This window comes from Dermacentor albipictus, chromosome 2, assembly GCF_038994185.2.
Source record: "Dermacentor albipictus isolate Rhodes 1998 colony chromosome 2, USDA_Dalb.pri_finalv2, whole genome shotgun sequence".
In the NCBI taxonomy this organism is placed as follows: Eukaryota; Metazoa; Arthropoda; class Arachnida; order Ixodida; family Ixodidae; genus Dermacentor; species Dermacentor albipictus.
The window spans coordinates 88275119-88416971 of NC_091822.1; the positions used below are offsets into that span (position 1 = coordinate 88275119).

General features: G+C 47.5%; 2 protein-coding genes, 1 long non-coding RNA gene and 1 pseudogene across 4 annotated transcripts; 3 read left to right on the forward strand and 1 right to left on the reverse strand.

Annotated features, from left to right (window-relative positions):
• The first annotated feature begins 1418 nt into the window (after positions 1-1418).
• LOC135900947 (nucleolar and coiled-body phosphoprotein 1-like) lies at positions 1419-75574 on the forward strand. Its single transcript, XM_065430574.2, has 17 exons — positions 1419-1608; positions 3649-3661; positions 4718-4854; positions 13560-13685; positions 16996-17109; positions 20732-20824; positions 25162-25260; positions 30524-30556; positions 41778-41879; positions 42760-42858; positions 46151-46201; positions 49432-49494; positions 52985-53017; positions 60162-60188; positions 62375-62425; positions 69288-70274; positions 75404-75574. Exons 1-17 carry the CDS (start codon positions 1572-1574, stop codon positions 75547-75549), a joined length of 2211 nt encoding a protein of 736 aa, XP_065286646.1. The 5' UTR covers positions 1419-1571; the 3' UTR covers positions 75550-75574.
• LOC135901026 (U2 spliceosomal RNA) lies at positions 62945-63126 on the forward strand (annotated as a pseudogene).
• Positions 75575-80366: 4792 nt separating the features above from the next.
• LOC139055739 (uncharacterized) lies at positions 80367-81416 on the reverse strand. The gene has a single exon (XM_070533271.1). It carries the CDS (start codon positions 81414-81416, stop codon positions 80367-80369), a length of 1050 nt encoding a protein of 349 aa, XP_070389372.1.
• A 2548-nt stretch (positions 81417-83964) lies between these two features.
• LOC135901008 (uncharacterized) lies at positions 83965-91164 on the forward strand. Of its 2 annotated transcripts, none has more exons than XR_010563999.1 (5): positions 83965-84194; positions 86589-86750; positions 87282-87411; positions 88219-88362; positions 90796-91164. It is a non-coding gene; the product is annotated as an uncharacterized lncRNA (long non-coding RNA). The 2 variants fall into 2 exon arrangements; XR_010563998.1 differs by lacking the exon at positions 90796-91164 and adding an exon at positions 89607-89765.
• Positions 91165-141853: the final 50689 nt, after the last annotated feature.

Sequence of the window (141853 nt, forward strand, 5' to 3'; positions counted from 1 at the left end):
AGCTCCCAAGGCTTTCTTTACTTCTTCCGGCCTTACTTGTGGGACTTCTAATTACTCTAGGTTATTCTTTCTTGCATCATTGTCGTGGGTGCCACTGGTACTGTATAAATCTCGATAGAAGTCCTCAGCCACCTAAACTATCTCATCCATATTAGTAATGATATTGCCGGCTTTGTGTCTTAACGCATACATCTGATTCTTGCTTATTCCTAGTTTCTTCTTCACTGTTTTTTGGCTTCCTCCGTTCGTGAGAGAATGTTGAATTCTCAGGAACGGAGGAAGCCTGGACACATAAAGGGCAGCAGGGATTGTAGCACTGTGCTGCCTACCGGCTATTTGGCACAACATCAACAGCAGCATCCACCTAGCCAGGAGCGAGGGCTCGCAAAGAACGCGTCGCTTTGAAATAAATTAGATGGTGCGCGCTTTTCTTCAAGCTCTGGTCGCGTATGGCATTCATAGCAATCGCAGGAACGCGGCGAGCCAGTGGGTCATGACGCAACTGCCTTCTGGGTTGGGAAACCGAAACTAGTTTGCAGATAAATAGGTTATCGCAATATTTATATGGCGCGATAGCGTGTGAATTTGCTAAAATATTTTTTCTGTCATATATATATGCTTTGTGATTTCATTTCCTGCCCGGAAAATATTTCATTTCATTTCCGCTAGGAAAATATTGTGACAGTTGTCCCCTAAAAGTATCGGAGCTTCTTTGTAGTGGCACTAAAGATTTTGTCGAAAAGCTGCTGTTTCTCTTTGACCCATGTCTGCGCTTTCTAACAAACTATTGCGAAGGCTCAACCTACGCAATGTACGAGATAATTTCTGGTCTAACAATGTTGCCTGACATTTAAAGGTGCATTGCTGCTTGTGGGGTACGCGCTGTGTGCCTTTTAAGTCCAACCTACATGCGTAAACTCGAAATATTTTAGAATGCCTAATTTAACGTCCCCTATTTTCAGAGTGAGTTATGAGTCATGTCGTAGTACCACGCGGCAGCTTTTTCTTGACAATGTAGATTTCTTTAGCTTCCACCTACAGCCAAAGTGCCCTGGCGTTTTTTTGCTTTCCGCCACCATCAAAACACTGCCGTAAATCAAACCCACGACCTCGTCTTCCAATATTTCTGCTCTTCCTATTTTCTGAGAAGGTTCTTGGGCATTTTTCGTCCACTTTTTCCATATTTTTAGAAATTCTGAAAACTTTACTTTTCTTTAGGCCACGAAATGCGGATGCAACGCCATAGCCATCTAAAGCAGCTGTCTCCGAGACGTCAAAAAAACACGCGTTCGATAAAATTAATAATCGAGGCTCCAGAGAAGTCCGAGTATTACCGCGGCACCAGACGGCACGGCAATCTGCTCTCGGCAAACGCGGCTGCCACAGCACTCTCTTCCGCCGCGGGACCGAATGAGCGGGGACGGCAAAGAAGAGGCCGAAGAAGCCGGGCCCCGCTCGTCGCCTCGCCTCACCGGGGCCGCGAAACGCAGGGGCGCCCGGCGTCGGGCCCCGCGCTGCCCAAGTTCCACCTGAGGAAGAGGAGGACGAAGCTCCGCTAGTCGACGACCACGATGTCTTCCTCCGAAGGCGGCGGCGGCGGCAGCAGCGGTGAGTCCGCGGCGCGCTCGGTGCTCTCGCCTGGCGTACGAAGGGTCTAGCTGTTGTCGCGCTGAGCGCAACTGCGCACGTCGGGAAGCCCGACCTGGCATGCGGCTACACTGCAGGGCCTTCGGGGGGACTCTGAAGAGAAAAAAAAAACATAAGCTTAAGGTGTATTTAGTAAATTACGCTTCTACAATACTGAGAGAACCATTCGTTCCGGGAATGGCTCCATTCTTCGCGGGGAGGCCTGCGAAATCAGGAATGCTGCAAATAACGGAGACGAGTGGCGACAGCCGCCTCGACGTTTTGGCAGTAGCTCGTCGGCAACGTACAAATTTTGTCGGCTTATCTTCGGCCTCTACTGGCCATATTGCGTCATAAGGAAGCCAAAGAGTAAACTTAGCACATTTTGATTACATTTAGTGCTGTACAACGGCTGAAATACGGGAAACTAGTTGGCATTCGTGACGTCAGACTGACGTACTGGGATTCGACAACTTGGCGCGAAAATAAAAAAGAACAACAACATAAACCTTGCGTGAAGTTTTGCGTTGAGGTCTTCGTCCAATAAACAACCTTGAAACTCTATATTCAAAGCTAAGGCAGAATATGAAAGAATAATTTATGGCTATAAATTGAGAGTTCCTCTTTATTGTCCCTTTAAGGAGCCGTATGCAAATTAGCAGCGGATGAAGGAGTGTTCAGATTTTTTTTTATTCGGGGGGGGGGGGGGGCGGGGGAGGTTACGTTACGGCGACGGTTCGCACCAATGTTGTAGTTCTTGTTTGGTGCACTTACCGCTGGTGTTATTTTGTTTTGTTTCTTTTTTTCCAAGAGAACGCCCATGAGGCGCCATCTGAACTCAATTCATGTTTTTGCTACTTTTCTACGCCTGCCATCTGGAAATTATGTCTACACTCTAAAAATGTTTACACCCTTTGGGGTGTGTAGCAACCACGCAAGAATAATCGTCATCTGCTTGGCTGGCGTTTCCTTTCTTGAAAACGCCGCGCCCGCTACTTTCCTGTCGGCAATGCTATGTCATGCTGATAACAAGCATGCCGTTCGTTACTGGGAAGTGCCAGGCTCGCAGCGTTAATGATAGGAAACGTGGACAAGACAGATGGCATTTATTGTTGTGTGGCAAGATACGAATCAAAGGGTGTAAACTTTTCTGAGAGTGTAACTGTAGAGGGGAAAATTTTAGCCGGAGAAGTGCAGTCATGATTTCAGCCAAAATCACAAGGCGTAAGCCGAGATGCCTCATCTGTGCCATGCGAGACAGCATAAATCCCGAACAAAAAAAAAAACCGGGAAAACTTGAAAAACTATAATCTTGCTTATAGCAGTACAAGGAACACCGAAGAAGCGTTCCCATTAAAGGCTGAAACGGTGCTGTGTCACCTGTTTCAAGAGCGTTGGGCCTTGAACGCCGTGCAATGTTCTATTTTCTGTTACGTGAAAGCAGGCCAAGTGCCTCGCAGATGTGAAAGGGAAAGTGAGGGGAAGCAGGACGCGAATGACGCGGTGGTTGGGCGCTTTTCTTCAGTGAGTGAGAGGCCGAAGGTCGTCACAGAGACCCGAGGGCTGTCAATTATCATGCGTGGGCGAAGCTGTCTTAGTGCACGTGTATGGCCTCGACAAAGCCAAAATGGCAACACGACACGTACGAGAAATATACGTTGGAGAACTCACAAACTAAACGTCCAAGAGGTATTTTTCTCGCGCAGTGAATTTTCGGTAGAATTATAGAAATCACTATGCATTTTGTAATGAAGCAGGAGCGATCCCCTAGCTGTGTTTTGCCTGGCACGTTGAGAAAGAAGAAGACCCGCGCCGTGAATTGCTCGTTACACTACAGTGCCTGTAATAAACCCCGTTATATTTGTAACAAACGTCAAGCGTATTTTTAAACCAAAAAGTGCAGCTTGTTACGCCTATACCCTCAAGATAAAGCAGCTCCTGTTTAAAGGTTATGAACAAGTCACGTATTGTTTCATTGTCGACTCATTATCTGATTTACGCGTGTCTTTTTCTCTTCCACAGATGAACACCCAGAGTAAGAAAGCCTTTTATTTCGCAATTTTTTTTCTAATCCAATGAACTAACACTAAACAGCAACTGTATTGGTTAAAATTTGTATATTATTGCTTCTTAACTCAAGTTAACTGATTCGACATAATACACCACGGAATATGAAGGCCAGATTCTGCTTAATAGCTTAATGTTCACGCCGGAACCTGAGCGCTTGTACATCAGTGTGGCGCCATGAATAGCGATGCACTGGCTTGTATTTTGATCCTTACGTTACGCAAAACGTACGTGAAGCTTGATCGGTTGCGTCTTTTCATTCGCTGAAATGCAGTTTATTGCTTTTTTGCTGGTAAGCAATAAACTACACGTAGCTGTGACTTTACGCAGTAAAAGTCCGCGACATGCATAATGGAAAGCTCATCAAGCAACTACAGAACTTCACCGCTGTTATATAGTTATTGGTCTGTGCACCCTTTACGACTTCACTACCACTAATTGCGCACCATACAAAACGACCACATTGACGGTAACGTTGTCCATTTCCTGCATTTTCAACGTAATAATTTTTATTAATGCTGAACTGCATAATATTTCTGTTTACATTTATTTCTTCAAGGACAAGCTCCTTATTTAACTGCTACACATCTTACCATTACAAGGGTCTTTTAATATCTTCTGTTACTATTCGTCGTAAAACACACACGCAAAGAAAAGTTCACTTCAAACGTAGTAATCATATTTACATTGTTCGAAGATCTTTGCGTAGAAGGCATCGTTCATGAGAAATCCGTCGCTGATGTAACCAATTAATGGAATATTCATAACGTAGAAGTTACGGACAGTCGGAAAATGCATGTTGTATATGCAGCTAAAGAATCATTCTAGAATGTTCGCATGAAAACACCCGCACGCACACGCAGTACAAGCGCACAGACAAGAACGCATTCACAATTTAGTACGCTGCTCTAGAACAAAACGAGTGTTCTACCATCCGCCGAAGTTGTATAATTTCATTGTATGGTAACGCTGTAGGCGTTATACGCGTAATTTATGTGTACCATGTGATTGCTTGCGTGTCCAGCGAGAGCGTGGAGTACAGCGGAGCGAAGGCAGATGGCGTCATGTACCTCGTCTTTGGCATCATCTCCATCGTGGTTATCGTGGTAGTTGTCCTTCTGGTCGTGTTCCTCATGAACAGAAGCCCGGCAAATACCGCTGGTAAGCAGATGCGTACCTTCCGTATGCTTCCGTGAAAAGTGCACTGAAATTGCGCCTGTCGGCTTACACCAATCAGTAGAGGATTATTATTGACTGTTAATAAATACGTGATATTACAGGATTTCATGCCGAAGTGCTTGAGCGGAAGCGCAAGGCGGATGCACTTGGAACGAATTCTCAAGCCTACACCAGTTTCGATATATAAATTTCTGAACTACGCGGAGATATGCATGGGTGTTCCAGTTAATTTGTTAAAGAAACGTCGTTTCATGCACTGAAGCACACTACTAACTGGAACGCCAATGCATTTCTCCGCAAATTTCGGGAATTTATATATCGAAACTGGTGTCGCCCTGAGCATTCGTTCCAAGTGGGTCCGCCGCGCAAAGTCCACTGCTAGAATTTGTAAATTGCAATATGAGTCATACGATAATTAGCTTAAAAGCTCATTAATGAATTCTTGTTAATTGGTCGATTTTGCATTTCAACTTTTTGTGCAAGTAGTATCCCCCGCTTCGACTAGACCGGCTTATGAACTAGAATTGAGCTATCTGCCATGGGCAGCGGTTCAAAAATTTTGAAACTGTTCGCTGAAACATCCTATGTATGTATGTATGTATGTATGTATGTATGTATGTATGTATGTATGTATGTATGTATATATATATATATATATATATATATATATATATATATATATATATACACACTAGGCCCGCCATCGTTGTATGTATGTATGTGTGTATGTCTGTGTATATACAGTGAAAGCTCGTTAATTCGAACTTCAATAGTTCGAATTTATGGATAATTCGAACTGTACGATTTGGTCCGGCCAAGCTCCACAGAAGTCTATGTATAAAAAAGTCCGTTAATTCGAACGCGAGAAGGTTCCCTCACGGATAATTCGAACTACGCTCGCCTAGCACACGGCCAGAGAAACACGCCTACTGCCTGCAAACAAGGCTGTATTGGCTCCGAAACGGAGAGAACGGCGAGAGAAGGCAAAATCGGAAAAAAAATCTAACCTGCGCGCAGTCAGCCAGAAGGCAGCGGCGGCTGCCGCCTCTCCGTTCTACGTAACCTCCGAGACTTCTTGCCCATTGCGAATCTCGGAGGCTTTACAAATCTTGTACAGCTACTAATGTCGCGCGGAGATGGCACGGCAAGCGCCAAAACACAGCGAATCAAGTACGTCGCAGCTGTGCTTACAATCAAGAACCAACAAATCAGGGCCTTCGCCACCTTCACATGTTCAGCGTCTTTGTCTCGGCAGTCTTCATCGTTTGTGCACCTCTGTTTTCAGATTAGGAGGTATCGGCCGTCGCGATTCATTGTGATGGTGTTAAGCCTCGGCTAACGTTCGTTTCGGTGGACATCGGTGGTGTGGCACAGTCGGACCCAGAGCTTCGACTTGAAGATGGCGTGTGCCCGCGGCAAACGCCATCAATTTCTGACATGCCCTACTGCTTCCAAATCGCAGTGTACTGTTGCTCTCCTTCACATTCGTTAGTTCGAACTTTCGTTAACTCGAACTGAAGCGGCTTCCCCTTGCGGTTCGAATTAACGAGCTTTTACTGTACATACATACATACATACATACATACATACATACATACATACATACATACATACATACATACATACATACATACATACATACATACATACATACATACATACATACATACATACATACATACATACGATGGCGGGCCGGGGCATGACTCGTCCCCTTTCTCAACCGCTATACAGCCTCTTCCTCTGTGTGCTCAGGATAGGTGGCTCATTACCCTGCGGCGCTGAAATTCCTGACTCTGTGCAGTCGAAAAATGACGGCACAGTAATGTTTCACTGCACACAGAGTTAATCAATCGCTGGGACATGATAGTGCTTCAGCGGACGGCGTGTACTATATCGGTGGGGAGTTTTGGGCTGATGGGGACGAAGTCAATGCAGCGATTTCGTATGTTACGTCGGTCGCTTGCCGGAACACTGAGTATTGCCTGGTGTCCGGGAACAGCTTTACGGAAAGTACGACATGGCGCGCTGGACGCCAGGGGGGTACAAGCAACCTAGGGGCAAAGTGGGTAGTTCTGTGATGACTATTGTACGTAGATTGCTGGTGGATCTGCGGCTGGAAAAATTGAGCACGGGCAACACGATGTGCATAGTCCGCGCAGGCAATAGCCGCTCGAGCATATTCGGTAACCGGGCTCGTGGAAGAAGCCACATGCGTGTCAATTGGTAACGTAGGATTTCGACCCAATAAGAAAAGGAAAGGCGAATAACCACTGGTCCCATGTCTTGACGTGTTATACACGAATGTCACAAAGGGCAATGCAATGTTCCAATCCTGGTGGTTTGCGGATGCATACATTGCCAGCATATCCGCTGTCGTTCGATTCAGACGCTACGTCGAGCCATTTGTTTGTGGATGGCAGGCCGTGGTCGGTTCGTGTTGCGTCGAACAAGTCCATAGAATGTCACCGATCATATTCGAAAGAAACTGTCTGCCCCAGTCGTTCTAGAGTTGCCGAGGTGCCCTGTGCTGGAGAATGAAATTACAGAGTAAGAAGTACGCAATGTCAGTCGCGCAGCTGGTGGGAAGTGCACAGGTTATTACAAATCGTGTCGCATGTTATGGAGCAACGGTGATCCATCGATTTCCTCAGGCAGACAGAGGAAATTGGCCATATGAAGCTCGTATGGAACGTCGAGAGGCTGAAGATGGCCACCATGCGGGAGTGGCAGCTTTTGCAAGCTCTGAAAAAGCTAATAAGAGGCCACGTAACGACGCACCGAGTGGGACATACCTGGAGAGAAGAACCAACGTCGTGCGCGATCATATCTGTGTGAAGAACCGAGGTAACGTGCCTCTCGCTTCAGGAAGCTGAGCCAGAATAGTCGAGCCGAGGTTTGCCCGAATCACAAGTAATTGGTCAGGACTCTCAGGAAGGAAACTGCGATGATATAAATTGTCTTCGTGCAGCACAAAGAGGCAGAGGGAGGCATCAGGTGCCTTGGAATCAATATGGTCGTAAATCTTGAGTAGGGACGGGTCACAGCGTTGTTCATCAGCAATGTTGACGGGTTCAGACATGGCAAGCGCACAAGAACTGGAGCTGCTGGATGCAGGTTCCGGTTGGTCGACAAGGTACCGGGAAAGGCAGTCGGCATCCCCATGCAAACGGCCACACTTGTAGACGATTGTGTATGTGTATTCTAGAAGCCATAATGCTCATCGTCCAAGGTGACCCATGGGGTCTTTGAGGGAAGCTAGACAGCAGAGAGCGTGGCGGTCAGTAACGACGGTAAAACGCCTGCCATACAGATAAGGGCGCAACTTTGCGACCGCCCAAACAAGAGCGATGCACTCTCTCTCAGTAATGGAATAATTCCGCTCAGTGCCATATAGGAGTTGGCGGGCGTACGCAATAACACGATCCGGACCACATTGACATTGGGACAGAACAGCGCTGATGCCATGACCACTGGCGACTCTGCGGACTTTCGTGGGAGCAGAATCGTCAAAGGAAGCCAACACAGGTGGCGTAATGCGTAGTGCGATGAGCTGGGAAATGCAGACGCTTGAGGAAGACCACAGGTAAACGAATGTTTTCCTTGAGCCAGCATTTGAGAGGCCGTGCTAGCTCTGCAAAGTTTTTCACAAACCGTCGGAAGTAACAGCAGAGGTAAAAAAAATGAGTGGACGTCTTCAGAAGAATGGGGAGCTCGAATGTTGGCAGCAGCGCGTACTTTGGCTGAGTAAGGAGGGATACCAGCAGCATCAACAAGACGGCCAAGTACGGTGATCTGTCGGCGACCGAAACGGCATTTGGAGGAGTATAGTTAAAGCCGGGCGTTGAGAAGTAGTTGCAAAACAGCCCATAGCCGTCGCAGATGACTGGAAATTGTAGGCGAAAAAACGAAGACGTCGTAAAAGTAGCATAGGCAAGTAAACGCCTTGAAACTACGAAGGAGGGAATCCGTCCTTCTTTAAAATGTTGCTGGGGTGTAATAAAACCCAAAGGCCAAAACTTTAAACTGTTAGATCACATCGGATGTGATCAAGCTGGTCCTCCTGCCATTCTGCTTGTCAACGGCAATGAGGCAATAGCGGGGCCGAAGATCTATGGAAGAAAAGTACTTGGCGCCATGAAAGGAGTCGCATGCTTCGTCTATTCGCAAAAAATGGTAGACGGCTTTTTTTTTTTGTAACCGTGTTAATGTGCCGATAGCCGATGCAGAACCGCCAGGTGTTGTCTGCTTTTTCTGACAAGCACCACAGGGGATTTCCAACGGCTCGCAGATGGTTGAATCATGCATTTAGTGAGACTTTTCTCAACTTCTGTTTGTATGACACGGTGTTCGGTCGCAGACACTCCGCAAAGGCGCCTATGGATGGGTCTAGCAACTTCAGTATTCATGTTATGGGTTACAAGTGATGTCTGGCCAAGATGGGACGAAGCAAAACCGAAAAAAATCTCGGTAAGATGCTAATAAGAGGTGAAGTCTTCAGACTCGGAAGGGGTGAGGTTAGGTGCGATCATACCGTCAAAAGTGTCGTCAAGCGAGTACTTCTGTCCGGGGTGCATGTGACGACTGTGGAGCATCGATAGTCAGGGCCAGAGGGTCGTGTGCGTCTAAAGGTTATATACTGCCCATCGTGATGCTTTCTCGAAGCCACTATGGGGTGCGTCGGAAGTCGAGAATAGCTATACATGCCCGGTTCAATACAATGGTCACAGCTGAGTGAAGGAGAGCAACACACCACGTCAAATAAACGTCTAGGGAACGGGAGATCACGGAGTCACCGTCACAAACCGCTGGCTCTGGGGTCAATGTGACCTAAGTTGGTGTAGCTGGTCACAGGCGAAGAAACTCGACGGCGTGCACACGTGGTGGTGACTTGGTGCTGAGGTTGGGCACAGACGGGATTTTCAACTTTAGAAGGCCACATGAGCAATCAAGGAGCGCGGAATGGATGCTGAGGAAGTCATGGCTGAGGGTGACGTCACAGGGACATTGCTGCAGAACGACGAATAAGTTGAGGTCTGGTGGCCAGCGAAGCTGACCCACGCAGTACACATGCGAACGACGCAAGATGCACTGCCGTCGGCAGTGCGAACGACATGTGACATAATGGACGTGATAGGCTTGCGGAGACGACGAGCAAGACGAGCACTCATGACACCTAGCCGCGCGCCAGTGTCTATGAGTGCCGAAACAGGTACTCAGTTTACTTTTACGTCCAAATGGTTTTCTTGGGTAGCCAGGGTCACGAAAGCATTTTCAGGTCGATTGGTCAATGCAGCGTCACCTCTGGGAGCTGCACTGGTCAGTTTCTCGAAGATGGACGACGAGGGTGTGGCGACGGCGAGCGACGGGGCAGCGGAGTGCGAGAACGCCGGTTCAGCGGAGAGTGCGATGGGCTGTAGTGTGCAGTCAGGGAAAGAACGTCAGGGGGCGGTGGATCACTGCCAGCATGAAATGAGAATGACCAACTGCGTTCTGGGCGCTATGTGAGCGCACGACGGCGAGACGAAGACCGGCGATAACGACAATGGCGGGAAATAAGACCCGTACCATTGCAGTCGAAACATAATTGGCCTGCTGTCTCCCGTCCGCCCCTGATTTGGATTGCGGTATCCGGGATAGGTCGATTGTGGGCGGGGAGATCGAAAGAAATTAGTGATCGCAGGGTGAATTACGGCACGGATTACGGCACGTTCGCCAACTCTTCGAGTACGACGGCTTGGATGAACGATACTGCCAAGCGAGACTCTTCGTAAGAACGGACCTGAGGAATAGACGGAGACGCGGCCTGGATCTCACGCCGCACAAGACGCGGCAAGTTTTCAGCACCAGGCGGCTGGACGTCCTCACGCGCTGAGGCAGCGGCAGTGTTAGGGAGCCACAGGAATTGTTGTGTGACCCGACAGCTCTTCGCTCCTTGAAAGCATCGGCAGTCTTATGCTGTATTCAATGGTCCAGAAGTCCTGTATAGGTAGACTGAACACGTCTCGGGGATGCCCTTCAGAATGTTCTTGTCTTTGTAAGCTACAGGCATATTGAAGTCAGCAGACCAACACAGAGCTAACACATCCTGATTATACATGACGAACGGTTCGCATGATGTTTGAGGTCGGCACGCACGCTCCTTTTTGGCGGCTCGCTAGCGCCCGACTAGCTTCCCGAAGAGATACTGTAGTTTTCGCTTGCAGGTGTCGCAATTGGTCAGTTACTCCTCGTATGTTTGGAAACACCGACCGTTCCCTTGAGGTAGTAGGTGAGGTTGGCCAGCTTGATGGCTGGGTCCCACCAGCCATTTTTGCTGGCTCTCCGGTGTTCGGTTAAACAGTCCTCGACATCCATGGCGTCAGTACCGCAGAATGTAGCAAGGTGTTGGAGTTGGGTCAGGACAACAGATGTTGCGGTAGCCGAGATTGAGCCAGCGGGCCTACAGTCAATATGGTTGTAGGACCCACAAGATGTCGGCTGCAAAGTTACCTGTTGTCTGTCCTTCGTATATACCCCACGCCTCTACCAAAGATGTTACGGGGACATGCTGAAGCGCATTACGAAGCACACACCTACAGTCACAAGAAAATTCCCATATTTACTGCCAATACTTATACACGTAGCAGACACACTTGATGCTGCCTGTACTTTCTGTCTGTACCTCACCTTAACAATTTGGAGTAAAAAACTAGTTGATTTAACGAAAACACTGCACGCAATTCAAAAAAAAAGGCGTACCTTTACATCTTTATATGCAACCGCATATCCAAGGCAAGGGGCGCCCAGCTTTTCATGCACGGTAGTTTCTCAAGAAGCGCAGTGAAGACTAAGTTAATTGTGCATTTCTAGGCAATTCTTTCCGAGGCACAAAGCTTTTAATTGAATTTCGACGGAAGTCATGTACGATGAGTATTCGAACGGCAGTTTCTTTACTTTTATTAGACTGCACTTTCTTGGGGAGCGGTCCACGCACACTGCCAGAAACACGCGAAAAAATTGGCTGTGGTTTAGCTCTGGTTAAACCTGGTTGAATTGCGAAAGCAGGTTCTTCAGTAGAAACACACACGTTTTTCCTCCTCCGCTTTTCAAGACCTTCGACCAGTTGTTCTTCTGTTTCCTGGGCACGTCATCGTCTCATAGTTTCATTCCGTCTAGCACGACTACACTCACCTTCTAAAGCGGCCCGCTTAGCCGCTTCGGCTTCTAGTCGTTTTTGCAATCGTTCCTCTCGTTGTTCCTCTGTTTCCTGGGCACGTTGCAACCTCTTACTCTCATTCTTCCCAGCTTGCTAAGCTTTCGCCTTAGAATTTAACTGTTCCGAAGCAGTAGAGCAACTAGATTCATGTATAGACTCTTCGGCGGTAACTTCTATGGCGAGACTGATCAATCAACGCGTAGCGCACCGCTATATATCCCAGTGAAGCCGCCCCAGAGCAAGCGCAAGGTGAGGAGGTCGTCATATCAACGGAGAGATCACGGGGCCACGGCACACGCGACGAGCGGCTCCCTTCTAGCTGCGGCGGGGAGCACGCCGACGTCACACGTCGTCATAGCAACGAAGAGAGCTGACGTCACACCACCTGCTAAACGCAGCGCCGGCTCCGGGGGGGGGAGGGGGGGGAGGTCACGGCATACGCGACGAGCAGTTAGACCTGGCGTAGTATTGCTTTCGCAATAAAACTGACAGGAATGCTTTGCAACAAGAGGTTGTGGGAATAGCTCCGAAAGTAATCACGTATTTCTGCGACGGTTAGTTGAGAACTCAGGGATAGCTGGCAAGAGTAAACGTAAAACCATACTTATGTTATTCCATATGTTGAAGAAAATAGAATTCACAGTCCAACTTTCAAAATGATATCTTTGAACTGGAAGGCGCCGCTTTAAATGCATGGAGGGAATGTTTTTGGAGTGCTCCAGTTGGACCAGCGGAAACCAGAGCGATGCGTGAGAGCGCGAAAGCCAGCAGTCAAATGTACTGTCAACAATTGTCATTAAAAACTTCTGTCAACGAGGGTAACAGTGCAATGGAAGAACTACAATGTCTTCGAAAAATTCAATTTTATGGTCATGCTACGCTGTAACTCGCCATCCGCTGCCATCTATGGCATTATAGCAGCCCTCGGCAGAGCAGGTGTCAGTTTGAATTTCGCACTAGCATTATGAGGCAGGTAAGGTCGTTGCATACAATTGTGGAAGCTGTAAGAACCAAGTGTTGCTTCCATAACCTATACTATAGAATGACATAAGAGTGTGCACACTGAATTCAACTGGCTAGATAGTGTATAAATTTACCAGTCGTGGTGAAGCCTGTTTTTCGGAAGCATTCTCTCCGAATAATTCCAGCGACGCAGAAATTCACGCAAGAATGTCAGATAACAGCGAACTATTCATGCACCTGTCATAAATGTTAGATAACCATCAATGTCATGGTAAAACTTTTTTTGTGGCATGCGTCGCTATGAACTATCGCCTGGTGTCCACATGTAATTGGCGCCATTATACTCACATCTACGGAGTAGCGCATAGAAAAAGTAGTAACTACGAGTGCAATGTCAATACAGATTTGGGTATCACAGTAAGTTTTATAGCTAGCATCAGTTAAGGCACATCTTTCGCTTCGTTAACGCGAGGCAATTTATCGCAAGAATCTAGAAAGTGTATCTCGTGGTCCCCTCTGTTGTCAGAGCCAGCGATGGTGAGCACGACCGCATGGAGCAAGTGCACCAACCCGTGCATGGGGGCCGGCAAGGTGTGCCATCCAGACTCCAAGAAGGACGCCGATGGGTGCTTCGTGCAGGACTGTCATTGCTGTACGTATGCTGCTCTGCCAGCGGGCTCTCGCACTGAGGTAGCCATATGCACTTTGCTATGTTTGCCGTTCACGTCTATATCTGTCACGCCCCTTTTTGTAGAGAAAGAGCAGCGGCAATTTCAGCGTCAAATAATCGTGCATTTTGAGTAAATGCAAGCACAGCCGTCATAACAGCTTTCAATAGCGTGGGAGTGGTGTGTTGCGGCGTGGCCTGCTGGCGCAAGCCAGCTTAACACCTTAGAATATGCTGCCTGAGGGAACCGGCCGCCAATGATGTGCAAACGATGCTGCTGCAGAGATGTAAGCAAGGCCACGGGATAAACTACCGCCTTCGTCTGACTGCCCGGCGATTACTGAAGGCTGACGTCACGTTATGAGGGGACACTCATCAACTCAGCCTGATAGAAGAAACAGAGCAAGATTCGCGTGGGTGTGCCTGTTTCGGAGGCTTCATTCAAACGCAAGAGAAGCGTTCTGTCGCGAAGGACTGGCGTCTCTGACGAGAAGTGCTGCTGTTTACAGGGGCACGTGCACAATGGCGTGTTTTAAAGCGGCCATTGAGGCTGCGTAAGTTTGTGCGCGCCGTACTTTGGAATGTGATCAAAAATGACAGGCCATGAACATGACTGTTAAGTACCATGAGCTACCGCTTTGGGAAAAACGGACAGGTTCGTTCAATGCATTAATAGCACTACTGCATGTATGGCGCAGTAGGGAATGCCGTCGCAAACCGAATGACAGGCATCAAGTAGCTGCAGGATACATGAACTTTCTCGATGCGTCAATTATGCAAGGACTATGCTAAGCGGCGGCGCTCTCTTTAAAGCGAAACTTTATATGGCTAGGCGAAACAAAAATATGTGTGTCCGCGCCTGTGTAGAGAAAACTATCATTTTCAAGAATGGTTCGAGCATCGGCGTCTTCTTCCACAGCTGTTCGTTGGCGCCCATCGGCGCTACCGCGTGAACGCGCTCGTGCCACAGCTTCCGCGTTCGTCATAGTCTTCTTCCCCAGCTGCAGCTCCATTGCCGCTCATCATTCCAGCGTAGAATTTAACTTCTTTTCTGCCCTCGAGATGGGGAGGCCGGGTTTACGGGTGTGAGCCATTGCTTAAGAGGATATGAGCCATTCCTTGCCTTACGTTAGGGAGGTTTAATTGTGACGCAATTTAATTTTGAGGAACTGCAAGCAACAATGGCGGGTGGATGCTGCTAAGCAAGGCGCCGAGTAAACTCGAGACATCGCACGCAAGCGATGACGACATACTACGGGCATACCATCACAGACTTCGTTTTCTCCGTTGCAGCCGAACGTGTGTATAAGCTCATCAAGAAACACAAAGAAATCAGCCATAATTGAGAAATACTTTAATGAACCACCGGGATTAACCCAGTGATATACACCGGGGACGCACGTTTCAGCTTCGCTGGTTAACCATCTGTGCGGGGCGCTTGGGCGGTAGCTTTTTGGCATACACATAATGACGAAGTTTCATTCTATGATTACCTTAGGGAACCTGGTACGGCAGCAGTTCGCCAGCGTAAAGGTAGTACTTGATTTCATGGTGCACTTGTTCCTTTGCTTTCATTTCTATTATCCTAAATATTGGTAAGCTCAAGTATCTTTTAAAATAATTTCGTTAAGATTCACTGAGAAAGTACTTGCAGGTTTTCCTACTGTCCGTCTAGGCTCAAACGTTATGTGTGCCGGTTTCAGAGCGTTACCGTTGCCGTAATGACGATGGTTTGATGAAAGTGCACTATATTGTTTGTGCCTGGCGGTGAGAGTAAAAACTCTGGGATTACAAAGATATTTGCGTCTGCCTAACATAGCCATGGCGATGTGTCAATTAAGGTAATCCTTAGTGCTCTTTTTCATGGCGAGACATTTGTTTAATTTATTACTAGAATTTCAACTCTTATGGTACCGGAATCAGCGTTTGGTCGTCAGAAATTATGAGAGTGCTGTCACAACATATACAAAAGTATTAATAGTACGACGTTGATTTTATTTTCCCCTTTTCGTGCTTAGTAGTTAAGCTTAGTCCTTATGTGTTAAAATAGTACATCTACATGATTAGTGCGCGGTCGACACCAAATAGGAAAAGGGAAAAAGAATTGAAGCTTTTTGTCATTTATTATTGTCATACATGCAGTTCTTATCTTCAATGAAGGCACCTACGCTTGCGAATGAATATTCTAATTCCAAACGCTTTGGATACTCATACATACCCCATAGTGTTTGAAGCGTGCATCATAGGCAGCACAAAGTTTATCTTAATTTACTCTTAAAGGGCTCTTACGTATTCTGTGTAGTGCGTGTAGCTTAGAAGATCTCCTTCGATTTGTCATGCTCAACACTTTGATTATTATAGCTCAGGGCTAGCGAACGGCTGTAAGCGCGCACATTACAGTAATTACCGTATTAGTTCCGCGAAGTCTAGCAACAAGCCAACCGCCAAACGGAGGAGCCGCCATCTGCTTGGACAGAACGGAGATAAAAATGCGGAAGCTGGTGACCCCGTTAGTTGTACCGTTCGTCATCGGCAGATGGCGACGCCGTTCCATTTCGGAACGTTTGGTAGCCAGGCCACAAGCGTGGTTTGCGCGCAGCCTTGCGTTTCTTTATTTGTACCTTGCTAGCGGCGTTAACAAGGAGGGTACATTCTTACACCAATATAGCTGCCAACTCACGCCGTATGAGACTTCCGCACATTGTACGCCAGATACGTCGCAGCGTACAGCGCACCGTATATTGTCGTGCGCCGTTTATTTTCGTATGAAGCTAGTTGAAAGCTTTTCGGCACACAGCAGTTCAGCTTCCCTTCCTAGGAATCGGTTAACTCACCTCCCGCATAATGGCCCTCCCGAAAATCGAGCGATTTCGCGTGTTTCACGCCTGGCTGTATCTAGTTACGAAAGATGGGGAACTTCAGAAACAATAATGTTATTTCGCAAGACAAAATTCGCAACAAAGGCGGTAAAAAGAAAGCTAACTGTGGGAATGAGCATCGGAAGTCAATAAAATGAGCTAATTAACCTTTAATTATCAACTTAATGCCACCAATGCCAAAATTAGCTAATCGCCAGTTCATAAGAAACCGGCTCATAAAACCAATGAAAAGCCACGCGGTCGATCGACGGGTTTCGAGCGAGAAACATAACTAAGGGCAGGTCAGGAACACACCTGGTCATGAACACACCCAGGTTGAAAGATTTTCGTGTAAGGAGTGTAAAGGCCACGCGGCACTTTCCCCAATTAAATTGCGACACCTTTTCACTTCGCTGCTTCTTTTGTTGTCCTCACAGACTCGCCGGAGGCCGCGCATACGTGCAACAACCCGTGCAACGCCACTGGCCAGGTGTGCCACTTCGGCTCGCCTTTGGACGAGCACGGATGCTACATGCCATCTTGTCGATGCGGTCAGTACACGCGGCTGCAGTTGATGATAAATTACGAACGTTGGGGCAATGGGACGCAATCCCGGCTTCTGCAAGAATAGCCCCGTGGTAACGCGGGTGCTGGTGCCCTGTGAGCGAGAGAAAGAAAGAGCTCGTCATGTGCAGTTGTTCATCAACGACATTTACTCGCACTCTTTGTCTCAAACGCAGTCCAAGCCCTGAGTGCTAGTGTCGATGTGGGTGACTGCAAGCCGGCAGGAGCATGAGTTTCATTAGCCGATGCTGCAGCCGTGCATAAAATAGTGGGGTGGAAGGTAAATGTACCACATGCCGTTATGTATATATATATATATATATATATATATATATATATATATATATATATATATATATATATATATATATTTCAGTGAGATGTGAACAATATTGTTTGTAGCAAGCCAGCGTGATTCCAGCGATTCAGGGGCTTACTTAAAGATACAAACTTACTTGCGCTACTGTCGAAAAGTATAATAATTTAATTATGAATCATAAGCTAATGAACTCGACATTATATAACAACATTATTAGGACTTGTGTTACAATTTATGGAATCCAAGCTAGGAGGAGGCTGCTGTAATGACTACCTGGCAGAAGTCCTGGGACGGGCTCAAATGTCCAGATAACGGTGGTCTAAGTGTGCTAGAAAATGTATTGACGTTTTACTTGCATTTTATAACGGCATGGTCGTGCACAACGGGAGAATGTGGAGTGATACCACCATCCTCTGCGCCAAAAGTACTCGTATGGCTTTTCTGTACGTGCCATCAGAAACACAACTGTTACAGCGAAGATGTTAAGAACTAGTTCCCCCAGGATCGTGTACGTGTGTTAATCCAACACTATCATCATCAGGATTGGCTCCAGCGTCTTCGTCTTCTTCCACAGCTGGCTCGCTGGCGCCCTTGGCGCTAACCCGCGAACGCGCTCGTGCCACTGATCCCGCGTTCGTTGTCGTCATTAACTAATTAATTAAGGAACACGAAGGCGTAACCAATTTTACAGCGAATTACAGCGAAGCTGTGAAGGGTCAATTCCCCCAGGATCGTTTCCGTGTGTAGACACAAAGCTCCCCATACCGATCCCGAAGATAGTGCAATGCTGGGCCGACCCGCGGCGGTGGTGCAGTGCGCCATTTAGGGGCCCACGTTCACATCTTCGCTGGTCATCCTCCTTCACGGAGTGGAATGGCATTCAGATGTCTAGAAAAAAAAAATATCTTATGGTTGTTAGCTCTACATATAGAATTAAAATAAATCTATCTTACTTCAAAAAAAATTCTGTTTACGACGAACGGAAGCCTTTACACCCTCGGTGAAAGAATCCACTGGATCACGCAAGTAGTCGTCTGAAATTTTGGACCATTCAATCACGAGTGAAGTCTGAGGGACAGATCTGCTGAAGGGTGTGCACGCCTTGCTCTCCAAGTACCTCTAGAGAGAGTAGTCCATTGGATTGAGGTCAGGTGAGTTTGACGGCATATCCTGGGCAGCGATTAAGTCAGGAAACGTGCTTCTGCACAACTCCGGCAAGGTCCTAGCATTGTGGGAGGGCACAGAGCCTTGTTGAATAACAAATGTTTGTTTCCAAAGTGCTTGTTGGCCCAAAGGTGAAGCGTTGTTTTTAGGATGCCCTCCAGGTAAATTTCCTGGTTCAGTTTCACCCCTTCTGGAATGTAAACAAGTGCGGATTTTCCATCAAGCATCATGGTGGCGGATACCATCCCTTGCTTTGGATTGACCGGGCCTCTGCACAATTCTTCCCCACTGGTTCGCCTCCTGTCCACTTCGAGTCACTGTTCGGTCAATTTGTCTGTTCGCACTTCTCGTTATTGTGGACATTTTCTCGTCGGAGTACACAATGCGGCGATGGCGGACCGTTGCAGAGCGCCACGTGACCTTTCGGCATCTTTCTGCAGTGATATTTCTTGTATATTCTCTATCACGTCATCACACTTTGGCACTTAGTAGCTCTTTATGCCCAAGACATCGTGACACAATCGGATGGATCACCGATTTTCAGGTTTTTGCCAATTTCGTTCATGCTTCGCTGGGCTTTGTGTCAGATGCGTTCTCGAACCAATTTCGCTTTTTCGTAATTGACGGCATAACCCGGCCAGCCACTTCTTTTTCTGTCTCTCATTGTCCCAAGTTCAAGAAAGCCATTTATCATAAATTGCATGGTAGGCCTCGGCACACGAAGCCTTTTGTAGATCAACAAAGCCACGATGCCACTCCTGGCAATATCGAGAATTGCTACGCGATACAGTGTCACCTTTTCTTTTTTCTGAAAAAATAACTTCCTTAAGACTCATTAAGTGGGAAAAAAGGAGCACATAATAAAGAAAAGAGGCGGGAGAACTTATGTATACAAGAGAGATAGTTTTTAAACATGGGTCAGAAACTAGCACTCTCAAAAAACTTCGGATGCACCCAATATTGCGACATATTTTAGGTGCCTTGCATATCAAAACTGCTGCTGCCGTCTGCTGGTGGACATATGGTGTATAAAATAGCACAAGCTTTTCAGTGAAGGTAATGAAACAGTAGAGGACGCTGACTCGAACAGATATGGGACTTTCGCATGTGCTCTGTTTGCTGAGCCATGCTGGCAGGAAATGTTTCCGGCAAACAAACAAGGAAAAACGTTAAATCCAACATGATAGATCAGTTAGTAAAAAAAGGTATTTAGGACAGGTCAGATCTGTCGTGTTTACTTTAGAAACACGCCCTAGGTTGAAGGCACTATAATTGGGGGATGGGGGAGGAGTACTTAGATTTTGTTGAATATGATTTTCTTAGTATACAAAGTTGGGTAAAATGCGACGAAAATACTGTTGGTTGGTGATGGTAACTCTGGAGCAGGGCAGAGGTTTCTATTTAAGCAGCGGCGTGTAAAGCAAGTATTCATGGCAAGATTTGTAAGAAGTACGGACGCTGTCCTGGCTCTTGAACATTAATCTCTTGTGGACTAAAAAATTCTACTTTTCAAGCAATTTGTACGTACACGGGGTGTGGTAAAGTCCTTTAAAGATTACAAGCGCAGACAAAATTAAAATTGCACAAAAGCGCCATAGTTTGATATTGCCAGGGGATAACTTGCCTCTTACCAATTTTGTGAAACGCATTTGCAGAGTACAATGTCACTACGGAAATCGATAGGGGGGATAAGATCAATGTGCCACAAAAAACGCCTTTGAATTATCCTATGTCTGCGGTGAAAGCAGTGGAATGGGGAAAGCGATTCCATTTCATGGAATCAGCGGACATGAAGGAATTGTTACACAAACTGGGACAACATTAATAGCGCATCTTATTTATAACGATAACCAATTAATGTTGATGTGCAGCAAGGTGGTGAAGACTTGCATTTTAAAACAGCGTTGGTGTGTTAAACTTCAGGAAGGCCTATAGAGATGAAATATGTTTTCACGCAATGAAAGTTTTCTAGGATTTAATGTTTGCTTCATAGCTGTGGCACTAGTACGAGTCATGCGATTTGACCAGGTGAAATGGGCGACGCCGTTTGGGAGAGATTGATTGGCTTTGCATCTCGTTTTTCTCTCTCTTCGCACGAATGACCTTTCTTTCAACCGCGCGCGCAGTGACATGTAAGCACGAGTGCCCGATGGACAAGAAGTGTGACCCCAACACGCCGGCGGGACCGGATGGCTGCCCGATGGCCGGCTGCACCTGCGGTACGTTGCAATGCGCCCAGCTATAACATCGTCGGTGGACATCGACAACTCAGCAGCTTCGCGGCAGGAAGTTAGGGCTGGATAGATTGCGCCTGCATTACGACAGAATACTCAGAAACGACGCGTATTGACTGAGTTTGACTAAAAGTTATTCACTTAAGCTATTATTGTTGTATATATTAGAAACTAGTGTGAAGCTTAGCTACCTAACAATAATCTGGACTAACGGTAAGCACGAATACAAGAAGAATTGCTTGAGCTGACAACGAAGGACTTTTTGACCGTAAGCGTTTCCAGACACGATGTACGGCTAATGCGTATTTTAGTCCTCGAGAGATCGCTCAAGTGTGGGCAGAAGTTTGCGTTAAGCTAGACAGAACTTCTTGCTGGGCTCTCTATCGGTGGCCACAGTGCCCGTCTACTAGACCAAAGCTTGTACAAACTTTGGTAATCAAGTACTATGCAAAGCTTCTGCCTTGATGCATGAATACATTGTCCGTCAAGATCTGTAGCAATGCGGAAAGGAGGGCGCGCGCCCGTTCACAGTTTTGGTGTTCCTTGTAACGTTTTATTTTCGATTATAAGCTTGAAGAATTTAACAGATATACTGCTATTAAGGGACTCACCTATATTTACACCAGATCTGAGTGCCTTCAATGTTGCAATCTGGAAACATGAAAGGCGTGAAGACTGCAGGAAATAACGAGTGATGCTGCCAAGCCCGTGGATAAGATTCTAAACGGGGCCCTTGTAGGAAAAAAAAAACAGAAAGAAAGAAGCATTCGGAAAAAAGACAGACCACATCGTTCGCTGTAAATTGCTTGTACCACAAGCAATTAGAGAGTAATGAATAACTACCTTTCTCCAGGTACAAAAGCTGTCTCAAAATTTAATCCTATCGCGGGTTCAACGTCCTGAAATGGCAGATGAGCCACGTTGATGACGATGATGACGATAGCATTTGATTTGCCGATATAGTTGCGTCATAGCCTTGTCTCCGTTCAGTTGTGATGATGATGATGATTGACGCCATTGTGGGGTGTGCGCATGAAGTTCGAGCATTTTGGGTTGTTTAACCCCCTTCGCTTCGATCCGTTCTGCGCTCCACAGCACCGCGTGTTCGGGAGCACATTTTCCTGCTTCCGTTGGCGGGTTCCGCATTGTGGTAATATGGTTTCTGAAATATGCAACTGAAATTGCGTTTACTAAGTGTATGTTTTATTTCGTTCACAAAATGTTTCCGTGTCATATGCAGTAAGAAAATTAGAAAGTGATTATAAAAAGAAGTTGAAGACGTGCAGGAACGCGGAGTGCACTTTTGAAACTTATTGTGCGCAAACAAACAGGGATGAAGAATAGAAGAAACACAAGGACGAGCGCTTTCCTTGTGTTTGTATTGTAAAGCGCTCGACCGTGTGTTTCTTCTATTGTTCGTCCCTGTTTGTTTGCGAACAATAAGTTTTAAGATGAATTTGTTCCAACTAGGCCGACTCGCAGTCTTGCACTTTTGATTTTCCTTTTCTTTTTTGCACTCAGAACGCCACTTCGAGTTTCTTGAAAACTAAACACCCTAGAGTGGTTCTGCTACACAACTTTCACTGGCATCTGAAAAAAAAAAATGAAACCACTCAGAATCTTGTACGCTTGATTCTTTCGAGCCTGGTACCCTGGCCGCAATTGCTACAACAGAGTGGAGTAAGGCGAGCGGGAAGTTTTCCATTGTTTTACTAACAATTCCAGCTCAATGTATAGACAGAGATGTCACTGTAATGTGCGAAACCCCAAACAACTGTAAGATAGCTTTCAATGTGCAACCATCAATGAGAAGCTTGTCAAAACATGCTGTTTAAAGGCAGCCGGCGCACCGCCGGCCACGTGTACTTTGTTGTTTTCTTGCGTATCCGGCTCAGCACCGGCCGGTGAAGTGAATGGCTCAATGTGCACATTAATCTAAGTGCACAATCGCATCTTCGTTACGCCTCAATCAGAACGCGGCCGAAATTTGAACCCGCGGCCCCACGCCGAGCAGCAGAACGTCATAGCGACCGAGCAACCAGGAAGCGTTTCGGCGTATGTGAACGTGCAATAATTAGAAACACGTGATGGTTATATACGCTTATTTCCAACTAATGTAGGGCAATACAAGATCCCCTGATTGTTCTTGTTGAAACCGCCAGGCGTGGTTCTCGTATTTTTAAGCATTCAGTAGAATCTTGTTTTACAGCGCAGCTCTTAGGCGCCTGTTCCCGTGGCGAGCGTCGGCGTAACCGAGCGAACTAGCGCAGCGTAGCGTGAAAGAGCGAATGCGGAGCGCAGCAGGGGATTAAAGACGCGAGGATGCAAGCGGAGGAAGAAGGTACGGGGAAAGCGCAATAAGAAAGCGTAGTGCTGCGACGCTTGCTACAAGATGGCGCCAGAATAGAAAGTTTTAGTGTAGCGTAAAGCAGTAAAAGCAAAGAGTTGGCGTTAGCGTTGCGCGCATCACACTGCGCATGCGCTGTACGTAAACGGTGCTGGAGCTCTTACGTACGTACGCTATTTTCGAGATTTAGCGGTGAACGCTAACGCACGTAAGGGGAGCCTTACGTACGGCAACATGGCGGCGCCAGTCGAAGTGAGAGCTGCCCGCTTCGGATCTATCGCGTCGTCGGCCTGCACTGTTCCGCTCATTCGTTCCCCACTAATGCTCGCGTTTGCTTTAGATTTGTGTGGTGACGCTGCGACAGCGGCGCATTGGTTACAAATGTGCGTTTTTTACGATATGCGTTCTCGATTAGCGGCGCATGTAGGCTTAACGAGAAGGCTTGCTTATATTTGCTCATGTTTGCTGTATCCGCTTCGAAATGGCGCCCAAGTGTATTTCGCTCATTCGCTTGGTGTAAAGCCGCATGTCGTTTTCCGCGGCAAAACAAAGTGGTGTGGTCGTTGCTGTGGTCATAATGCGTGTGCGCTTTACTAACGACAACGTCATGAACCTCCTGAAGAGGTTTCCGCCTTGAACCCATGCGGACAGACGCCAACATGGGCGTCCTTTGCAAAAAAAAGTGGAAAGAAGTGGGAAATACGCTTTTTGGAACTGAAATTGCCGGCGAAACGTCCCCTCCGGAATAGCCTCGATGTTGAGCAGGCCGCTTCCTGAGGACACGTACAGCCTACGCGGTCGCTCTCGTTCCCAAAGCATGGAGGCGTCTATGTCATCCCAACTTAAAAAGGACAGGTAAAATGGGTCCCACAGAACACTCGATCGTGGCATGCTAAGAATAATCGGTGTGTTTCGCGCCTCTCGACAAAACAACACTGAAAGCAAACACCTACGTGCGTAATTAATGCAGTGACTGTGGCTTTAGATAAGCTTGATTTAGCGACACACTCGCGGATTCGGCATTGGATCTGCTCGACATTTCGTGTGGGTTTGGCTTTCCAGTACTTCGTGTTTTTATATCTAGATGGCGCCGTATATGCTTGCGTTGACGTTAGCGCTTTTTCTCCGTTCCGCTATCCTAAAACACTACCTTGTGCCGCGCAGTGCATCCTTTCCTTGCGTTAGCGTTGCGTCGCACGCTAACGCTAACGCAAGCGTTTTACGCTATACTAAAGCTGTCTAATATCGCGCGTTGTAAAGCCCCTTAAACTTGTAGCGGCACGCTTTGAAGAATGCTGCCCCCTCCTCACGCGCGCTGGCAGAGGCCGGCGCCGCGTCGCTATCGGCCTAATAACATCACGCGGGCCCTCGTGCTGTGCATCAGCGCCACTTTTGCTCGAGAAGCGTCTACGGAGTGGCGAGTAGCGCATGTTGGCGCCGTTGCTACGCTCGAGCACTGTAGGCGGCGCCACGGTCGAAGAGGGAGCGTGAAAGAGAGGAGAAACGAGGAAGAGTGAAGGCGGAGGAGGAGAGTATCGCTGCTTCACGAAGTTTAAGGGGTTTTAGCGCGTTGTCTGGGAGGTCTGTATGCGGCGGCTGCTGTGAGCCGCTCCTACGCGTCACCCAAGCACTACCTTTCGTGATCTCCAGATTAGCGAGGCATTCGCGCCACACTTCGCTCGTTTACAACGCACCGCACGAGACAGATTGTCCGTGCGAGCCAATATATCGCGAAATGAAAACACGCATACAGCTGCGCTCAAATTTCGCCTTAGTTAGTGTTGTAATTGTCGCTCGATTTTTCCACGAGCGGCTTTGCCTTTGACTTTTATTTGCCTTTGCAGTAAATTTTTCTCATTCCACTGCCACAATAACCAGTTCGTAGTTTTGGCATGTAAGGCCTCAAAAATTCATTGAGTAGGAAATACGCCGTGGCCTCGACGTTTTCAACATAACCTATTTTTTCGCTGCGCAGTGCCGATGATGTGCCCAGCCCGGTGCCCGCCGGGCAAGCAGTGCGCGCCGGACGCTCCGACGGATATGCATGGTTGCTTCGAAGTAGACTGTCAGTGCGGTGAGTCGTCGACTGATGTGCCTCGCTGTCAAAATGGCGAAGACGAATGTCGTCTCGGGTTTTTACCGACGTTGGTCATGCTCTCGTTCCGGTGTTCCGCAGACATTCCATGAAGTATGCGTGCATTGTTCAGTTGTTTCAAACAAGTGTAGTTTTCTAATTGCTCACACGGTGGCATTATTCGCAAGGCCTCGCTATCTTCTGGCGCTGTCCAAGACCGGTCGGTGCCTTAACAAAACCTTCACGAGCACGACTTGCGCAGCTGCGCTGCAGATGGAAGTAAAGTCGACGTTTATTTTATATATATATATTTTTAGGAAGGAAAATGTGCCTCCACACTTCAATATTACTAGAGGTAGACTTGAGGTACAGCGATGACACTTTGAGTAAAACCACTCTTGCAACGTGTATTACAACATCAGGAAAAGAAAATTGTTCAGAAACCATGGACGATGCTTATCAATACAGCGCACAGCCAAACGCCTCTAGGAAGCTAATCCCATTTTCAATAATCATGCTCTTTAAGACAAACGTTCACTGTGGTGTGGATATGAGGTTGCGTGCGTTGCTTCCTTGCATAATTCTGTAAAATTGGAGGCGTTAACCAGTACATCTTTAGCGGTAGTGTAGATGGCCAGATGATGTGTGTCAAAGAGCTGTTGGCGTTCAGTGACGAACATGGCCAGCAACTCGGCTACGCGAGAGCACGCACCTTTTCCGGAAGCGTCTTGCTGGCGTCGGTGACAGACCGACTGTCAACCTCATCGAAAACGGGGGATGGAGTCAAAGAAAGACTGCGGTCTGCCTGTATTTTCTCCATTAACAGCTGTTAAGCCAAGGAGCAAAGCCTTGTTGTGAGCGGTTGCAGAATGTATATCTGCGCCTTCTTTCAGCCAGTTCATTCACACTGGGGCACTCAGCGTCTAAAGCAACACGGAATCGCCTGCCCGTGAAATGCCTGCGTCGTCCACATTACACGCTCATAGCACGATTGCTGCTGCCAGCTCACGAAATACCGCGAGAACAAGAAAAGCGAACAATATTTCACTACTAGAGTGGTCTGCTGAGTGGCGCGCAGTTTTCCCTCCTGCCCACATTTTAGCACATTCGACGCGTTATTGTTTTAGCGCTGCAAGAAAGCGTTCCAGAGGTCACGATTGTCGAGCTCCTAGCCATTTCAAAAATTTGCCGGCTAGCTAGCACCCATGACAGCCACCATCTCGCTTCTCCATTGGATAGGCTCACCGACTGCAAGCAGGTAGTCCGCCCACTAGAACAAACCAATCACCGTGAACAAGCGCCCATCGTCAAGAGAATCCCAACCGATTTCATCACCTCGCTAACCCGATCACGCAATTCTAACCACAACGAAGTGGATTGCCGGGTGGCATAAGATACATTGTCTTCCACCTGCAGCCTAGTTACGTCTGCAATGCCTCTCTCTCTCTACCACCAGAGACGCAATAAACTTCCATCCTCCACAGCATGCGGCATGGGCCGCGCAGGCACGTGAAGGACAACATTCCCAGTAACGCCCGCCCTTTGCCTCCAAGCTTGCCGAGGGGTTCGCAAAGCCCGCGTCGGTTTCGGCTTTACGCCATACGGTATTGCACGTTGGGAGCCGCACAAATGAAAGAAGAGGAACGGAGAAGGTGACTATGGCAGTCCGATATCCGAATTTGTACTTGGCTGCCCCTCGTGCAACCGGGCAACAGCGAGGCCACAGATACGCCATTTACTATGGAATGCGCTGCATTTTATAGTCGCAACTGAAAGTGCACACGCAGAATGCCGACACTAGACGAATGTATACTGGGTCTACCCGCAAATAGATACACAGTAACATATCCTAGCCCTCTAGGAGTTCAGAAATGATACCGGAATAACACCTACGAATTGACACCGCATGGCCGATTTCCCTTCACCCTCCTTGCGATCTTTTTTAGCTTTTTGTAACCGCTACTCCTTATTCATTATTTTTAGTATATTTTGGAGTTGTAATATTTAATTATTTATTTATTTTCTTTATATTCGTGCGGCCCACTTTCGCACTCACGCTAATGAGTCATCCTGACAAAAAATGATCATTCATTCATTCATTCATTCATTCTGTTATTCGTTTTAGCATCAGTTCGTCCTTCAGGACACGTGCTTAGCGTGTCGCTCCTACAGGACTCCGTAATCTCTGACTGTCCATATCGACATTACCGTTGTCAAGGGAGACGAACCAGCCTTGTGATACGACGGCAAGACGCCGAACTAGAACGCCGTGCGAAGTTCCGCGAAGGACGACTCACTCTGGGGCTCGCGTTCCCATAGCTCCGCGGCGAAGGATTCCGGTGACAGTGTTGGCTGAAATCGGTATGAAACCGATCGGCGTGGAGAGAGCCTTTCCGACGGAATTCGTTTCCGCCGAATCGTATCCCGAGCCACTCTAGAAGCCGGATGTCTCAGCTTCAACGAGCATTCAGCGAAAAGCTATGGCGGTTACGATATCAGATGCGGCACGACATATGCTGCAGTCTCCAGCTTTACCTAGTTGTCATGACCCGCGTATATACGATAGCCTACATGGGAACGTTCAGTATGTGAAAATTAGGTGCTTCAAAAATTGCCCTAGTTAAGACACGGCCCTCACTTGCGTAGCACGTTCGTTTGGTCTCTCGTCCCACTGCGCAAAACCTGTGCAGCGCCGCAACCCGTAGATCCAATTCCACGTAGCCCGAAAGCCGTGTAGCTCTAAAGGCACTGTCACATAGGTGTAGGAAAACAGGACTAGCCATCCATAAGAAAAGTTTACAAAACATACGCCACTGAATATGGATGAGATGAAGGCTGTACAAAAAATATGTTGTTATGATGACGCGAAGAAGAGAACGACGACGGTCCTGAAGACGACGGTAGGTTGACACAGCCTGGCTGGGCTTTCTTCCGTCTTCGCCAACGTTCGCTTTTTGTAAATAAATTGTAAATAGTTTTATATGCGTAACATGTTGTGGAAGTGCGGCGTACCCGTCTTTGCAATGGCGCTCCGCAGCCGACGTCACATCCAGCTTGTGACACGGAGTCGACGTGTCGTCCTCCTGAGGACGACACGTCGTCTACGCCTGCACCGGCACTGTCGGCTAACCACACCAAGTGCGCTGCCCTTCCAAATCCGCATGACCCCGGCACATTCTCTGGTCTCGATGGTATGGACGTAGAAGAATAGCTCAGCATGTACGAACGTGTAAGCAAGGGGAACAGGTGGGACGTGACCTTAATGCTAGCCAATGTCGTTTTCTATCTGGATGGAACTCCGCGCGTTTGTTTTCAAACACAAAGCAGAAGCTGTCAAACGTCTTTGCCGATCCCTCTGGTCAACAGCTCGCCATCAAAAGCAGCTCGCTACCCGCGCCCAAAGTGTTACACAGTCATACGTCTCCTATATTCAAGGCATCCTGGCCCTTTGTCAATAAATCGACATGTCCATGGCAGAGTCAGGAAAAGTAGGACATATATGCTCAACGACATTGCGGATGACGCATTCAATCTCTTAGTTTTCAACAACGTTTATACTGTCGACGTCATCATAAAGGAATGCCGGTGCTTCAAGCTAGCAAAGGCCATTTTGGGCTAAAAGCTACATACGGAGCTTGACGTGACCCAAAAGACCAGACAAGGCAGCAGTGCAGAAACAGTGCGTGTACATTTACAAGAATTCACATATAATTCCAGCTAGAGCTGGAATTCTTCATGAACGGAAATACTGGAACATACTTTACATCATGGCGAGTTACCCGCATTCGAAATAGGTTTAGTACGATGAATTTCGCACCACACTACCATAGCAATACTAGATATTATCTAACACCAACGAGACAAGGCAGCCTAAGAATGATTTTTGAAGATTAAAATTTGCTCAGAAAACTAAACACGTTGTACAGTATACACTGGTAAAGATACACCGAGGCACAATAATAATCACATCGGATATGTTACATGCGAACAAAGTATGAGCGGAGTTCTTTCCTACTGAAACTCTCAGTATGCTTCTATTTGTTCAAAGTGAACGGTAGGTTATATATTAACGACTGATGTTTGTACAGTGTTCGGAAGTATGGAATTGACCATTTCTCAGGATTTCTCCTGTTCGCATTTGTGCGACGGTGCTCTAAGGAGGCTAACTGTGTCATATAGCTCCTAGCAAATTCTGCAAAATATCGTGCAGTATGTAATAAACGGAAGTGTATTGGTTATCAATTCCAATAATGTTATAAATAGGGAACTCCTCTATGGCGCTTCAATAGTAACCTATATTTCCAACATATCGAGTTATCTTCTTCTGTAACATAAGAACCCCATATGTAGTTTTGGTGGTTGTACACCACACTAAAGCGCAATAATGTAAGTGTGCATTAAATAATGTAATATAGATCTGCACTTTCACGGAAGAAAGCTTTTTACAGAGATAATTTACCTGCATGTCCCAACATAGGTGCGCAGAGAAATAAACTCCAAGAATTTTATGACTGCCAGCTATTTCTGTTTTTTGACCTTCAAATGTGACGGTATTCTTCAACTGGAGCAGCTTATTCTAACTTCTTCGCTCTACTTCGCCGCCGTACTCGAAACCCACCGTGCCGATAAACTAGACGATGCGGCACCTAGGGGTGGTGCTGCACTTTCGTATTTACCCTAAAATCCTCCACTAACGCTATTAAGAACGCACAACCTCCCAAATGTTCAGGTAGATGGCACACCTGTCACAGCACTCATCGATACCGGCGCATACATCTTCATTATGAGCGCCCACTTTCGCCGTAAACTAAAGAAAGCTCTCACACCTGCCATAAGTCGGGGTCGTACGCATCGCCCACGGCAGAATGGTTGGCGCAGTGCGAATGTGCACTGCCCGCGTAAGCATTGCTGGTTGCCAGAATGTCGTCCTTTTCACCGGGCTTGCCCACTGCCCCTAGGACCTGATACTCGGCCTATAGACTTTCTCACTGATCACTCTGCCCTCGTCGACTACTCCGCAAGTACTGGGCGTCGAAAGTAATTTGATTTATTTTTTGAACATGTATGTCTTCAAATACCCGTACAATTGCCAGGAACCATATATATATATATATATATATATATATATATATATATATATATATATATATATATATATATATATATATATATATATATATATATATATATATATATATATATATATACAGTGAAACTTCATGATAATTTGTCGTGGTGTTTCTGTTTTTTCTTATTGCCGCAGTGGCCGTGTCGCTGGGTCCAACGCATCCTGACGGTAAGTGGCGGCGTAAGGCCAATTCCTTTCCAGTTACGTTGATACACTAAATATTTCAATCAACACAGGGAACTCAAATTATGTTCCAGTATAGTATCAGTCCATATAGAACACATTGCTGTAAAAAGACGCAGTTTCTACCGAAAGGCGAACCATCGATTGCGATAGCAAATGCCTAGTCAGCTATGCGAAGTTAGTATAGTGGCTTTATCGGCCATATGAACTTGCAAACATTCATTTACTATCTAGATCAACAAGCATGATGTCAGCGCGCACAGGCAAACATGAACTTATCACGCTTCATGACCGCGGACACTCGCTGTCCAAACGATGACGTCAGGAAGCGCGGCAACAGCAGCAAGCGAAGTGACCGTCGTGCTGTGTATCGCTTCAATGCAAAATTAGCTGCGAGAACGCTGCACGAACAAAGTTATCAGCCGCCGTGGCAGATCGCATCCAAGACAAGTCGTGCGCGGCCGGGGAAAGGGCAGTTGCTGCCATAGTTAGCCATAGTACAACGCCGCCCCCCTTCCCTCCCCCCCGGCGCCATGCACGCCGCGGAAGACGGCGCGTTGCCTCCCTGATTTCCTCCACTGCGCGCGCGAGATGGAGCCAAAATCGTCGGCTGCCCTCGCGCGCTTTCGCTCGCCCCTACAGCATGCGGCGCGCGGCGACGGTGTTATCGCCCTTGGAGTTTTAAGTATAAACCCCATGGAAGCGATCTCGTGCGCGACAGTGACAAGCGATGCCATGGAAATGACGGTCGCGTTCGCTCGTCGCCTACAAGTTGTACCCCATGCGAGTGACGACTTCGAGTGACGGCGACGTCTCCTCCGTGTTGCCGGTGTGAGGGGCAGCGAAGTAGTTCCGTAACTAATGTGACACGTGCTTTATTAATTTAAGTTTTGATGTGTTTTACTGTACAAAGCAGGGTAATGTATTTCTGAAGGTCTTGCAGTAAGTTCTTATTCTTGCACGTAGAAGAATTCAATCGTTTGCTCGTTCCGTGCGACAATCGGTAGTAACTGAGTGATGTACATCCAGTTCCGGCTTCGCGCTATTGGCTAGTCGCTCATAGCACTTCCGGGCGACGAGCGACGAATTCTAGATTTGCAAAACCGAGCGATCGCGCGACAAGACCGAGCGATCTCTTCAAGCGACGGCCCGATCCGTCGCTCGAAGCTGTCGCTCGAGGCTGTCGCGCACAAAATCGCTCTCGTGGGGTTTAAGCTAGACCCCATTAGCGCGATTTTGTGCGCGAAAGCGACGAGCGACGGGTTCGCGCGACGGATCGGGCCGTCGCTTGAAGAGATCGCTCGGTCTTGTCGCGCGATCGCTCGGTTTTGCAAATCTAGAATTCGTCGCTCGTCGCCCGGAAGTGCTATGAGCGACTAGCCAATAGCGCGAAGCCGGAACTGGATGTACGTAACTCCAGTACTTCCGATTGTCGCACGGAACGAGCAAACGATTGAATTTTGATACGTGCAAGGATAAGAACCTACTGCAAGACTTTCAGAAATATTTTATGCTGCTTATTTACAGTAAAATACATCAACTTAAGTTAATAAAGCACGCGCCACGCTAGCTTCGGCGCCTATATTGCTGCCCTCATACCGGCAACAATGGGGAGACGTCGCTCGAAGTCATCGCTCGCATGGGGTGCCACTTGTAGGCGACGAGCGAACGCGACAGCCATCTCCATCGCGTCGCTTGTCGCTGTCACGTGCAAGATCGCTTGCATAGGGTTTATACTTTAGCCTTTATACGGAACATCGCGCAGACGGCAACGGTTCAAAGCGCGCTTGTCTTCGTCGTTCTTTCTATCCCCTTGTCTTTGTATGCCCAGTAAATGACATTTGTAATGGAACACCAACTACACACTTAAGCAAATGTACGCCCTTTGGGGTGTATATTTGCCACACAACAATAAACGTCATCAGTCTTCCTTGCGTTTCCTTCCTTGAAAACGCTGCGCTCACTGCTTTCCTGTCGAGAATGCTCTGTCATGCCCATTATCAACATGATGTTGATAATGGGCATGCCATTCGTTTCTTGGAATTACTGGGCTCGCCGCGCTAAAAAAAGGAAATGCGGACAAGACAGATGGCGATTACTGTTGTGTGGCAAAAGGGTATAATTTTGCTTAAGAGTCCAGCCCGTGCTCAATACCCTTCTTGAGTGAAGACGTGCCTGGAGAGTCTATATAATTGCTGTCGCACTAAAATAAAGTCTGAGGACACCTAACCACTCTTTATGAGTTCTAAATGCGAAAGCATTCATGTCCGATTGAATGCCCAATTGAATGCTTCAAGCTATGGAATTCTCGTGGGCAAGCAAGTGCGTTGACACGCTTTTCCAACGCTTACTGCCACCAACGTTTTTCCTTTCGAATTTGTTCTGTATTTTTATACAGCAATTTATTGACAGTGATTACCGAGGTGTGGTTAGAACGCAAGCGAGAGCTTGCACCGTCATGGGACGCGCAGAGAACACACAGGCTTCCGAAATCCAGGGAGACGTGCGTCGCGGCGATCGCCCCTCCCCTCACGCAACACCTCGCGAGCTATCACGGCAGCAGGTGTTCGCTTTCGCCCGCTCTGCTCCGTCGAGGCGCCTCATGATCTGGCGTCACAGCCAATGGGAATTTAGAGGCCGTTTTTCGCTCGCCCGACGAGAGACGCCGCCTTTGTCGCTCAGTGGCTGAGTTGATGCTTTCGCATCAATAAGTATTCACCAGAGTTGACCTGCCAGTTTTTTTTCTTCTTGTGATTTGGGTTTCCTTGCTCGCCTCATTTTCTTTTAAAAGTATGCTGTGAGTGTCGCTGATGACGTCGGATAAGAGCCACAAATGCGGAGTAGACGGTCTTTTCTGATGCAAAAGTCGCAATATTACCATAACCAAATCTCTCGTTATTTGATTATTAGTCGCTCACAAATTTTGCTTTCCTTAAGCACGAGCATGAACGGGTTTAAAATGAGGCCCACAGCACGTTGCAAGCAAAGGTCTCATGAAATAACACTCACGTCTCGGCACGATTAAGAATGGTCAAACCTGTTTTCTTTTCCAGGTGCGCTTTCGTTGTCAAAGACCGATTGTGTTTGCGCAAAAGTACAGCAGAAGCATCCTAAAGGGCAATAGTGCGCATCCCGGTTAAAAATAGCAGATGCTTCTCGAAAATTATCTATTTGCTGAGATTTGTAGGTGCTGGGGGGGGGGGGGGGGGGGCTCAATGAGAAATGTGCCAAGTTTTATAATTGCACACTCCCTTTCACTGCGTATACGCCACATTTACCTACATTTGTTCCTCTCTATGATAATTTTCATTTTCTTGGCTTTCATCCATGTTTCCTTGGAATGCAAAGTTGATCTATTACGATATAGATATCGCTAAGACAGATTATAGAAAAGGCATCAGCATTACTCAGTGCATCTTTAAGATAACTCAGCTAACAGGCTCGTTATTGATTATACTTATTGATTATACTTATTGATTGCCAACGTAATTATGGGGTTTTCGGTGTGAAAATCTGATATGAGGCACACCGTTGTGGTCCGTTGCGGAATAACTTTCATCACCTGGAGCTCTATAATGGGCACCTAACTCTTGGCTGCCCCACCTTGTAACATAATCACTCAGTTCTACATTAGACTTGCGTTAAAGAGAACGTTGCCTGAAGTTTTATAAGAATTTACAGCTCGTGCGCGTGGGCGCAGTCTCAAGTTTTTTTTTTTTGTATGCACTAGCTATTCATGAGATGTTAGATCATGAAATTTACGCATAATGTACACGGGACTAAACAAGCGCGAACGACTGAGCGTGCAATATGAGTACATTGGCCTGCAGTAATAAAAAGTTGCGTGCAGCGGCTTACCAATCAATAAGTCTTAGCCACACTAGGGCATGCAGAGAACGCGACAGTGCTCTCGGGCTTCACGCTTAGGTGTTCACGTGCGTTTTTAGTTCCACGGTACGTTTGTTTTGTTGCGAAAAATTGCGGTGTTTCAATCAGTTGCTTTTTTGAAATTTTGGTTGCTGAAGTTTGTACAGCAGAGAAGTCATTGTCGATAAATGAATATTACAAGGTGATGGCAGCACTTATCCATTTTGAGAGGGGGGGGGGGGGGTACTAAATTTTGTCTAGCTCTCCGCTGATTCGGCCTGAAACGCAACTTCTAAAACAATATTCTTCGGCCACGGTTCGCATGACGGACTTTCAGACCATAATGAAGCACAAACTGAAAGATATATCCCAGCACAAGGACTTCTGATTCAGTTTAAGTCAATGTATGCACTGCGGTATGCTCACTCAGAAGTGGCAAATTTCGGTTTGAGAGCATGTTTTGCCGGATATGACGTCGTAACTGGAACTCGTTTACGGCATTTTCGCCCAAGAAGCGCACTACTGATCTTCAGTCAGCCTTTTATTCCATCGTGCCCGTGCGCAGAAATCGCACCTTATAAATGCGCTCTAAAACGTCTCACCCACTAAATATATAAGCTATCGCTCTAAAGTGGAAAGGCTAAACTGTAGTAAAAAGTTTGCGTTGCCCTTAACTTTTGTATTCATCAGCCCGCGATCTTTGTTCCTTAATCATTGATTCACCACAATAAACACACATTAGTGATTGTTTCCAACAGTCAATACAATTTAAACTAGGTAAACTACATGATACGGAAGCATCATGTAATGGCGCCGACGACAATCTGAATCTGAATTTAATTGCATTTCCTTTCTTTTGAAAGAAAGTAACGAAAATAAATATTTCTGGGCGAAGCTAGAGTATTATACATAATACCAAAAGAAAGGCAAAAACAGCTAGCGCGCTTCACCTTCGTATGGTAAAGTGGTAGTCCAAGTGTGGCAAAGTTCGGAATCACCGCAAGTTCTGGCAAGGCCCTGAGATGAATGAGCTAAATGTATCTAGACATAAAGATCCCTCCTCGGTACGCCTCCGGTTCTCGAATCTAGTTCCAGTACCAAGCCTCTGTGTTACCTCCCGAGCGGCCGAAAAAGGAGCCACATGGCCAGACCATCGGTGCCATCTCTATTTGTTTATCGCCCCACTGAGTGCATTACCAGTGCAAGTTATAGAAAACTATGTTATGCTTTAGCGTATTCGAAAGAAAGGAACGGGTTGCCGCGAGAATGCGCCACGCCTGCACTGTTCGCATTCGGCGGTGGATGTAGAGATAATGTCCGAAACAGGAGACATGCCCTTGACGCGCCCCAGAAAGGTGTGGCAGGCGCCTTGCGCGGAGTGTGCAGACAGCGCAGTCACTGTATGGCAATATTCGGTTAATAACTATAAGCGGCGCTGGCGTGTAATTTTGCCGAGTCAACTGTGTTTGAAACGAAGAAGCGGCGTGCGCAGGGTGCGCTCCTGTTGACATGAGTGTCTGGCTTTACCTCGACATTTTTAGAGCGAGAGCTCTTCTCGCGGTACAACTCCCAAGGTTAATCTCGTCGCGCGTTTGACCTTCAGCCGCTGGCGTGCAAGCGTGAAGGTGTGACGTCACGTCATGTGATCCACTGCGGAGAGGCATCGCAGCTGCGCACGCTCGAGCCTCGCCTTGTGCACCACGTGACTATAGGCGAGGCTTTAAGCAGCCGCTTCGGCGGCGCTTGGCCGCTCAGTCTCGCCATGGATTAAGCACGCGCCGGTGCGAGCGCGTCAACTCTTCGCCGCAGGCACAGGCTGGGTCTCGGCACCCTGCCCATAGAGATCGCGGTGAAGAAGAACCGAAGAACCTTGTCTAACCATGCTTAACAGAGCTTTTTTGTTAGCTTAACTAGCTAACAGGACACGTTGAACCATAGCCAATTTTTTTGTCCGCTGCTTTCGCGTGTCACGCCGTATCTTTCTTCACTGATTGCCGTCGAGCAAACATAGGCGAGCGGGGAGCTCGGGGCACCCGGCATAGCACAGAGTTTTATACAGCAATTACTAGAGGCAACTCTGGCGCTAGCGTCTGCCGGAGCTGCAATGTGGGCGGTTCAGCCAGCATGGGAATTATGGGAAGTGCATGGATTTGTCTGAACTTCGTCCTTCTGGCTGGAAGAAGCTTCGTGACATTAAACTTGTCATTTATACGTAAGTACTGCGTCGTAAATAACTTAAAAAGCATTATTAAAATTGGTAGAAAGCCGGATTCGAACGCAGGAACACTCAGCACAGAACCTCGATAAGGAAACCATTACGCCATGGACGCATGCATTGACAAGCGACATAAAACTCCCTTATGAGTTCATCACGGGCAAGCCAGTGCCTCGAGACTCTTGGCGCTTTTCTATTTTGCCATCTCGACAAGCTGAATCGTTGCAATTGGTAGCAATTGTGCGTGTTTGCAGCGTCATCGGCACTTCGAAAAGTATAGATTGCTCTGAAATTTACGACAATGAAGGCATAAAAAGCGCTATAAACAAAGCCACAAGCACGAAGATTAGACAAATTCATGTGCTTCCCATCATTCCCGCGGTGGCTGAACCATTGCAACGCCGGAGTTCTCTCTGGTAATTATTCCAGAAACATCTATGCTGCGTAGCACCCCAGGAGGGTTCTCTTGAGACGATGATTGCGTATAGACACATTAGACAGTTTTAGCAGAGCGTTTCTTTCGCCCTGCTCCGATCATCCACGCGCATGCGCCGAACGCTTAGCCGCCAGGGTTTGAGCGGCCGGGCGCCTCCGTCCCGCTACAATGCTCGCCGAGTGGAAGTGGTCACGGCAGATGAGCGGCCAGGTAAACGTGCTATGGCAGAGCTGTGACTTATGCGATAGGAAGTTCGCAATGGTGGTTTAAGAAGGTGGTGCCTTGAGCGTGGATTGTAAAAAAAAAAAAAGAGTGCAGCAAACAAAGACGTGATATGATGCGGCGTGACTTCCGTGTTGGCAGACCTATTTGGTTCAAAGAAGTCACACTAGTGTACCGTGAATTATGGGAAGGGACGAAGCAGGTGGCTCCGTTTTGAACGGATTCGAATGATACGTTTAGGTATTCTGGAGATGGATGCCAGACAGCGGAAGCCAATTCAAGTTGCGCAGGGACAAATGTCACGTACGCCAACTTCTTTACTTCTGAGGATGCCTTCTTTAAATTTCTTCTAGACACCCGAGTGAGCGCGCAGCCTGCGACGTATTGTTTCGATATGTGTTACCGTAATCAATTTTCTACGAAGTGTTTATTTTGTGCTTCTGGACGCAGTTATGGTTGTTTTGGCCGCTAAGTAAGATTGAGCACGTACGTTTTATATTAGTACGAAACACCACGACGGAAAATTTAAAAAAGCGACCGTCGCCTAGCTTTTGGAGGACTGGGCTGCTGTGCTCGACGGCAGAGGTTCAATTACGCCATCGGTCACGCATTTATTCTTTTTATGAAAGCTAGGTTAGATAAAAATCTACCTGTGTACCTACCTACCTACCTACCTACCTACCTACCTACCTACCTACCTACCTACCTACCTACCTACCTACCTACCTACCTACCTACCTACCTACCTACCTACCTACCTACCTACCTACCTACCTACCTACCTACCTACCCACCTACCTACCTACCTACCTACATACCTACCTACCTACCTACGTACGTACGTACCTTACTACCTACCTACCTCTACCTACCCACTCACCTACCTGCCTAACCTAACCTAACCTACCTACCTACCTACCTAACCCAACTTACCTACCTACCTACCAACCTACCGACCTACCCACCCATCCACCCACCCACCTACCTACCTACCTACCTACCTACCTACCTACCTAACTACCTACCTACCTACCTACCTACCTACCTACCTACCTACCTACCTACCTACCTACCTACCTACCTACCTACCTACCTACCTACCTACCTACCTACCTACCTACCTACCTACCTACCTACCTACCTACCTACCTACCTACCTACCTACCTACCTTAAAAAGGTCACAACGAGGCAAACAATGCCTCATATTAAAAAAAAAAGTCGCCAGAAGAGATGTTGGGCACGGTTAGATAGCATACATGGTCTCCAGTTCTCCCCACAAAGATCCGAAAGGGTCACTGTCCAATTTAGGTCAAACCATCGTGTCTCGCTCGCTGGCCAGTCACTCTGTCAGGGGCTTCACCAAGGCCATGCAATTTGTTATGTACTGAAGATGGTATAGAGGAGCTGTATACGCATCTGCAGCACAATAGCTAGACGTGAAAATATAATGTGATCATGAGTGAGGAAAAAAACAAAAGCCACTCTTGCACTGAGTGCCTTGCAGCTCTGTGGAGGCACGAAGTGGTTAAGAACTCTGGGGTCACAATGCAGTACGCCTACTTGTTAAGGGTAAAAAAAATAACAGTAAGTAATACAGGTGGTAGAACATTGTTCCTAAGAAGCGCTCACGCTTACGCTATCACGCGAATTCAACTGACAATATCTAAACCGATAGTGAGGCCTCGAATTACTCTAATAAGGTGCGCTGAAAAGGCTGGGCGTCCTCACGTGAACGCAAGTTTGATGGATCAATAGACTTGATGTGTTTGTGAGAATCATCTTCACTATACAAGTAGGCTCTACGGGAATCTGGGGGCATGTTCCCACACGGTTTATCTGCGTGTTTTGAACACGAGACAACTTGGTCATAAATCCCTGTGTAAGGGTATAAAAAGACTGGGTGGGCAAACTATCGACGTCTGAGAGTCGATATAACTGCTGCATGGTTGCCAAATACTGCTGTTTTTTCTCTGGTGGTGGAAGAAAATTACACGAATGATCGCTAGATGTTCACAAGAGAGCTAACAGCACAAGATAGAAGAGGACCAGTGATAATAACATGATACGTGGTTGCCGGTTTCATTGTCGACTCATCAATCAGACACACGGATCTATGCAGAAGCCCTGGTAACCCATGACTGAAATGAAGTAGAGCATGCCGATGGTGTAGTCACAGCGGCGGATGCGACGTCGATGGAGATATTGTAAGAGGAGGAAACATTTACAATGAGAATAACTTCCTTTTTCTGTGGCGACTATGAAAAGTCACCTTAGGGTTTTACACACTGCAATACTTGGAGTCATGTGGCAACGGGAGTAATCTTCTGGACGGGCGACTTGATAACCTGGAGTGGAGGTGTTATGACTATGCATTAGGGATGTCGTGCACTGTAGCCTTCCTGGTATCATTTCCGTGCTATATTTCCGTACTTTTGTGCTACCATAGCTCCCTGATACCACTTCGGGGCTACAAGAAATCTATGTCTAGCTATCTAGTCGATTCAGAAAAGGCTGTTGTCCTGGACCACTGCCGTTCCTCGCACCTGTTCAACAGTTTGGTCAAGTGAAAAATGTGTTCATCTTTGGATGGTGCCGAAGATACAATGATACTTGTAGACGTCGGTTACAGAAGCAGCAAACATGTGCCGTTGGCTGTTGTCAGATAAACTGTGGTGGACATAGAAATAATGCGATGATAGGTTTAACAAGGCGCGCGGACAAAGTGACCACAAAGCATGGACCAATTTAGCACGTTAATTGCTCAGCACTTCTGCATAATTCTCAGCGCGAATCGAGTTGTAGATTCGCTGCTGCCTACAGCGGTGGAAAGGGTCTGCGTCTCGGAATGGGTCCGATTCGATGCACCTATTATATAAGATATTCGCATTCGACTTTGTAACACAATCGATCCGGTAACACATCGGCAGCAACAGTATGGCTTGTGAACGCTAGCAGTTTGTTTATTCTGCATATACCACACGCCTCTCATCCGGTAGTACGAAACAATAAAGAAACAAATAAAAAATCAATCCATTAGTCCATATATCAATGAAATAACAGACAGACAGACAGACAGACAGACAGACAGACAGACAGACAGACAGACAGACAGACAGACAGACAGACAGACAGACAGACAGACAGACAGACAGACAGACAGACAGACAGACAGACAGACAGACAGACAGACAGACAGAGACTGTCAACAAATACCTGGCAAGTTATTTTGACGTTCAAGGTAAACTTAACGTGCATGCAAATTTCCAGGGTTGTGGAGGTGACATTGGTGTGGTGAGTTACCTTGCGGTACAAAAGACCCTTCATCATCATCATCATCATCATCATCATCATCATCATCATCATCAGCCTGATTACGCCCACTGCAGGGCAAAGGCCTCTCCCATACTTCTCCAACTACCCCGGTAATGTACTAATTGTGGCCATGTTGTCCCTGCAAACTTCTTAATCTCATCCGCCCACCTAACTTTCTGCCGCCCTCTGCTACGCTTCCCTTCCCTTGGAATCCAGTCCGTAAGCCTTAATGACCATCGGTTATCTTCCCTCCTGATTACGTGTCCAGCCCATGCCCCATTTTTTTTTTCTTGATTTCAACTAAGATATCAGAAACTCGCGTTTGTTCCCTCAGCCAATCTGCTCTTTTCTTATCCCTTAACGTTACACCTACCATTCTTCTTTCCATAGCTCGTTGCGTCGTCCTCAATTTAAGTAGAACCCTTTTCGTAAGCCTCCAGGTTTCTGTTTCTTACTTGAGTACTGGTAAGACACAGCTGTTACATACTTTTCTTTTGAGGGATAATGGCAACCTGCTGTTCATGATCTGAGAATGCCTTCCAAACGCACCCCTGCCCATTCTTATTCTTCTTATTATTTCAGTCTCATGATCAGGATCCGCAGTCACTACCTGTACTAAGTAGATGTATTCCCTACCACTTCCAGTGCCTCACTACCTATCGTAAACTGCTGTTCTCTTCCGAGACTGTTAAACATTACTTTAGTTTTCTGCAAATTAATTTTTAGACCCACCCTTCGGCTTTGCCTCTCCAGGTCAGTAAGCATGCATTGCAGTTGGTCCCCTGAGTTACTAAGCAATGCAAAATCATCAGCGAATCGCAAGTTACTAAGATAATTCTTCCCGATCCAGGTCTCTGAATACCTCCTGTATCTGAAATCTGAAATTAAACCGTGGTATAGTCTGCAGTAGAGGTCGAAATATTTCCGAAAAAGAGCATAAATGGACAACCTCGTCAGAAAAAAAAGCTCACCCTGTTTTTCATGTAGTTGTCTTACTGAACATTTTATTTAAACTTGGTAGCAATTGTTTCGTATTTTTAACTTACCAAGTGCAAGTCGCAATATGTTTTCATGTTCATAAGTCTTCGTACTGTGATGCGACCAATACTTGCTCATGTGTTTAGCACGTGCTTCTTCTTTCTGACTACTGCAGGAATTCCCACGTCATGCCCAGTGCTCTGTCCTGCAAACTTCTCGTGCCACAAAATGCAACCACTCGACGCATCGCGGTGCTACGTGGCTCCTTGCCCCTGCGGTGAGTACAGCTATTTAACATTCCGAGTTGCTCAGCGCTCACGAAGGAAGCATTACCACTATTTTATGACGTATGGCACCTAAGCTTATTTATTTTCTTAATGTCTCGAAAAGCTCTGGAAATTTTCCCCATTTTGTGTGATTGGCATGGCGCGGCAAACAAACTTTGCGATAGCGTAGCTTAGGAAGACGTTGTATGGTAAATGTCTATGCTGATTGCCTAGAAGGACATTGCAGTGAAGGGAAGCAACACTTTAGTGTAGAAAAGAGGCACCAAATTGGGGAGTTGGCCCATGTTCACAGGATTTGGTACATCGCAGGCCACAAGCGCCAGAGTAAGAGAGCAGATGAGCAAGCGCTGACGCGCAAATATAAATTATTTGGGGAGAACAGTGCCTATAATACTTTGCAAATGAGGTGAGTGTTGTGAGCCAAATGCAAACAAATAATTGAGAAAGAATGTTCAACTATTTTAACATTGAAATAGATGTTTTCGGCAAAATACTTCGAAATGAATGGATATCTTCGAGATAAAAGGATCTTTTGCAAGTGCTTCTGCCACGTGCGAAGTAATGGGTAGTTTCGTGGTTCAGTTTGGTGAGGCCAGTCAGCGAAGCGATCTTAACGAAGGAAACGCCTCATTGCATGCTAGTAGCGGAAGCCGGACCATGCACTACTTCAGCGACGTTCCCGTGGGGCCTTTGTGTATGAGTTTATTTCTCAGATCGTCAATGAAGGCCACGGTGTTGTACTTTCATTGCGTCTGAAGAAAGATACAGTGGAAAGGCCATCGCCGTTTGTACCAAATATGCGCAATTGAAGCACAACAGCAGCTCGCAATGAGTCTCATATTGTCTGATTTACTTGTTTATCACGCGCAGTTCGCGACTCGTGCCCCAACCCATGTCCTGGTGGGGAGATCTGCGACCTGAACACGCCGATAGGATCCGACGGATGCCTCATCTCTCCCTGCACCTGCGGTAAGCATTTAGCGTGAGGGGTAAATCGTTCACTTGCTGCTAACCCAAATGTGCCGGCGAATGTCGGGCCGCCACTTACGCCTTTCAAACGAGCCACCAAAGAGCCCGTAAGACGTGTACAGCGATACGTCAGGAGACAGGCGGACCCGGTGGCTCAGTGTATATAGCGTGCCACCTGCTAGTAGGAAGGCGCGGATTCGAATGAGTTGATTGGTCGTGAGAGCAAGCAACCCCGTGGCGGAAGTGTGAGAAGAAAAGCATAGTGCTGAGCAAGACGGGCTCTGCGGCGATGACCTCTACGAGATGGTGCCAAAGTAGCGCGCCGTCATCTGTTCACTGATGGCGTGCGACGAGCCCGTAGTCCGATATCATGTACGAGAACAAGCGCTGCATGAGCGGAGGTTTGTCTGCAGCGGCGGCTGCTGTGAATCGCGCCCACACGTCACCCACGCGCTGCCTCTCGCGACCTCCCGATTAGCTAGGCAGTCGCGCCACACTTCACTCCGTTTGCGATGTACCGCACAAGACAGACTCTCCGTGCCAGTCAATATATCGCCATATGAAAACACGTATTCAGCTGCGCTCAAATTTTGAATCGGCGAGTATTATAATGATCGGTGATTTCTTTTATTTGCTCTTCTGTTTGCACCGTCGCCTTATGTATCTTATAAAACACACTCTAAGTCTTGGAGGAAATCCCGACGAGTGAGTATCGTTCTTTCGAGATTCATGCGTGCGCGACCGCTCCGCCATCCGCAATAGTCTCCCGCCATTAGTCGCATTCGCGAAGTCAGTTCCACAGTTTCGGCACACGTCTCAAAGAGGAAGAGTTTCGGCGGCTGCTATAGAGCTCGGCGCCAAAGTGCTTGAACGCTAATCAAAATTAAAATTGACATTCATCATGAGAGGGGTTCTGTCCGTTTTCTTCGTCACTGAAGAGCGGCACACACCCAGTGTTACGTACCAAGTGACCCAAATTGGTCCAATAGTGGGTTTCAAATTCGGTTCTCTCAGTACAGCGGCTCAGTGCTCTAACCATTGGCCTGTAGATTACCCAGTCACCTAAAATCGCGGGAATACAGTTAAAGGTATAGACAGGCAGGCAGACACACAGTGCTGATAAGTGCGTGAACTGTCTTAAGAATGCAGATAGCCTTACAGCCAAATTTAAATTCATATGAAATTTTTGTTATGCGTATGCACTTTATAGATACACTATAGGCATTACGTGAATATGAGGGCAAATAAATATCCGCACAGTCGTTCTGCGGGCCACGAGCAATATTTTAGACCCATGCGATTAAATAATACTCGTACATGTGGGCGCACGGCTATAGGAATCGAGGGCATGAAGAAAAATGTTCTTTGGTGACCACGGCAAAAGAGAGCTGCTATTGGCCGCGAGATGAAGCAGAGAGGCCACCTGGCAGGCACTGGTTGAACCACGGATATTAGGGATTGCGCCTCGGCTCATGTGCTAAACCCTGCGTGTTTATACGTGCCGGTATGGCACGCATATATCTAAAGACTATTTCTAGCATGGTTGTAGTGCGGCCTCAAATATTGGTGCGTATTTTTTGGCGGTGTGCAAAAGGGTTTAGGTGGGTGCTGTCATCTTTCCGCTGTTGCAAGTTCTAGTAGCTGCCCACATCGACCGCGCGATGTGTGATCGTTGCGCCCTCCATTCGCCGCAGTCGTACCAATTTTGTTGTCGCTTTGTGTTTCGAGTAAACCACAGAAAGTTTCTTCCCTCGTTTTTAAGAAATCAAGTGGTTCCAGCGACACGTGAATGCTGCGATTTTGCGAATTTTCGCGATTTGTTGCAATTGCGCAATATCTGTGATAATACGCAACGTTAACAAGGTGGCGTGAACATCACTCATTAGTAAAAAAAAGAAGGAAAAAGACAGAATTGTTAACAATCACTTATTATGGCGTCATGAAACGATAACTGCACCGTGATTATTGCGATCCTTACATAACCTTCGTTTAGTGTTTACGCGGTGGCCCGAGGTGTTCTTTTCATCAGTGGTTGGGCGGGGGGTGAAGGGGGGGGGGGGGGGGCTAAGGTAATGAGATGAGGGTATGAATCTCAAGTAAATGAGGGTAAGTAAATGAGTGCTTTGACTTGCTGTTACAAAACAAAGTTAAAACATAGGGTATTAGTGGAGGTTCATGTGTGACAGCAGTCCCTAAATGGAGCACGCCATATCACTTAGTTTCAAGGTCATTTCTGTAGTTTTCTGTTGTCACTCTTCAGTGTGGATTTGTTAGCTTGACAGAAAACAGCGACCATTATTACGTAAAATAAAACAATCTAATGATATTAGCTTCTCAAATGTAACTTTGCGCGGAACTACGGAAGGCTAGCTTTGCCCTTAAGCGTTTTAAGTGTTACTGCGATCAAAATATTCTCGTCTGAAACAACGTAGAGATCCTGCGAACGTGCTGTCACTCACAGTGGCCTGGCTTGATTACTTCAACTCATTAACTGTCTGCATTTCGCCGCGTATTAAAGTAAAAAAGAAACCGAAATGTATGCCAGCATATGATGATGAAGTGCGCATTACCTTGCTGCTTTGACTTCGTTGTACAGAGATACTGACATTTTTATAACCAGTGCGAAATTCCCAGAGAATGTGGTAACAGTTGTGTTGTACAGAAATTTTAGTAGAATATGGGAACGCCAGCGAAACGTACACAAACAGCCCCAAGGAAGTACCGAAACACACACTGTTTGGCCGAGTGTACATCACCGCTTGAATGAAGCGTTCAGCTTCTTTCAGATAAAACTAAGCTTTCGATGCGTTTCGTGCGAAAACGCGGCATTGCAGGCTCATATGTTGCCATCAAGGCATTTGATTACCATAAAATTGTACTTAAATCCTTTACAGAAAAGTGCCGCCGTTTATACTTCATCGTGTGCCGCCGACCGCTAACACGGCGACGGTGCTGCCACCTGTAGCTCCATCTCGCGGGGAACACTGAAGCTTAATTTGCCTGTCTTTTTTGTAGCAGCCTGTGGGAATTGTACCTTAGACTGGAAATTATGTACATGTAGGAGCATTATTGTATGGCTTATTTTATCTACATTGCGGCAGCGTACGCTGCTTTAAGTTTAGAAATATTGCGCCGAACATTCATACCCGCCTGACCGTTTTCCGAGTGTAAGAAAATAAACCTCCCCCCTTATGTCCAGCCCATCATTTGCTTGTGTTTTCACTTGCCTGCTTTACAACATTCTTTCTTTTCTTCTTTTTCTTTTTTTTTTGCTTCTACACGAAAAATGCAGTTCCTCAAAGTGGTCATGTGCAACCATCAGTCATGACACCTGAGCCAGTAGGTAGGTACCTACCAGGTGGCTGGTATATCATCGTCCATTTAAAAGGAGATACTTCTTTTATTCTCTCTCTTTCTGTAGTGCCGCTAACCATCGTCTCAAGGGACCTGATATTCGCAAGAAGCGGAGATTACCGTTAAAATTGGCTATTTCTCTCAAAGGCGAAGCATTGAAAGCAGACAATGTTTAGCGTTTCGTTGGAGACGTCTCAGATGGCCGGCTCGAGCCCCTTGATGGCACCACTCCTCGCCGTTAGCTGGCGTGATGCGGAGCACCGCCGGCGGCGCTACAGCTCGACTGCACTGGAATGGGGGACTGGGTGCAGCGGATGCCTTAGCAAGCGCCGAGGGCGATTCAAATACGCCGAAATTGCGCCGGTGCCTGCTCGACGCACCATCGTTGTTGCGTCGTGTGCATTGCTTTCGTCGCTCTTTATCCATTTTATTTACCACAGAGCGGCGGGGAATAAAATCAGTGTTTCTTCCACCGAGTACCAAAAGTAGATGCAGCATAGTGAAACGCCTGTCAAAGCTCCGTACAGCGGCGGTAGGGGCCCCGACGCAACAAGCGTGCGGCCGGCGCGTGGGACGGTTCATTCAGGTGAAGGCGGCGGTGGCGCCACCAACCTTTCCATAAAAGAAGCCTCAGCGGGGAGCCCGCGCTGGACCCACTTCCCCATCTAGTACATGCTAATGCAGGTGTCGCACGTCTATGGTGCTCAAGATGAGGCCGAAAGGACACCGTCGGCGTTTGTGAGCGCACGAAGATAGGATTCGATGTATTTAGCACGATATATCCTGCCCAGGCAGGAACGCTAACGTATGTGAAACGCACACGTTCATGCCAGCAGCAAAAGCCAGAACGTCGACAAAAGCCTACCGAGTGAAGCGTGACGGTGCACACACTTGGTTCCGTTCCTTTCGCAGCCAAACGCACTGCGTGTTTCTGGAAACGTAACGCTCAATGCGCGTACCACGCATGCGTGTCAGTACGGTGACAGCACGACGGCGCCCGCGCCGACGACACGACTGCTTCTTAGTGGTACACATAATTCCTATGAGAATAATGCATAATACGGCTCATAGAAATTGGCGCTATTGTCGACGTCTACAGTCGGAGTTGAGCGAACTTAGAGTGTCATGCTTTGATGCAATGAGAGTTGCTGAAAGACTCAGAGATGTAGTTGCAGCTTATAGCGAAATAAATCGCATCGTTTGACTTCATCAATGTGCTTCGCGGCTAGAACCACGCCAATCGATTCATCCATTATGCAGAGGTCACATCCAGAATGCATGTCGCTTTCACATTTTATCTCGTTTAGTACTCGGCGCCGTGTGCAAAATATTCTTGTCTCATGTGGAATTTTCGAAAAGAATATATGGAAGAAATTTTCATTTACGGGAGGCCTGGTTTAAGCACAGGAAGAACTCCTCATTTATTGAGAGCCTTAACGTGATCATGAACTGTCAAGTTTAAAGACACCTGACCCAACACACCAACACTAGAAAAAAAAACGCGTTGCTCCGCGCTGTATACCCAGGGATGGTTTCCGTTGCTTGCTGGTCCACAAGCTTTACTTGCGAGTAGGCGAATACTGTTGCAGCAAAGGTCACTATTCCCATCGTAACAACTATGTCCCATCGAAGGAATAGCAACGCCCTTCTAATCCGTCCCCCAAAACAGATTATTCTCTTTCGCAACAAGTGAACATACAGCCAAATTTTCGAGGTATTCAACAAGCGTATAGTCACATTTGTTTCCAAAGTTAATACACGAACATTAGGCGGCTATTGACATCCTTGACGGATTTCTTGTGAAATGTCCACAGCGCTATGGGCCCTAATATTAGATGCGGGTAAATTGTTCGCCTTCGAAGTGAGGAGTCGAAATGATGGGGTCTCTGCACTGGGTTGAGCTTTTTGCGTTCAAGCATACAGTATGCTCTACATATCGTTGTCGCGAGAGATCTGTCTGTTTTTGTAAACAGAGAGGAAATAAGTGTATCGGGTGCACTTTTCCCATTACTGAGGCGACATTACATACGCCTCTAGCTTATTCGGCATTTTTTTCTTTTCTGTTATGGATACGTAAGCACTCCAGCATCAGGGGGTTTACTGTGTGAACGATGAAAAGTTATGACATCGAAAAATTCAATTGGTTCGTCTGCATGCGCTGCTTCTATGTTGGCTGATTTTTTTTTTTAGACAACCCTGGGTAGTGTGTTTCTAAGCTGCATCTCGTCAATGCACTTGCCGCAACTCGGTGGCCTGAAACAGTCGAGGACCGACCCTTTCCGTATATCTCCGTTCAAATCACGCACACTGCTTGAGCAAGGCAGCTGCACAATTGTAGAGCGGAACGTCGACCACGATAAGTCCCTTCGTGACTCAGACTGCGGCTGGCAACACTGATTTTCAGTGGTCGAACAACGGCGCCGGATAGCTGTTCCCGCTCGCGATCACGGACGCCTGTACACATTCTGCACGAAACGCGAGGTGTCGCTGCGAGCAGTGGTTCCACCTTGGCATGATGACGTTGCACTGACGGGGCATAAAGCCGCGCTTCTTGTTCGACCGCTTTACCCCAGCAACACGTCTGGTACGTGGCTGGCGAGTTGTAGTCTCACTTTAAATTAAAAACTTGGCTCACTGGGAAGGACGTTAAAGACATAAGCCTCAAATCTATTTTGCAGATAAATGCAAGCTTATGATGTAAATAAGAAAGCACTGATGGTCAGACACAATGAAACAGCGTTGAATCTACCGCAGCTGTATGCAACGCAGGTGAATGTGCTGTAAAACATAGCAAGGTGACGAAATATGTTTTCTTTTTCTTTTAGTAATTTTGCTTCGCAACGCTGCTTTATCTGTGCAGTACAGAGTTCTTTCTGCTACCTAAGCGGCGATAAGGCTTGCATTGGAATTCAATACAAATCGAGCACCTGACAGTTTTTGTCTTTGCTGCTGTGCCATTTGTAAATCACGAAGCCGGCGGTGGGTCTCTCTTCCTGCCGGCATACCACCTGTGGCTCTGAAATTCTTCTAGGGAACATTGCGGCTAACAGACTTATTCGAGAGGTGATTTTTCCGCCCAACCACCCCCCACTTCCAGCATTCTTCAAGTACGTTCAAAAGTGCGCCAAATGCTTTGATTATCGCTAAAGTGTAGAACGTGATTCTACGTGTAGTTGAAATCAGAATTCGTGAAATAACGCAAGCTGTACTTTTTTGCAGAAATCCCACGCACAGCGGACTCAATTACGCCGGCCCACTCGAATTCTTCAGCTACAGGGCACGGTGAGTGATACGTTTAATTGTGGTGTTCATGTGTTCGTGGCAGTGTTGCGTGCACGGTAACGTGACACTCGTGCGCGGGGCGAGACGTCGCGCCGGTGGCGGCACATGCCGTGGTGTTCCAGACCTGATGATGCTTCTGATAATCGCCAGCAGCTGACAACTGATATGGCAATGGAATTCAGCCGCCTTGTCGAGTTTCTGGCGGTAGAATTCAAGAGTAGAGCTGTGTGATCCAGCGTGGTCGGTGCGGTGGCCATACTGGCGACAAGGTAAAACTGAGCTTACGTTGCGGTAGGTCAGTGTTACATGTCTGCGCACGCCTCTTTCGGTATGCCACAGTTCAACGGCTCTTCGTCAGAGTCATGGATCGGACACCTGCAGTTTTTCTTCAAAGTGAATGGCACCACCAACCCCACAAATAAAGGCCACTTGCGGACGCTTTGTGGTGAGGAGAACTATGGCATTACGTGTGCTCCAGTACAGCCAAGCACGCCAGGCGCGGTTAGGTACGACGGAATCGTCACAGCACTTGAAGAACGCTTTCACCACAGGCTGTTCGAGCAATGTTCCAGAAACATAAGTGGCTGGATGAATCTTGTGAACGACTGCGTAATAGCGCTATGAAAGCTAGCTACGTTCTAGGACTTCGGTCGACCACAAATGACAGCAACGACGACGCTTCGGGCAATGACAGCACCCACGTGAGTCGGGAATGTTGCGTCAGCGTTCACGTCAACAACTACACGAGGCGCTTTGGTGGGGATTTCGACAGTTCCATCATTGGAAGTGATGCTCCGCGACCGGCTCGTGCGTCGTCAACGTGGCGCAAACCACCAGCCAACATTTATTTGCGGAAAAAAGATCTGACTTTTATAAAGGCTTCTGATCTCGCCGTTCGCACGGATTTTGCTGTTGATCAATAAGTGATGGTGAGCCTACCTGAAGTTAACAGGGCTTCCACGAGTGGAGCTTTAGGAAACGCTATAAAATCTGTCCAATCAAGCCAGTGTACAGCTCGTCAGCGATCCTGGCCGTGTTATGATTGTCGTGATTCAACCACATGCAAGTTCGAGATAGTCTCGTGTAACCGCAGTCAAGAAAAAGGACCCTGAAGAAGGCGTGCATAAAGAATGAAGAGAGCAACGAAGAAAGGCTACCAGTGTAATATTTTTTCAAGAGTGACTGGAAGAACGCTGACGACAGGAAGAAATCGAGGAACAGCTGTCATGCTTCATGACCTGAACGCTGTAATAGGCGAGTTGACTGCACCGAAGATTACATTGTCAGTCCGTGTGAATCACAGAGCAATGACTTTCGAGGTCGGCTTAGATGCGGCTTGCAGCATGGCCAGCCATATGACATATATTGCGCTACCAGGCTAATGAACCCGCCTCAGCTTGAAACGTAAGGCTTTCATCTTCGCACATAGTCAGAACAATTGCTTAGATTACTCGGATCTGCCACGTTGCTGGTCCACAAGCTTTACTTGCGAGTAGGCGAATACTGTTGCAGCAAAGGTCACTATTCCCATCGTAACAACTAGCTAAAATGGTAAACAGTTTCCAGTGCCACATGCTGAAATTATGCATCAGCAAATTCACCGTTCTACTTTAGGTGCATGGGTCGAATGGGTGCAACAAGTGCAAGTCAAGCAAGTTGCATTCGCTTGTAGTCCCATGACCTCATCGCAACCCACTGGGACGCCGCAGGTCATAAGTTCTGGAAAAGCAGTGACTGTCACTCATCTTACAACCGGTAGTGTCAACCTGACACAGATGCTTTAAAAAAAATATCGTTTTGTCTTCTATGAAGACATCGCAGAACACACCTTGGCGCGAGTGCAGCTGGAACTAGCCGAAATAGCGAAGTTCAAGCTATTGAACGCACGCCCTGTCCTATTTGAACTGCGCTCTGCAGTGGAAGCCCTGATCGAGAAGTTTGCAGAGTATGGAATTTGGAAGAGAACTCAACACTCCGATTAGATTATTCAGCTCGTGTGGGGACGCAAGAATGATGAAGGTCGGCGTGCCTGCAGTGACTGCCGCAGCAATGTGAACGAAAGTACAAAAAGGCTTCCTACATCCTGCCCACAACTGAGCATGTGTTCAACATCCTGCCAGGAGGCAGAGTATTAATTGGCTTTGAACACCGGCACAAGCCTACCAGCAACTACATGTCAGGTCAACGACATTTGATCTCGCTATGTAAACAGACCGACCCTAGCAGCATCATTTGTGAGCGGCGACCACTTTTTGCGACATTTGGCATACCTCGTAACCTAATGCCAGTTAACGTGAGGGCATTTATTTCTGTGGAAATTCAACAACTCTATAGGAACAAAGGAATCCGGGCCGTCAACAGTGTGCCTCGTTACACAGTTGACAGCCCGCGACAAATGTCCAAGCGAAAAGATTCGCTGGTGAACTGAAGAAAGCAATAAGCCGAGAGACCTCAGGATTCCTGAACCTACGAGTTACGCGATCCTTACTTCGGCAACATATTAGGGCCTACAACAACTGGAGCTGCACCAGCTAGAGCTAAGTCAGGTCGCGAGCTGTGGATGCTCATTGATCTCCTCTTGCCGGCAAATGTAAAACAGCCGACAAAAACAAACAGCTGCCCACGAACAGAAGGTTCCAGCCAGAACTCGTCTTGGTGAAACAATTCGGAAAGGGCCCTGACGAGCGCCGGTGTATCCTAATGAATCTTTTGAATCCCTGATCATGGCTTGTAACTGGGGCACAGTCCCGTGGAAACGACACCTAAATCAGCTAAAGAACCACCGAGGCGATCTACCCGCAGACGTCGAAGCATCCCCGAAACTGGCGTGTGAAATAGACTCACCCTCACACGCTTTCCCTCATAGGGAACTACACGGCGACGCCGACAGCAGAAATGCGCCTGGAGTGTCCATATAATCGCTGTCGCAATAAAAAACTCCCTCTTTGTAAAACTCTCTTGCCATTGTTTTCGGGCTTGTATGCGTCGTTCCCTTCTTCACAAGCGTGGCAGATCTTAAACCACAGACCAAATATGGGGGGCGCAGGGAATTAACGGCTATTGCTACTGTTGCTACAACGATGGCTGGATCACGTTTGACGTTGCTGTTGTTTCCTCCTGCTCGCGTAGAGCGAAATTTGGAGACGCATTCATGCCAAGGGCGATTTCTTTTGGCATAATTTGTCTTTTTTGAAAGGATAAAAAATATTTAGTCAGCTGTTTCACCGAACCGTACACGCGAAGAGAGAATTTCGCAAAGCGTCGAGCTCAATTTCCACTGACGCTCCTTGCCTTCGAGCGTAATGTCATGCTTTTCATGACATAGAAAGTGTTCGAAAGCACCAAGCCTGCCAGCCGCCGCTATGTTATTCTGGAAGTCTGGCCGTCTCACAATTGTGAAGCTAATGCAGCGGCAGCCTTGACAGCTAGGAAGCTGCTCAAGCTTTATGATGATGATTTTCGTGCAACTTCTGCTTATCTTCATTTTCAGTGAGACGCGCTCTTGAAGTCGATGCCGACATAGGTAAGTGGTTGGTTTGCATTAAACTACGTACTCTCTGAACTATTGCTTGCGAAGCGCCAACCGCCAGAGTGGCTGGAACAATGAAAGTTTTCGCGAATCCTGTCCTTTTATATCTACCTTACTCATATAGACGCCGCAACATTTTTCTGTTGTCATTTGCTACATGTGGAGTCTATCGTTCAACGTGTAACAGACATCAAACAAAATATGTTACATACTTGCTCGCAGTTTTCACGAGGGTGCTTGGTCCTAGCGTGTTGTCGTGCTGTTTCTACAAATAGTCAGAAGGGTTCATTATCATGATTAAAAGGTGGCGTGTAATTCTTGGCTATAATCTAACCTGGCTACACGAATTACATTGCCTTGTCGTATTTCTGACCAAAACTATTGCCTGTCCTTCCGCAGTGTAGTACGCTGGTAAAAGCTTTTGGGTTGTTTGTGGTGTGCAGACTGACATTATGCTCGGACGATTTCTACTATGTAAAGCAGGAAGATATTAGGCACAAAAAAGTCTTTTGTGTGTGTTTCATTGACTGGTTTGCACGGGGGAGGCAAGGTATCCTTGTCTATCGGACAGAACCCGTCATATGAGCCTCTGCTACAGCGAAGACAAATGTTGCACGCCTAACGTTCGGTGACGGAAAGTCCGCTGTGCAAAAACAATAAAAGCTTATAATATCACGTGATTACATCTTCATATATGTTTGGTAAGACCAACACTGTGTCCGTCGCATCTCTATGATACAGCTATCTATAGAGACATTGTTTCGAAAGCTCGCCCCAGTACCATGCATGCGTTGACGCCATGCGTACGCCCTGCATGTCCTGTGACCACAATGTATTCACCCTGCAATTGAACTAGAATCATGCTCAAATTAAAACGCAGCCTATAAGGCACGGCAAGACAACCATGAATGGGGCTATACTGTATAGGATCGTTATTGAAACGGAAGAGTGTCATCCACGTGTGAACACGAAGTTACAAAGGAAACCCGTATACTTTTTCATGGCAGCTGCGTGCTACAGTCGCAGGGATCACAATTTTGCGTTTCCTGAACCTTCCTGCGCCTTGCTAGCTTCCCCAGAACTGATTAATTGAAAAGAACTTTTGAATGCATCGCACCTCTTATGGTCCCAAAATGTGAGTGAAATCTGAACATGTGAGCCTATGGGCATGAAAAAAAAAATATGAACAGTATGTTTGGAGACAGTGACCGGCACTCTCTTCATTTCTTTCTTTTTTTCCAGATTGTATACAAAATACAACAGTTCTATCATTCACTTTCTACAAAACCTTCCATTCCCTGCTTTTATATTTTGGCGGTACATAATTCTGTCCGGAAATGTGTAAAGCTATACGGGATCAGTTACACGACGCAACATTGCCAACCAACGGCTGCAACCTGTCAGTTTCCAGTCTCTGGGACGTCTTTTTTTCATAGCTTCATTTCGTGAATCCAGCCAGATTACATAGAAATAATATGCGGATGCATCTGCGTTGAGCGCAGACGTTAAAAAAAACACTAGAGGCCCTCATGCGCATTTACACAACAGCCCATATTCATGCTGCGAATTCAAAGCACACTTGCTCTTAGTCATTTATTTCATACTTTTTCGTCTAAATACATGTAGTCATTTTAGGATGGCGATGGCGCACGGTGGAGTGTTGAGGCAACTCGGGGCGTTCTCGTCAAATAATATCTCCCGGATAATTCAAAACAACGTCCGCCATTTGCCTTAACGAAACCTTCAGTTCTTTCGAACTGTACCCGAAACAACTCCCATGACACTATTTAGCGAATTCAACTTAGAAATTCTTCTTTTAGTAGGACAAATTTTCAGCAGTTAAGGCAGGAGGTAATGGATGGCTCCTGTAGTCAACCAGACCTTAAACTTCGCGGGAAAACTGATGATGATAATTATTATTTATTGGCATCCACTTTGAAACGGGGTGGCGGCAAATAATCTCCTTGCCTGCTTCAGTTAATCAGGTATGCTATAGATGCTTTCGATTCTAGCATTTATTTTTGCGCACGTCCTTAATCTTTACTCTCTTCCTCAAAACTTGTCAGTGTACCTTGTACCGCTACTTAGACCTGTAACGGATCGGGTCGTGTAAATCTGCTGCTTACTTTTTTTCTACCAATACTCTAAATGTCTATTGGTTATCCCGACTGTTGACTGGTTGATGCTTCCGTCCACTTTAAATTCAAACGCTTCTGGAAGGTGTACGTTACATGGGGTCACGCAGCGCGTGTCACTTAGAGTAAAAACAGCGCCATAGCGCGTTGCCTAGCTAAAATGGTAAACAGTTTCCAGTGCCACATGCTGAAATTATGCATCAGCAAATTCACCGTTCTACTTTAGGTGCATGGGTCGAGCTCCTGACCTGAGTGGGCGCCGGAATGCCAGGGCGTAGGAGCGCATGTGCTTTCTCAGTGCGAAAGACCTTGGACAGAGCTTTGTCGAATACACCTGGCTAAAGCAAACATTGACACAGGCGCTGCCACATGCGTGCGTCCGTTACCGTTCAATAAGTCGAGCCATTTTTATGGTCTCGCTTTACCAGACGGCGGTAGCTTAGTTACAACTTTAAATTACACTAGCATCTACTGACAAGCGTTGGTTCTGAAACAAGTGCTCTTGTTCATCGGCCATCCCTATTGAAAAAAAAATATGCCCCATAACTCCCATATCTGATATGTAACATACGGGATGCTCGGTAAAAAAGCCCATTCTTCCCATATATCATACAATGCTATTAGATAAGAGAGTGATAGGGATATACGCGGATTTTTCAGCAGAGATTCTCCGAACTATGCCCTACAAGTTTCTGTGGCAGCGTACAGCGAAAGGTACCGAGCCGAAGAGCATTTTTCAAGCGAAGCTTGTATTGGCTCACAAGCGCCTTTGTCCTGGTCACGAAAAAACAAAAGCGCAGTTGCTCCCAGAGCATAGCATCTGCCGGAGGGGGTGGCTTGATGAGTTGACAGCTTCGCTGGCGCATGAGCGTGAGTCATTAGCAAGGATTCCAGCTGCGTAGGCACGCGCTCACGCCACGCGCGCAACCGATCAGAGCCATTTCGCTTCCGCCGGGGAGGAGAAGGGTAGGAAAGGGTATCGCGCGCGCTGCGCCGGTGTCAGTTCGGAAAGCGGTTGGGACGGCCACGCGTTGTACGTTCCCCCGTGGAACGCCAGCCTTCGATGAGCGGCGGCGATAACTCGCCCATGAAAGGGCTTGCCGTCGGCGCGCCGATCCAGCCGTTAGAGCGTCCGAGCCCAGGCCCTCCAACAGCAACGAGAAGATTATCCCGAGTGGAGGGAGCGACAGGCCGACGCAATCCGGCACAGTTGCCTGTGGGTTACTAACCCGTGACGAAGGTTAGGTGCACGCGGGAGAAGCCATGCTTACCCCTGTTTTCCGGTAGCGCAAAGGTTTTTTTACTACTCACGCACGCGGTCCGCGAATGTATTCATCTGTAGATCACACAGAGGAAAACAATACTGTAGAAATGGTTTTCTTTTTTTAAAGATTTTTTATAATAGATAGAAAAACTTCCTGATCAAATTATTCCATTTTCTCGCAGTTTTTTTTGTTGTTGTTTTGTTTTCGGGCTTCTAAATGTCCATGGCTGGCTTTCTTGCTGCTCTAAGCAAAGATGGCATCGAAGGGTTTCCGCAAGTATTAGCGACTGTTCGTAAGCTAAGCCGAATTGATCTATCAGGAGAAAAGGAAGACATTGGTGTGCTGCGGAATGTTTCGTTGCCTGCATACTATTACGGAGACAGGAGCTCAGTTGTAGGTAGCTGATTCCATCAGTGCAAGTGCGTGACTGGTCGCGATGGACACATCGACGCCGGCAACCTAGCCGTGTTTAGCGAGTACAGCTGCTGTGCAAAACTGCTTCCTATGCTATTGCGCAATACAAGATGCTGCATTGCTTGCCACAGAGCATTATTTTAGAGCATCCTGCGCGTTTACATGTGTGGTTGAGTAGTGCCCAGCTAATCATAAAAGCAGAGGATACTGTAGTGATGTGTTTCGGAGAAGAGCTTCCCAAACAATAGAGGATATTTGAAATGCATAGTAACCTGGAAACACTGGCGGAGTCAGCCATCTTATGCGTAGTTGCTGAGCACATACATTTTGTGCGGATCTGCGATCGCCGTCGCGTGGCTATTCAAGACCAAAAATGCAACAGTCGCCTTGATTGTCTAGCAACTTCGCTGTGCCCCCCCCCCCCCGTATTATTGAAGCCATGCTCGCTGGTGTTTTTCCCATCGTTGGATGTGCACGCGGACGGCATTCCGAAGGGGCGCACGGCTTTGAAATCGTACCTTTGCCGAGTGTGTTTTCGTGGCTACGTGCACTTCGAACCTGAGCTGCGTACCCTAAGCAATCGCTCATACGCACTCGCATTTTTGACTGGCGCCTCTAAAACAACATTGCATTGCATTACGGCTCCCCCGGATTCGTTGGCTCCGCAAGTAAACGCACGCCATGTGAAAAATCGATGCACCGGTGCTGGTGCCGTTCGTCAAAACTGATGAAGCACCGCACACGCAACTAATGATCAGAGCCGTTGCTCCGTTCGCTCTGGGTTTTTTCGCTTCGAGCCTGTTAACTGAAATTGTGCGAGTCAGGTCGCACATGCACGTCCCGTGAAAGCGGATGGCAAACGTGATTCGCAAGTTGACGGTGAGGAGTCAACTTGTTCCGTGCACTGTTTCGGGCCGCGTTCGCTTCCGCAAGTGTCAACTTTTCACACCACAGAGCGTTGCGCGTGTTCTCTTTCACTCGTGTTTAGTGCACTGCTTAATTATATATCGCACTGCTTTTGCACTGCAGGCGTTAGAAAGTGTTGATGACTTCGCTGTTTAGAGACGCTCTGTTTTCGCAAACACCGCAATAACATGAGAAACACTGCAAAGGCGCTGTTAGGTGCACTATGTAATCTGTCATCTAACTACTGGAGCCGAAAACGAAAAAAAAAACGCAGTATTTGAATGCCAAATGGAGGTGCGGAAAACAAACGTACATGCGTTTCATCAGCGCGCTGTGTGGTAATGCAGCTGGAGCTAGAGGATAGAGGCTTGTTGGTACGGCATATCTTATTAGAGCGTACAGCTCGTGGCCGGGTTTTGCACGAAGCCCTTCCTTCGCATACAGCATCGAATAGCAGTGGAAGGACACTGCAGAGAGTGGATGAAAGCAAGAGCTATGTGCGTGGAAATGCTGTAGAGGGAACGGTTCTACTTTGCCGTGTTTTCACACAATGGCGGACGGCGCTTTTCTGCGAGTTGACGGAGTCGCACTTGACATTTTGAGTATGCCCTATTCGATTTACTTGTTCTTTCAGTGGACCATTCATAAATCATGTCAATACTTACATTCGCTTTCGATCATGGGTTACAGTATCAGATTTACCTTGGCACTCTTTCACAGACAGTATAGATACGTTAAACGGGCTCATAAATGTAAAAAAAAAACATCACTTACAAAAATGCTATAGTGCTGAACACGCTGGCAAACCATAACCTAAACCACCAGCAAAACATTGCGACTACTTGACGTAGTAACACATGCACAGAAGTTTGCCCATCTTTGGGTGCGCTACCACAGAAAGTTTTGGCTGCACAAACACTGATTCTTTTCCACTTACAGAAAAAAATAGAAGTTAGTTATTATTCTGTGAGAGAACATCACACTATAGACGCCATATCTAATATGCTCCAATGAGCCGACATCTGTTAGAGTCGATAGGGTGATATATAGGGGAAGCATAGCAACAAAGCAAAAAACGGTACAGTGACCTCTAGCACTGCTCGCTTTCCGTGGCACCGTTTCAAGCTATTTGCTACCGGCATAATTACAAATGTGCCAACGTCAACAGTGGCTAGGCCGCCTTGCCGCACTTCAGCTTACTCTGCATACATAACAGCGTGTCACGGTGGCTTCTCTCGTGCTTCCAAATGTGCAGTTCTGTCCATGCCACACTGAAAAATAATGGCAACGGAGCGATTGCACGCATCACCTCATTGTGATCACCAGGAACAAGTGATGCAATCATTCGACCAATATTTTACTTTTTACTGTTGCTATTGACACTTAAATCTAAGCTGACATTGCATGTGCCGCTGCTTTCCTTATTGTATGCACTTGTTGAGCGATATTTGGCAATCACGCCCGAGGTGAATACTTGGGATATTCCTTCTGGGCTTAGTCCTGGTTGCTTGGCAGCCCTCTCAATTGAAGTTTAGGGAAAAACAGCAAAATATGGTGGTAGTAATGTAAGAACAAATTATTGAAAGAGATATTCACACTGCATGGCGTCAAGGTGTTCATGTTCAGCTAGCACCGAAGACAACGAAATATTTCTCTCCTTACCTGTACCTTGTCAGTTTAACGTATGTGCATATCCAAACGATTATTGTTTTCTTATCGCTTTCTTATCGTGTATACTAGCTGTGTCTTACCAGTACTCACCCACGGGGCAGAAACCTGGAGGCTTACGAAAAGGGTTCTATTCAAATTGAGGACGACGCAACGAGCTATGGAGAGAAGAATGATAGGTGTAACGTTAAGGGATAAGAAAAGAGCAGATTGGGTGAGGGAACAAACGCGAGTTAATAACATCTTAGTTGAAATCAAGAAAAAGAAATGGGCATGGGCAGGACATGTAATGAGGAGGGAAGATAACCGATGGTCATTAAGGGTTACGGACTGGATTCCAAGGGAAGGGAAGCGTAGCAGGGGGCGGCAGAAAGTTAGGTGGGCGGATGAGATTAAGAAGTTTGCAGGGACCGCATGGCCACAATTAGTACATGACCGGGGTTGTTGGAGAAATATGGGAGAGGCCTTTGCCCTGCAGTGGGCGTAACCAGGCTGATGATGATGATGATGATGATGATGATGATGATCGCTTTCTTTTTTCTTATTGTTGTTCTTATACGCACCATTGTACAGCTGAGTTCAAAATTATATGCTTGGCCACGGTGCACTGGCTCAGGCGCTATCGCGCCGCCTTCCCTTCAAAGCAACAACCTGGTTAAGACAAAGAAGCTTACTATAGTCAGCCTCTCTGTTAATGCTATCGTGAAGCAGCGCCAGGCATTCACGTACAAAACTCGTTCCTTTACGCAGGTGAAGACAACGCAACGGACAGTAAAGGCAAGTGAGCTTTGCCGCATTTGAATATGTAGGAAAGTCGAATAAACGTGGGTCGCTGCATTGTCAACATGTACATATCCGAACGTCCCTTACAGCTAGATCGATTAACCTGCGAGACACTTTTGGGGCATCAGCGACTTGCGACATCTTCTCTTGTTTATGTGCGGTCGTTTGCTTCATGCTAAAATTGTTCAAAGCAACTGTCGTTTGCTCGCTCGTATGTGTATTCGGCGCTGTTCTGAGCACGTGTGGAACGTAAACAACGATCCTAGCCACGCACATGGTGAAGTTTTGCCGAGCACTTACTCATAACTCTTCATAATAATTGTCATTATTGCACTGATATGAACACCCCTGTTTGAGTCGGGGCGGTGACACATGCCACCAAACTCGTTCGTTAAAGATCTGTCGTATTTATTTATTTCATGATCTTTATATTTGAATCATGAAGCTTGTGTTGCAGGCCATTTTAAACGAACTTCCGTAGCAGTGTATATGTGATGGCACAAAATTGCCGGTTGCGTCTGCGGCCATGTCCTGTAGTCATATATATATATGACTACAGGACATATATATATATATATGTATATATATATATATATATATATATATATATATATATATATATACACATAGAGAGAGAGAGGGGGGGGGGGCGGGGGCAAGAGAGATGTATATATATTGATGCGTTTTATTATAACGAAAATCGCTACATGCATTGAACCCATGTATGTAGCTTTCTTGTGCGTTCTGTGGGAAGTTTATTTACCGAAACTGCTTTAACGAAGTAGCAATACTGATGCCAGCTGGTGGTTCCCCTATATTTAAAGGGCACTGTAAGCGACATTTTCCAAACGATAACGCGCAAACATTGTAATGATTTCCATCTTTACTGTGTAAACGGTGAAAGTGTTTATCAAATTTTGTCCCTTCTGCGCAAACCATCTCCCAGTCGTCCTTATTATTGTTCGCGACCACTTTCATTTATCTTTCCCCCATACTGTCCTCAATACCAAAGGCCATGGTCGAGCCTACTGATTCATCATTTATCGCTGGCTGGATATTTCGACCTACTAGCAGAATGTGTGCAATGGGGCAAAATTTCCACATGCTTTGCACGAGCCTTCATCTGCAAGTTTCCTGCTGTAACTGCGCATTTTCGCATATCTTGATCTTGCTTTGAAAAGTAAGGATCAATGCCACATAGCGGTGAAGAAACAGCGCAAGCGTAAGACGACGGCTGAGAAGATACTGGAAAGCGCTGTGTTCTGTTTCCCTAGGCCGTTGTCCAGTGTTTGCCTTGTTTCATCACCATCATCATGTAGCGTCACTAACAAGCTCAAATCACAAATATTGTGTGTTTGATACTGTGTAGTCCGTGGATTTGTCGCGGTAATGTCACAAAAATGCATATTATTGAGAATGCGGTGTGTGTGCGGGGTAAGAAGTCCGTGCCGCATTATGTTCAGATATACATTAGCTGTTCAGGGCAGTATTTGAGAATTAACTTCAGCTTAGAGCACACATGTGCAGGAAGCGTGAGTCCTCGCTTTTACAAGGGAGCTTTGTGAGTCATCCGGTGCCGGATGACTTCTAAGGACAAGTCATCCCGCAGAGGCGGCAGAATATGGTCCAGCTACAAAGAGTCAGTACGGAGAGCGTAACCATACAACCGTTATTAGACTTACGCTGTCACTTTTGGTGCGAGTAAAACAGATCACGATTCAATCTTCTTACGTGTTGAAACGATCGCGCGGACGTGTTTAGCATAATCGCGACAAAGTTTGGTCAGAGTGTATTTCGTTAAAAGGCGAAAGAGCTGCGTCCAGGCAAACATTAAGTGCTCACGCTCGGGAACGGTTAAAAAGCTTACATGGGTTGCTCACATGAGAAATCGGCGCAACGTCGCATAGATCAGCCACCTGACTAGATATACAACGTATGTACGCACAGAATATTTGAATTCTACGTCAACGTTTGATTATTTTGATAAGCAAGAGAAACAGCGTCCCCACTCAACAAATTTTTATGCCAGCAAAGAGTTAAGTCTCCTAACTCAAAAAAATATTGATCCAAGAGCAACCGCGCTCCCCCCCTCCTTCTCATTTCCTTGTTATTCTAAATCATTGCATCTCATGAAAAAGTATCGTCGCTCCTGGATAGCTCAATATGACTTCCATTTCCAGATGGAGTCCCTGTCCTCAAGCGTAGTCCATCAATGCCAGAGAATGGGAATGGTGAGTCCGTGTAACCCTTTCAGTTACGATTACTTCTTGTATGGATGAGTCCTTGCTGAGTCAAACATTGGTAAAATGCCATTCACTGCAGAATTCGATGGGCGAAATTGCATAGCATGATTTCTTTTAGAAACGTGCTGATTTCAGACATTTGGAATAAGGTCAGCGAGTATTTGTTCCAAACATACGTATAATATGGCTGCGTTTCGTTATCTTTTGTTTTTTCTACCTTCTCGGACTCTCAGTAAATATGAATGTCCACAGAAAAAGTCGGAAAGTGTTTTCTTAGCTACGATTTGAAAAGAAAGCATCATAAGCCATTCTACTCTGAATGTGGATGACCGGCGAAGCTGTTTAGCACACGACACAGACGTGACACAGAATTTAGGACATAAATGCGGACTCATTTACCGTGATGTTTATATACGCACGCGTGGACGACGGGAACGCCGCACCGAGGAGCCGCAAGAAACTAGACGCTTGGAAAGTCGACAAATAGAGGGCGGCGCGAACGTAGACATGGCCGGCGCGGGTGTAAATGTGTAGTATCTGTTCTTATCAGCTTAATATCTGATAACGGTTGCATTTGAGAGCAGTATTTTAAACTTATTTTTGCAAGTTGGCGGAGTGCTTGAAGCCTCCTTACCCTCCGCCACGGGTCAGCCCGGTGTTACAGTATCTTCGGCATCGATCCACGCTTTTGTCTACGGACATCGATCCACTGGAAACTAGCCATATAGTGCTTTGCTGTAAAAAGAACAAAAAAAAAGAAAAGTGCGTGAGGTAGCGCATGCATAGTGTCAGAATTCCATCAAAGTAGAGTTTTTGATGTAATAAACACACGGCTGCACACCACTGGTGCTGCAAGGTTTGTCGGAATGCCAAAATTAAAGTCTGACTTGAAGATTATAATAGTTCTTCACTGAAAAACGTAATTTCAGAATATTTGGAGACTGCTAAACCATGTTCTTGCAAATAGATTAACTAGGTCTGAAACAGATAAATATAATACAGCAGCACTTGTTTAGCTGGGTAATTCATTGTTGAATATGTGAAGCTTATGTTATAGACACTGGAAAGTCAACTGCTTTTATATTTCTGGCGTCAGTAGCTTTTAGCAGGAAGCATTAGTTCAGGAGCTCACATCTAAATAGATGGCAACGGACAAATAGTTATTCTCGGTGTGCACTACATCGATTTTGTTTTAATTTGTTTCATGTAAAAAGAGAGAGTTAGACTATACCAGCCGTATAGTGCAGATAATTTTTATTTTCTTTCTAAAATGTTGGTAAATATCGAAATTGAGAAGCTGAAGAATAAAGCCTAAGACTGCGGAACTCAGCAGATATCATAATTCTGATTGTCAACCTGTTGAACGGACAAAATTTATCTACTACACAGCGCCCTGCAAATTCGCTGACGTGCAAACGCATGTCAGCGAAGCTGTTTGTGCCTTCTTTCCGGGAATATGGAGCGTCAGCTTAGCTAGCTTCTTGCCAAATGCTGACCATAGGGCAATAGCATAACTTGGGCTGATCCCGGAGACGGCGTAAACCGTAGCCGCGTGAATCACGTGCGGTGGTAGTTTCCGCGTCTTGCTCATTTGCCAGGCCGGGCACGTAATCGCCATGCTGCGAAACGCATCGCAGATGATGTGCAGTTACATTGCATTTACTAACCACTTTAGGAAAGCTTCGCTTCGCATAGATTGTGAAGCGTGGGTTGAATCTACTAACCTATTTATGCAATCTTTTTGTAAACATTCGTAGCAAGAAATCGGAATATCACTTTCTATAAATTCGGCGAAATTCGTTCTGAAATATTTTTTTTTCAACTCGCTTAGCGATTGTTTATTGAGATAATTTATTCGTTCTGCAATAATTTCGGTAAGGAAAAATTGGAGGACGCTTAAGCTTCGCCTTCAAGAGTGGAACGCGACAGCGTTCCCGTCGACCCGCCAAGGGGTGTAAGACGCGCTACGCCGCAGCTATCACTTACGAGGCGCCCCGCATCGGACATGGTGAGCGTCGAGCAACGCAGTGTTCGGCGCGGCAACGAAATGTGCGCCTGAGCAAACGGAACGAACCAAAGAACTCGGTGTCTCGGAGGAGGAAACGATCTACGCCAGCCGAACGTCGTGATCGGCACGGGCAGAGAGATAGATAGATAGTAATCTAAAGAAAGGAACGGCGCTTGAGTCTGCAACCCTTTTGAGAACGGCGAAGCGTCGTCAGGGGAGAGGGAGTGGGGGCATGCGACGCGCCTGGCACCGGTCCGCGCACAGCCGTGGCGCGCCACCTGTCGGGGCAGCGCCGCACATTGAGAGGAGGGGGTCTTCTGTGTTTGCCGCAAGATGGCTCTGCGTGTGCGGTAAGCACAGAAGAAATGTTGCGGAAACGTACTGCGCTACTCATGTAAATGCGACTTCTGTAAGTTACATGCTCATAATTACCGATATACACCGCAGTATTACTTTCTACGGCACGTTTCTAAGGCAACACCGCATTCACTAGAAGCGCTTTTGTACTTCTTTCAAGCATCGAACTCGTGGCCGAGTGGTAGCGTCTCCGTCTCACACTCCGGAGACCCTGGTTCGATTCCCACCCAGCCCATCTTCGAAGTTGCTTTATATTTATGAAGTGCCTGTCGTGATTTATCGCTCACGGTCAACGCCGCGGACGCCGACGCCGACGACACCGGCTTTTCTGCGACACGAGCTCCTTAACGCTATCGCGTTAAAACGTAGCGGGCCGTTGGTAAAGCTTTCTCTTGAGGTAGAGTTGCGTTAACAATCGAGTCGTTAGTACAATTTGCAGCCCATGATATTTCGCGCGCCTGTTTTAGGCTACAATTCCTATTTAAATAAAGATGGTACGTGTGTGTGTGCTCGTGCGCGCATGGGTGCGTGCGTGACATTTTTTACGTCCTTTTTTTCTTAAGTGATTAATTAATTAAATAACGACGACGACGAAAGCGCAAGCAGTGGCACGAGCGCGTTCGCTCGGTAGTGCCGGGGAGCGGCAACGAGCCAGCTGTGGAAGGAGACGACGATGCTGGAGTCAATTATGGTGATAGCTTTGTGTTAACACAGGGACACTATCCTGGGGACACTAGCCCTAAACAGCTTTGCTGTAAAAACTTGCAGGCTTAGCCAGAAGGCGAATCATTGAAAACGTCAGCAGCGTTGGGCTGAAGTAGCATCAAAACGCTGCCGTGAGGGGGAGTGCCGTTAATCACGTCGCAGTAGTACACTTCTATAGTGGGTGGCAGCCTTGAAATTAGAAACAAGCTTCTGCACCCCCCCCCCCCCCCAAAAAAAAATGTAGTTCCACTCGAAAGGCGAAGCATCGAATGAAATAGCAAATTAGTGGATAGCTGTACGAAGTAAGCATAGTAGTTTTATCGGCCATAAAACTTGAAAACATTCTATTAATAACTAAATTACCAACGAAAGAATATGTAAGCTTGACTCATCCAAGACTTAGAAAGAAATAGACACACGGAGACAGCGCTGTCTTTGTGTGTCTGATTCTTTCTACGTCCTTGTTCAGTCGCGCTTACACATTCTGTAACGGATTCAAACCAACTAGCCCGTCAACGCGCTTTAACTAATTTAACCAGCTGGTGTCACGCGCGCCCAGGTAAGCATAAACACACATCGCTCGATGAGAGCGGAAACTGTGAAAACGCTGGAGTTGGGAATTGTTGCAGCAGCCGCGATCCAATTGACCTCCATGCACATGTCCCTTTAACGCGTACGAAACGTCGAAAGCACAGCGCATACGAAGCTACCGGTACTACGCGCACTCTGCAAGCATCGCAGATTGCTTTGAAGATGAAGCCCGCGCGTGCGTGCACTTTAGCCACATTGCAGACCGCTTTCAAGACATACGAGCACCGGCAACGCGTCCCTACGGCGTCCGCGATTCGCGTGGCCAACGCCGTAGTAGACGCCGCGGTCGCGTCCACTCTATGTGGAGTGGCGGGCGAGGAGGACATCGAGGCACCGCAGCAACTGCCGGAGAAGAACGCCCCTCCTCCCTGGCCTCACCCCCCCCCCCGCCTCGCAAGCCGCAGGAAAGGGCATGCATCCGGGTTGCGTTCCTCTCTCGCGCACGCGATATTGAACCGCGTTCGCCGACTCACGCTCAGAGGCTTTCACTCATACGGAACCTCATGCCGACGGCGACGTCGATGGCGACGGCAGAGATCTGCCTGGAGCGTCCACATAATTGCTATCGCAAAAAAACACACGGGACTTATCCTTCAACTCTCAAAGAGGAGTGAGCGTGCTGGGCTTCACTCACAATTGCGTAAAAATCAAATGCAGCCAATTAGGTTCGCTTATTTCCCTGACGTCAAGCTGTATTGCTTGTTTAGAACCGCCGTTCCTTCCGTACAGGGGCCGTATAACGTAAAGCTATTCCAATATGTTTTTATTTCAACCTCCTGACGTCAAATTTGCGTAAGCGCCGACGCAAGCATCGAGTGGTCGCCCGCAGGGTTGTCTGAACCGACCAATCAAATGCTCCCCTCGTTCATAGGAGGTCACTTTTGCTTGCTTGAAAAACGGATAGCATTGCCTGCACTGAACGGCTTGTGTTATCTAATTGGCTCACAAGAGGCGAGGAGCACGCTCAAGTGGAGAGGGATTTGATGGGGCCGAGCCACTGCACTGAATATCGATAACCGGATGCAGAGGGTGGTGCCGGCGTCTGCGATTGGTACGCTTTCTCTTACTGAGCTTGCGGTGGCTCATCGACAATCGCGGCGGCATGCAACGGAAGCTTAAGAATGACGCTAAAACGGATCCTCAGCAAATAAGAGTTGGCAGAACGAGGTCGTAAACGTGCCCAAAATTCTCGAAAACGTTACACGGCCACGCTAAAAGCTTTATAACACGCAAATAAACCCATGCTCTCCGGCAGGGACGAGTAGCCAATGCCGGAGCGATCGGCGGCAGCCATCTTTTATTCCTTTCGGAACGGGGCAGCCTGCGGCTGTTCAGAAGAAAATTCAGTTTTGTTCGGCATATTATTGCATCTTTAATGGCTAGGCGTCACTTTGACGCGGTAAGTTTATGCGGTTTCGTGACGTCGCGTGAGAGGCAGGTGAAGTGGGGGAGCCCGAAAATTTTTGACCAATAGCCGAAGGCTAATGGCAAAAGGCATCGAATCAGAGATAACTATTTTTGTTTTGTTCGGTCAGACAATGCATAATCAGTGTGTACATGTCATATCAGATGGGGAGCTATCGCGGTTTTCGTGACGTCGCGTGACAGACAGGTGAAGAGGGGTTGGTCCAAAAAAGTGTTTGACCAATCGCGGTGTACCGATTGCAGAATTGGAATAGAAAAGTTTGGAATAGTTTTATGTTACAGCGCCCGAGGTACGTTTCTTGGGGCACTCGTTTGCGTGTGAAACTGAAATATTTTGGACAAATTTAATAGGTGACCCTGGTATCACTGTCCAGCCAACGTTATTAATTTAGCTTGAAACAACGAGTTTCTATTTTCTAAATTAGCCCGGCATTTGCACCACGAGAGGAAAGCCCAATTTGCTTGGCTCTCTTGCAGAGCAGAAGAGCTGGTCCACAGAGTTTTTCACGACGGAGCACGTTTGTTATGCTTACGTTGTCACCAACTATAGACATCCTACACATGGGTGCAACTCCCTTGTAGAGACGGACTATGCAGGCTATCTACGCACCCCGACTGTGCACGAGATTAGAGCGAAGGAAAGCCATCAGTGATTATCAGCGCCCAAAGCACGGGCCAGATGTATTCAGCTTGAACTTTACTCTTTGTTCAGCTCATACTAGTGTATGCATCGCGGTGTGGTAGGCACGCAGCTGCTCAGCTGTTACATTAATACGTGTGCGCAGAACGATCATGCCAGCAGCCGAAGCTGCAAGGCTAACTAGGATGCGGCAGAGCCGAGGGAGCCTAGCCTGACGGTGCATCCACTTGGATGCGCGTCTCTAACACAGACCGTTTAAGCGTGCACGCATGGGCCACAGCTGCGTGTCGATATCGTGACAGGACGACGACGGTGTCCCCAATGACAGCAGCACCTCGCGCGTCTACATAATTTTTCAGTGCAATGAAAAAATGGCTGTGGCTTAGGTAAGGTTAAGCCCAGGATGCGAAGCATACTAGCCTTTATTTTAGTTGTTGAACCACTGTTTAGCCGGGTGAACTGCTGTTGCTTGGCTATATTTGATTCGGCTAGACGAAGAAACAACTCATGCATTACTGCTTCACCTTCAAGAGTGGAACGCGACAGCGTTCCCGTCGACCCGCCAAGGGGTGTAAGACAATGGGCTACAGGGCAGCGACTACGCGCCCCGCATTGGACGCGGTGAGCGTCGAGCAAAGCAGCGTTCGGCGCGGCAACGAAATGTGCGCCTGAGCAAGAGACGCACGCCTTAGAAACAGCTCGTTTCTAAGGCAACACCGCATTCACTAGAGGCGCTTTTGTACCGCTTTGAAGCATCGTACTCGTGGCTCAGTAGTAGCGTCTCCGTCCCACACTCCGGAGACCCTGGTTCGATTCCCACCCAGCCCGTCTTGCATGAGTTGAGCCAAAGCGACTTCTTCTCTGTCGTGACGTCACGGTGTCACGTGGTTTCATGGCGACACCGCCGCGCCTGAGGAGCTGGGTTGAGCTCTCGTAATATGCTTCGCATAAAAGTTGTCGCAGATCTCTACCCGTGTTATAGAAGATGACTGCTCATTGGCCATCTTAACATCCCAGGCGTTTCGTACATGCATTCAAAGCGACTACGTGTCTTGAAATGCATGCATCGGGACACTGAAAAAGAAGTTATGGTGTTAAAGCTGCCGAAACAATGTTTTTTTCAGGTTCCGAGGGCGGACATGCACAGGATTCAAGCGACAACGCAACAGCACCGCGTTCACTACCTGAACCAGCACACCATCCAGATGCTCTTAGCACAGACGACGGCACGCGAGAAGACGCCACTAAGCTGACAGATCCCTCCGGAGGCGACGCAAGTTCAAGCCCCGTTGCTGAAAGTACTGTGCAGAAGAGCTCTTCTGCTCAAGACGAGCCTGTAACTTCGGCTGGAAGTGCTCAACCTGACACCGGCAGCGTGAGTGTCGCGGATGGAGACTCGCCGTCCGAAGATGCCAAATTGACAGGTTCCGGAGAAACCGCAGAAACCAACGCCGAATCTGTGACGGAGCCTGTCACCGTGGGCGCTGTCTCTATGGACGACTATGTGGCTTCACCATCGTCACCGGGTCCAGAGAATTCTGAAAAACGCGACGCCACAGAAGTGAACGGTGGCGAAATTTCCTCAGATGTATCCATGGACACGACAGCGAGCCCCGACAAAGACTTGGTGCCTGAAGGTGAAACATTGACTGTGCCTAAAGAAGCCGTCGACGACTCCACGGCTGAAGTCAACGCGAAGGCCGCGGTTGACGCCCAAGAGGCGCCGGTGACGTCGTCCGAGGATTCCGAAAAAATTGAAAAGGCCGAATCCCCGCCTCCGGACGGAGGCGAAGATACCTCAAAAGACTCTGACGAGAAGGCAACGAGCTCTCAAGAAAGCAACGGTGACGAAGACGCGCCGAGCGCGAAAGAAGCCATGGTCACAGACCCCAGTGCTGCCGGTGAAACGGCTGGCGGCGCTGAACCGTCAACGGAGATGCCGTCAGCCTCGGCTGCGGACGTGGAAAGCGGGTCCAGAGTGCGCCGCAGCGTCGACGCGGGTCGTGTTCTGGTGTTGGAGCCACCAGTGATCTCCCTGGGCAAAACGCTGGTGAATGGGGCATCGAGCGCCATCAACGCCACCCGAATACTTGCAAAAGCTCTTCGCTCAGGTAGGTGTGGCTTGGTGCACGTATTTCATGACAGCATGTTGGGCGTGTCGTAAGAGAAGACAGCCTTAAAGTGGGAATCTCATGCAATGTCTTTCTGGCGTAACTGCAGCATGGCGCCACCAGCCCCGATTTCGTGCGGCGCGATAGCCGCACTACACAACTGCTGTCATTGCCTGATGCACTTATAACATGTAACGCTTGGCGTCACTACGCCTACAGTACGTCCGGAATGTGATGTATTCCATAGTCCGCGTTCTTAAGTTGTGTTAACGCGGAATGACATTGAGCCCTCGTCACCGCGTTGGTATTGAAGGAACGCAACTGCACGCCATATTAGTCTTTCGGGCAACATATACAAATTTGGCCTCTCGTTGGGATGTTTTTTCTGGTAAAGACAGAAGAGACGGCATCTGGAACTTTGATTTGTTCTGCCTTAAGGCACAGCCTTTGCCTTCTAGTCAAGACATGCTCCGAGTGGTTTGCAGTGACGGATGCTCGAATTGACGACTGTTAAAAGCCATTCAATTGGCTTAATGCTAAAGCTTGTAAAGAAAAATGTGCATTCAGAAATTCGCCAAGCACTTCTTCCTCCATCTATTGAATCTTTCTGGTACTTCGCTATACATAAGTGGAGCGTAAACAAAGGTGTATTGTACTTCTGGGTTATGGTGTGGCGAACTCTCCACCTCACAGTAAAGCTGACCAGATTTTATACTTCCAATTTGATTGTTTGTGCTCCTACAGAGGGGCACTTCTTATTTATTTGGGAGGCATTTGTGTTGCCCATAAAATCCTGCAATCCTGAAGCAATCGTCTCTTGCTGACGCGGTTTGACTAAAGGAATGGTCGCGCGAAGGAAAATTCGCTCGTTATCGGCAATCACTTCAGCAAACCAACACTGTAACGACTGATGTTCGTTCTCCTGTCGTGAGGCAATAAATGTGGTCCAGTTGCCACTCGTCTTGATCGTTGCGACAAATGCGACAAAGTATCATCCACTCTAAGCAGTATTTATGGTGATATTCTGACATCAGAACTGTAAGCCACTCCCACTTCTCAAGAAGCAGGAACCTTGCGAAGATCAAGAGGGCAGAAGCCATCAAGAAGGATTTTTTTGTAATCGAATAGCCGAACGCTTCTATATAGAAATTGGTTCTTTTGAATGAAGCGCTCAGTGGCGTCTATATTCGTTGCAGATATGACATTTGGCCGGCGCTTGCCTTTTCATTGCGCAGTTCCGTAGAGAGCAGGTTCTTTAACCACCACGCATACAGTGCAAGCATAGGCGGCTTTTCTTATAAGCCGATTCGTCTTAGCCGTATTGCCTCCACCGTCGCGCACCACCGCCAGTGGAGGGCGACTGCCCTTCTCCTCCTCTCCTAGCCGGAATCCTCTGCCATAGCGGCCATGCACATGGGGACAGACCGGCGGGAGGAGACGAGGGCAGTACTTCCCGGGAGCTCAACTAGTGTATAAATCTTCTAACGCCACATAGCTCACGCGCGACCGCACGTGCATCCCGATAGATACCTGGAGTTTGGGCGAGGAACAAGCCCCCGCAAGTCGACGCCTTTGCGTTGGCGGCCTTTGCCTGACCGCCGAGCTGCGACCACCGACCCCGGATATGGTGGAGGGAGGCAACGAAAGCCATTCGTTGTATCAAAGAGCTCAAATGCCGAACTAAAAGTGGAAACCGATTAACAGTGCTGAATGAGGAAAGAACACGCGACGAGGCAGCATTGGCGGTGGGCATCAACGGAGTTCGAAGCAAATAAAATAACAGTGTAAATAAAGAAAGCCACGAGAAAAATGTTGAGACAACACATGTTTTCCACGCGAAACTGTCTTTGCGACTCGCTAGCGTTAGCCTCTCTCGATAAATTCCCCAAAATAGCGCAACCACACACAACGAAAAGGTGTCATAGCGTCTCGCGCGTGCCCAGTTCGACCCTGCTATTTCCTGTATCCCATAGAATGTTGCCTATAAATAGATGTATGATAACATACTTTGAAGTATACTGTAAATTTGTCAGTAGGGGAAAACGCTCGTAAACACTAGCAATTCCATCTAAACTGTAAACTTGTCGTAAGGTATGTCCACCTAAGCAGGTCTAACAGATATATTAAGAGAACTACGATATATCCTTTTCGGGCAGAGTTATGGATTAGTAAACATTGTGTTTCTACCTATATTTCTAAACTTGCTAATTTCATGTAATTTTTTTACCACAGTCATGGCTCTAAATCAAAATTCTGCTTCCCAGACTTGCTGCAGTTTACCTCCTCTTTCAAGTGCGACAAAGTTCATTCAAATCGACCCAGTGGTTGTCTCAAAAAAGTATTCCTGCGGTTCACATTTACTTAACTATGGAAATCAGAGTGACCTTGGTGGCAACGCACCGTCTGTACCATCGAATTTATGGTTTAGGCACTTGTTTCCAGCTATTCGCGAAGTGTGTGTCTACATATGACACACATTCATCGGGTAAGAGTCCTGAATGAGGTGTTTCTTTTTTGAGCGGTTGTTGCGGAGAAAAAGAGACAGTAAGTGTTTTTTTCGCAGAGGATGCGCAAACGGAACTCCACCTTTTATGCAATATTATACTGCCTACATTTTACTGTAACAACTCACCAGGAAAATAGAAGCTCGACGGAAGGTTCGCAGGCAGTATCTGTCGTAGATGCGCATTCACAACCTTCACACCAAAAAGCCAGGTTGCCGTTCCGTACAAAATGCAGTATCAACCGTAACTCAGCAACAGTGAGAGTCTTCACGTTTTGAACAAAGCAATTTACACATTTTTACGCACTGAATTTGCGGGCCCTCTTTAAAAATGAAAACAAAAGATTACCGACATACACGGGGCACCTGTGCATCGCAAGACCAAGAGGCATGTTCAACTCTGCGTAGCTTCCAATGTCTAAGCCTCCAAGTGTTCGCGAGTCGCGCCGTATTGAAAAAATTCGAACCACTTCTGCCGGGACAGCAGCAAGCACCCGAAACATCCTTTTCGGAAGCATGGCTCCCGCGCCTACTTGGTTCCTAGCCTTCGCGAAGAAGAAGAACAAAACTTTATTGGTAGAAAGAACTTAGTTACCCCTAAAACGGGGTAACCCCGTGTGGTGGGGCCCCTATTCCAAGGCACCACTGGCCCTCGCCATCCTTTCTGCCCTCCGGACGAGCCTGAGCTGATCCCCGATGGCGGAGCTGGATAGCAATGCCTCCCACCTCGCTCTCGTGTTATTATCTTCTTCTTTGTGAGCTGTGCACTCCCATGTGATGTGGTAGAGCGTCGGTGTGCTCCTTCGCGAAATGAAGCGAGCGCCCGCGGCAGCCGATATTGCCAGAGCGAACGGCGTCTTAGCCTTGACGTCACTCGCGAGAGATCGCCGTTCCAACGTCTCGCCGCTAATAAGCATTGGTAACAGCCAGCGTGCGCAGTGCCACCATTGGAAATTCCGGGATGCCAGTGCGCAAGGCTTCTCCACGACTTTGGCTTGCCCTAAAACGGTCATTTCTGCAGATATCGTAATTTCATAGAATGAAATCATCATGTAAAGTTTTTTTTTCGGTCATTATTGATTGCTGAAATTGGATAGGAAACAAGAACAGACGATTCAAACTGACGCGCAGTCAGCACAGATCTTCTTACCTTCCAAGCTTAGCGGCTCCCGCTAACGTTTATACAAAAAAAAAATCAAACACCCCGCACAAGTTCTGTTTTATTTTCAAATAACGACATAGGAAGATGGGCATTTTGCACGCTGTTTTAGTAAAGAAGAAAGTGTTGTGACAGGCGGCACTTTGCTTTCCTCAGGTGACTTCACAGTGCCCTGGCTTTCTGAGAAATATGCCTTTCCAGGTTCTCAACATCATTGCATACCGATCTATACAACCACAACATAAAGCTAGTTTTCTTTCTGTGCCTAGTTATAACACTGTGAATTAACTTCCTTCGTAATTTAGTCTAGACATTTCGCAAGGAAGTCTTCGTGCAGACGTTCTCAACCGCGCATATTGGAAATTGATGCGTCACAGTAAACAAGACAACTTTGCAAAACTTTGAACGCACCTACACTTGTTCCTCTAAGTGCCGATGTCGGGCTTGAAAAACACCTCGTGAGGGTAAGACGTACGGCAAAGGTGTTCAATTTTGTAACTTGGTAACTGCTTAAGTTTTAGCAGCGCCCAAGACGGGACAATTCAATATGAAAGACGAACGATGAGGCACTGTCGTTTAGCGCTGTCAAAATTTCGGTAAGACGTAGCCACGATCAGAAATCATAGTGAGCAGCACGCTAGCCAGTGTGCGGTGGTGGCGGAGAACGCGACCCCACCAACCGAAAAAAAGAAGGCACAGGTGCTCGAGAGACAACGAGTGCGTATTGTGTGATGTATGACGTCATCGGCTCGGCCCACATGGCGCCCGTCGGTGGGGTTATGCTCCCAGTCGTCGGAGGCGCTTTGCGTTGTGGTCGCTGTAAAAAAGTGGACGCTCGGAGCGGCACAACAGAAGACAATAGATAACGTGTCTATAGTTTCTTCAGGAAAGGTACTGAAGGTTCCTACCACAGCAAGAAACAAGGTATCAGCAGCGAGTCTGCTTGTGGCCTCCATGCTTCTCTGGGTCAGTTCTGAAGCTGCTTCCTGAAATATGGCGCACAATTGTGAGGTTATCTTTCAATGTTCTCCGATTTTCTTTAAGCTATACTGAGCACCTCGTATATGCTGCGCAGCTGCATATACGAGTCCGCTATGCTAAACGTGCCACGCTGACGTGCTGCATATATCCTGTTATCCTTCTTCCAGAGTGATGGATGTTGAAAGAACACGAATTAGACGACGAGAAAGGGGCACTCCCTAAACTTGGCCTAATCGTGCGCTTGGCTAGAATTACGTTGCGCCACATTACCTACACTGAAATCGTTATTGTCAGCTTGGCGCTGGTGGAGCTAACAACTGTGGTTTGACAGCTGTGCTCCGCTGAACTGCTACGTGTTTTGTGTCTACGACCGGGACACGATAGCAATGCCGCTAACTGTTTGAATCAGCCGCCAATCACCAGGTATTTTCCGACTAGGCATTCTGTTGCATGCGTTGAAGAACTGTTATCCGTCTTCTATTCCAGGTGGAGCTTACCAGGAAGACACCAGGTCAAAGCACGCCCCAATCTTGATACCGTCCGTCGGTGAACCGGCCTCAACTGGGCTACAATATCGTGTTGGAAAAGAAGTTGCCGCTAAAGCAAATATCACCCGCCAGCATGGTTTGTAGACAAATAAATATTTGTCGTCGGTGCTTTCATTTCTTTCCATAAGGATCAGGCTGTGGAATCCGCATGACTACCATAGCCTGTGTCGGTATATATTACGGCGTTTGTTATGATTTTCACGAATAGAAAGCGTTGTTCGTGACATCGTTATTTCTATGGCGAGTCAAAGGTTAGTAATTGATCATGGAACGCAAAGTAGAGCTGCGATAGTGTGTTCAGAAGCGCCCCATTAGTTAAATCACTGGACGCTGGATACTTTCGGGATACGCCGGGATACACCGGGATACACCGGCTGGACGTTTCGCGGCTCCACTTTCCGAGCCAGGTAGATCTTCTGCACTTGATGCGCTGATGAAATCTAGTTGCGGGACATACGTACGGGTCCGAATGACAGACCAACATAATATTCGCGTCTGTGTTAACAAAAATGTCCCTCTTTTTGTTCCGCAGGAAATGTTCCCTCAAAACGCCGATGGCGCTAAGCTCCACGAAAGGTTTATGAACCACCATGTTTCGAACGTATTACGTTCTGTGGAAGCTTCGCTACCAAGTATTCAGGTACACCCCTGAGCAAAAGTATACGGACCAGGTTTTGCCAGATAAAGCCTATTTGTGCCTCTGCCTGTGAATGCGACTTGAACACTGCAGTCCAAACTTGGCACTGCGAACTTTCCAGTGTACTAGACAATTTCTGTTTATTCATGTTAGTCATAAAGAAATGTAGTTTTTTAGGCGACCCTGTAGTCCGTATACTTTTGCTCACGGGTGTTTCCATGTGCCCGCCGTGTGTTACGACACAACAGAAAAATTTCATATCAACTCGGATCTATTCGTTGCATCAAAATCCGCATATTTTTGGTTGCGTCATTGAAGTTAACGTGCACCTCACTGTTATTGAGAAAATGAAACTAGCAAGTGAGGCTCGCAAATAGCATAAAAGAACTTATTTCAAAATACTCCCAATATGCGCAATCTGAGCTACACTCGGGCAGCGGTTTAGTTGACAGGGCCATGTATGACAGGGAACTTCTATTTTGGCAATGCGTAATATGTTTGGCATGCTTTTTGCTACAATGCTATAAGCTAAAATTTGAAAATATACCGCTGGATGTGTTCAATTATGCAGTCAATTTCAATGAGGCAGATCGTCGGTGAAATGATTGCTTTTCCGTAATGTATATCCATCGTCTTTTAATGTGCACATGCTATATACCTTATCGTGGCTAGTTATGAAACCTCTAAAGGTGGGTAGGATTTAATCTCAAGCTTCTGGCCTTGACATTCTACATGAACATAATTTTGGCATGTCGTTTTTCAGTGTGCTCGGCTAGCGCTGCTACGCTGTTTGGCCACGAATTGTCCTTGCGTAGTTGGCTAGAATTCGTACGTGAACATTGTCAGCAATATGTGTCCGCATTATAAGTAAGTTACTGCAATGAATAGGCGTATTACGTACGATCGGTGTGGCTTCGTGGAATACCGTATTTACTTGATTGTAACGCGAGTTTTCTCATGAGTTTCATTGTTTGGACTCGATCCTCGCGTTACATTTGAATAACATGAAAATTTGCGATGTTTAAACAAATATTCTAGGTTCCGCGGTTTTTAGCGTTACGTTGGCAACCTGTACCTTTATGTCTCGATCCAACCCATAGACATGTCGACCGAAGTCTAAACTTCTTTTTCGTTGGAATCGGCGACATTTTCGCCGTGCTTGGGACTTGTGTTACGGTTACGGTGCTGCGTTACCCTGCGGCCTTTCGCCATTCTACCGCGTTCGTTCGCAACGTTATACGGCGACGCAGAACTTTCGGTGTGACGGCCCTTTCTAGAGACGAGTAATTTTGACGGCCGGTTGGATGGTGCGGTCTTTTAAGTAGTACTTAGTCTCAAACGAGCTCAACAGCACGGCTGACTTGATTCTCGGAAGACCACTTTCGGAAATCGTTTCCATTTCGCGAGACTTGGCTCGTTACGGCAACCGAATCCCTCGGAAGCATACGGCCGACAGTGCTCTTGGCACTGATGATGAACTCGGTTCAGCGCCACAAACGCTTGTCGGGGTCGCTTTCGTACCGAGTCACGCGAAAATTTCGCGCACGTCAAACTATCTCCCAAAGTGATCGCGCGAGAATACCGCCCAAGGGAAGTTCCGCCTCTTTCTGAGGCGACGATGATAAGTGAATAGAGCTCGTTTTCGGATTGATTCCTTGAATAAAGATACCAGTTTTCTTTCCGTTCATCGTGGCATCCATTCAGGGTTTGAATATTGATTTTTTAATGCGAGGATTGAAGAGTCGGTCCTCACGTTACAATCGCGGTGCGTTACAATCGAGTTAATGCGGTACTTAAGAAGTTAGGTGCACATAGGGTATTCTTTTTCTAGAAAATTAATATTTACGCAAGAGAAGCAATATCAATTTTAAAAGGATGCCACGTACGTCCGGAACTCGGTGCTTCCAACTACTGAAGATCTACCTAACAGGGTGTCTACGCTTAGGCGGGCCAAGCTTTAACAATATCACGTGCGAGTTGCGAAAATGCGCCAAATTAGTATTGTTTACTGTCCTAGTGAGCAACATGAACCATATTTACTATGACCTTGGGTAACCAATTGCGACTAATTATTTTACTAATTCAAGGCAAACACTTGACTTCAATCAACCAAGATAATGGGCTGGCTTCAGGATGGGATATTCTACAATGCATCGCATCCACGTCATCAATCGGGTAACTGACGATCTGCGGAGTACAATAAGCCTCTCTAGATGGTTTTCATATATTATGAAAATGCATTTGATCCCATATAGATATCAGCAATTATGGCAGAATTCAGTAATCAAGGAGTACAAGAGGTACACGTGAATATCTTCGAAAATATGTACAAAGATTCCACAGCTACCAATTGGCTCCCCACAAGAATAGTAAAAAAATTATCTATCACGAAAGGTGTCTGGCAAGGAGAGACATACTCGCCAATGCTATTCACTGTATGTTTAGAAAATTCTCCCAGCTATTAGAGTGGGAAGACTTAGGACTGAGAACCAACGGCGAATAGCTCAGCGGCCTTCGGTTTGCAGACAACATTGTCCTGTTCAGCAGCACAGGGGACGAATAACAGCAAATGATTACAGAAGACAAAGATAATGTTCAGTAGCCTGAACAAGTGAACGAGATTCCAGGAAATAGCCTGCCCTCTGCCAATCCCCCATAGTGGGTGTGCACAGTATTTGGAAGACGAGACAAGACAAGACAAGGATCGCCGGTCAGTCTCTAGAATCTGCGCAGGAGTACATTTATCTAGGTCAATTACTCACAGGGGCACTGATCATGAGAAGGAAAAATACAAAAGAATTAAAATGGGTTGGAGTGCATACGGCAGGCATTACCTGTACAGGAGTAGGCTTATATAGTTAGGTTACTCGCAGCGGACCCTTATCATGAAACGGACACTATAGAAGAGTAAAAATTGGTTGGAGTGCATACGGTAGGCATTATCTGTACAGGAGTACGCTTTCGTAGGTCAATTACTCTCAGGGGACACTGATCATGAGAAGCAAATTTATAAAAGAATAAGAATTGGTTGGAGGGCATACGGCAGGCATTACCTATACAGGAGTGTGTTTGAACTTGAGGCGAAAATTGTGAGCTTCGTTGCAGGCGTTGGCTTGTCGCCTCTTACGTCAATTAGTCACTCGGAGTTAAGACGCGGCTAGGCGGCCTAGGCGATACTAGCACCTCGACGCTTCTCAGCAGTTTATATGCTCAGCTTTTAGACTGCCGAGCTCAGTCCAAAACCTTCGTTTAAATAACTGTTCCTTTCCTTAGTTCCCTGGGTGGCGATACAATCCAGTTCACCCAATTGTAGCACGACTCTTCCCTAAATATTGGCCGTGCACCTTTTAATTAGGGGCGAGAGAATTCGTGATTGCCCCCCCTCCCCCCCCCGCGCTTTTAGAGGTCGTGCCCTTGCTTAGCACCACACAGACGCACGCGCACACCTTTGAGTCGGCAGGCGGAACTCTATTGTCCGTTGACAAACGCAGAAGACACAACGGCAACCAGCGATACGGCGCCAAGCCCTCTGACAACACATACGCTGTTTGCAATTCATGGACACGGTATTGCACAGAGACACTACATATTTCGAGGCATTCGCAACCTTTCCCGGCTTAGCAACCTTCTCAATGCACGTGCTGGGCAGATAATGCACAGGGGTTCCTAGAAAAGATTCTCGGGATGTCAAGGTCGTACCACCACCACCACCAGCAACAACAACAACAACAACAACAAAATAATAATAATCTGTTAACCTGCCTTCGATATTTTCGGCCGCTTGCCCGAGTGGCCGTCAATACCCGTCTTGTCCGCCTGTTCGTACTCCGATGACCTTTCGGCGTCTGTTGGTCGGTGCTTCGCCGACTTAAGCAATGCTGCGCCGTGACACATGAATTTTTTTAGGTTGGTACGACTTTACTGAAACTCGCTGTATGGCACAGAGTTCACTACACGCAACTGTATTATGGAATGAAATGGCAATTGTGACAATATTCAGATGCAAACGCCTTATATATACAGCGGCACTTATGAGGAAGGGTGAATTATTTAATATTGCAGCAAATTCCCAGCTCTTGAAATGCCCCGCAGCCCTACATGCTGTCACCGAAACTTGCTGGGAGAGAGAGCGGAAGAAAAATGCTTGCAAGAGTAAAAAAAAATATATGCAAAGCAGACACAGTGCGTTAACAAAGCCGGCGTGTCCTACAAGTACAAAACAATACTTTTATAAGTCTGAGATCAGTTTCCATGCTCAAATTAGTCAGGGTAGGAAGTTAGTGATATTCATCCTGCTCTTTTTTTCTCTGGCACTGTAGAAGTACTGCAGCATGAGATACTCCGTCGATCCGTAACATCCCCTCCGGTAATTGTCAAAGTCTACATCATACAAGAGTACGCAGGATTCATTTTTTGGCCCCAGAGCTGACAGCTTAGCGCTTAGTGTCGACCAGTCTTCGAACGCGAACGTCACCTCTAGTAATACGCTGGAGGTTCGTTTCACTATGCAGCCCGGAACGTGGCGGACTTTTTCTCGGAAATTAATCTTTGAATCACACACTTCGAAGAGCGCAATGTATCCGGGCGTTCCAGACACTGCTTGCGGGGGCGACGGGAGATCCATTGCGTACCCTTGCCGGGCGTACAAAGCGAGGGACATGCTAATGCAGAGTTTATTCTGATGGGGAGGTGGTGCAGCAGGTCTAGCGGAAGGGCGAACGTTGGGGCGAAAGAAAGGCGTGAGAGCCTGAAGGTGAGACCGGAAGCGGGGCAGCGAGTTCCCGCAGTACTCGCCGAACTCGCTGAGTGGCGTCAAATCGTGCGTCCTGAAGAAGGTTAGGTTTAGCTGGTTTGCGAGCCCTCGAAAGAACTCCATCTGGGATCCATCTCTAGGGTCCACCATAGCAGTGACGCTGAACCCCTTGCTGCGCCCGTTGAGCTCGAACAGCGCCCTGAGTCGCATGACGAACTCCTCCAGATGTGGAGCTCGACCACCGAGTAAGTCCTCGCAGCTATCCTCGTTTCGAATCCAGTGCAGGTTGATGCCAGAGAGGTTGTACTCTTGGGAGGTCATGTACGCGCTCTGAATTAATCGGTGCCGCGTAATTTCGTCGCGCTGAACTTCGTGAAAGTCGGCGCTGTCCTGTCGAAAGCCGCCTACCGTGAGGATGACGTCAACGTTGGCGTGCTGACGACGAGCGACTTTCTTGAATGCGGCGAGTCCGTAGTTTACGTCGAATGTCTTCGCTCTGCTGGCCAGCGTACCGTCGGACAGCCTCCAAGACCAGTACACAATACCCGGGCAGAGCGCCATGGGAATGTCCGCCGGAAGGAATCCGTACTCGCTAGGTCGTCGAAATCGCGAAACGTTATAAATACAGTATATTGGTTGAGGCGGGCCTCGCGGTTTATTAAATTGGTCGACCAGGTACTGGTGAAGTACGTCCGTCAAGTTTTCGGCGTCGGGCACATCTGGGCTGGACCCCTGGCAGGTGTCTAGCTTAGTCGGCGATGTGTTTTCGATCGGCTTCGTCGCCGGCACCAACGCCGCTGTTACCTTATTCGTCAAAGGCCGCATCAAGGGAATCGTCGGCGGCACGTCAGCCGGCGTTTCGACGGAATATTCTGAGGTCGCGCTGACGAAGAGGCTGGTCCTGATGTAAGGGATCAGGAATATGGCCACGGGCACAACGAGCGTTACGGCTCCCACTAGACAAAAGGCTGACAACGTGCCGATGCACCTGCGGGAGCGTCGTCTGCGGTGCCGGGGATAGCTTTCCGAGATCGACGAGGAAATGTCGTAATCTGCGCGTCTCCCGGCGTTCGAATCCGGTCCAACACGGACGAGCTGCTCGTCGTCGTCAGCGGCGTCGTTGGCTAACGGAGGGATCGGTTCCGCGGCGTCATGCGGATGGTGCGGTCGCGTTTCCGGTCTGGCTCTTCGGGCGGCGTACTGCGTGCTAGGCCCTGCGCCCGGTTGTTGCTGCGTGTGCCTCGGACCCTTTGTTGCTCGACTGGTCATACCGAGTGTCAGTGGGGTCTCGTTGCGCTTTGCTTTCTTTCGGGATATATTGGCGGACCTTGCGATGCACTGACTGATGTGGCGCGGTAGCTAGCGGAGATGTTGCTCACCTCAGCGGAGACGTAGGTGTAGATGCAGATCTTTGGAAATACTGGCACGAACCGAGAGCGAAGATGCAAGAAGCGGTCGCCACACTCCCGTTCTCTCTTCTTCTTCTTCTGCCCGCGGAGTCCTAGAAGGTTACCGCTTTGAGAATCGGTTGGTTGGTCGTAAAACAAATGCATTAACCCACTACGCAAGATAGGGTAAGAATAAGGCGGCATGGTTGGACAAATGTTAACAAATAAAAAGTTTGCCAGGATTCATGTAACGATGCCCTGTAAAGCGATTAGCATGCCAGCAGCGTACCGACAAATAATATCGCTGAAGACACGTTTATCTAGAATCTGCAGCTGTTATTCTGAGACCAACTTGCTTCGGTTACATGCTACCTGCACAGGACCTAGTACACGCAGCCGACTTTGCTGACACTCACTTTCCGAGGTCGGCCGTGAGCATGACAGCATGACCATGACTGCACGACACCGAGCAATGACGACGAAAGAACGGCATCGATGGTGCGACGAAGGCTCTATGACGACGACAGCAGGACGACAATGAGGTAAAAAATAAAAAAAAACCGATGGTATAACCAGGATAGGGTTGCGGAGATTGCATGACGACAATGGGCTGACCACGAGTGCATGACGACAAGTGCATCGCGGTGACTGCATCATGAAGTGAAGTCTTTATGAAGAGTAGGCGTCACGACGATAGTATGACGACGATCAGACGACATAGCTGGAACGATGATGACGGAGCGAGGCATTGTTTGACGACGACAGTATGACAAAGAATGTGCGATAGTGATTGTCCGACGATGATGAAATGACGACATAGCTGACAACGAGGGTATAGTACGGATTGAATTACGACATCATGATTCCAATAAAATGACGAAGAACTAATGACGACTGTGGAATGACAAATGTAGTAGGACGATGATGGTATGGTGACAATGAGATGACTTTAGTGGAGTGATGTCGCAGGTAAGGCGATGGAGAGACGATTACGGCGTGTCGACATTGGTATGATGTATGAGTATGACAGCATGGCGATGACGGCATGAGGAGATTCGGGCGACTAAAGTAAAATGACGATCATGGAGCAACTGAGAGGGCATCACACAACGGTAGGACCACGAATGAATGACGACCAGTGTATAGCCATGACCAATGACGGCGGTGTCATGATAAGAGCATGAGGACAATAGGATAGCGTCGAAGGCATGACGACGATAACGTGACTACCACAGTGCGCGTATGACCATTGCAAAGATGGTGTGACGACGACGACATTCATGACGACGATGGCATGAATAGTATCGTATGACGAATCTGCGAATGACAATCGGGGAATGACTACGACAGCATCACGGTACGACGGCATGACAACTAAAGGCCGCCCCACATTCAGCGTTTCTACCGGCGTTTTCTGGCGTTGCGTCTCCCGGCGAGGTCGCATGAACGGCGCCAGAGAGGGCGTCCAGCCACGCGAGCGGCACGCGGACCAGCACCAGCGCAGCGTCGCACAATGTGATCAGATTTATTTTACCAGATACCTCCTACGCTAATTGTGTAATGTCAATGAAAAGAGCTGTCATAAGTATTCTTCAATGCAATATTTATGCCTTTTGCATAGTTTTACGCTAAATAAAATATTCAGGGCAGTGTAGAAAAATTACAAAGGCTAAACTGGCAGCAATATCGGCGTGAACATCACGAGTGCTCGGCGCGTCGGCGTGCGAAGCTGAGCATCGAGGGTTCTTTATTCTATGATAGAGGGGGAAGTAGGTGCTTTTTATTGCTAGACGTCATACGCCACATCATGGAAAGAAGGCAGCAGCTTTTGCTGCTAAAAAAGAAGCTCCTGCTTCTCATTATTTTTAGACGGCAAGAGCGACGACGCCGGCGCTGGTGGGTGCGACCCGTGTTCATGCACCGAAAGGAAGAAGGGCTTTATTACACGGCGGTGAGTCCCATTTGCTGTTTTTCTTCCCCTAATGATTGTCCTAAAACGTGCTACTACCGTGTCTTTCAACGACTCTATGGTTGTGCCAACTCCTGCGCACTTGTAAATACTGTTTGAGGTCTATTCGTCGGGCTCAATTTATCTTGTTTATGGCCCAGCTTTCGACACAAGAGTGTTCGAGTGAAATAGCTATATGAAGTGGCAAATGTAGATTGTACAGGAGCGCATTGTTCGCGATGCCAAGTGCGGAAATGGGCCCCTTGTTGTAGGGTAAGTAATTCTTTTTCTGGCTTTCTCCAAGATTGGTGCATTCATGTTCGCGACTTTGCGTATTTACTGTCACTGAGTGCCGCTAAAAGCATGTGCGTGTTTGTCTACGCGCCTTTTAAAACAAAAAAAAACTAAATCTGTGCTCGGTTTCTCATTATTTCGCGGGACATATTTGTGGATCTATATCTTCGCACTGAATCTTATACCAGCGCATGTTGACCTGCAATATAGCGCCAGTGAGCAAACCACCGTTGTGTGTAATAAACACTATATCACAAAATAATGCTTCTGCGTTTAATATAGCCTCGAAAGCATCTGTAAGATACAGGCGTCCTATTGGAACAAGGCTTAACGCTGAATAACTTACTTGAATTTGTCAATTTGGGTACTCCATTCTTAAAAACTGTGCAAGTAGTTGCTCTGGTTTTTGTAGCACTGAATAGTGACCAAGGGGGTAGTGTTCTATGCTTTCAAAGACTAAGCAACTAGACACAGTTGTACATAGAACATGTAAGTATAACGTCAGCTCATAGGTATTTTTAAAGTGAACAGATACCTTATCTCTTTCATTAGAGAGAAATCGATCTACTTGATTGACAGTTTTTCCAAACGCTGTTAAACATTGCCATTAGAAATGTTCCATGAGCAATGTAATGCAACGCATGAAGTGATGACTGCGCATTTACTATTGATCAGATTTGACAGCGTTCAGTAGACTGAGGAGTCAGAAAAAAAACTTCGACCGGGGGTATCGTCAAAACTAGCCTTTTACTGCTCCTAGCACTCCCATAAACAACCAACACCAAATTAGCGCTTTAATCGGCTATGCAACATAATTTTTAAATTACAGCAGCAGGGAATACACACAAGCTTCTGTCAGGCTGTTTAATTTTTCGGAACAGATGTTTACGCAACTTTTAACAATGCCACAAACAGTACATGCTGAACAGTGCATTGTTTTGATTATTGTGTTAGCCTAATATGAAGTGCTACTTTATTTTTGCCCCTGTGGACTGCTTTTAACCATCAACATTTCAATAGCATATGTTAAACTTTGTATGAACAATCCTTCCCATTGTGTCAAGTATTTCGTCGCACAAGCGCACCGAGTCCATTTCAGATCGACCTTTGGCAGCTTTACTAGCCGTGTAATTTCTTACTTTCAGAAAATTAGCCGTGCACATGCCCTAATTTATTACTGTACAATACTGTGCAACCTTGTACATAACTGTACAGTGCAGTACTATTGCTGTACACAGAATGTGAAGGCTCCAGCACTAGTTCTTGGGGCATGATTAGACCAAGTTGTGCAAAAAAAAGCTGATTGAACACAATAGTCAAATACGAGGAGGCTTGTGCAAGCTCCGAAATCTGCGAACCATTGCTTCGAGAGACTAGGCAACTGCTCCCTGCACCAGAGGTGCTTGCCCTGTTTCATACCTGCAAGGAAACAGCTTTCCCGCAAAACATGTACTTCATTCACTATGACTGATATTCGCGCCACCTAATACGACTTTTTTTTCCCCCATGGTTTAACTTGCAAAAGTGGAGAACTACCTAGGAGCAAGGCGCATATTTTGTGCATTTGAGATTTTTCAGATTTTTACTTTTTGTGCATATACTGAAAATATCAATTTATTACTTGCATTCACGCTTATTGAGGTGCTTCTTTGAAGTTTTACGTAACAATTGTCCAAAAGTATCTGAGCAAGTATTTCTGCTTTACTACCATTCAAAGCATGAATGATCAGCATCAAATTTAATTTGACACTGTACGTTGCAAGTACAATCTGTTTCGAAATAAAACGTCACAACACAGAAGCACCAGAATTGAGCACATTTCTAGCAAAACAGTTGGTTGCGCATGTTTTACATTGCCTGCTTTGCTTCTCTTATATTTAACCTACACCATTCCTGTGCGACAGGGTATGTGCTTCAGTTCTCGTAACCTCTCCCAACCATTCTTCCCTCAACAAACATCAAGCATTGTCTTTGTCCTTATTACATTTTTGTGTCAACGACTCGCATTGGGCATGTGCATGAACTACTTCTGGCAGTTTTCCATAGCTTGTAAACTTTCATCAATAACCATTGCATGATTCACCATATATTTTTCACTTACAGATGCGTCGGATGAGAGAGGGGGACCATGATTTTTTTTGAGTTCTATAGAATGACCCCAGAAATGTTTGACACTTTACTTTCATTTGTGGTCAAGGACCTCAAACGCAAGTATGTTGTGAGGGTGCTCCTTGAACCTGGTGAACGGCTTGCAATAACCTTAAGGTTGGTATAAGTTCAGCTTATTTGTATTTAATTTGGAACTCTAGAATAATGAGTTAGAAGGAAGCTGGTGATAGGACGTGTAAGTCAGTTTTACAAGTACATTTTGCTGTAGGTGAAGAGCCAAGATACGTGTGTAGTTATACTGCTCTGGTAATTTCAGTGGATCTATAACTGCCTATAAATAACATACTGGTACAACCTGATTTCCTGTAAAACAAGCCAAGGTGTTGCAAAAATCATTACCATCTTTCAGTAAGCTGTCAGATTTGCATTTGTTGATTGGTGATTAACTGATGTCTGTGTACTATAACTTCCTATTTATGCAACAGCAATTAATGAAGTGAAACATGTGCTTAGTATCTTATTCAAGATTATGAGTAATAAACAGGAACTCCCAAGCTGTCGGCGCATCTGTGTAACGAGTACTTCATCCCTGACATTATCATTACTGTCAAATAATGGTAATAGTATTGCTAATAAACCTGTAGATAACCATGCATACATTTACTGGCCTTCCATCTTTTGTTTCAGCTACCTTGCATCTGGCCAGGAAATTAAGGACGTGGCACTGGCTTACAGAGTGGGCATAGAGACGGCTAGGCTATGCATTCATTTATGCTGTCGAAGCATTTGGGCGCGACTAAAAGATCACTTCATGAAGGTAGGGAGCACATAATAACATTAAAGGATTTTGAGTTCATTTGCCACTCATTATTTGGCATTTATACATGCAGGATGGCTTTCAGCTGACCTTCTTTGCGTGCCTATGTTATTATTATTAGCTTATTTACCTTGATGTATGTACATCATTAGTCCTTGCAGTTCCCTTTCTGAAAGTATCATTCTGCTGATGATTGTGTTAGTGTGGATGCAGTTATTTTAATTCCATGCTGTTCGGCATATTTCACAGTATGCTGACATACCTTTTTGCATGTTAAATGCAGGCACACATAATGTAACTGCCTTTTACCACTGCTGGCACTTTTGTACTTGTTTCATTGAGCAGTGATGGCAGTGCGTAAAGGAGGCATGTGACATGTATTCATCTTGCTTGTTTGAAACAGCTGTTCTTCAGCACAGGGTGGCAGAGTAATGTGCATGAAATGTTAATTGTGATACATGCACTCATGTACTTATTTTGAAACCATTAAGTGGTGTCCTGGCCAAACAGCCATTCTTTCATTTAAATCAGCGTGCAGTTTTGAGTACAAAATGATTTGCAATATTGTCACCCTAACTTAAGATTATTTAGCACAGCCTAGCACACTAAACCTATTCTTTAAAAATCTACACCAGTACACTTAGTGGATACTCCTATACTTCACCATCATATTATTAGTCTTGTCAGTGTTGATCATAGTATATATATACTGCATCAATAAAAACCATCTAGTAGTATTAAGCCCTGCACTGTAATCACATGCACTGCCTGTGTAATGGCTTCTGAAAAACATTTTAATAAATTCAGGTGCCCTCTGAGGCAGACTAGACAGAAATTGCCCAAGGCTTTGCCTCCCAGTGGCAGTTTCCCAACTGTTTGGGAGCTGTGGATGGCAAGCATGTCGCCATCACTGCAACTCCCAATTCCGGCAGCCTATATTTCAACTACAAGGTAAGCTTGCTCACTAGGCACATTTAAGCACACAATTTTTGCCATCTGTGACATATTAAAGAGTACATCACTAAACCGTATATCTGATCAGTTACACAAGACGGGAAATTACTCCAGCAAATCACTTTCTTGGTTGTGGCATTCTTTTGATGTATAAGCATATTCTCTATATTTTATGTTTCACTTAGTTTTATGTGCACATTAATGCTCTCTGTTTATCAGCTATTGTCTTCTCCACTGCAGAGAATATCTGCTTATGTTGGCAATGTCTGCTTACCTTACCTTACTTTGACAGTGTTATGTCCCCTTCGAATACTGAGTTGACGTTAAGCCAGCAGACATCAAATAAACCTAGTGTTCTCTGCTCAGTGCAAAATTTCAAAATTGTAGACTCCAATATAAACATCCAATACGGCCGCAATGTTCTGCTAGTCGCAATACCAAATTCACCATGTGCACTTCTGATGTCGTCCATGAAATTCGTTGAAGCTGTAGAAATGTATACATTGGACAGAATGGGCAATGGTCTATGATAGAGCGAGAGGGCACTATAACAATGGTAAAAATTGGTATTGTAGCCATCTAGCTGCCAATAGTAAGAAACATGCATGCACTGCACTCTTTGGTAGTACCAGGTTCCTGAAATTTGCAAAGACCAATAGGAGAAAAATTGTGAAGGTGTACTGCATAACAATAGCAAAAGTGTCTATCATTCGAAGACACATTTCTTTGGCTAAATACCTGTATGTGGGACGCCGCCCTCCCCCCTTCTCCCGTGCGTGCTGTCAATCCGGGTGATTCTTGTTATTCTATAGATAATAAAAGGCTGGTGCTGCTTTGAATGAAATTCGGGTGACAGTCAGCATCCTATTGCACTGCTTCAGCATACATTGAAGATAAACCAACTTGCCCAAACCAAATTGTTGCTCGCACAAGGTGGCGGATGTGCATGTGGTTTCTGGATAAATGCAGATGATTGCTGCAAATTGCAATTGATTAATTACTTCAGATGCTGCTTTTCACAAGTCGTGAGTGACTTGGAGCAGTCACAACTGTTTCATTTGAAATGTAGGTATTTCATGCTTAAATGTGAGGCACCTCACTACTCTGTAGAATTGATGGATTTCTTCTTAATGTATATTTCCAAGGTCATAAAGAATGTCATTTGAGTGGGGTTTTAATGTGTGCTTCTATTACATCTGCAAAGATGGTGTACCGATATGGTGAGTGATAACCTATTTCAGAGCACCTTTTCCATTGTGCTGATGGCTGCTGTCGACAGCAATTATCAGTACACCATCATTGACGTTGGTGCTCAAGGTCGGCAGAGTGATGGAGGAGTATTAAAAAGCTCGGAATTCGGGAAGGCACTGGCCAGCGGGACTCTCGGTACACCTTCTGCAAGCTGCCTGCCTGGTACAAGAACTGTCGCACCCTATACCTTTGTTGGGGTTGAGGCATTTCAATTACGCAAGGATTTCATGAGACCCTTCCCGGCAACGCAGCTCGCTGATGAAAGGATGGTCTTCAATTACAGGCTGAGCAGAGCAAAGTAAAGCATGCGAAATACTTTCAGTATTGTGGGTCACTGCGATGATGTTGAAGAAGCCTATACTGCACGTGTATGCACAGCGTGTGGTATGTTTATTTTTCTGCGTCCTTCGTGTTTCTAGCACTCAGAGCTTTTATTAATTATTCAAAAGCGCAGAAATATTAATTTATCTGATATTCTTGTTGCATGGATAGCAGATTATCTTTCTGGTTGCATGCAGTTTGTTTCAATTGATGGTAACAACTCTAGCAACCTCCCTGTTACATCCGGTATATGGCCATTGCTGTTTTTATTGTACATTAATGATATTGTTCACCTGATGCAAAAATTCGACTCTTTGCAGATGCCTGCATTTTTTGTGAAATATCTTTCAGTGCATGAGCAAACTGAACTTGATTTAAACCTACAATATATAGAGTGATGAGTGCGGCACGGCTTTGAACAAAGGCAGAACGGTCCGTCTTTGCAAAACACATAAGAACCTGCTACAACAAGAGTACACACTGGCCTCTGTCCCGCTGAAGGAAGTTAAAAACTGCAAATACCTAGGTGTACCATTCACTAATACCCCTTCTTGGAAATTACATCTTAGCAAGATTTTCCCTTATGTTTTCCGAAAAACTTGTTTTAATGACACAAGCTCAGAAATTAACCTGCCATTGTTAAACTACTTAGCAATGTTACTTTTATTAGACGCAAGCTAGAATATGCTATTATTATATGGGACCCGTACACTAAACATACCGAAAAATTGAAAAAAATGAAGAGAAAGGCTATTCATTTTATCTACTGTAAGTTTAAATGTACCGATGGATAATGCACCGAGTGCTTTAACAATAATTTTTTATTTGCTGACAGTGTCCTGCATGTTTGCCTTGCAGATGGTGTGCCGAGAATGCCTTTGGGATTAGAGGAGCAAGGTGGAAAATGCTCCTACGCACAATCAGCCTCCATCCGACTAACGTCGATTATATCATCGAAGCAGCCTGCATCTCAGCGTGATCGAAAGCGATCGCGCAAATAATGGACAGAAAGCCTATCTTAAGACGAGAGAAGTTTGCTATGAAATCTTAGTAGGATGTGTCTATTGAAAGTTAAGTTCTCAGGAATAGAGCTTTCCGCCGAGTGCCAAAAATGGTGCAGGCGGTACTAGCTGAATCCCACTTTCTCAAACGATGCTTCTCGTAGATTGTGCAGCATACTCACCCATATTTCCGGAGATGCGTAGATTAGATGTCGTGCATGCAAGAATAAACCTCATGGAATATTCGAATAAGGTGATCGGCTCTGTCAGAACAGCAAGGCAGAACTGGTACCTGTAGTTCGCGCCCGATAAAATGTGCCTGAGAGGGCATGTATGCGCAAAAAATTAAAAACAAGAGCAGGAAATAGTTTCATTTTCCGTAGTTGAGTGGTGGCGGCTACTGTTACAGGGAAAAAAAATGAGACCATGGTCAAAGGGTAGACTGCCATGCTAGGCACTAACATTACTGTAAGAGTGTTTCTTGAGGACTTCATATCCTGGACGACTATCACGCTATTACGTGGCTCGCCATTTATTCGCCATTACTTCATGCAATATGGATGTCCACACTACAGCCGCACACGTTACCCAGCTCGCGGTGTTATGTGTCTGCTAAACTGAAGACTGTGGATGCTTGAACAAAAATCAGGCCTATTTATTCACTTATTATATTAGTTTTAGTGACGCCGTAGCATGCTAGTTGTTTCGGGCAAGGGCATCATGCAGATGGACGCAAAGTGTGGGACGGCTCGTTAGAGCCGGAAATTATTCTTCCCTTCTAGGATTCTTCTTTCCCGTCACGTCCTTCCGTAGAACTGCTCTGCCATTTTCAGTGCCTTCAGGTCAGCTCAATTAGCATAGAGAGACCGGCTCAGGAAGGCTTTGGTCCCCGGGCCAGCTTTCTTTCTGGGTAATCCTATGGATACACATTGTCACTCCATGTTGCTGGTGATTGAGAACTTTCATTTTGATTTCTGTCTAGCTAAGAAAAAGGAATATCAAGCATCACCAATGACAGTTACATTACATAAGCTACAAGTTTCCATGTAATCAATGTACGCAGTAGCTCGGTAATTCGTTGATGGCAGTTACCTGTATCGCTGCTTGCACGATAGCGGGGAATTTCGATTATTGAAGGTCACGGTGAACAATCTGGCAGCAGATCAGGCGAACTACATAAGGAATCCATATTTCTTGATTACGCACTAATTAGTTAAAGATGACTGACCAGCAGCCACGAAGTAAGCCGTATCGTTTGCTTAAGCAAGGTCATTCGCGGAGTCACGTCGCGGAGATTTCAAATGGTTTCTCCTCTAGTATTAATGTACAGTATATAGATGTGTTGCCTAGTAGTTTGGCATACATATTTTGCTACGTCGCTATCTCAATCGTAACGAAACTGCAAGCATAAACTTTGGTTTTCCACATACAAAATCGCGTTTGAGCGCCACCGAAACAAACGAACACAAACGCATCCCGCACTGGTATGACAAAAAAAATGATATAATCTTTTTTTTTGCGTTTCCCACTCTCAGGAGCTGCGCAGCTACCGCTGCCGCAATGTGGGGGAGTTGGAAGAAATGAAGTCGATACTCTGTACTTTTCCATAGTCCTTTAATGCCCGGAAGTACAAAGTGTACCTGTGTGAAGATGGTTATTTCCTAAATTGGCGAAAAAGAGAGTCCTTATAAATAAGCAGAGGCTACGTGACAGCCAGGTATTCTCTATCACCATCACAGTTACTACTACAAAGTAATAGAGCGCTGAAAAAAAATGCGAGGAAAATATCTCCAGTTTCTGGAAGCACGTGTAATATGGAAGCTGAATTATTTACACCGTAGGACAAAAAGTATTAGCAGATCAATGAACGCTTTGGACTCAATGACGCTTTGGCTTCGAGCTTCGATGAGGCCGACTACGAAGGGCCTGGTCCTTGTGTGCGCCAAGGGGTCCAACTACAAGTGGCGCGTGGTCCGTTGAAGGTCCTGCGTCAAGCATAGAAAAGACAAAAAGAACTATTGTAGCATATATGCCTCTTGCGGCCAGAATGCTACGCACCAGCGTCTGATGCTAACTGCTTTCGTAAGCACGTGAAAAATGAAACGTTATTTTATTGTTACGAATTATAAGGATCTCTATTTACACGTCGCTGCACAGACAGAACCTTACTGCAGTGCATGAGTCGTGTTACGACGATGGGACTGCTCGTTACCTTGGTTGCACCTACTCTTTGGAGTCAGTTTAGCATTTCAACTGTCACATTCGATAATGGTCGTCGTCCTGATAATGATGAAAGTAGTTACCATTTAGCCTAATTGAGGAAGCAACATCAGGGATGGGAAGCCCACTATTCTTCCTTGTTTAAATGATCATTTTGCATCCTGTATAGCCACCATAAGATATTATCTGCAGCGTCACAACAACCACGGGCTCATTTTACAAAGGCTTATGGCTCCTAAGGACTGTCGGCGATAATCTGTCGGTGATAATCTCCTGTTTGCTGTTGCGATTAACCGGCGCTTTTCAAGTGACAAAACTTTAAAGGAAGAGCTGGCATATTTAGCTAATTTCCTCTAATGCTCATTACGTGATAAACATTTAAATGGAAAGAAACATAAACATGCAGTGAACCAAAAAAAAACGATCATGTGGTACGCGGCAGACACGGCACTAAAAAATCATAACAAGCAGGTGGGGAGTGGTGTTGGCTATAAGTGAAGATCGATTGCGACCATCAGGAGTTCTTACAGGCGAACATAAATCTAAGTCCTTGAGCGTTTTTATGCATTCTGCCCCCATCGCGATGCGCCCGCCATGGCTGGCATTCAACCCCATGACCTCGTGCGAGCAAGACATAATACTGTAACAAAGCACCAAGGCGTGCAAAGCTCTGCACAGGAGTGCAAGAAGGCACAGATACATGAGTACGCACTAACAATCAAAGAAATATAAACTATAGTGCTCCCTAAATATTTGAAGGTGGTTATAAAAATACAAGGATGTGCGCAGACATTCAAAGTTTTGCGGAAAGTTATTCAGCAATACTGCAAATAACGAAGTAGTATATACGGTGTGACCTTTGTCAAGCTTTTCAGAATTTTTTAAAAATCGCCTGTTGCAGATAAGGCAATCTTAGTCCATCAGCTGCATTGCTCAGAATGGCGGACATGCAGGAGATATCAATGCACATAATCAAATCATTTTTAAAGATTGACACGTTAGTTTCTCAATAATTACATTACGGCAAATATTGTAATTTGCGAATTCTAGCCGGCGAGTTCACGTGGCCTACCCACTTGGAATGAATTTCCAGAATGACCCCAGTTGTGAGATATGTGCTATCAAGCTCGAAGTAAGAATGCACCGTTGTTACACTTACTATTTAAAAAATAACGCTCTTGGATACATAGAACCATAAAAGTATGTATTTCATACTACACTTGCGGAAATAATATCTCGACACTGACGTCATCGTTGAGACTAATTTTATGTGGATACACCTAAAAACTCACCGGCTATATTTCATGACTTGCATTATGTGTCTTAATGTAATTCAGAAGGTAATTTTTATTCATTAGTAAGTTGAATACGTGCTTCTCATTCGTGTAATAGTAATGTCCGCCTGTTCTAATAATTCAGCTCGGCGAAAAGATTTATGCTACCTGCCACAGGCGATTTTAAATGTGTAAGCATTTTCATGCCTGCACCGCGAGAAATTAGTGCGTCACGGAAAATAATGAATCGCTCATTCACCCTTAAGGAATGGCTAATACCCTGTAACCAATGAAAAAAAATGCGACGGTTCATACCCACTTAAGGCAGAGGCAACAATCGCTCAGCAAAGTGAAGCAAACAGTGCATACATACATTGAAATTACCCACAAAACATACAGAAAAGCATACGTTTCAGCAAGGAACAAGGTCAAAGGAAGGATCAGAACAATCAGTAAAGCACCCCACACCCCCCTGCGAATGCAGTGCTGGTATCCCACCAGCGTCGCTAAATTAAGCCTAATTCACCTTAATTAACACCAAAGTTCGTAGGTTTGACTGCCAACAAAGGTTGAGGGTTCCTGTGCCTTAATTAACTCTAACTAAATGAACTGTACCTACTTAAGTCCACTTTGATTAACAACAACCGTGGTAGATCCTAGTGCTGTAATGAACTTTAATTTAAACCTACCTTATCATGTTCGCTATTGAAGACGATAAGCCAGCGATCAATGAGGATTGACAAGGATTTAAAGTGGTCGGATTAAGTTCTATAATGTTGATAATGAGACCGGGCTGTGTGGGGATAAGCCAGTGGCACAGTGCTTAGGCATACTTAGGCAACCACCAGAGGAGTTTCTGCACGATATTTTTCCCGGATAATTTAAAAATTATGACCCTGCATATCGCTGACCTAAGCTTCCATGGCGCCTTCATTAAAGCGAATCAGATGCTTTTGCTGTTCACTCGAGATTTTCTTGACCTGCCAGAACCTGAAATCCGGTGTTTATATCGACATTTACGGAAGATGTATTCGGTGTGCTTGTCGTAAGGCTGTCACTGAAGCCAGCAATCACTGCCCATGTGAAGAACTGGTGGTGCGATTGACCTTTTCTCGACGCCCACGCTACTTTGTCGCCGCTATGCCAATTCAGGAACAACACCAAGAACAGACTCGATAAGATGCGAGGCACTAGCTTGCTTGGTGCACTGCTTCTGTTTGCTACACGGCGCCCGTCCAGGCACATGAAACGGTGCTATATGAACGCACATCGGCGATTACGAACGCTGACGTTTTTGATGCGACAGCATCCAATCGTCTAAATGGCCCATTTAGAGAGAAAGCAGGCGTCTGTCGTCTGTAGCAGCGAAAGGGCACGTAAATTCCCGTTGTCTGCGACGCCAGGTCACTACCGCGCCTCGACGGAGCCGATTGGGCGAAAGGGTGCACCTGCTGCAACAATATCGCGCCAGGTACTGCGTGAGGGGAGAGGGCATCGCCGCAACGCCACATTAACCTTGCCCTCGCTCTCAGAAGCCTGTGTTATAATTACGTTCCTCGTCCGCGCAAGCTCTCGCCTGCGTTCTAACTGCACCTTCGTAAGGACAATTCAAAAATTTTGAGGACACTTAAGCTTCGTCTTTAAGAGCGGAACGCCGATACCATTCAAAGATCCCTGACTGCTCTTCACGCTTCCCGGCAACTGCAGCTTATGTAACCGTAAGGTTTACCGGGAAATGCTGGCGCGGAACGCTATGCGCGAACGCGAGCTTTTTGAGAGAAACGCGGCCTCTTGCGTGGGCCGCGATGCGGCAGAGGCGAGCGCGATCTGGAGAGAGAGAGAGAGAGAGAAGGGAAGACGGAAAGGCAGGGAGGTTAACCAGACTGAGTCCAGTTCGCTACCCTACACGTGGGGAGGGGAATGGGGAGTGAAAGAGGAAGAGAGAGAACTTAAGTGTAGGATGTCTATAGTCGGGCACTCAAGTCTGTTGCCTTCAGGTAGCGAAAAACCGCTCGAACTGCTTTCTGGGCCAATGAACTGTGAGGCCAGGCTCCCAAGATCTTCGCTTCCGTAAATGGCCTGTCATTCAGTCTATTTAAGGCACACTGCAGAGTCTCACGTTGATTATCGAAGCGAGAACAGTGGCACAGATGGTGGCTGATGGTCTCTTCACACTTGCACTTAGCGCACATTGGTGAATCCGCCATTCCAATACGGTAGCTGTAGGAGTTGGTGAATGCTACTCCTACCCACAGCCGACACAGCAGTGTTGCGTCACGTCGTGGAAGGTTCGCTGGTAATGTAAGTTTCAGTGATGGGTCGAGGCTGTCTAAACGACACTTAGAGTTCTGTGATGTATGCCACCAACCTAACGTGATTGCACGACCAAGACTGCGAAGCTCTCTTGCAGCGTCGACTCTGGATAAAGGTATAAGGAGTGTCGGTGAGCCAGCCTGGGCACGCCGGGCAGCGTCATCGGCGAGGTGGTTACCAACGATGCCACAGTGTCCCGGCAGCCACTGAAATATGATATCATGTCCTCTTTCAGATGCGCAATGGCAGGTTTCCTTGATTTGTGACACCAGCTGTTGATAATTGCCACGTCGTAAACTTCGCAAGCTCTGGAGGGCTGCTTTCGAGTCACAAAATATTGCCCATTTGTTGGGCGGTTCGTTTTCAATGTATTCGACAGCAGCGCGAAGAGCGGCCAGTTCAGAACCTGTAGATGTCGTTACGTGTGAAGTCTTGAACTTGATGACGACCGATTGAGATGGTAGAACAACGGCGGCCGTAGAATATTCCGAGACGGAACCATCCGTGTAAACATGAATTCGGTTAGCGTATGAACAATGCAGAAGTTCCAATGTGGTCTGCTTGAGAGCCGCGGCGGTCAGGCTAGCTTTCTTCACTATTCCTGGAACAGCAAGGTACACAGGAGGCTTCTTCAAGCACCACATAGGGGATGGCGTTCTTGTTGCGGGTGAGTGCCTCAAAGACAAAGAGTGCCGGTTAGCCGCAATCGATCTGGAGAACGTTGCCTTGGGTCTTTTCTCAGGCAAGTGAGCGAGATGGTGGTCAGGGACACTGGATATATGGCGAACATGCGCCCGGAGTGTGTCGATATCTATATAGGTCCTTATAGGGTTGTCTCTCGGTGGCAATTGTTGCCACGGTTGAATCATTTCGAGGTAGCCCCAGACATGTTCGAAGGGCTTGGCCTTGAATGGTCTGTAGGACATGGATGTTAGTTTTGTTAGCGTTGGACAGCACTGGTGTGCTGTATCGCAAGTATCCTAGGAAGAGCGTCCTGTATAGTTGAAGCATAGATGCCATGGATGTGCCCCACGTTTTACCGGCAAGAAAGCTTAGTATATGTTGATAGAAGTAAGCCTCTTCTTCAAGTATGAGATGTGGGGGCTCCATGAAAGGTCTCTGTCTATAATAACGCCTAGGAATCGGTGAGTTTTCGCGTAGGAAATTGGTTAGTGGTCAATAGAAATGGGGTACCAGGTCATGGGCTTGTGGGTAAAGGCGACTAAGGCGTTGGAGTGGGACTAAGGCGATCTGGAGGTGTTGTTGAAAACCGGGCGCCTCACTGCGTAGCATCCAAGATTTGCGCATGCCGGTGCGCGCAAATCACGGACGCCGTAGCCGGTCTGTGAGTGGTAGAAACGTTGGACAGTGGGTTTGTTTCAGTTCCGGCGTAACATAATTATGTTTTCTCGTATATTAAAATTACAGTCACACGCTGTCATGCCTGTAGGTTGTGTGTAAGTCGCACTTTACAATTTTTCTGAGGTATATTACTACGAGAAATTCAATGAGTTCAGTAACTTCTTTGCGCGACATGGAAGGTCGGCCTGGTTGGGTTTACATGGTTCGGAATGACTTTTGAGCATCGTTCGAAGCGGAGCACCGATGCCGGATTTTCAGCGTCACGGGACCCGTAACGCTGTCGCGTTAAAGCACGCCATTCCTCTCAACGTACTCGCTGCCCGCAAGGAGTTCTTAACTCGAAAAACGTTCCTAGCTGAGCGGCGTTCAATTGGACATTAATGCTTTCCCACTCACAAATTATAAGATGTGCTTAGTTGTCCTTGGGTTTTCTTTTTTTTCGCTGTGCATAATGTCCGGAAACTGCTTCTTGAGTGGGCACAGTAATGCACAGTCGAAGAGACCAAGACACAAGTATGTTGCATCTAATAAATTGGACGTGATTTTGTGTCATGCTGCAACGGATGCTGAACCGATATCGAAACGTTGGCTTCAATTATACATGTGCCTCACCAAGTTAAATATGTACGAATACAGTATTTGCGTAATTGTAGCACAATATTAGCAGCAATAATGGCGCGAACGACAAACAAAGCTTCGCTGAACAGTAATTCCCACATACACTAAGCATCCGTCGAATATTTGTTTGTAGTGTATTCATTCATGTGCAACAGCGGACACGAAAGGCAAGTTATTGAAATTTTCTAAGATGTTAAAAGCGTTAAAAATCTGCTCTCTTAACCACGCTGTTGGCCATAGCGGCCAGCATTACTTTTTCAAAGTCACTGGTTGACAATTTGGCAAAGTGAAATGTGCGCTCAGTTTCGGAAGCACGTGACCGGGCTTCTTGGTGACTAATGATGAGAAGTCACAGCGCGGGAAAAAGAAAAACAATTGAGAAACGTAAACAAAGACGAGCGCTGTCCTAAAAAATTAAATTATGGGGTTTTACTTGCCAAAACCACTTTGTGATTATGAGGCACGCCGTAGTGGAGGACTTCGGAAATTTCGACCACCTGGGGTTCTTTAACGTGCGCCTAAATCTAAGCGCTGTCTTGGCTTACGTTTATCTACTGCTTTTGTCTCCTCTCTGCACTTCGCATCCGCTCAGTGCTGGCCTAGCTTGTCGCTTCACTTAGCATGAGCAAACATTGATTGCATTTTCACTGTAGTTTTAACCTATGATTGGGCAGTACTCCAGTATTCATCATTACGGGCGTCATCAGCCTTACGCATATTCGGCAACAATCCATTATTTGCGAACAAATTACGCTCCTGCCTGGGGCGGCTTGCACGAACAAGTAATAACCAAAATAACCAGAAACGCACCATTAAATGTTCCAAAGACAACACCTAGTCCGCACAAGAACGTGTTCTTAAATGCTTTGTTATTTTCTTTATTAAATGTTCATGCAAGCCGCCCCTTGACACACACTCACGGCAAGCGAGATGCTGAAGAAACAGGATGTGTCATCGTTTCCTGTTCGTTATGCAAGCCATTGCCTGGAAACACTCGGCGCTCTCTGTAATCATCCGGCAGAAAGCCGGATGATTACAGAGAGCGCCGAGTGTTTCAGTGTTTCAGTGTTTGTCAGCACTCACAGATTTTGTTGCCACTTCCTTATCCAAGATAGCATGCGGAAAGGATGCTGCTCGTCGTTATATGTGCCCGCATATATGCGCACGTGTGAACCTAGGTTCATATTTACGCATGTGTGTGCGTGTTCGTGTGTGTGTGTGTCTATATGTGTGTGTCTAACTATATCTAATACGCTAATACATTTAATATAAAACGCGACATTATTTTCTACCTGTCGGTAACTACGGGGAAATGCGAATGCTTTCTCTCGCATTTACCGCTCAGGCGCAGACTCGGCAGCCGAAACAACATGCGCTAGTTAAGGCGGAACATTCGTTATCAAGTCGGCTTCGCGTTCCCTCCATGTACGCGACTAAAAGCTACACGTGTTCGGTCAGTGCACCCTGGCATGCTGCAGCCTCGACTGAGAGCGCCGAGAAGTCAGGGACCGCTACGGATGCCGGAATAAAAAGAACCGCAAGTAGATGCACAGGGCGCCATCCAGCTTTGAAAACGTGCGAAGCCCGAATAAATAGTAGGGACAAAAAAAAAAAGAAGAAGAAGAAGCAAAGAGAAAAGAACAAAAAGTATGAGAGAACAAGCAGTAATTCGTGCGCTTTCGACGAGAGGGAGAAGTTTATCTGCTCGTGTGGACTGGCCGAGGCCGTCGTGGCATGCGACTGAGGGGAACTCGTGTGGCCAAGCACCACGGTCAGTGGCAGAAGCCGAGGAAAAGGAGAGAGCGCCGCTGAGTGTCTAAAAATAGCAACAGCATTTCTCGCCATCTTGTCCGCTCAAGAGGCGGTTTGCACACGCCGGATAGGCAAAGCTACGCGCGCGCTTTCTCCGCTCGTCGCACAGTGCTGGTTATGGTACGTCCACACTAGCGACAAAAAACGCGCGCGACACAACGCGCGCGGCGAGCGGTGCTGTCGCGCGCGGCAAGATTCACGAAAAGCGGCAGCAACGCGCGGCAAACGCGCAAATGGGTGCGAGACCCATTTTTCGCGGCAGACGCGAAACGTCCACCAATCAGAAGCGAGCCGCTTTACGAGCCGCGCTGTTGTGGCGCCACCTGTCGCATAAGCAAAGAATCATAACCTATGGGCTCTGAGACTGAACAGTGACACGCGCGCCGTAAAATCTCAGAGGCCATTTCCAGTCAAGGGGGCTGTTTTTGTTAAGCCTTACCACACCGCCACTGAGGCGTCGACGAAGCATTCGCCTCGCAATGGAGGCGTTTTTGGAAACCGTTCGCGGATATGCGTACCTCTATGATAAATCGAGCGTCGGACAAGGAGCTGCGCGCCAACCGCTGGCACATTATGGACAGCAGTTTGGCATGACAGGTGAGTAATTGGTGAAGGTGGGGAAGCAGAGTGTGCGCCTGGCCCTCAGTGTCCCTGTACCGCACTCAAAACTTTCTCGTCCGCCGTCTGGCACGTCGGCGTCGCACAAGTAAAGAACAAACAAGAATTATAGTGTTCACAGTCACCAGTAGCTTCTCGTCCGTATCCGACATGCCTGAGCGTGGCCGGCAGTGGCGCAAAAAAACACACACACTTCCGATGGAAGACGAAATGGGCAGAACGGAGAGCGCGTTGTCGCGAGAAGTATCGAATGGAACGAGACAACGCGGGACTCCACGGGCCGCTGCCGCGTGCCGCAATACGCGACTGTGGACTTGCCCGCACGTGTCTGCCGCGCGGGCGCTTGCCGCGTGCGGCGTGTCGCGCGCGTTTTTGTCGCTAGACTGGGCGTACCATTACAGCTAATCATTATCATCATCATCATCATCATCATCAATAGCGGCAGCAGCAGCCCATTTTATTTCCAGTGCAGGACGAATGGCCCTCCCAGCGGCCTGCAATTATCCCTGCTTTGCAGCGGCCAATATCATACACCTGCAACTTATTCAAGTGTGATAAGGCCACTGTATTCCGTAATCAACGTTATCCTTGTCTTGGCAGCGATATTGGAGCCCTGATTACTACTTATCGACTCCACGCCTGCCATGACCACCGAACCCCACTTCTCTTAATCTAAACTTAAATGCTGAAATGCTACGGAACTAAACGCGATCTGTCGAATTGCGTTTAATGGCATACAATGCAACGTGTATTTGCGCGCAGTGTTTACATTTCTGCGCCAGATCACTCGCAAGGTTTTGTCGAAATATAGGCGGCAGTTCTTGCGCGTGCTCAGTGTGGGACGTCGACGTAGCGCTGTCATGAGGACTAAGGCGATGTTTGATGTTTGCCAAGCGCGGAATCGAAAGGAGAGGTGCATGTATACAAATAAATATGACGCCAAAGACGTTGCTAACGCTGGCCACTACTTGACCGCTTCATTCGTGCGTCTGTGGTCCAAAAGAAACTGGGCACACGCGGGCATGCTCTAGCTCGTGGTACACGACGTGAAGAACGCGCCCGATGTCCATAAAAAGTTCATTTGTGAAAAAAGCCTGAAGAAGATACTCTATAGATTTACCAAAGACGTGGCGTAGAAGTAAGTCTGTACGTCTACATTAGTTTCCTTCATAGCCTTATAATTCAGGGTACCGCATTTTTAATGCAGTATCCTCCATTTTTATTATTATGAACTTACGAAAAGATATTCTCCTTAGTGTTGATTTTTTTTTTTGCACTAGTATATCGCAACAAGATGGAATTTTCCTGGCTCATTTTGTTCGGCTTCTCGTGAGCTCCGAATTGTCGCTTGCCTGCGCTGCTCAAAAGGAAAAAAAAGTCAGTTTCCTTCTTCATCATAGGAGAATCGAATACATTAGATTGTGTCGAAATGCGTAAAAAATCGTGTACTTAACACTTAACAGCGCGTTAAATAGCGCCGCATTGTGGAAATTCTTAGTAAGATTAAAATGTGGTCCTATCCCTCGTAACCAACTGCTCGCTTTTGAAAGGTTGAAGCATAGAATACTCTCTTTTTTTATTTGGAGGCGCCAATAGTACGGTCAATGTACGAAGATGTCCTCACGACAAAAATATGTCGAACTAATCTTGAGAAGGAAAAATTAGGATTGTTTTATTGAACGATATGCGGGGCAAGAACAAAAGAACGGCAATCGTGTTGCGAAATCCTTGGAAAAACAAAGCAACAGTGAGTGCTAGGTCGTGTTAGAATGATAACGGGTGTAGGGCGTGCAATATTGGCAAGCGAGACCATAAAGCAAGATTAGCAGCTCTGTGCCTTAGTGAGCGCCCGGTTTTCCCCGTGAACGCTGTCGCCACACGAAGCGCGAATGTATCAGGCTGGGTAAACATAGCGGTATTTGCAAAAGAGAAATGGGCGCTTACTAACGATGCTCTGCTGACGGCAGGTAAGCAAGCGGCACGTGTTGGTTGCACGCGGCCAAGAGCTTCGCACGCACAAACAGGAGAATTGTACGTGCATTACACCCTCTCGAACACCAGAACGAACGCACAAGTTGATGCATTGATGTCTCACAAGTAGTGGTTGCCTGATGTTGATGTGGCTTTGCCTTTAAGGATAGGCGAACGCTAGCGTTGCGCCCTAGCCGTGATAACAATCATTAAAATAACAAAATAGCAGTGTCAAAAAAGAAAAGAAACAAACAAAACAGGAAAAAAAATGGCAAACGTGTAAATTGTCTCATTCGACTGCACGGTCTGCAGTTCATGGACGCCCGCCCCTCGTTAGCCTCAACCACTCATGCAGCCTTCTCTTCGTGATGGATACTGCTATTGCGAGCGCGTACAGCCTACCATCAGTTTCCTCCCGGGCAGTTGCTCCCAGGGCAACGGGATATCCCAGCGCCAGGGGTAAGGTGGTGCCCTCTGTGTGGCTAGGCGTGAGGCTTCCGAAGCCCGGGACTAGGTGATCCGCGTTCTCTATCTCTTCCGGTTCTGAGTCCTAGCGCCGTCAATACACAAGAGTGCGAAATGCTCCTGCGCGAGCTTCAAAGAGAAGGCCACTCCCATTGCTGTTGTCATGTGGGGTTTCTTGTGCAATTGTTGTTCTGTGGGTCCTGTAAAATTGTAGCATACGTTTAAAGAGCATGGCGGACTACCATAACGCGGTCTCCTCTTCCCCTAAGACGAGCCCTCACTCCTTTCGCCCACTTGCGCTCGCGGTCTTTATGTACAGGATGAACGAAGAAGCCAAACATTTGCTGAAGAGTGTAGAGGCATCTATTCCACCGTTTTCGCACCCTTAAAATGTAGATATTTAAACAACCGTTGGGCCCGCTTCTCGTCGTTCATCAGTCTGAGACGACCGTCTATTGAAATCTTGCTGGTTGCTTCTCTAGCCTCGAAAGAAGACCAGCCGCTGTCGCCCTGAATCACCTCGACAGTAACGGGCCCATGGCAACCCATAACCGTCTTCCAAACTTCGCGCTGATTGCGTTCCATGTATCCTAGTTTCTTGGCCGACAGACATACAACATGATAAGGAAAGGTGAGACCAGGCACATGTACCGCCTTCGAGGGTTCTGGAAACATCACAGGCCGACGGCAAACCCTCATGCATCGTCTGCGCAGCAAACTGAATGCTCTCTGAGCAGCCCGTTTCACGTGGTCCTCGTGTTCCTAAACAACATTTTCTGATGCACTAAACATTACACCAAGGTAACGGTATTCCGCTTACCATTACAGGCTAGCGCCATGGGGACGAATCAGGGGTGTGTCATCTTGAGAGCAGGAAAACTGCAGCACCGCAGATTTCTTGGCATTGAACTCAAGGCCCAGCCGACAGAGGTGGACCGCAGTCAAAGTCAGCAACCGCTGCGCGTTCTCTACACTCTCGGCGAGAAGCACGATGTCGTACGCAAACAGCAAGCCCGGCAATGTCGAAGAGTTGCGCAAGCCAAGTTGCGCTCTCTGTCGGTAGACGTGTAGCACATCCGAGTGTTTGAAAACTGAGCCGTAATTGCGCCTTATTTTCTTTAAACGAACGAAATGGCCTCGCGGCATTTTTTGAAATCATCGCTTCCTATGAGTACTCTTGTGGCACGAAATGGACTCCCTCTTTATGACTAAGGTGATGACGCAGTCTCTTTCTCACCTGAGACGCACGTAGACACATTTACGTACGTACAGGGTGCGCAACGCAGGCCTACACACTTACCGTGCGCACGTGAGACGCGAGAACGTTCGCTACATTGTGGCCATGTCCACTTCTATCTCGCAAGATCATTATGTATGCAAACCTCCTACGCACGTGAAACTAACTCTCTCTAGCCTACTGCTCGAGCATTGGAACAGAGTCCAGGATTAGCCATTCCTATTGACGCCCCCGACATTACATGCCTGACCAGCTCACATGAATGTATGTCTAAGCGGGCTACTTATCCTTTTGTATGTAGGTTAGCAATGCGACAATTGATGCAGCTTCACGTACTATACTTTTCGCTACACGTGATCTCTACTAGGAAGGCCGTACGAGAAGTGTTGTGCTTAAAGTGTCTGGCAGCAAAACAAATTTCAGAAACGATGATAAAGAGAACCTCCACGTGTATTTCAGGTTAACCAGTTACATACGCTCTCTACGGCGTTTGTTTATTTTACACCCTATGGCGTTGCTTTGACACACGATAACCCATTCGTTGATGTTCCTGTTCTGCTACTTCGCGGAACCGGACGCATTCCCCTGCACGTCCGCACGAAGACGCGGATGTGTTAAACATACGCAGTGTGCAGCCTCACGGGGCACCTCTTTGAAGCAGAGCGACCCTCTGGATTTTTATTCCCACGGAGGAGGGTTTATGCAAGATTATCCTGGCTACTGACGTCCGCGAATAACGCTGCAAAAGATTTTATAAAATGGCGCTTGGCGTAGCTCTATATTAGGCGAGATAAGTGCTCACATCGCCTTCAATTGTGAAAGTAGGCACGTAGCTTCTCCTGGCAATTGCCCTTTACGGCGAGGATGGGCGCGGACCGAGCAACGTATCGACCGGCGAGACCCGTAGAGGGACCGGCAGGCGTGCGCGCTCCCCGAGCAGAGCGCAACGTCCCATGCGAGAGATCACGTACGGGGCCGTCTTGCTTTACCGGGCAAGACCGTGGGCCGGTTTGGTTGGACGCTGTGAGCCAGCGCTGGCGTTGCTTTGTTTCTGCACCTCGCTTGGAGAAATGTTTCGATCCGTGGGTGACATCAGTGCGGGTCGGCTAAAGTATTCGAACTAGTAAAATACCCGAAGAAAACAGCGATGACGCCAGAGGAAGTATACGGGAGATTGTTTATTAAGTTGAAAGTTAGAAGAAATGGAAAAACAGCGGGTGGGAGCGGCAAGTCGTCTTTTCGTATAATTTTAGTTTTTCTTCCTTCTATATTGGAATTACATATGGTTTTCCCACTTCGTCAGCTGATGAAATGACAGCTCTGCGTCCTCTCTGGCTAAAGTGCGACACAGGATAGCGCCGCCAACGCGGCTGCGGAGCGTTGCGTTAGAACACCACTTGCCCCTTATAAAGGGCACGGCCACCAGGTCGTTTCCGTTGACCCTGGCGTCTCCGGTAACCACGCGTGCCGTGAAGAATAATACGCTATTAGACGTGTTTAAAATTGCTTATTACGAGAGCAGGCCGGAGTTTTTCAACACACGTAGGCTTCTTAAAACGTGTTCCTCCAAAGCTGATCTTTCTTTCGTTCGAAAGGCGTCGGAATGCGATTTTAATAATCTGGAATCGAACACGCAGTATGTTTTTTTTTTTTTTAGTATAGGAACTTCATAACCTTAGAGCTACTGAATTAAATTCTGGGGAATTACGTGCCAAAAACAACGATTTGACTATGAGGCATGCCGTAGTGATTAATTTTGACCAGCAGGGAATCTTTACCGTGCCCCCAACACACGGGGCACTGGCGCTTTTGCATTTCGCCCCCATCGGAATGCAGCCACCGCGACCGGGATTTGATGCAGCCACCGCGTGCTTAACAGCGCAGCACCACCGCCACTGGTGCCACTGCGGCGGGTAACCTGAGGGCTACTATGGCCAAGGTGAATTCATATAATGCTTTACGGTAAAGATGCTCACGGCTGCGTATCACTCTTCGCACTTTGTGCTACATGTAATGTTTGCTTCAGCGCGCTGAAATTATTTATCAAGTGTAAGCATCGCAGAGGTAAGCGTTGACACTGACACTGCCTTTAATAAGTTTTAAGGTGAAGAGGTACATTTTTCCATAAACGAGGTATATTCCAACTGTGTTCGGTTCGAGGCCTGTCCAGTTCTTTACTGGCCTTCGGGTAGGAGGCTCATCGCACCGAAAACAGGTTACATAACGAAGAAGCAAATCTATTATCAGAAAATAAGGCAGCCAGTCCGGCCAAAAAGACCATCTTCATCATGCACAGTATAAGGCTAGAACCGTCTTTAAAAGACCCACCTCCGCTCGCCATCCTAGAAAAGCCTGCAGCGGACTCAAAGTAAACGGAACAAGGTATGGCGAACCAGTTGCGATGTGTTGCCTCATATACCTAGCGGAAACCGTCGGCTAAGCACGACCTCGTGAGCCCGCACGCATGCACGCACGCACACACATGCACGCACGCGCGCACACTGTAGCCTGCCCACACCTGGAGCCTACTGATATCGTGTAGCATGTTTCCTCCCTCAGCTGAAGAAACGGACAGTGCTACATAGATATCGGTTACATAATATGCGCATATCTCTCCAGCTGCAAAGCAAGCTTTACATTTGCTTATCAACTGCGGAGCAACTCGAAGTATCTTTCTCTAGGACAAGAGGTAATTCCCAGCGATAAGCTAAGCGGAAAGAAGTTTGCGCTCTCATAGACTACACCGACACACGCACACTGCGACCTATACTAAAATAAAAAAAAATATATTAAGGACGAGACTCTAAGAGGAGACGATAACCGATTCGCAAGTGACAAATAAACTATCCACGTTTCTAGCGCCGGCGGACAACTAGGACGCGCTCGACAGGCGACACCGGGAAGTGCGGCTCGTTGGGCGAGAAGACAATTGACCGCTTGACACGACGCACTTGACGTCGCCTTGCTCACCGCACGAGCTCTCTTTGATAGATGGCGCTGTGCTCAGCACACGACCGGGCACGTGGCCATCGATCGCGAAGCCCGTGCTTTGCTCGCTATGCGACAACAGCGTGAAAGCGCAGTTGCTTCACATGCAGACATATGGACACCCTAGAAATAGAAAACCACTGCAGCTGAAGCCCTCCCTGGGAAAAAGGAAATCCCTAAAGGTCTGTAAGAAAAAACACTAAAGCATCGTTTGAATACTCCCGATGTTTTCTGTGTACATAAATACATCAGGCTTTGTTCTGTTGGACGCTGTGAAGAGGCAGTCGGCTCGGTCGTGAAAGCAAGAATTATATGCACGACAGACAATGAAATTGACGCAAAGTATTTTTCACGAAATGTTTCCAGAGCGGAGGCCGAAATTTTTGTCGTCATTATGGACAACTGCTCTGAGAGGCTGGCGTTGCTGCAGGTAGGTTCGAATAAACGAGCGGATTCAAAAGATTTGGGTCGAAAAATTCGGACGGTGACTGTTTTTGCAATATTTTTTAAAGAGTTCCGCGCTGAACTGGCTGCGAAGGTAGAACTGCAAAGTTATTCGTATTACAACGGAAAATGTAAACAAGCTCTGAAAATCGGCCGCTCAAACGACTAATTTCTGAATGGTGGCATGTGTCCCAATTGCAAAGGAGTTATGAGGAAGTCGGCAAGGTGAATAATTTTTATGAACAAAAAATCGTGGCTCGAATGATGGTATACATGCAACCAGCTTTCTTTGGTGTATTCTGTAAAACCATTTAACGGTAACAATGATGCAGAGAAAGGTGGAGTGATCGTAATGACGATTATGATAATCATCGCAGGGACCGGCCAAGTGATCATGATCATGACACAATGACGGGCCGAGTGATCATGAACTTGCATGGCGCAGGACTAGCAGCTAGCTATCCAAAGACAGATGACGGTCACAGCTTCTGTACTGTCTTTCATCAATCAGGCAAGCGCGATTTGCCAACTTCTCAGCGCTAACTATGGTTTAAAAAGCCGACCATCCAATCAGAGGTGTTTGGATGATCGGCTGTGCTTCATCTGTGAAGCACAGCCACAGCAATGTGCTTCATCTCCAAGGCTGTGCGTGGTTACACGAAATCATTAGACACATTTATTTCATAAAACGCATTTTTGGTCCCCTGAGATGCTTATTCGTAAAGCCAACATTTGTACGATTACGTGGTGTGTTCCTTACAACTTGAAGGACATGCTTGCTTACACATCTTGTAAACGAAACATAGCATATTCCAGGCATTACCCACGACACTGCAACTGTTGCCAAAAACCTCGACGATGCGTCTGTGTCATCCGCGGCTGTGAGCCTCACCATATGTGCCGCCACTGTACAAACACGATAACGGGTCAGAAGAAGAGTAAGACGGCAAAGGGTGACAAAGAAAGGGGGGCAAAAACGAAGAGCTATCGATAAGGCAGCACGGTAGTTCTACGAGCAAGACTCTTCACCGAGTAGAGGCTCGTTTGATATCTGCAAGGCGTTGCCTTATATATATAGCTCTTGCAAATGTTAGCTCTGTGGTTAGCTGATAGGTTCATCTTCAGAACAAAGCACTCTAACTTGTCAGGGTTTCGGTTTCCTTAGTGCTGATAGTGACGCCTCTAGTGGGCTCGGTACGAGATAACTTGAAACGACCGTATGCGAATGATTGTGGAGCAGTCTCGGATATACCGGATCACAGGTGGAAAAGTGAATCCACGTGCTCACTCCTTCCTTGGAAATTGTCGAAACGAAGGGCGATCGGCACATCGACAGCAGCAGTCCTTTATATACGGCAGAGGATATTAGAAAAGCCCGATGAGCAAAGCCGTGCGTTGCATAGCAGTGCGCAGAAATTATGTGTATATATATATATATATATATATATATATATATATATATATATATATATATATATATATATATATATATATATACATATATATATATGTATATACATATATATACATACGGGCAATGTGCCCATGTGTAGAGTTCAGTGCGACTGTGCAAATGCTGACATAGCTGGAACAACTAAAGGACGTTTACCAGAGCTTCTTTGGAATTTTTCTTCATTTTGGCTTGACGCGCACACTCCTCGGTTAAGCAGCTCGCCATGTGACTCTCTTCACGTGCTGTTCAAAAAGAGATCCCGAAAATTTCAAGACAGCAATCGTTCTTGCGCTCGCTTTTGCGCACGTTCCACTCTGCGTGCTTGCAAGGCTGCACGAATGACAGCGAAGGGACCTTCGACAGAGAATGCACAGCGAATAGTTCAGCTGTGCATTCTTCAAGAGAATGCACAGCTGAACACACTAGATGAGCTGGTGCTGCAGCGACGTGATACTCGCAGGCTTAAGGCCATTCTTTCACACGCAACGTGTGCTCTCTCAGTGCTTACGCTTTCTCGTACTCCCTTCTACCACCGCCATCACCCGTTCTTTCTTCCTGGAGTTTTGTACAGCTGAACAATAACAAGCCAACTGATACACGTCACCCCACATCAACTGACGCGGCGGCGTCGCTTCGTGACCGAATCACAGCTCAAGATACCCACCTGCCGCTTGGCTCCATCGTACTTAACGTTGATGGAAGCATTCAGGACTGTGAAACAACCAGTGCACTTTATTGCCCTTGCGCACCTTCCCTTAATAAGACGTTCCGGTTTCAAATCCAAGAGCCTCGTTCCTTCTTTCGTGCTGAGCTTCCTGCTCTTCGAGAGGCGTTGTGCTCTGTGGCCGCCTCTCACACAATCCCCACGGCCCACATTGTCATCCGCACTCACGCCCTCCAAGTGACACGGCTCCTGCGACGCGTCAGTCGCAGCCCTGAAATTTGTCAACAAATCAATCCTCTGGCGGCACGCATCGCGCAGCCAATATCTATCGAGTGGATCCCACGCGACCTTTTATGCTTCCAAAGCCGTGCGGATTCTGCGACCCGTCTAGCGACCTCTCCATCGTCACTGCCTCAGCAATTTCACTATTTCACCTAGATGATGCCATCCTCCTTTTAACAAGAAACTAGCACCTCCGGCGCCGCACACGTGCTCTCATACCTCCGTGTACGGTAAACCTGCCCCGAGGTCTTACCCGTGCAGATATAGTTGCTCTTCGGACGATCCGGGTCGGGGCTGCCCTCACTGCTGCCTTGACTCGGACGTGGCCGCACTTTCTCCCGTTCAATCCTCGCCCTGGGTGCCCACTCTGCAAGTCGCGAAACGCTGAAGCCGGCATCCACCACCTGCTGTGGGTTTGCCATGCACTGAAACCGACGAGGCTCCGGCACCTCGCAACAGCGGGACTTTCGCCGCATAATTCGAGCGCTTACACGGCTCGGACGCAGGGACCGCGTTGTCGATCTCTCTTGGATTTCATTAGATCAGCAAATCTTTTTTCATTCATTTATTCATCCTTGTTCATCCTGTATCACCCCCAGCTGAATCCCCCTGCATGCCCTGAAACATTTACCCTCGCATTAAAAAAAAATAGAGGAACGCACGCGTGTTGTCCTACAGAGACAACACTGGCCAGTTGAAGTTACCACTCTCGCTGAAAAGAAAAGTGTACAATCATTGCATTCTATACCGGTACTAAGATATGGGGCAGAAACTTGTTTAACAAAGCAGCTGGAGAACTAGTTATGGACTACAGAATTGTAACGAAATTTAATAGGCGTAATGTTAAGAGACAGGAAGAGGGCGGTGTGGATCAGAGAGCAAGCGAGGATAACCGATATTCTAGTTGCCATTAAGCGGAAAAAAATTAAGCTGGGCAGGCCATGAAATGCGTAGGACAGATAGCCGGTGGATCATTAGACTTTCAGAATGGGTACCAAGGGAAGGGAAGCGCAGTCTGGGACGCCAAAAAATTAGGTGGGATGATGAAGTAGAAAATTGGAAGATGTAAGTTGGAATTAACCAGCGCAATACAGGGGCATTGAACATAAAGATTGGCTGCTGCTGCTGCTGATGATGATCATCCATCATGACTGCTGTTTAACATATTGTATTTCGCGTTAGCTATTGCGAAAGAACATACACTGACAGCATCTCATACGGATCTTAATCACGCATGCGCAGGTATCCCGTGCCAATGACAGCGGCTCTACGTTCGCCTCTTATGAAGGTCTTTTTTAAACTTGCAGGGGATGTGAAATGTTTGAAGTGTGTCACTATACACGGGGTGAATCACAGCTGAACACTGCGGCACAACGTCTGCATCGCTTTTGTTGTCTTTTTTTCATTTTAAAGCTCACAAAGAAATTCAATCAGATTAGTTCCCACGCACCAGAGATCAGGATCAACTATCTCAGCGTGATCGGAAGCGCTCGCGCAAATAATGGACAGAAAGCCTATCTAAAGACGAGAAAAGTTGGCTATGAAATCTTAGTAGGACGTGTCTATTGACAGTTAAGTCCTCGGGAATAGAGCTTTCCGCCGAGTGCCAAAAATGGTGCAGGCGGTACTAGCTGAATTCCACTTTCTCAAACAATGCTTCTCGTAGATTGTGCAGCATACTCACCCATATTTCCAGAGGAGCGTAGATTTGATGCTGCGCATGCAAGAATAAAGCTCATGGAATGTTCGAATAAGGTGATCGGCTCTGTCAGAACGGCAATACAGAACTGGTACCTGTAGTTCGCGCACAATAAAATGTACCTGAGGGGGCATGTCTGCGCAAAATATTAAAAACAAGAGCAGGAAATAGAAAGTTTCCTTTTCCGTAGTAGCAGGGTGGCGGTTACTTTTACTGGGAAAAAATGGAGACCATGGTCAAAGGGTAGACTGCCATGCTAGGCACTAACATTACTGTAAGAGTGTTTCTTGAGGACTTCATATGCTGGACGACTACCACGCTATTACGTGGCTCGCCGTTTATTCGCCATTACTTCAACCAATATGGATGTCCCCACTACAGCCGCACACGTTACCCAGCTCGCGGTGTTATATGTGTCCGCTAAACTGAAGACTGTGGATGCTTGAACAAAAATCAGGCCTATATTTATTGACCTATTATATTAGTTTTAGTGACGCCGTAGCACGCTAGTTGTTTCGGGCAAGTGCATCTTGCGGATGCACGCAGAGTGTGGGAAGATTCGTTAGAGGCGAAAATTATTCTTCCCTTCTAGGAATCTTCTTTCCCTCACGTCCTTCCGTAGAACTGCTCTGTCATTTTCAGTGCCTTCAGGTCAGCTCAATTAACATAGACAGACCAGCCCAGGAAGGCTTTGGTCCACGGGCCAGCTATCTTTCTGGTAAATCCGTATGGATACACTGTGTCACTCCGTGCTGCTGGTCATTGAGAACTTTCATTTTGATTTCTGTCTAGCTAACATAAAAGAATATCAAGGATATCACCAATGATACCGACAGTTACATTACATACGCTACACGTTTCCATGTAATCAATGTACGCAGTAGCTCGGTAATTCGTTGATGGCAGTTACCTGTATCGCTGCCTGCGCGATAGCGGGCAATTTCGAATATTGAAGGCCACGGTGAACAATCTGGCAGCAGATCTGGCGAACAACATAAGGATTCCGTATTTCTTGATTACGCACTAATTAGTTAAAGATGACTGACCAGCAGCCACGAAGTAAGCCGTATCGTTTGCTTAAGCAAGGTCATTCGCGGAGTCACGTCGCGGAAATTTCAGATGATTTCTCCTCTAGTATTAATGTACAGTATATAGTATATCCTAGTATATAGATGTGTTGCCTAGTAGTTTAGCATTCATATTCTGCTACGTCGCTATCTCTATCGTAATGAAACTGTAAGCATAAACTTTGGTTTGCCACATACAAAATCATGTTTGCGCGCCACCGAAACAAACGAACACAAACGCAACCTGCACTGGTATGACAAAAAATATTTTCAATCTTTCTTTTGCGTTTCCCACTCTAAGGAGCTGCGCAGCTACCGCTGCTACAGTGTGAGGGAGTTGGAAGAAATGAAGTCGATACTCTGTAGTTTTCCATAGTCCTTTAATGCCCGGAAGTACAAAGTGTACCGGTGTGAACATGGTTATTTCCTAAATTGGCGAAAAAGAGAGTCCTTATAAATAAGCAGAGGCTACGTGACAGCCAGGTATTCTTTATCACCATCACAGTTACTGCTACAAAGCAATGGAACGCTGAAAAAAAATGGGGGGAAAATATCCCGAGTTTCTGGAAGCACGTGTAATATGGAAGCTGAATTATTTACACCCTAGGACAAAAAGTATTAGCAGATCAATGAACGCTTTGGACTCAATGACGCTTTGGCTTCGAGCTTCGATGAGGCCGACTACGAAGGGCCTGGTCCTTGCGTGCGCCAAGGGGTCCGACTACAAGTGGCGCGTGGTCCGTTGAAGGTCCTGCGTCAAGCAAAGAAAAGACAAAAAAAAACTATTGTAGCATATATGCCTCTTGCGGCCAAAATGCTTCGCACCAGCGTGTGATGCTAACTGCTTTCGTAAGCACGTGAAAAATGTAAGGTTATTTCAATTGTTACGAATTATAAGGATCTCTTTTTACACTTCGCTGTACAGACAGAACCTTACTGCAATGCATGTGTCGTGTTACGACGATGAGATTGCTCGTTACCCTTGTTGCACCTACTCTTGGGAGTCAGTTTAGCATTTCAACTGTCACATTCGATAATGGTCGTCGTCCTGATAATGATAAAAGAAGTTACCATTTTGCCTAATTGAGGAAGCAACATCAGGGATGGGAAGCCCACTATTCTTCCTTGTTTAAATGATCATTTTGCACCCTGTATAGCGTCCATAAGGTATTATCTGCAGCGTCACAACAACCACGGGCTCATTTTACAAAGGCTTATGGCTCGTAAGGACTGTCGGTGATTGGTCAGCCGCCTTTGCTAATCTCCTGTTTGCTGTTGCGATTAACCGGCACTTTTCAAGTGACAAAACTTTAAAGGAAGGGCTGGCATATTTAGCTAATTTCCTCTAATGTTCACTACGTGATAAAAATTTAAATGGAAGGAAACATAATAATGCAGTGAACCGAAAAAAAAAACGATCATGTGGTACGCGGCAGACACCGCAGTAAAACAATCCTAACAAGCAGGTGGGGGAGTGAGGATCGACTGCGACCATCAGGAGTTCTTCCAGGTGCACATAAATCTAAGTCCATGAGCGTTTGCGCATTCCGCTCCCATAGCGATGCGCCCGCCGTGGCTGGGAATCAACCCCATGACCTCGTGCGAGCAAGACACAATACTGTAACAAAGCACCAAGGCGTGGGAAGCTCTGCACAGGAGTGCAAGAAGGCACAGGTACATGAGTACGCACTAACAAAGAAATATAAACAATCGTGCTCCCTAAATATTTGAAGGTGGTAATAAATATACAAGCACGTGTAATATGGAAGCTGGAAACGTTCAAAGTCTTGCGGAAAGTTATTCAGCAATACTGCAAATAACGAAGTAGTATAAACGGTGTTATCTTTGTCAAGATTTTCAGAATTTTTTAAAGATCGCCTGTTGCAGATAAGGCAATTTTAGTCCATCAGCTGCATTGCTCAGAATGGCGGACATGCAGGAGATATCAATGCACATAATCAAATAATTTTTAAAGATTGACACGTTAGTTTCTCAATAATTACATTACGGCAAATATTGTAATTTGCGAATTCTAGCCGGCGAGTTCGCGTGGCCTACCCACTTGGAATAAACTTCCAGAATGACCCCAGTTTTGAGATATGGGCTATCAAGCTCGAGGTAAGAATGCACCGTTGTTACACTTACTATTTAAAAAATAACGCTCTTGGATACATAGAACTATAAAAGTATGTATTTCATACTACACTTGCGGAAATAATATCTCGACACTGACGTCATCGTTGAGACTAATTTTATGTGGATACACCTTAGAAACTCACCGGCTATATTTCGTGACTTGCATTATGTGTCTTAATGTAATTCAGAAGGTAATTTTTATTCTTTAGTAAGTTGAATACGTGCTTCTCATTCGTGTAATAGTAATGTCCGCCTGTTCTAATAATTCAGCTCGGCGAAAAGACTTATACTACCTGCCACAGGCGATTTTAAATGTGTAAGCATTTTCATGCCTGCACCGCGAGAAATTAGTGCGTCACGGAAAATAATGAATGGGTCATTCCCCCTTAAGGAATGGCTCATACCCTGTAACCAATGAAAAAAAATGCGACGGTTCATACCCACTTAAGGCAGAGGCAACAATCGCTCAGCAAAGTGAAGCAAACAGTGCATACATACATTGAAATTACCCATAAAACATACAGAAAAGCATACGTTTCAGCAAGGAACAAGGTAAAAGCAAGGATCAGAACAATCAATAAAGCGCCCTGTAGTGGATCCGATTCCGCCGCCGCCGCCGCCGCCGCCGTGAGCGTCTGCACAACGAGTGGATGTTTATGTTCGCGGCGCCGGCCTCCTCGGCGTGGAAGTCACGTACAATAAAGTTTCAGTTTCACCGCCGCTCGGCTGCTCGCCGGTCGCTCTCAAAGTTCGTTCTCTTCTCTCTGCGCGCGTCTGTCTATAGCGGACGCATTTAGCGCCCCTATAGCTTGGTGACCCAGACGTAGCAAGCTCACGCAATGGAAGACGAAATGAACACTACAGTAGTCAGCAACGACGCCCCGGCTCTTCAGCCCCAGTCAACAGTGCCAGGCGACATCCCTGCCCCCAGCGCTGCCATGGACGCCATTTCCAATGCCCAGCTGCGGCTGCCGCCGTTTTGGCCGAAGAACCCCGCCGTGTGGTTCACGCAAGTAGAAGCCCTCTTCGATCTGCGGCGCATCACATCGCAACGTGTGAGGTACCTGCATGTCGTCTCAGCACTTTCCTCCGAGGTAGCTGATGAGTTCGACGACGTCATGAGAGCCCCACATCCGGCCACGCCCTACGACCATTTCAAGGCCATAGTGCTCACACGCAAAACCGTGTCCGAGAGAAGCCGCTTGCAGCAACTCCTCAACGCGGAAGAACTCGGCGATCGCCGACCGTCGCAGCTATTACATCGGATGCGACAGCTACTCGGCGACCGTACCCAAGACTCCGAGAGTCCACTATTGCGCGAGCTGTTTCTGCAACGCTTGCCTCAAACACTTGTCGTGGTTTTGGCAGCTGCGGATGTTATGCCTCTTGACAAACTGGCAGAGCTCGCGGACCGCGTGAACGACTACTCCGGCGCAAGCCCCGTGGAGTCCTCGACCACTGTCACATGAGACCTCGAGGCCCGGCAATCTCGCCTCGAGGAGAAAATTGATAGGCTGATGGACACCATGGCAGCAATGCAGATGGACACGCCTTGTCGCTCTCCACTGACTAGGGGTGGCTCACGTTCGCGTTCCCGTTCCCGCCCAGGACACACTTCTGACGACTTCTGCTGGTACCACACCAGGTTCGGCGCCAGCGCTGCAAAATGTCGACAGCCTTGTCACTGGCAGGGAAACATGGAAGCGAGTCACTAATGGCGGCGCGTGACTCAACCGCTACGGGAAGCCGCCTATTCTACATCACTGACAGGATCGCAGGCCATCGCTTTCTTGCGGACACTGGTGCAGAGGTAAGCGTCATTCCTGCCTCTCGCCATGACCGACACCGTTGTCCGAGGACTGCGCCTTTGCAAGCTGTAAATACATCCACAATCGCAACATATGGCCAACGCTCCCTCACCATTGACCTGGGCCTGCGTCGCATATTTCGGTGGATTTTCATCCTCGCCGACGTGCGCTTCGCCATACTAGGTGCGGACTTTCTTACCCATTTCGGTTTGAACGTGAATCTCCGCTCCCATCAACTTGTGGACTGTACGACCAGCCTCTCCGTGCAAGGTATCCTCGCACCGCTGTCCGCCTCTACGCAACCAGCTCCGCATTCGCCATCATCAGAATTTGCCTCTATACTCAGTGAATTTCCTGAACTTACCAAACCTACCAATTTGGAACTTCCAGTGCGGCACACTGTGACGCACCACATCGTCACCACGGGTCCTCCAGCGTCCTGCAAGCCACGACGCCTTGCTGGAGAACGCCTCGCCACAGCTCGCAGAGAATTTGATCACATGCTGCAGTTAGGCATAATCCGCCCATCGTCAAGCAGCTGGTCATCTGCCCTACACATGGTGCCCAAGCGTGACCCCGGAGATTGGCGCCCTTGTGGAGACTATCGTGCATTGAATGCCCGCACCGCTCCCGACCGGTACCCACTCCCGCACATTCACGACTTTGCTACCACTCTTGCTGGAACAACCATATTCAGCAAGATTGACCTAGTCAAAGCATATCATCAAATTCCTGTGGAACCAGCGGACATACCGAAGACTGCCATCACAACACCTTTTGGCCTATTCGAGTATGTCCGCATGCCATTCGGGTTACGTAATGCAGGCCAAACTTTCCAACGCTTCATCAACGAAGTCATACGTGGTCTGCACTTCGTCATCGCCTATCTTGATGATCTGCTGGTGGCAAGTTCTTCACCAGAGCAGCACGCTGACCATCTGCGGTTGCTGTTTTCGCGACTGCAGGAACATGGCTTAACTATCAACACAGCCAAATGTGTCTTTGGTGTTGACAACGTCGAATTTCTTGGACACCTTGTCACACCTGAAGGAATCAAGCCATTGGACAGAAAGGTTCAAGCTCTGCGGGATTTTCCACGTCCAACGTCGCTTCGCAAGCTCCGTGAATTTCTCGGGCTTCTGAACTTCCATCGTCGGTTCCTGCCGAATATAGCGCGCATCATTTTACCTCTGACCGACATGCTGAAGGCTCCAAAGGCACCATCTGCGATCTTGGAGTGGACATCCGAAGCAGACGCCGCCTTCCAAGAAGCCAAGAATGCTCTGGCACAAGCCACCCTCCTAGTGCATCCCCTAACTGATGCGCCCATGCGGCTCATCACCGACGCCTCCTCCAGTGCCGTTGGTGCAGTTTTACAACAATTCCAGCACAATCTGTGGTGTCCACTCGGTTTCTTTTCGCAGAAGATGAAGCCGGCAGAAACTCGATACAGCACTTTCGACCGCGAACTCCTTGCTGTCTACCTTGGCATTCGCCACTTTCGCCACCTTCTCGAAGGTACCGTGTTCCACGTACTAACGGATCATAAGCCACTGATATTCGCTTTCCGTGGAAACCACAGCACACACACGTCCCGGCAAATTCGGCACTTGCATTTTATTTCCGAATTCACGACCGATTTACGATACATCGAGGGACCCGTGAATGCGGCTGCCGATGCCCTGTCACGTGTCGACGCGCTTTCCACTGCTGCTGTGGATTTCGACATCATCGCAGAGGCACAACATTCTGACAACGAGCTGCGTGACCTGCGTGCAGGGTCCACATCTCTCTCGTTTGCTGAGGTGCCACTGCCGTTCTCCTCCGGTACGATCGTCTGCGACATGTCAACAGGCTGTGCCCGTCCATTTGTGCCTTCCTCGCACCGTCGTCAACTTTTTGGCAAGCTACATGACTCGAGCCATCCTGGTGTTCGCGCCACTCAGCGCCTCATCACCTCCCGTTATGTGTGGCCCGGCATCAACGCAGATGTCCGCCGCTGGGCTCGAGAATGTCAACGCTGCCAACGTGCAAAAACGACCCGCCACACCAAGTCACCACTTCAACCCTTTCGTCCGCCTGACTCTCGCTTTGACCATGTTCACATCGACATTGTCGGTCCGCTGCCTTCATCGCGCGGTAAAAGATACATCCTCACCTGCGTTGACCGCTACACGCGCTGGCCTGAAGCGTTTCCCGTACACGATATTACGGCGCCAACCGTGGCGTCCGTTTTCGTGGCCGGTTGGATATCTCGTTTCGGCTGCCCCAGCGTGGTAACAACCGACCGCGGACGACAGTTTGAAAGTGAGCTCTTCGGAGCGTTAACAAGCATCCTCGGTATCCGCCACATCCACACAACTGCATACCATCAGCAAATGGAATGGTGGAAAGGCTTCACCGCCAGTTGAAAGCCGCCCTCATCGCCCGCGACGCTCGAACTTCATGGGTCGACGACCTGCCGCTAGTTCTACTAGGTATTCGGTCGGCCATAAAAGAGGACCTCGGGTGTACAGCTGCCGAAATGGTTTACGGGACGACACTACGTCTACCCGGCGAATTCTTCGCACCACCTGCAGTCCCCAACCTCTCGCCTCCTGCCTACGTTGAGCAACTTCAGTCACTCTTTGAGCGCTTGCGACCTACATCACCTCGACAGCGCTCCACTTACGACGTTTTCGTAAGCAAAGACCTAGCTGCCTCAACTCACGTGTTCGTGCGCCGCGAAAGCATCCGACCCGGCCTCACTGCACCGTACGACGGCCCGTTCGAAGTACTACAGCGCGGAGAAAAGACTTTTACTGTTTCTGTGAACGGCCGTGAAAACGTGATTTCAATCGACCGTGTGAAGCCCGCGTACATGGCAAACTTGTGCGTTCCTCTTGAACTCCCCACTCGTTCCCCGCCCGATTCTCCCCTATCCGTACCCTGCCCCGTGAGCAAGCACGTGTCCTGGGCATCCGCGCGACAGCAGCGACCTTTGTATCTACGGGGGGGAGCCCTGTAGTGGATCCGATTCCGCCGCCGCCGCCGCCGCCGTGAGCGTCTGCACAACGAGTGGATGTTTATGTTCGCGGCGCCGGCCTCCTCGGCGGCGTGGAAGTCACGTACAATAAAGTTTCAGTTTCACCGCCGCTCGGCTGCTCGCCGGTCGCTCTCAAAGTTCGTTCTCTTCTCTCTGCGCGCGTCTGTCTATAGCGGACGCATTTAGCGCCCCTATACGCCCCACACCCCCCTGCGAATGCAGTGCTGGTATCCCACAAGCGTCGCTAAATTAAGCCTAATTCACCTTAATTAACACCAAAGTTCGTAAGTTTGACAGCCACCAAATGTTGAGGGTTCCTGTGCCTTAATAACTCTATCTAAATGAACTGTACCTACTTAAGTCCACTTTGATTAAAAATAACCGTGGTAGATCCTAGTGCTGTAATGAACTTTAATTTAAACCTACCTTATCATGTTCGCTATTGAAGACGATAAGCCAGCGATCAATGAGGGTTGACAAGGATTTAAACTGGTCGGATTAAGTTCTATAACGTTGATAATGAGACGGGGCTTTGTGGGGATGAGCAAGTGGCACAGTGCTTACGGATACTTAGGCAACCACCAGAGGAGTTTCTGCACGATTTTCTTCCGGATAATTTAAAATTATGACCCCGCATATCGCTGACCTAAGCTTCCATGGCGCCTTCATTAAAGCAAATCAGATGCTTTTGCTGTTCACTCGAGATTTTCTTGACCTGCCAGAACCTGAAATCAGGTGTTTATATCGACATTTACGGAAGATGTATTCGGTGTGCTTGTCGTAAGGCTGTCACTGAAGCCAGCAATCACTGCCCATCTGAAGAACTGGTGGTGCGATTGACCTTTTCTCGACGCCCACGCTACTTTGTCGCCGCTGTGCCAATTCAGGAACAACACCAAGAGCAGACTCGATAAGATGCGAGGCACTAGCTTGCTTGGTGCACTGCTTCTGTTCGCTACACGGCGCCCGTCCAGGCATGTGAAACGCTGCTATATGAAAGCGCATCGGCGATTACGAACGCTCACGTTTTTGATGCGACAACATCCAATCGTCTAAATGGCCCATTGAGAGAGAGAGCCGGCGTCTGTCGTCTGTAGCAGGGAAAGGGCAGCTAAATCCCCATTGTCTGCGACGCCAGGTCACTACCGCGCCTCGACGGAGCCGATTGGGCGAAAGGGTGCACCTGCTGCAACAATATCGCGCCAGGTACTGCGTGAGGGGAGAGGGCATCGCCGCAACGCCACATTATCCTTGCCCTCGCTCTCAGAAGCCTGTGTTATAAGCGCGTTCCTCGTCCGCGCAAGCTCTCGCCTGCGTTCTAACTGCACCTCCGTAAGGACAATTAAAAAATTTTGAGGACACTTAAGCTTCGTCTTTAAGAGCGGAACGCCGATAGCATTCCCAGATCCCTGACTGCTCTTCACGCTTCGCGGCAACTGGAGCTTATGTAACCGTAAGGTTTACCGGGAAATGCTGGCGCGGAACGCTATGCGCGAACTCGAGCTATTTGGGAGAAACGCGGCCTCTTGCGTGGGCCGCGATGCGGCAGAGGCGAGCGCCATCTGGAGGTGTTGTTGTAAACCGGGCGCCTCACTGCGTAGCCTCCAAGACTTGCGCATGCCGGTGCGCGCAAATCACGGACGCCGTAGCCGGTCTGTGAGTGGTAGAAACGTTGGAAAGTGGGTTTGTTTGAGTTCCGGCGTAACATAATTATGCTTTCTCGTATATTCAAATTACAGTCACACGCTGTCATGCCTGTAGGTTCTGTGTAAGTCGCACTTTACAATTTTTCTTAGCTATATTACAACGAGAAATTCAATGAGTTCAGTATCTTCTTTGCGCGACACGGAAGGTCGGCCTGGTTGCGTTTACATGATTCGGAATGATTCTCGAACAACGTTCGAAGCGGAGCACCGATGCCGGATTTTCAGCTTCATGGGACCCGTAACGCTGTCGCGTTAAAACACGCCATTCGTCTCAAAGTACTCGCTGCCCGCGAGGAGTTCTTAACTCGAAAAGCCGTCCTAGCTGGGCGGCGTTCAATTGGACATTAATGCTTTCGCACTCACAAATCATAAAGTGTGCTTAGTTGTCCTTGTTCTTTTTTTTTTTTTGCTGTGCATAATGTGCGGAAACTGCTTCTTGAGTGGGCACAGTAATGCACGGTCGAAGAGACCAAGAGACACGTATGTTGCATCTGATAAATTGTACGTGCTTTTGTGTCATGCTGCAACGGATGCTGAACCGATATCGAAACGTCGGCCTCAATTGTACATGTGCCTCACCAAGTTAAATATGTACGAATACTGTATTTGCGTAATTATAGCACAATATTAGCGCAATAATTGCGCGAACGACAAACAAAGCTTCGCTGAACAGTAATTCCCACATACGCTAAGCATCCGTCGAATATTTGTTTGTAGTGTATTCATTCATTTGCAACAGCGAACACGAAACGCAAGTTATTGAAATTTTCTAAGATGTTAAAACCGATAAAACTTTGCTCTCTTAACCCCGCTGTTGGCCATATATAGCGGCCAGCATTACGTTTTTCAAAGTCCATGGTTGACAACTTAGCAAAGTGAAATGTGCGCTCAGTTTTGGAAGAACGTGACCAGGCTACTTGGTGACTCATGATGCGAAGTCACAGCGAGGGAAAAAGAAAAACAATTGAGAAACGTAAACAAAGACGAGCGCTGTCTTAAAAATTAAATTATGAGGTTTTAAGTGCCAAAACCGCTTTCTGATTATGAGGCACGCCGTAGTGGAGGACTCCGGAAATTTCGACCACCTGGGGTTCTTTAACGTGCGCCTAAATCTAAGCGCTGTCTTGGCTTACATTTATCTACTGCTTTTGTCTCCTCTCTGCACTTTGCATCCGCTCAGTGCTGGCCTTGTCGCTTCACTTAACATGGGCAAACATTGATTGTATTTTCACTGTAGTTTTAACCTGTCATTGGGCAGTATTCCAGTATTCATCATTATGGGCGTCATCAGCCTTACACATATTCGGCAACAATCCATTATTTGCGAACAAATCACGCGTCCTGCCTGGGGCGGCTTGCACGAACAAGTAATAACCAAAATAATAACGATTTTAGGAACGCACTATTAAATGTTCCAAAGACAACAACACTAGTCCGCGCAAGAACGTGTTCTTAAATGCTCATTTATTTTCTTTATTAAATGTCCATGCAAGCCGCCCCTTGACACACACTCACGGCAAGCGAGATGCCGAAGAAGCAGGATGTGTCACCGTTTCCTGTTCGTTATGCAAGCCATTGCCGGGAAATACTCGGCGCTCTCTGTAATCATGCGGCAGAAAGCTCTCCCCAGCGCTCACAGATTTTGTTGCCACTTCCGTATCCAAGATAGCATGCGGAAAGGATGCTGCTCGTCGTTAGGTATATGTGCCCGCATATATGCGGACGTGTGAACCTAGGTTCATATTTACGTGTGTGTGTGTGTGTGTGTGTGTGTGTGTGTGTGTGTGTGCGTGCGTGCGTGCTTGTGTGTGTGTGTGTGTGTGTGTGCGTGCGTGCGTGCGTGCGTGCGTGCGTGCGTGCGAGCGAAAGCACGCGCGGGCGTAACTATATGTACTACGCTAGTACATTTAATATAAAACGCGACATTATTTTTACCTGTCGGTAACTACGGGGAAATGCGAATGCTTTCTCTCGCATTTACCGCTCAGGCGCGGACTCGGCAGCAGAAACAAGATGCGCGATGGCGGAACATTCGCTATCACGTCGGCTTTGCGTTCGCTCCGTGTACGCGACTAAAATCTCCACGTGTTCGGTCAGTGCACCCTGGCATGCTGCAGCCTCGACTGAGAGCGCCGCGAAGTCAGGGACCGCTACAGATGCCGGAATATAAAGAACCGCAAGTAGATGCACAGGGCGCCATCCAACTTTGAAAACGTGCGAAGCCCGAATAAAACGTAGGGACAAAAAAAAGAAGAATCAAGGAGAAAAGAACAAAAATATGAGAGAAGAAGCAGTAATTCGTGCGCTTTCGACGAGAGGGAGAAGATTATCTGCTCGTGTGGACTCGCCGAGGCCATCGTGTCATGCGACTGAGGAGAACTCGTGCGGCCAAGCACCACGGTCAGTGGCAGAAGCCGAGGAAAAGGAGAGAGCGCCGGGTATCTAAAAATAGCTACCGCGTTTCTCGCCATCTTGTCCGCTCAAGAGGCGGTTTGCACACGCCGGGTAGGCACAGCTACGCGCGCGCTTTCTTCGCTCGTCGCATAGTGCTGGTTAGTGCTAATCATTATCATCATCATCATCAATAGCGGCAGCAGCAGCAGCCCATTTTATTTCCAGTGCAGGGCGAAGGGCCCTCCCTGAGACCTGCAGTTATCCCTGCTTTGCAGCCGCCGATATCACACACCTGTAATTTTTTTCTAGTGTTATAACACTAGTTTATTTCGTAATTAACGTTATCCTTGTCTTGGCAGCCATGTTGGAGCCCTGATTACTGCTTATCGACTCTACGCCCGCCATGACCGCCGAACTCCACTTCTCTTAATCTAAGCTTAAATGCTGAAATGCTACGGAACTAAACGCGATCTATGCAATTCCCTTTAATGTCGTCCTATGCAACATACACGCAGTGTTTACATTTCTGCGCCAGATCACTCGCAAGGTTTTGTCGAAATATAGGCGGCAGTTCTTGCGCATGCTCAGTGTGGGACGTCGGCGCAGCGCTGTCATGAGGAATAAGGCGATGGTTGATGTTTGTCAAGCACAGAATCGAAAGGAGAGGTGTATGTAAACAAATAAATATGACGGCAAAGACGTTGCGAACGATGGCTACTATTCGATCGCTTCATTCGTGCGTCTGTGGTCCAAAGGAAACTGGGCACATGCGGGCAATGCTCTAGCTCGTGGTACACGACGTGAAGAACGCGCCCGATGTCCATCAAAAATGCATTTGTGTAAAAAGCCTGAAGACGATACTCTATAGATTTACTAAAGACGTTGCGTAAAAATAAATCTGTCCGTTTACATTCGTTTCTTTCATAGCCTTATAATTTAGGGTAATGCATTAAAAATGCCTGCTGTACTGAAGGCACTGGGCAGTGGGCATGGCGCTAGTGTGCGGGTGCAAAAGAAGAAGACAACGAGAAGTGCTTGCTTCCCTGTTACGATATAGCGCCGACCTGTTTTAAGCCTAGCGCTACAACCGATAACTAGTGACCCTTCTGCTAGGTGAACACCCCCGTTGCATTTGGTGGAGGTGCAGGGTTTCTCTTCTACTTCCTGGAACTCCGCAGGCGAACGCTACCACTAGCTGTTGCAATGGATGAACCAGGACCGTCACAGGATGCTGCTCCCGTGCCTCCCACCATCGTCTGTTCTGGCGTGATCCGGCAGCGCGATCCGGCTATATTTAGCGGCAGAGACGACCACGACGTGGAAGACTGGCTCGCCGAATATTACCGTGTAAGCGCCTATAATAAGTGGGATGACCGCGTCAAGCTCACAAACGTCATCTTTTACTTGACTGACGTGGCAAACCTATGGTTCCGCAATTATGAAGTCGATTTTACCACCTAGTCGGCTTTCACGGCGACTTTGGGAGAGATCTTTAGCCATCCCGCCGTTCGCCGGCATCGCGCTGAGCAGCGCTTGCGTGGTCGAGCTCAACGCCAGGACCAGACCTTCAGCAGTTATATCGAATGTCCTCTCGCTATGCAAGCGCGTGAACTCATCTATGGACGAAGCTGAGAAGATCAACCACGTCATGAAAGGCATCGATGACCATGCCTTCCAGATGCTCGTCGCGAAGAGTCCGCGGAGGATCGCCGAAGTCATACAGCTATGTCAGCAGTACGACGAGCTGCGCAAGCAGCGTGCACCAACACGCGCTGCTCAGCAGGACACCACGGATCTATCTCCGTTGGATTTTGGCCGCTACGCTGCCAACATCTCTGCTTTATTGCCGGAGATAAAGCAGTTTATCCGTCAGGAAGTTGCCCGCCAACTCTCTCTGGCGAACAGCACACCCGAGCCGTCAGCAACCTTGGCTCCTTCGCTTCGCCACGTCATTCAGACCCAAGTTGCCGCCGCGCTGCCATCTGCACCTCCTCCGCAGCATGCAGCTGGGCCACTAACGTACGCTGACGTTGTCGCCCGGCCTTACACTCCTCCGGCTCCTGATGCCTACCGGACCACTGGCACCTTCCATGTGCCGCCGCCACCTTCACGCCCGATGGTCATCCCTTACTCGGCCGCTGGAGCCCCTGTCGTCAACCCGTGGCGTGCATCTGACAACCGGCCAATACGCTATTTTTGCCATTTTCCGGGCCACGTAGCACGATTCTGCCGCCGTCGCAGCCCCCGTTTACCTGACAGTGGGGGCGCCTCAAGCTACAGGCCTGCTCGGCTTCAGCTTCAGGACCCATCTAGCCTTCCTCCGGACTCATCTTACAGTCGCCTCCCTTTCGATGCCCGTCGGTCACCTTCCCCACGTCGCCGATCCATTTCCCCGATGGTTCGCCGACCAAGCACAGCCCGAGAGGAAAACTAACAGTCGCAGTTCCAGAGGCAAGAACTGTGTTTACGTCGAACATTTCGGAGCCTCATTCTAACCCGGCGAACGAAATTTAACTGTCCGTAGACGGCGTCACCGTACACGCACTTATTGACACCACAGCCGCCGTTTCTATTATTAGTGAGAAGCTTTGCCGCAATTTGAACAAAGTGACCATTCCCCTTACCTCTCTTTCTCTGCGTAGGGCAACCTCGCATCGCATTCAGCCTTCAGCGTCGTGCACAGCCCGGGTTGTCATTCAAAACATTATGTATGTTATCGAATTTTTCGTCCGATCTCGTTTGTCACACGACGTTATTCTTGGATGGAATTCCCTATCTGTCCATCAAGCACTTATCGACTGCGCTCATGCCGAACTTACATTATCAGTGCCGTGCTTCGACCCTGACGACCATTCTTCTCCTAAAGTTGTTGCCGCCTCTGACATCGATATCGCACCTTTCTCCGCCGCTCTGGTTCCTGTGTCATGTAACTCTGCTGCAAACTCATCTGTTCTGTTTACACCGTCGGCCACTTGTGCGCGCCGCCGGAAATTTCCGCTTCCGTTTGCTGTCGTCACTTTTTGTGACGGTTCTGCTGCCCTTTACGCGTGCAATTCGTCCGCCTGCCCATCATCCCTACTCCGCGGCGAGTGCCTGGGTGCCGCTGAAGCTTTCGATAGCGTTCTCCCGGCCACCACGTTTGGTGATACGGCATCACTTCCGATTTGTTCCGTCACTCCTCCCGCCGCGACTGATGCCCCTGTAGACGTCTTCACTCGTGCCGTCGATGCAGAACTCACACCTGCGCAGCACACAGAAATGATCTAGCTCCTCCATAGCTTTCGTTCCTCATTTGACATTGACGAACCATCCTTGGGCCGAGCGTCCGCAGTCGTTCACCGTATCCACACCGGTCAACAAACACCATTGCGCCAGCGTCCGTATCGTGTATCGGCTGCTGAACGCCGTATCACGGATCAGCACGTTGACGACATGCTGGAGCGTGGCATCATCCAGCCCTCTAACAGTCCCTGGGCATCTCCGGTTGTCCTCGTTAAAAAAAAAAAGATGGCTCCATTCGGTTGTGCGTCGACTATCGCCGCCTTAACCGAATAACGCGCAAAGATGTCTATCCTCTGCCGCGCATCGACGATGCCTTGGAATGTCTGCAGGGAGCGGAATTCTTTTCCTCGCTGGATTTGCGCTCCGGGTACTGGCAAGTGCCAATGGCAGAGGCCGATCGTCAAAAAGACAGCCTTCGTAACGCCTGATGGGCTATATGAATTTACTGTCATGCCGTTCGGCCTCTGCAACGCGCCTGCCACTTTCGAGCGAATGATGGACGCCATTCTTCGAGGGCTGAATTGGAAAACGTGCCTCTGCTATTTGGATGACATTGTGGTTTTTTCCACCGACTTTGCGTCTCACCTCAACCGCCTCGAGCAAGTACTTGCGTGCCTCTCCACAGCAGGACTGCAACTAAATTTGAAGAAATGCCACTTCGGCGCTCGTACGCTTACTATTCTCGGCCATGTAGTGTCAAAAGACGGTATCCTTCCGGACCCCAAAAACTTAGCGCCGTATCCGAGTTCCCTAAACCAACCACCAGGAAAGAGCTTCTCAGCTTCATCGGCCTGTGCTCATATTTCCGACGCTTCGTCCGTAACTTTGCCTCTATCATTGCCCCCTTGACGCAACTTCTCACCGGCAGTTCTGACCTATCAGCCTGGTCCTCGGCGTGCGACGACGCATTCCAAGAACAGCGACGCGTTCTGACCTCGCCTCCAGTACTGCGACACTTCAATCCCTCTGCTCCAACTGAGATCCATACGGACGCTAGTGGTGTCGCGCTCGGCGCTGTTCTTGCACAACGCAAGGATGGCTTTGTGTGTCCCCATAAAAGAAAAAGAAAGAGAAATAAAGTGGGGAAGCCCGCACCTCCAGCTAGCTATGGCAGGCATAAACCAATCAAAATAAATGAATAGGGGAAGCTGATGACATCCCAAAGAAAATTTATAGAAAAGCCAATTAGTAAAAGAGAAAAGAAACGGAGGCAAGCCTGTAGAAGTTTAGTAGAAATATTGACGATGAAGAAGAAGAGAAGCTTCGAAGAGTACGTCGTCGCGTATGCCAGCCGCACCCTTACCAAAGCCGAGGCGAACTACTCGGTTACTGAGAAGGAATGTCTGGCCATCATTTGGGCTATCGGCAAATTCTGTCCTTATGTGTACGGGCGTCCATTTGACATCGTGACCGACCATCATGCCCTATGCTGGTTATCTTCACTAAAAGATCCACCTGGTCGGCTTGCCCGTTGGGCGTTGCGCCTACAAGAGTACGACATCCGCGTTGTTTATCGCTCAGGCCGAAAGCATTCAGACGCAGACGCTCTATCCCGGTCACCCCTGCCCTCTGGTCCTGTCCACTCGTCTATTTCTACCTGCGGTGCCTTCGCCCTCAACATTTCCGACATGCCGTCAGAGCAGCGCAATGACCCATGGATCTCTTCGCTTATTGACTTCCTGTCCAGCCAGTCGCCAGCATCGACCTCTCGGACGCTTCGTCGCCAAGCCACGCACTTCATCATTCGAGATAACCTGCTGTACCGCCGCAACTACAATTTCAGCGGCCGTAAGTGGTTGCTTGTTATACCCCGACACCTCCGCTCCGACATCTGCACCACGTTCCACGACGACCCACAATGCGGCCACTCTGGTGTACTAAAGACATACTCTCGCCTCCAGCTTCGGTACTACTGGCGCGGTATGTACCGTTTCGTTCGCCAGTATGTCCGGTCATGCCACCTATGCCAACGACGCAAGACGCCACCTCAACATGCTACCGGCCCCTTGCAACCTTTACCATGGCCCGCGCGCGCGTTCGACCGCGTCGGCATTGACTTATACGGTCCGCTTCCCAACACTCCAAGCGGCAACCGCTGGGTCACTGTTGCTATCGACCACCTCACGCGGTACGCTGAAACTTCAGCCCTAGCATCTGCCACAGCAAAAGACGTGGCCAGTTTTATCCTTCAAAACCTCATTTTACGCCATGGAGCACCTCGCGAATTACTGAGCGACCGCGGTCACGTTTTCCTCTCAGACGTCATTGCAGCATTGCTAAAGGAGTGTCGCATCATTCACCGCACTACCACGGCATATCATCCTCAAACTAATGGGATGACAGAACGTTTTAACCGCACCCTTGGTGACATGATGGCCATGTATGCTTCATCTGACCACTCGAATTGGGATCGCATTCTACCTTTCGTCACCTACGCTTACAATACCGCCACGCAAAGCACCACTGGGTTCTCCCCTTTCTTTCTCCTTTACGGACTCGAACCTTCATGCACTATGGACACGATTCTACCTTACCGGCCAGATGCTTCGGAGTCGACGACTGTTTCTAGAGCGGCTGCTTACGCCGAAGAATGTCGCCAGCTCGCTCGTTCGTTCACATCCCAGGACCAGTGGCGCCAAAAGCTTCACCACGATTCATCCACTACGGCTACGTGCTTTGCGCCTGGCTCACTGCTCTGGTTGTGGGTGCCCTCTACTCCTCCAGGCCTTTCCTCTAAGCTGCTCTCCAAGTACCACGGTCCTTATCGGGTACTGAAACAAACATCCGCGGTCAACTACCTCATCGAGCCCATTGAAATGCCTTGCGACGAGCGTCGTCGGGGCCAGGAAATTGTCCACGTCTCCGGCTCAAGCAGTGCCATGACCCCCCTCCCTGTCCTTAGGTCGCCAGCATGGCTACTCTTTCGGTGGGGAGTGATTGTACTGAAGGCACTGGGCAGTGGGCATGGTGCTGGTGTGCAGGTGCAAAAGAAGAAGACGACGAGAAGTGCTTGCTTCCCTGTTACGATATAGCGTCGACCTGTTTTAAGCCTAGCGCTACAACCTATAACTATAATGACCCTTCTGCTAGGTGAACACCCCCGTTGCACTGCATCTTTAATATCATGAATTTACGAAAAGATATTGTCCTTACTGTTGACTTTTTTACATAGTATTTCGAAACAAGATGGAATTTTCCTGGCTCATTTTGTTCGGCTGTGAGCTCCGAATTGTCACTTGCCTGCGCTGCTCAAAAGGAAAAAAAAAACAAGATGGAATTTTCCTGGCTCATTTTGTTCGGCTGTGAGCTCCGAATTGTCGCTTGCCTGCGCTGCTCAAAAGGAAAAAAAAAAACAGTTTCCTCCTTCATCATAGGAGAATCGAATACATTAGGTTGTGTCGAAATGCATAAACGATCGTGTACTTAACACTTAATTGCGCGTTAAATAGCGCCCCATTGTGGAAATTCTTAGTAAGATTAAAATGTGGTCCTATCCCTCGTAACCAGCTGCTCGCTTTTGAAAGGTTGAAGCCTAGAATATTCTTTTTGTTCTTACTTGGAGGCGCCAATAGTGCGGTCAATGTACGAAGATGTCCACACGACAAAAATATGTCGGACTAATCTTGACAAAAAAAAATTAGGATTGTTTTATTGAATCATGCACGGGGCAAGAAAAAGAAAGGCAGTCGGGTTGCGAAATTCTTAGGAAAACAAAGCAACAGTGAATGCTGGGTGTGTTAGAACGATAACAGGTGCGGGGCATGAAATATTGGCAAGCCAGATAATGAAGCAAGATTAGCAGCTTAGTGAGCGCCCGGTTTTTCCCGTGAACGCTGTCGCCACACGAAGCGCGAATCTATCAGGCTGGGTAAACATAGCGGTATCCCGAAAGGAGAAATGGGCGCTTACTAACGATGACGGCTCTGCTGACGGCAGGTAAGCAAGGGGCACATGCTGGTTGCACGTGCCCAGGAGCTTTGCACGCGCAAACAGGAGAATTGTACATGCATTACACCCTCTCGCACGCCAGAACGAACGCACAAGTTGATGCATTGATGTCTCACAAGCAGTGGTTACCTGATGTTGATGTGGCTTTACCTTTAAGAATAGGGTGACGCTAGTGCTGCGCCCTAGCCATGATAACAAGAATTAAAATAATAAAATAATAGTGTCAAAAAACAAAAGAAACAAACAAAACAGGGAAAAAATGGCAAACGTGTAAATTGTCCCACTCGAATGCACGGTCTGCAGTTCATAGGCGTCCGCTCGTTAGCCTCAACCACTCATGCAGCCTTATCTTCGTAGTGGATACTGCTATTTCGAGCGGGTACAGCCTAGAATCGATTTCCTCACGGACAATAGCTCCCACGGCAATGGGATATCCCAGAGCAAGGGTTAAGGTGGTGCTCTCTCTGTGGCTAGGCGTGAGGCTTCCGAAGCCCGGGACTATACGTGATCAGCGTTATCTACCTCTTCTCTCCCCGCTCGGCACTTCGCAGCCACCACTTCCGGTTCTGGGTCCTAGAGCCGTCAATACGCAAGAGTGCGAAATGCTCCTGCGCGAGTCTCAAGGAGAAGGCCACTCCCATTACTGTTGTCATGTGGGGTTTCTTGAGCAATTGTTGTTCTGTGGGTCCTGTAAAATTGTAGCGTCCGTTTAAAGAACACGGCGGACTACCATAACGCGGACTCCTCTTCCCTTAACACGAGCCCTCACTCCTTTCGCCCACTTGCGCTCCCTGTCTTCCTGCACAGGACGAACGAAGAAGCTAAACTTTTGCTAAAGAGTGCAGAGGCATCCACTCCACTGTCTTTTTGCACCCTTAAGATGTAGATATCTAAACAACAGTTGAGCCCACTTCTCATCGTTCATCAGTTTTAGACGACGTTTGACGAAATCTTGCTGGTTGCTTCTCTAGCCTCTAAAGAAGACCAGCCGATGTCGCCCTGAATCGCCTCGACAGCAACGCGCCCAAGGTAACCCATAGCTGGCTTCCAAACTTCGCACTGATTGCGTTCCATGCATCCTAGTTTCATGGCCGACAGATATACAACATGATAACGAAAGGTGAGACCAGGCACATGTACCGAATTCGAGGGTTCTGGAAACATCACAGGGCGACGGCAAACCCTCATGCATCGTCTGCGCAGCAAACTGAATGCTCCCTGAGCAGCACGTTTCACCTGGTCCTCGTGTTCCTAAACATTTTCTGATGTACTGAACGTTACACCAAGGTAACTGTATTCCGTTGACCATGACAGGCTAGCGCCATGGGGACGAATCAGGAGTGTGTCGCCTTGAGAGCAGGAAAAATGCAGCACCGCAGATTTCTTTGCATTGAACTCAAGGCCTAGCCGAGAGAGGTGGACAGCAGCCAAAGTCAGCAACCGCTGCACGTACTATACACTCTCGGCGAGAAGCACGATGTCGTACGCAAACAGCAGGCCACGCAATGTCGAAGAGCTGCGCAAGCCGAGTTGCGCTCTCTTCGGTAGACGTGTACCGTATCCGAGTTTTTGAAAACTGAGCCGTAATCACGCCATATTTTGTTTAAAAGAACGAAATGCATCGCGGCTTTCTTTGAGATCATCGCTTCCAATGAGCGCTCTTGTGGCACGATATGGACGCCCTTTTTATGACTAAGGTGATGACGCAGTCTGTTTCTCACGTGAGACGCACGTAGACACATTTACGTACGTACGGGGCGCGCAACGCAGGCGTACACACTTATCTTGGGCACATGAGACGCGAGAACGTTCGCTACATTGTGGCCATGTCCACTTCTATCTCGCAAGATCATTATGTATGCAAAGCTCCTACGCACGTGAAACTAACTCTCCGTAGCCTATTGCTCGAGCATTGGAACAGAGTCCAGCATTAGGCATTCCTATTGACGCTACTGGCGTTACATGCCTGGCCAGTTCACATGAATGTATGTCTAAGCGGGCTACTTATCCTGCTGTATGTCGGTTCGCAATGCGACAATTGAGTTCACGTACTCTACTTTTCGCTACACGTGATCTCTACTAGGAGGGTCGTACGAGAAGTGTTGTGCTTAAAGTGCCTGGCAGGAAAACAAATTTCAGAAACGATGATAAAGAGAACATCTACGTGTATTTGAGGCGGACGAAGTTAACCAGTTACATACGCTCTCTACGGCATGCGTTTGTTTTACAGCCTCTGGCGTTGCTTTGACACACGAAAACACATTCGTTGAAGTTCCTGTTCTGCTACTTCGCGGAACCCGACGCGTTCCCCTGCACGTCCGCACGGAGACGTGGATGTGTTATACATACGCAGTGTGCAGTCTCACGGGGCGCCTCTTTGAAGCAGAGCGACGCTCTGGATTTTTATTCCCACGGAGGAGGGTTTATGCACGATTATCCTGGCTACTGATGTCCGCGAATAACGCTGCAAACGATTTTATAGAATGGCGCTTGGCGTAGCTCTGTATTAGGTAAGATAAGTGCTCATATCGCCTTCAATTGTGAAAGCAGGCACGTAGCTGCTCCTGGCAATTGCCCTTTACGGCGAGGATGGGCGCGGACCGAGCCACGTATCGACCGGCGAGACCCGTAGAGGGACCGCAGGCGTGCGCACTCCCCGAGCAGAGCGCAACGTCCGATGCGAGAGATCACGTACGGGGCCGTCTTGCTCGACCAGGCAAGACCGTGGGCCGGTTTGGTTGGACGCTATGAGCCAGCGACGGCGTGGCTCACAGCGATCTTTTTTCGAATATTTCGATCCGTGGGTGACATCAGTGCGAGGCGGCAAAATTATTCGAATTAGCTAGTACAATACACGAAGAAAACAGCGATGACGTCAGAGGAACTACACGGGAGATCGTTTGTTAAGTTGAAAGGTAGAAGAAATGGAGTGGGAAATGAAAACGAATGTTTAGGAAAAATACAGCTTACCACGGGTGGGAGCGGCAAGTCGTCTTTTCATATAATTCTTTTTCTTACTTCTATATTTCAATTATATATGGTTTTCCCACTTCGTCGGCTGATGAAATAACAGCTCTGCGTCCTCTCCTACTAAAGTGCGACAAAGGATAGCACAACCAACGCGGCTACAACGCGGTGCTTTAGAACACCACTTGCCCGTTATAAAGCGCACGGCCACCAGGTCGTTTCCGTTAACCCTGGCGTCTCCGGTAACCGCGCGTGCCATGAAGAATAATACGCTATATGGACGTGTTAAAAATGTCTAATTACGAGAGTAGCCCAGGGTTTTTCAACGTACGTAGGCTTCTTAAAGCACGTTCCCCCAAAGCTGATCTCCTTGGTTTCGTTCGAAAGGCGTCGGAATGCGATTTCATTAATCTGGAATCGAACACGCAGTATATTTTTTTTTTAGTTTAGGAACTTCATAACCTTAGAGCTACTGAATTAAATTTTGGGGCATTGAGTGCCAAAAACCACGATTTGACTATGAGGCAGGCCGTAGTGGGGGACTCCAGATTAATTTTTTTGAATTTCGCCTCCATCGAAATGCAGCCACCTCGTGCTTAGCAGCGCAGCACCACCGACCCTATGCCAATGCGGCGGGTAACGTGAGAGCTACTATGGCCAAGGTGCATTCATATAATGGCTTACGGTAAAGATGCTCACCGCGGCTGCTTATCCCTCTTAGTACTTTGTTCTACTTGTAATGTTTGCCACAGCACGCCGAATTTATTTATCAAGTGCAAGCATCGCAGAGGTAAGCGGTGACAATGACACTGCCTTTAATAAGTTTTAAGGCGAAGAGGAACATTTTTCAATCCACGAGGTATATTCCAACTGTGTTCGGTTCGAGGCCTGTCCAGTTCTTTACTGGCCTTCGGGTAGGAGGCTCATCGCACAGAAAACAGGTTACATAGCGAGGAAGCAAATCTATTACCAGAAAATTAGGCAGCCAGTCCGGTCAAAACGACGATCCTCATCATGCACAGTTTAAGGCCAGAACCGTCTTTAAAAGACCCACCTCCACTCGCCATCCTAGAAAAGCCTGCAGCGGACTCAAAGTGAACGGAACAAGGTAAGGCGAACCGGTTGCGATGTGTTGCCTCATATACCTAGCGGAAACCGTCGACTAAGCACGACCTCGTGAGCCCGCACGCATGCACGCACGCACACACATGCACGCACGCGCGCACACTGTAGCCTGCCCACACCTGGAGCCTATATACTGATATCGTGTAGCATGTTTCCTCCCTCAGCTGAAGAAACGGACGGTGCTACATAGATATCGGTTACATAATATGCGCCTATCTCTACAGCTGCAAAGCAAGCTTTACATTTGCTTATCAACTGCGGAGCAACTCGAAGTATCTCGACAAGAGGTAATTCCCAGCGATAAGCTAAGCGGAAAGAAGTTTGCGCTCTCATAGACTACAACGACACACGCACACTGCGACCTATACTAGAAAAAAAAAAGTATTGAAGATGAAACTCTAAGACGAGGCGATAACGAATTCGCAAGTGACAAATAAACGATCCACGTTTATAGCGGCGGCGGACAACTAGGACGCGCTCGACAGGCGACACCGGGAAGTGTGGCTCCTTGGGCGAGAGGACAATTCACCGCTTGACACGAAGCACTTGACGCCGCCTTGCTCACCGCACGAGCTCTCTTTGATAGATGGCGCTGCGCTCAGCACACGACCGGGCACGTGGCCATCGATCGCGAAGCCCGTGCTTTGCTCGCTATGCGACCACTGCGTCAAAGCGCAGTTGCTTCACATGCAGACATATGGACACCCTAGAAATAGAAAACCACTGCAGCTGAAGCCCTCCCTGGGAAAAAGAAATCCCTAAAGGTCTGTAAGAAAAAACACTAAACCATAGTTTGAATACTTCAGATGTTTTCTGTGTACATAAACACATCAGGCTTTGTTCTGGTGGACGCTGTAAACAGGCAGTCTGCTCGGTCGTGAAAGCAAGAATTATATGCACGACAGACAATGAAATGGACGCAAGGTGTTTCACGAAATGTTTCCAGAGCGGAGGCCGAAATTTTTGTCGTCATTATGGACAAGTGCTCTGAGAGACTGGCGTTGCTGCTGGTAGGTTCGAATAAACGAGCGGATTCAAAAGATTTGGGTCCAAAAATTAGGACGGTGACTGTTTTTGCAATATTTTTTAGAGTTCTGCGCTGAACTGGCTGCGAATGTAGAACTTCAAAGTTATTCGTATTACAACGGAAAATGTGAACAAGCTCTGAAAATTGGCCGCACAAACGACTAATTTCTGAATGGTGGCATGTGTCCCAATTGCAAAGGAGTTATGAGGAACTCGGCAAGGTGAATAATTTTTATGAACAAAAAATCGTGGCTCGAATGATGGTATACAACCAGCATTCTATGGTGTATTCTGTAAAACCATATAACGGTAACAATGATGCAGTGACAGGTCGAGTGATCGTAATGACGATTATGATAATCATCGCAGGGACCGTCATTGTGTCATGATCATGACACAATGACGGGCCGAGTGATCATGAATTTGCATGACGCAGGACTAGCAGCTAGCTATCCAAAGACAGATGACGGTCACAGCTTCTGTACTGTCTTTCATCAATCAGGCAAGCGCAATTTGCCAACTTCTCAGCGCTAACTTTGGTTTACCAAGCCGATCATCCAAGCACAATTGTTTGGATGATCGGCTGTGCTTCATCTGTGAAGCACAGCCCCAGCAATGTGCTTCATCTACAAGGCTGTGCGTGGTTACACGAAATCATCAGACACATTTATTTCATAAAACGCGTTTTTGGTAACCTGAGATGCTTATTCGTAAGGCCAACATTTGTACGATTACGTGGTGTGTTCCTTACAACTTGAAGGACATGCTTGCTTACACATCTTGTAAACGAAGCATAGCAGATTCCAGGCAGTACCCACGACACTGCAACTGTTGCCGCAAACCTCGACGATGCGTCTGTATCATACGCGCCTGTGAGCCTCACCATACGTGCCGCCACTGTACAAACACGATAACGGCTCAGAAGAAGAGTAAGACGGCAAAGGGTGACAAAGAAAGTGGGGGAAAAAGCGAAGAGCTATCGATAAGGCAGCACGGTAGTTCTACGAGCAAGTTAATGAGAGCAGCATTCCGGGCAAGTTGGTAATCCATTGCTTAAATGATATTGCGCGACATAAAAATGACACGGACGTGAAAGAAGACGACACACGAAGCGCAAGGTGTGTCGTCTTCTTTCACGTCCGTGTCGTTTTTATGTCGCGCAATATCATTTAAGGAATCTACGAGCAAGACTCTTCACCGAGTAGACGCTCGTTTGATATCTGCAAGGCGTTGCCTTATAAACATAGCTCTTGCAAATGTTAGCTCTGTGGTTAGCTGATAGGTTCATCTTCAGAACAAAGCAGTCTAACTTGTCAGGGTTTCGGTTTCCTTACTGCTGGTAGTGACGCCTGTAGTGGGCCCGGTACGAGATAACTTGAAACGACCGTATGTGAATGACTGTGGCGCAGTCTCGGATATACCGGATGACAGGTTGAAATGCGAAGCCACGTGCTCACTCCTTCCTTGGAAATTGTCGAAACGAAGGGCGATCGGCACATCGACAGCAGCAGTCCTTTATGTACGGCAGAGGATATTAGAAAAGCCCGATGAACAAAGCCGTGCATTATAGAGCAGTGCGAAGAAATTATATATATATATATATATATATATATATATATATATATATATATATATATATATATATATATATATATATATATATATATATATATATATATATATACGATCAGTGAGACTGTGCACATGTTGACATAGCTGGCACAACTCAAGGACGTTTACCAGAGCTTCTTTGGATTTCTCATTCATTTTGGCTTGACGCCCACGCTCCTCGGTTAAGCAGCTCGCCATGTTACTCTCTTTACGGGCTGTTCAAGAAGACATCCCGAAACTTTCACGACAGCAATCGTTCTTGCGCTCGTTTTTGCGCACGTTCCACTCTGCGTGCTTGCAAGGCTGCACGAATGACAACGAAGGGACCTTCGACAGAGAATGCACAAGAGAATGCACAGCCAAGAGTTCAGCTGTGCATTCTCCAAGAGAATGCACAGCTGAACACACTAGATGAGCTGGTGCTGCAGCGACGTGATACTCGCAGGCTGAAGGCCATTCTTTCCCACGCAACGTGTGCTCTCTCAGTGCTTACGCTTTCTCGTACTCCCTTCTACCACCACCATCACCCGTTCTTTCTTCCTGGAGTTTTGTACAGCTGAACGATAACAAGCCAACTGATACACGTCGTCCTACATCAACTGACGCGGCGGCGGCGCTTCGTGACCGAATTATAGCTCAAGATACCCACCTGCCACTTAGATCCATCGTACTTTACGTTGATGGAAGCATTCAGGACTGTGAAACAACCAATGCATTTATTTCCCGTGCGCACCTGCCCTTAATAAGACGTTCCGGTTTCAATTCTAAGAGCCTCCTTCCTTCTTTTGTGCTGAGCTTCGTGCTCTTCGAGAAGCGTTGTGCTCTGTGGCCGCTTTTCACACGATCCCCACGGCCCACATTGTCATACGCACTTACGCCCTCCAGGTGACACTGCTCCTGCGACGCGTCACTCGCCGCCCTGAAATATATCAACAGATCAATCTTCTAGCGCCACGCATCCCGCAGCCAATATCTATCGAGTGGATCCCACGCGACCTTCTAAGCCTCCAAAGCCGTGTGGATTCTGCGACCCGTCTAGTGACCTCTCCATCGTCACTGCCTCAGCTATTTCACTATTTCACCTAGATGATGCCACCCTCATTTTAACAACAAACGAGCACCTCCGGCGCCGCACATGCGCTCTCATACCTCGGTGTACGGTAAACCTGCCCCAAGGTCTTACCCGTGCAGATATGGTTACTCTTCGGACGATCCGGGTCGGGGCTGCCCTCACTCCTGCCCTGACTCGGACGTGGCCGCACTTTCTCCCGTTAAATCCTCGCCCTGGGTGCCCACTCTGCAAATCGCGAAATGCTGAAGCCGGCATCCACCACCTGCTGTGGGTTTGCCATGCACTGAAACCGACGAGGCTCCGGCACCTCCCAGCAGCGTGACTTTCGCCGCATAATTCGAGCGCTTACACGGCTCGGACGCAGGGACCGCGTTGTCGATCTCTCTTGGACTTCATTAGATCAGCAAATCTTTTTTCATTCATTTGTTCATCCTTGTTCATCCTGTATCACCCCCAGCTGAATCCCCCTGCATGCCCTGAAACATTTACCCTCGCATTAAAAAAAATAGAGGAACGCACGCGTGTTGTCCTACAGAGACAACACTGGCCAGTTGAAGTTACCACTCTCGCTGAAAAGAAAAGTGTACAATCATTGCATTCTATACCGGTGCTAACATATGGGGCAGAAGCTTGTTTAACAAAGCAGCTCGAGAACTAGTTATGGACTACAGAATTGTAACGAAATTTAACAGGCGTAATGTTATGAGACAGGAAGAGGGCGGTGTGGATCAGAGAGCAAGCGAGGATAACCGTTATTCTAGTTGCCATTAAGCGGAAAAAAATTAAGCTGGGCAGGCCATGAAATGCTTAGGACAGATAGCCGGTGGATCATTAGACTTTCAGAATGGGTACCAAGGGAAGGGAAGCGCAGTCTAGGACGCCAAAAAATTAGGTGGGATGATGAAGTAGAAAATTGGAAGATGTAAGTTGGAATTAACCAGCGCAATACAGGGGCATTGAACATAAAGAATGGCTGCTGCTGCTGCGGATGATGATCATCCATCATGACTGCTGTTTAACATATTGTATTTCGCGTTAGCTATTGCGAAAGAACATACACTGACAGCATCTCATACGGATCTCAATCACGCATGCGCAGGTATCCCGTGCGAATGACAGCGGCTCTACGTTCGCCTCTTATGAAGGTCTTCTTTAAACTTGCAGGGGATGTGAAATGTTTGAAGTGTGTCACTATACACGGGGTGAATCACAGCTGAACACTGCGGCACAACGTCTGCATCGCTTTCGTTGTCTTTTTTTTTCATTTTAAAGCTCACAAAGAAATTCAATCAGATTAGTTCCCACGCACCAGAGATCAGGATCAACTATCTCAGCGTGATCGGAAGCGCTCGCGCAAATAATGGACAGAAAGCCTATCTTAAGGCGAGAAAAGTTGGCTATGAAATCTTAGTGGGACGTGTCTATTGACAGTTAAGTCCTCGGGAATAGAGCTTTCCGCCGAGTGCCAAAAATGGTGCAGGCGGTACTAGCTGAATCCCACTTTCTCAAACAATGCTTCTCGTAGATTGTGCAGCATACTCACCCATATTTCCAGAGGAGCGTAGATTTGATGCTGCGCATGCAAGAATAAAGCTCATGGAATGTTCGAATAAGGTGATCGGCTCTGTCAGAACGGCAATACAGAACTGGTACCTGTAGTTCGCGCACAATAAAACGTACCTGAGAGGGCATGTCTGCGCAAAATAATAAAAACAAGAGCAGGAAATAGAAAGTTTCCTTTTCCGTAGTTGCAGAGTGGCGGTTACTTTTACTGGGAAAAAATTGAGACCATGGTCAAAGGGTAGACTGCCATGCTAGGCACTAACATTACTGTAAGAGTGTTTCTTGAGGACTTCATATGCTGGACGACTACCACGCTATTACGTGGCTCGCCGTTTATTCGCCATTACTTCAACCAATATGGATGTCCCCACTACAGCCGCACACGTTACCCAGCTCGCGCTGTTATATGTGTCCTCTAAACTGAAGACTGTGGATGCTTGAACAAAAATCAGGCCTATATTTATTGACCTATTATATTAGTTTTAGTGACGCCGTAGCACGCTAGTTGTTTCGGGCAAGTGCATCTTGCGGATGCACGCAGAGTGTGGGAAGATTCGTTAGAGGCGAAAATTATTCTTCCCGTTTAGGAATCTTCTTTCCCCTCACGTCCTTCCGTAGAACTGCTCTGACATTTTCAGTGCCTTCAGGTCAGCTCAATTAACATAGACAGACCAGCCCAGGAAGGCTTTGGTCCACGGGCCAGCTATCTTTCTGGTAAATCCGTATGGATACACTGTGTCACTCCGTGCTGCTGGTCATTGAGAA

Coding starts and splice junctions, on each gene's coding strand:
- LOC135900947 (XM_065430574.2), top strand. CDS start 1,572: ATGTCTTCCTCCGAAGGCGGCGGCGGCGGCAGCAGCG. Junction 41,880..42,759: donor CGTGGCTCCTTGCCCCTGCG/GTGAGTACAGCT, acceptor TATCACGCGCAG/TTCGCGACTCGTGCCCCAAC. Junction 53,018..60,161: donor TGAAGTCGATGCCGACATAG/GTAAGTGGTTGG, acceptor TCCTTTACGCAG/GTGAAGACAACGCAACGGAC.
- LOC139055739 (XM_070533271.1), bottom strand. CDS start 81,416: ATGGCGCTCTGCCCGGGTATTGTGTACTGGTCTTGGAGGCTGTCCGAC.